This window comes from Cnephaeus nilssonii, assembly GCF_951640355.1.
Source record: "Cnephaeus nilssonii genome assembly, chromosome: 9".
Classification (NCBI taxonomy): domain Eukaryota; kingdom Metazoa; phylum Chordata; class Mammalia; order Chiroptera; family Vespertilionidae; genus Cnephaeus; species Cnephaeus nilssonii.
In genome coordinates, this window is record NC_137080.1 from 85,091,512 (window position 1) to 85,213,407 (window position 121,896).

Below are 121,896 nucleotides of genomic sequence, written 5' to 3' on the forward strand. Positions count from 1 at the left end.
ACATGCCCCAGTTGCGGGCTCAATCCCCCCAGTAGGGGCCATGCAGGAGGCAGCTGATCAATGATTGTCTCTCATCATTGATGTTTCTCTCCTCTCTCTCTCTGTCTCCCTTCCTCTCTGAAATAAATAAATAAATAAATAAATAAATAAATAAATAAATAAATTTTTATAAAAAGCTTTTTATGTCACTCCCCAACTTGAAACCTTTCAGTGACTCTCCTTTGCCTGCTACAAAAAAAAATCCAAGTTCCTTATCGTAATCTTCCACAGTTTCCAGAGCCAGGCTATGTTCAAATCCTGAATTTGCCACTTACTAGCCACGCGACCTTGGGAAAGGGCTTTTGGTGAGAAAAGTACTATTGGCCTGCTTGGGACACATCTTCTATATTGAATCAGATTGTCCAGCACTCATCAGCCACGTGCCCAGAGTTTCTGTCTCCTCCCACCACTTTCAGACTTGGATGGAATGCCCCACCGCAGCCGCATGGGATCTGGCATCTCAACTGGCCACTAGCAACACAGAGGTGTAGGGGAGTTAATCCTCTTGGGTAACATTTGACCAGTGGGAGTTGGGAGAGACCCGAGCAGATAAATTCCCTCTTCTTCCCTCCCTTCCCTGCATTGCTGCAAAGCACTGTCTCTCCAAACAGTACAGCCAACGGGGCAATCTCCTAAGGAGCCAGTGAGCACACCTGCTGTGCTTCACGGCTTGTGGTGGCAGGATCCCACCTGCTGTCACCTTGCATTACCTCCACTCTCCCCGCCTTGCTTTTATTTTCTCCCTCTCAGTGCCTTGGGTTTACACCATCCAAATAAAACATTGGTACTTCGTTCTTGTTTTAGGCTCCATTTTCTAGGTGACTTGGGGGTGGAGGACAATAGACTGGGGCAGAGAAGGACAAACCCACTGTAACTTCGCCTCCTTACAGAGCTCAGATACCAGATACCTGAGCATAATGGCTCTCCTGACAACTCAACCAGGTAGTTCAAAACCTCATTTCTGGACTTCTCAGCCAGCCATTTTTCTGATCAGCAAACTAGTTGAAAGGAATTTACTCATGCTCTCAAGTGAGCTCTCAAGAGGCAGAGCTGGGATCCCAACCGGGATCTGTCTACTCCAGAGGCACCTCTCTCCACTAAGATGTGATGCCTCCCACAGATGCTGCCTGTGCCTACTCTGATGCCCAGCACTGACAGGTGAGGTCATAGTGAGATGAATCAGCACTGGCTCCTGTGGTCCAGGAACCATCTGGTCTAGGGGCTGAGAGGTCCACCTAGGTGCAGCGGCCATGGAGAGGAAGGGGAAGGTCCGACAGGTGTATGCTCCTTGACAAGGGATTGAACCCACCACCTTGGGATGTGCCCTGACTGGGAATCGAACCGGCAGCTTCTCAGTGCACAGGACCATGTTCCGTGAACTGAGCCACACTGACCAGACGCAGCAAATATTTTAAGCCTGCGATTCAGAGAGCATCACAGCTGAGGGGCTTCGTGGTAGATGGCATGGGAACAGCAGCGGTGTGCCAGGGAAAAGACTTCTCAAGGAGGTGCCCGAGTCAGACCTGAAGAGCCAGCCTTCCCATTTCCTAGATGTCTACCCTGGGTCGTGCCTGCTGTAGGGCAGAAAGATAACACAATTCTGAACATGCCGCCAAGGCGGAGAGCTGAACCTCTGTGGCCTCTAACTTACTCTGGGCAGCTGGGGAAGTCCCAGCACCTTAGCTATGCCTGCCTTCTTCCCCCCCCCCTCCACCACCCTCCCCCCTGCCCCGCTCTGTTCTTCGTGCCACCTTGGTCTGTTCTAATGGCCCAGTGCACCTGGGCCAGGCCTCCAGGTGTCCTCCACCCAAAATTCCAAGCAAGGGGAGTGGATATGATATTTTTTTAAAAGTGGGGACAAGAGGGCACTCATTTGTGACCCAATTACTGGCCCCAAGGACTCAGGTTTCCAGCACTGAAGATCTCGTTTATTCCCGCCTGGGCACCAGGTCCCTTCCGTGGTGAGGGGGTGAAGAGAAGAGGAGAAGAAACCCATCTGTCCGTTATCAGTGATCAGCCATCTATGCCAGGTTTGGGCTAAGCCTTTCCCAGTATTATCTTGTTCAATAAAAGGTGGGAAAGATCAGTAGGTTTTGAATCCTGCCATTTCCTTGCTGTGTGGTCCTGGGCAATTTACTTATTTCTCAATAAGCAAGTTGGCAAGAGTGGATTCAAACTAAAGTGATAATCACATTTGAAAGATGGTTTCTTTGTCTGCCTTAGGGGAGAGGAGGGGGTGCAGTGCTCCGGTGACCCTTGAAGGACTAGGTGAGGAAGTGGAAGATTAGAAAACTTCAGGAGTGATAATGAATGGGATTTGGTTGAGGGCGTGGTCAAGGATGACTCCCGGGTTTTTGGCTTGTATTATAGGTAGCACAGAAGAATGGACGAACTTCATTCATTTATTTTCTATTTTTATGATCAGTTATACATGCAAAAGTATTATTTTTGTATGTATGCAATTTAAAGAATAATAATAAAACTCAGCTACCCTTTTATGTCACTTGAGAAAAAGTGGGTACTAATTAATACATTTGAAGCCTTTGAGCTCCCCTCTGATCACATCCCCCCATCCTCAATAGAGGTAACCTCTATCCTGAATTTTGGTTAATCTTGCCTTTGCTTTTATTTGTTGTTCTTACCACATATGTATCTATTATTAAACAATATAGTGATTGGTTTAATGTGTGTGTTTTTTTAAATATATTTTTATTGATTTCAGAGAGCAAGGAAGAGGGTTAGAGAGATAGAAATGATGAGAGAGAACCATTGATTGGCTGCCTCCTGCAGAACCCACACTGGGGATCGAGCTTTCAACCTGGGCATGTGCCCTGACCGGGAACTGAACTGTGACCTCCTGGTTCATAGGTGGGCGCTCAACCACTGAGCCACGCCGACCAGGCTTAATTTTGGTTTTGAACTTTATGTTTATTCTGTTTGGGATTCATTGATCTTCCATCCAAAGGCTTATATAAAACGTTAAAAATATATATAAAACGTAAAAAAAAAAAAAAAAAGGAGAGAGATAAAAGAAATGGTAAGGAGCCATCTCAGCTTCCAAGTCATCTGTACTATGTGTTTCGTGGTGGAAATGTTTCTCCCAAACTTCCTGCATCCACGGTTATGGAAATGGGTAGCAAAAATTATAGACTTTCAGTATAATAGTGAGGAGGCCACTGCTACCCCTACGTCTTGGTTGTATATGATTTTTAAAAATATATTTTTATTGATTTCAGAGAAGAAGGAAGAGAGGGAGAGATTGAAACATCAATGATGAGAGAAATTCACTGGGAATCGAGCCCTCAACTCTGGCATGTGCCCTGACCGGGAATCAAACCATGATCTCCTGGTTCATAGTTCAACACTCAACCTCTGAGCCACACCGGGTGGGCAGTTGTATATGAGTTTGACTCTGGTTTCGGTTGAAAGAACACCCTGCATCCTGAAGGAAGGCACCTTCACCTTGCAGGGGTAGCTTCTCGGCTCTGCTCTCCCTGAGCCTTCTGCTGCAATCCAGTCTTCTGTTTAGCCAGGCGCTTACCATGGGGCACATGGTAAGACCAGTAAATTCTTGGGGCATGAGCTCATTTGACAGATTCCTTGGCTATAAAATGCATGCCTTGGTTGGAGGAGGTGGTGTGTGGCCTGCCGTGGCGATGGATGGATAAGGTACTCTGTAAGTCCATGAACGGTGGTGCTGACAAAAGCAAAGTAGGCAGAAGTGAATGCATACCTGGAATGTGTCTATTCTTGCAAAGATAAAGCACAGCCCTTCCATGCAAGCAAGGCCAAGTCAAATCAATCTACAACCAGGTGAGAATGGTGCCCAACTGGGGACTCAGCATTGGGCTGTGAGTAGGAAGGACACTCAGCACTGGCCCCAGCAGGTTAGCCCCAGAGAGGGGAAGACTATGCTACTGAGACAAAGCATAACTTCCATCCCTGCCACCATAGTTGACAGAACAAGCCCTGGAGTGCCTGGGGAAAGAGGCTGATCATGGTCAACAGAGCTGCCACGGTGTCTACCTGATGACCATTCTTTCCCACGCTTTATTGTGGGTCTTTGTAGTTACCTTGCCTTTGGCTGTTAAACATCACCACCTGGCCCGGCTGGTGTGGCTCAGTGGTTGAGCGTTGACCTATGAACCAGGAGGTCACGGTTTGATTCCCGGTCAGGGCACATGCCCAGATTGCAGGCTTGATCCCCTGTATGGGGCATGCAGGAGGCAGCCGATTCATGATTCCCTCTCATCCTTGATGTTTCTATCTCTCTCTCCCTTCCTCTCTAAAATCGATAAAAATATATATTTAAAAAAAAAACACCAAAAAATATCACCACCTGGCCTTTACATCACCAGGATACCATTATTCTCACTGAGATCAGAGAATCCAGCTCCAGTGGTCCTCCTGCCACCCCCCCCCCCCCATAGCATTACCAGCCTACAGAGGACAGCCATCTGAGCAAATCAAGAATGCTGATGCCGCTCACCAATGCACTTCGACATCCTTTGGTAAAGGAGTGTTTTTCTGACCCCCTTCAACTATGTGGCTAGAGGTGGCTAAACAGATTGCACAGAACAAATCCAATCCATCGCTCCCATCTCTCTGAGATTTCAGACTCCTTCCTCTATAGTATGCCAGGGAAATTCTGGCATTTCAAGTTTCTTAACTACAGGCTACCATGAAGTTCAGGCTTTAATTAACCAAACCAGCAGACTATTAATGCCTCTCCCAGGTGCTCAAGCCAATACATTAAATCCCAAGTCCTGATGAGCGTCCATGGCCATGAGTTTGGCCACGCTGAGCCTTACACTCCACCCTCCTGGGTCTGTTTCCCACACATGTTCCCGCGGCTCCTGCCAAGGCCGGTTGGCAAGGCCTGACTCTTTCTGTCTGGGCATTCTCCTCTTAGCGTGGGCCTGTGCAGGCTGTGCTGGGATCTAACTCACAAAGGGCCTGGAGCCAAGGAGGGATGGAGGCGGGAGGGCTCTGGGGCTGCTGTCCTGGGAGACAGGAGACCTACAGAGGATGTTGTATCCACAGACAAGACTATTTCAGGAGAATTTGGGGATTCAACCATGGAATCCACGTCTGCCCAAATGTCCCCATCCCATCTCAATGTCCCACCCATTTCCCATCAATGCCCTTATCTTAGCCTAAGAGACTAGAGGGTTGGGCATTGAATTAGCACTGCAACTTGGCAACCCAATGACATCCTGGGGCCAGTCCTCAGCCTTATGTGCCCTCTCTGCCTATAGGGATGAGGGACGTCTTCAAGGCGCCATCAAGATGTCCCGATTGCTCACCCTTCATTCAGAGTTCTGTTAAAAACCCCAGCTGTTGTACTGCAACTGGATTCTAGTGCCAATCACCTAGAGTTAACACAGACCCCACAAGTTACAGGGCCCGGTCCCCAACAAGACTGCTCTTGCTTCAGATGCCAGCTGCACGTTCAGAAGGGTTCCCAGGCCACAGGCACTTTTGAGTAACGGGGTAAAAATTGGGGATTCCCACAAACCCCTTTAGGTTCAATAATTCACTAGAACAACTCACATAACTCAGGAAAGTGCCATTCTTATGAATAATTTTATGAGGGCATGAGTCAGCAGGACCAGCCATAGGAAGAGGCACATAGGGCAAGGTCTGGGAGGGTCCTGAATGCACAGCTTCTGTGCCCTCTCCTCATGGAATCCGGACACGTCACCTCGCTGACACCTCAATGTGTTCACCAATTAGGGAGCTCCACTGAGTTCTGTGTCCAGAGTTTTTACTGGGGCTTCCTGACACAGGCACAGTTGATTAAATCATTGGCTGGCAATTGAACTCAATCTCCAGGCTCTCTCTTCTCCCCAGACCTCACACGGCTCAAAACCCCAACCCTTTCATCACACGGTTGGTTTTTCTGGCATGGCCAGCCTCAATCCTGGAACTTCTTAGGGGCCACCATGAATCACCGCATTGGTATAAATCAGGGCCTACCATGAATATCACTCCTAATACTTGAGAAATTCCAAGGACTTAGTCTCTCTCCCAGGAATGAGGGATGAAAGCCAGTCGAATTCCTTATTATACAGCACTCAGTGTGGCCCGTTTCCACCAGACTAGCTTCTCAAGTCCAGCTTTTTATTCTGACAAGTTTCAAACCATTTAGATGAAACAATTCTTAGCAATTTTACCACAATTTGTGCTCTCAGTAAATTAATGTCCCAGTAATTTCCCCTTCTTCCTTTCCTGTGGTTTTAGTTATTGGAGGTCGACCATAGTCTGAAAATATTAAATGGAAAATTCCAGAAATAAAAATTCACAAGTTGTTGGCTTTTTAAAAAATATGTTTTTATTGAATTCAGAGAGAGGTAGGGAGAGGGAGAGAGGGCTAGAATATCAGTGATGAGAGAGAATCATTGATCTGCTGCCTCTTGCATGCCCCCTACTGGGGATCGAGCCCACAACCTGGGGAATGTGCCCTGACCAGGAATGGAATCCTGACTTCTTGGTTCATGGGTCGACACTCAACCACTGAGCCACACTGTCCAGACAACAATTCATGTTTTAAAGCACCAGCCTTAACCTGTGATAAAATCTGGAGCTGTCTTGCACCGTCCCACCTAGGATACGAATCATCCCTTTGTCCAGCGTGTCCACACAACACGCTGCACGCCTGTTAGTCACTTAGTAGCCATCTCAGTTATCAGATAGAGAGGCCACATTAACATAACTTTTACTACAGTATATTGTTATAATTGTTCTATTTTATTAGTTAAATTGCTAATCTCTTACTGAGACTAATTTATCAATTAAACTTTATCATAGATATGTGCATATATATGGGGTAAAACATAGCAGCTATAGTGTTCAGTACTATCCATGGTTTCAGGCATCCACCAGAGATCTTGGAATGTATCCCGGCAGATGGGGGGGGGGGGGTGGCATTGGAACACTATCATTTAATATGCAGATCATACTCAAATCTTCCCAAGGGTAAAATGACCTTTATAACTGATTTTCCCAAAGAACTTATATGCATAGCCCATGGACATGGGCAATAGGGTAGTGAAGACCTGGCGGGGGGGGGGGGGGGGGGGGCGGGGGTTAGGGGCTGGGAAGAAGCGGGGGAAATATCTATAATATTATCAACAATAAAAAATATATTTAAAACATAATGACTGATTTCCCATCCAACTTGGATCCAATCCAGGATCACACTTTGCAGTTTTCATATCTCCTTTAATCTGACACACTTCCTCAATCTTTTCTTTTCCTTCCTTCCTTTCTTTTTTATGACATTCAAAAAGTTTAAAAACAACACAAATTTGTTGTGTGTGTGTGTGTGTGTGTGTGTGTGTGTGTGTGTGTGTTAATCCTCACCCGAGGATATTTTTCCATTGATTTTTAGAGAGAGTAGAAGAGACAGGGAAAGACAGAGAGAAACACTGATGTGAGAGAAACACATTGATTGGTTGCCTCCTACACGAGCCCGGACCAGGGCCCGGGACAGGGAGGAGCCTGCAACTGAGGTACGTGCCTGTGCCCTTGACCAGAATCGAACCCGGGACCTTTTGGTCTGCAGGCCAGATGCTCTATCCACTGAACCACATTGGCTAGGGCAGAAGAACACATATTTGTACTCTCACAATATGGAGGTCAGAAGTCTGAGATGGGTTTCACTGGGCTAAAATCCAGCTGTGGCAGGGCTGCATTCCTTATTTCCTTGCCTTTTGCAGCTTCCAGGAGCCTCTTTATTCCCCGGTTTGTGGCTCCTTCCTCCGTCTCCAGAGCCGGCAGCATATACATTCAATCTGCCTGACTCAGTTTCCATCATCACATCTCCTTCTCTGACTCAAGCACTCCCTCCTCCTTCTTCTAGGGACCGTGGTGATGCTCGGTATTGGGCCCGCCCACAGGGTCCAGAATGACCTCCCAGGAGATTAACATTAATAAAGTGCCCAGGCAGTCCTTTTGCAGGATGACTCCCTTTGGTTTATCTGTTCATTCCCTCAAAACGAGGTTCAGAGGGAACATTTCTGGGAGGAGTACGACAGAGGAGATGTGGTATTCCTACATCCGCAGTGTCCTCAGAGCATCGCATCAGGAGACACGTGGTGCTAGTGTGTCCTGTTAATGTAATGAACTTCGATTCCATTATTAAGGTGGTGTTGCCAGAGCAGGCTGGCTTCCGATAAACTTAGAAACCTGAGAACCATTGGCCTGGCTCTCCAAGCAGCCGGAGGGACTGTAGCACATCTGGCCTGGCTTCCTCTTTTCTCACCGCCTTTGGGAACACCAGGGAGTCTTGATGGAAGCGAGGGGCCAGGCTCCGCAGTGCTGTCCCTTATTCCCAGCTCTCTGGAGGCTCCTGGAGACAGCTCCACGGCTACTTTATTCCGGTGCTGCGGAGTCCAGGACGTTGATAAGCCCCGCCTGTGACTGTGCAGGTGTCCTGGTACTGGTACGTGGGGCACTGCTGCATGTGCATGAAAGGAGGTACATGCGCATGAAGGGAGGTACATGCACAAACGTGGGTCTTCTGGCCTGCATCAGCCCGTCCGCATGCACGTTCCGTTATTGCGAGCCTTCCGGTTTCCCCCAAAGCCTTCCACTGTGGAGGCTCTGGGTGGGTTAGCTGTATATGTGTGTGTCACGTTTCTGAGCAGAGCTGGTCATGGTTCTCAAGTGCTCCCCCTGCGAGTCTGGGCCGGCTTGGTATGGTCCGTGGCCCCTGCGAGGTGGTTGCACCCATACTTCCCGGAAATGTTTGCCTCCCACACGCCGGTCCATGGCGCTCTCGGACATGGACTCGCCAGGCCGTCCGAGCTGGTCAGGCCCAGCGCCCACGCCCGCGGAGTCAGCCCCGGCCTCGGTGACCCTGGCGCAGCTCCTGCAGCTGGTGCAGCAGGGCCGGCAGCTCCCGGGCCTGGAAAAGCGCCAGATCGCGGCGACCCATGGCGAACCCACGGCGTCCCGGCTCCCGCGGAGGCCCAAGCCCTGGGAGGCCACCGGCTCGGCCGAGGCCCCGGCGCCGCCGCCCTAGACCCGGGCCGCAGGCACGCGGACCCTCGGGTGGGGAAGGAGGGAACACCTGGAGGAGCCCGGCTCGGCGGACCAAGGACTACGTCTTCCTACGGGGCCCCAGTGGGTTCCCGAGGCTCGAGATCCGGTTGCAGCTGTGAGATCTGGAGGGCGACTGCCCCGCATAAACTCGGACTGAAAACTGGGTACTGACCAGTTACTCGTCTTTTGTGCTTTCGCCCTGACCTGTCTCAACTTAAGCGTCCTGGGAGCACCATGGGGTTGTTTCGTGTCCGTATTTCTGTACCACGTACTCACAAAAAATTTTAAAAAGCCCTTAAATGTAATGGAAACAAATCTCATACTATTTGCTGTGCATCAATGTGTTTTCATTTTTAAAATGCAACTTAGGACACACTGAGAACTTAGAAATGTTGATAACGTCTGTTTACGTACTGCTTCAGCTTATTCTGATGGTTGTGGAAGTGAATTTAGGATTCAAGTGGCATTTTGACTTTGGACAGCCACTCTCCAGATAGTTAATAAAAGGTGTGATGGTCAAATCTGGCCTCAGAATGACTTAAATACATTAAGCAAGTGAAATCCCAAAGCATTGAAGAACAGCCAATCAAAACCCAGAACCCTTGGCTCTAACTCCCTGCACCTTCCCTTCCTGCTTTTCCCAGAAATAAGGACAGTCCCACTTGTTTGGGGAATGGTAGACCATGGTACACCATACAGACATGCATAATTTTTATGACCCTATTTACTAGAGAGCCAGTGCACGCAGGGTGAGGTCCCTCAGCCTGGCCAGAGATCCAGGCCTATGGGGGGGGGGGGGGGGGGGAGGGACTGACCACCAGGGAGCAGCTCCTGCTTAGAGCATCTGCCCCCTGGTGGTCAGTGTACGTCATAGCAACTGGTCAACCAGTAGTTCTGATTGCTTAGGCTTTTATATATAGTACTAGTAGCCCATTTGCAGGATTCAATACTGCAAGCGGCCGCTTCGGCCGCGTGCACTGCCGCTGCCGCAGCCTTGGGGCCACCACACCTGCACCTGCGCACCGCTGCCGCCCGCCGCGCTCCGCCGCGCTCCACCCTGCCCCGCCCCGCCACGCTCCGCCCCGCCGCGCCCCACCCCGCCGCGCTCTGCCCGTGCTTTCCCTCTGGCAGCCACCTTGCTTTCTGCTTTTCCTCCCTCTTCCTTCTAAGTTGTCTTCAGTCTTCACTCCTCCCTCCCTCAGCGTATGCAAATTAACTGCCATCTTTGTTGGGTAATTTGCATACTCGCCCTGATTGGCTGGTGGGCGTGGCTTGGGTGTAGTGACGGTGCAGTCAATTTGCATATTACTATTTTATAAGGTAAGACTAGAGGCCCGGTACATAAAATTCGTGCACAGGGGGAGGGTGTGTGTGTCCCTCAGCGCAGCCTGCACCCTCTCCAATCTGGGACCACTTTAGGGATGTCCAACTAAACGGGCAGTTGGACATCCCTCTCACAATCCAGGACTGCTGACTCCCAACTGCTCGCCTGCCTGATTGCCCCTAACTGCTTCTGCCTGCCAGCCTGATCACCCCTAACTTCCCTCCCTTGTCAGCCTGGTTGCCCCTAACTCTCCTCCCCTGCAGGCCTGGTCGCCCCCAACTGCCCTCCCCTGCTGGCCTGGTCACCCCTACCTAACTTCCCTCCCTTGCCAGCCTGGTTGCCCCTAACTGTCCTCCCCTGCAGTCCCAGTTGCCCCCAACTGCCTTCCCCTGCTGGCCTGGTCACGCCCAACTGCCCTCCCCGCTTCAGGCCTGGGTCCCAACTGCCCTCCCCTGCTGGCCTGATCACCCACAACTGCCCTCCCCTGCCAGCCATCTTTGACCACATGGGGGCAGCCATCTTGTGTGTTAGTGATGGTCAATTTGCATATTACCGCTTTATTATATAGGATACAGAATTCTAAATTAAAATTTTATTTTGCTTAATCCTTTTAACAACCATGTGAGGCAGACAGACTAGATTACATTAGCCCCATTTTACAGGCAAGAGTGAAAATCTTATTCCCGTATTTAGTGTAAGACAGATCTGGGATACAAACTCGGGGCTTCCACAATGCTCTTTTCCCATGAGTTTTGATACATCACTGTAATCTGATTTCGCAATGCTCTCTAGTGCAAGAGTAACATCTATTCCTGGCAGGGTAACTCCTGAGCCAACCAACCTAATTAATTACCTCATAATCTGGCACACTTTGAGGCATTGTTACACTAACTCAGTTATGTTTGAGGGCCCAATGAGCCAAAACTGCAGCAAAGCTGATCTTACGGGACCAGGCGACACTGGCTAAGCATATTTTCAAGTCTTAACCTGGCCCTGGCACACCTTCACCAACTGCTTAGATGACAGGTTGAGGCAATTGAATGACAACATAGGCAGGACCAGACCCTTTTCAAGTGTAACATCCCAGGAGCACTAGTGTCCTAATGTTGGTCTATTACAGCATTACAAGCAGGACAGAGAACAATACTTTCGGAGGGGCCTGCAGCCTAGAATATGCAAAAGGGTATAACTAAGCTTGCCTAGGGCCTAAAAGACCAAATAGTGCCAGTTTCATCCATGCCAAACCAAGAAAATGGTTCATTTTTTCCTGATTTTGGGTTCTTAAAGCAGAGGACTGATCATCAGGGAAACCAGAAAATTGATCATAAAGCCCCAGCAGAAATAAATGGGGGACAATACCCCCAGTTAAAGATGGTATAGGGGCTCACTCTCTACCACCGTGTTCCTAACAGGAAACACCCATTAGCTTGAAGGGAAAAGGTGAGTTGTAAGCTTTGGTCTTCCACAGGACAGGGAACCAGATTAGTAAGGCCAGGCCTGGGCAACCAATCCTGATAGTGCAGGACTTTCTCCTGTAAGGTGCACGGGTCCCTGAGAAGAGTCTATGAACACCCTAAACCCTCGAGCAAAAATTGGAGTGTATGCAAGTTTTTCTGGGGAAATGGTCCTCCCCTTCTCACAAATCCAAGAATAGGTTAAAATCCTGAGCTAGGATAGGAAGCCACCAGATACATTTAGAGCCAGCTAAGCCTGAGAGCTTTCAAAGCTGTCACTGAAAAGCTGGACCACGGACACACAGCAGAGACAATTGAGCCCTTTTTTTGTGCTCTTCTAAATGTATTTCACGTTCTTTCCAAAACAAGGCATTAGGAACCCCAAGTTCAGGAATGCTCTGGGCTGGGTCCACTGCCGCCTTGTGTTCATGCTTGGGTACAGAAGATGTGACGAAGGACATCTCCTGTCTGTGACGCAGGCCCCTCTCCTCCATGGCATGAGTCCTTGGCTGATTTCAGAGGTGGTAGCAGTGGCCAACGTGAGAAACACACTGGACTTTTCCTTTGGAAGTGGGACACCATCACCATCTTTTCCCTGACCCTTCCCCTCCGGTTTCTGAAGCTATAGCAGAAAATCATCTTCTCTGAAGATACTGGATAATTCCAAAATACAAAAACACATGCTTCCAATGCAGTGTGCTTTCAGGTATTCTGGAAGAAGGAAAACACAATTTTGTTAATACAAATGAACTGTGACCTGGCACCTAAGAGTACTGTAACCACAATAAAGAGCACTTTCAGAGTTAAGATTCCTCCAACAAAATGGATTGTTCAGATCTTCAAATCCTTTCTATTTAGTTTTTAGTATTCCTCTCTCCCCACTTTCAGCTAAATAACCACACCAATACAGAGGTTTTTTTCACTGCTCAACATTTTCTAGCCTGTAACTAGAAAATGGCCTCAAAATGACTTAAATACATTAAGGCTTGCCCAGGGCCTAAAAGACCAAATGATGCCAGTTTCATCCATGCCAAACCAAATACTTAAAATACACAGGTTTCTGGTTTGGGTGATTGGGCAGGGGAAACAGGAAGAGGCAGAGTTGTATGTGCAAGCAGGAACGAGTAAGGAAAAATGCCTGGCCAGTGTGGCTCAGTGGTTGAACATAGCCCTATGAACCAGGTCACATGTCCAGGTTGCAGGCTTGATCCTCAGTGTGGAGCAGGGCAGGAGGTAACCAGCCAATGATTCTCTCTCATCATTAATGTTTCTCTCTCTCTCTCTCCCTTCCTCTCTGAAATCAATTAAAAAATGCAAAAAACAATTTTCATGGAATACACAGTCTCATGTCCTAACCAGGCATTCACCCTTCCAAGCAGGTCTCCATCCACTAGACTTGTAAATACCAGCCTCCTCGCGCCCCCAATGCCAAAGTTCCTCTCAAATACTGGCAAATGCAAACGGAATTTTTAAGTGGCAAAGCTTAGCCCAGAAAGCCAGCCAAAGGGCAGTTTGCAGCCCCGCCTCACCTGGGTCTAGTTCAGCTGCCGGATGAGCTGGTTGATGCGTTCACCTCGATAACCAGGGAGGCCCACCTCCTTGAGGAAGCCCACTCTATTCTTGGGAGCGTGACGGGCCACTGAGAGATGGAAAGGGCACAGGAACCCGGAGATTGCCTGGAAATTCTTCCCCGGGAAGGCAATTTCATGAATGAGGTCTTCTAAGCAAATGACACCAAACTTCCCTAAGAAACACAAGGGCAGGTTATTCGACATTTCCCAGCACATACTGAGAGGCTCTCATACACCAGAATTGGGCATTCCTGGGATCTCAAGAAGAAAATAATCTGGATCCCACACAGGACCACCAAAGAGCCTTGCTTTTTGCCAAAACTTATCCCTAAGATGCAGTCCTCACCCAGATGCTCCTCAATCACTGTGTTGTCTGTCAAAGGGATGATTTTATTCTTGACCTTGGCTTGTCCACGTTTCAAGATGAGCTCCCGGACAGACTTCAGATTTGGAAATCTAAGTGAGGCAGAATAAAGTACAGCCTTAGCTGCCCCCTGGCACACTGCATTCCACTGCCACTCAAGTCCCGCAGCCTGGCTGAGGAGAGATTCTCCCAACTACCCCTTCCCCTCCCCACGAAGTGTCCTGCAATCACACCGCAGCTGGGATGCGAGTGCATACCCAGTGAAGAAGGGGGTAAAAAACCAGAGCCGCCTGACTATCCAATTAGAAATTACAATTTATGGACATAAATGTTACCAGGCAAAAGTTTATTTCCCAGACAAAAATAAAATAATTCCTGGCTTATAGTCTAGGACTTTGGCCTTAGGTGACCCTCTACTCAAGACGGTGCAAGAGTTTGAAACTAAATTCAAGCCTTTGCTGGGTTTTAATGTTTGAAGGAACATTACTCTTACACAAGTACTGCTCCTAGTTCTGCTTCAAGACTCCAGTAATTAGTTTCTGTTCTACCCACTGTACTCAGCTGTGGCCTAGAGGAACAAGCCCTGCCATGGAACTATCCACGCACATTACCAGCAGCACGGGTATCCCCTGCTCTACCTGCCCCATATTCCAAGGTTCTTATGGCTGGCCACTGATTTCTGGTGACTGTGGTCACAGCAAAATGTTCTTTCAACACAGCAACGGGAGCCTTGGAGAACAGTACCCTGTGCATCCTAATGTTCTCAGCATGCTCAAATACAACCTAATGTGAATCCACACACACAAAAGCCTTACTCACCCCCAGGTCACATAAGGTTCCACTATACGCAGCGTTTTTATGGTCTGGGGGGTCACTCTGACAAAGACACCACTGAAAATCTTCTTCAGGCGAAGCCTTGCAATGGTTTTCTGTACCATTACGCTCACCCCTCTGATCCTGAAATGAAGAGCAGAGAGAGTCAGGCTCTATTTCATTTACGTCAGCCCAGCCCGCACCTATGAGATGTACGCCACTACTGGACATGCTGAGAGCAAGACACAGACTGGGCCTTACAGAGTTCAGTAGAGTAGGAGGCAGTTACGGAAGTGGATCATTTCCACACAATGTGCAGCAATGCCTGAGGTGCTATGGGAACAGAGGTGGTCCCAGAATTTGTGATGTGTGTGGGGAGGTGTAGGCCTATGTATATCAAGCTAAGGAAGCTGGACTTGCTTCTGTGGACAGTAAAAGCAATGGAAAATATTAAGTAAAGAAGACAGGATCAGATTTATTTTTTGGGTACAGAGGATAGATCTGAGAATGTGACACCAGAAGCAGGGAAAGTTAGAAAGCTAAAGTGATAGCCCAGGAAATAGACTATTGACAGTGCAGGAGGGCTGGTAAGCTAGGCTCATAAATACTTAAAAATACACAGGTTTCTGGTTTGGGTGATTGGGCAGGGGAAACAGGAAGAGGCAGAATTGTATGTGCAAGCAGGAACGAGTAAGGAAAAATGCCTGGCCAGTGTGGCTCAGTGGCTGAACATCGACCTATTAACCAGGTCACATGCCCAGGTTGCAGGCTTGATCCTCAGTGTGGAGCAGTGCAGGAGGTAACCAGCCAATGATTCTCTCTCATCATTAATGTTTCTCTCTCTCTCTCTCTGAAATCAATTAAAAAATGCAAAAAACAATTTTCATGTCACTCTCCCTAGCACTGATTATGCTCCATCCACATGACCTTGGTTGTTCCTAGAAAGATGCCCTGATTCCCCCACTTCAGGACTTTCTGCAGCTCCCGTGGAAAGCCTTTCCCTAACACTGGTGAACTCCTGACGTGTTTGCAGGCCTCAGCTTCAAGATCCTGCTTTAGAAGAGCGTCTTCAACCTGTATACACACTGCCCCCCGCCCCCCACCAATCCAGAACTTAATCCTCACAGCACATAGTGTATTTTCACGTCTATTTGCCTAAGATCAGTTTCCTTAACCTCAAAGACAAAACCTATGCTGTGTTCAACCCTGAATTCTCGGCACAACTGACCTTAGTGGCTTCAGGCCTATTCTTACCTCACCTCCCTAGAAAGGGGTCTAAAGCCGAATCACTAGTTTGCCCCCAGCCTCGCATCATTTAGCAAGTGACCTACCTTTGGATGCGTACAACAAAGGCCAAGGAATGTTCATCGGGCACTTCCAAACCGTGAGGTTTCACTTCTAGTCGTCTGAGGCGCACCTTGTCACGTTGTTGCCTCCACGCATCGTGTAGGAACCATTCCAGTCGCTTAAACCTGATATCTTTTCCTTTCCTGTGCTACAGAGAGGCAGACCGTCATCACCACTTTGTCTCTAGTCACCTTTACTTCCAGGACAGTAATGCACTAATCACTATCAACAGAGCTTATTTCCCCTTAAGTTCTGCAAACTCTTTCATTCTTATGCAAAGAAAAAATGAGATATCCAAGTAAAGATGGAGTTGAGAAAACCTGGGAACTGCTGAGAAAAGTCCTTGATAAGCTCACTCACGTGCTGTTAACCAATGTTTACCTACAGGCGTTTTTTGGAATCTAACATTTAAGCATCATAGAGTACAAAACAAGCACGAGTTTTGTTCCCTGCCTCCAAGATATATATTTACTTCAAAACATTGAGCAAATAGCACATTAAAAAAAAAGATGGTAACATTTTTTCCCCCAGTGACACGTCTGGTCTCTCAAATCACTTGGTATGAACCAGATGGTACAAGCTTCCATCCCACGTTTTCCTGAACAAACTACTGCAGTATTTTGCCCACAGTAAGTGTTTGATAAATATTTGCTAAGTGAAGACATGAACCATTTATCTGGTACAATCGAACTGATGGGGGTGAGGTAACAAATCCAGTTCAACCCATGCCGGATAAAAATCAACAAATGTAAATTCTAATTCCATCCTCCTGGGTCCCCACAATTACCTCCTTCTTTTCCAAAAGTGCCCGCTTTGCCTGGGTCGCTTTGAGGGCCTGATAAGCCTTCCTCTTTTTCAGTAGATTTTCTGGAACCAAAGGGATCTTTTTTCTTTGCCTGATAAAGAAAACGGAGGTCAGCGACAATATCTGGGATACGCATCTTCAATGGACTTCCAAGCCATTTCCTAGGCTTCGGAACACTTTCCTGTCTTCAAGTTCCTAAGAACCGAGACTCCCCTGAAACCTGTGGCTTCTGACTCGTCCTCCAAGTGGACCCGCACCATTCCCCCGCTTGGAAGCCTTAACAGGTCATGAACCCTTTCGCCCTGGCCCGTGCAGTTAAGCTGGTTGAACGCCATCCCGGGCACCAGTCAGGGCACATGCCCAGATTGAGGTGCCTACCCGAGGCAACCGATGTATGTTTCTCTCTCTATATCTAAAAATCAAAAACATACAAAAAATCATGAACCCTTGAGCCACTGTTCCTCCTAATGTCAACAACGTAGCTTTTACTGACAGCCTTTTATAGACACTAGCAGCGAGAACATCCTTGTAAAACCCTGGGGTTGGGGCGGGTGCAGACCCATTCGCAGCGGGAATCCTACATCAGGCTCGGTGAACCGAACTCCTGCCCCGCGGCCTGGAAGTCAATCCTCGCCCCTCCATGCAACCCGAACTTGACGGCCCCCTCTGCCCGCCGGCCCTACGATCCCCACTCTGCACCCCCATCCTCTGTAATCTGGAGCCTTTTCCACTCTCTTCCTTCAGCCCACAAGTATCCTTATTTCCCGCCAACCCGTGGATGGCACCGGATGTTCTAGGACCCACTCCAGAGATTCAAAGTCCCAAATACTCACTCTTCCTCCGCCATCTTTCCGAAGCTGCAGCCCCAGCGCATGCGCAGTCCTCCCACGTGGGAAAGCGAGGCACCGCTCTATGTTTACTTGACCATAGAGACGTCTCTTCTCCTCACGACCGGGAGAGCAAGCCTCCCGTTCGCAGCAGCCACCGCTGAGGTCATGCTAGCCCCGATTCCTGCCAGAAGTTGCACAAGGCTTTCCTTACACTGCTCCCAGGGGGTTTAGAGCCCTGTGATACTCAAAAGCCTTTTCACTCAAGCTATATTCTCATACGCGGTGGCTGGGCTATAAACAATGAAACGCTTCCCACAAGGCATCGACGACTTCCGGCAGGGGGTGGGCGCCGCTCCGCCGGCTTCCGCTGGGCTGCGCGGAAGGGAAGACGGGCAGTTCCGGGACCGCCTTTTCGCTCCGCAAGGAGGGAGTGCGGCGGCGGCTCAGGCTCTCACGGGTGGCGGAGGTCTTGTGGACGACGTAGGCTGGGAAAAGGCAGCTCTGCTTCCGTCTGCCCAGCTCCTGCAGTGGCCCTTGGTCTATGTCTTAGTTTCTTTTACCCACAAAACGAGTATAATAATGGACCCTACCTAATAGCCTCCGGAGGGCGTGTGAGCTACTCCCTGGGAAGCGCCTAGCACACACACTGACAGCAAGCCGTCAGCGCGGGTAGTCACCAGTGCCGGACCGAAAACCGGGAATTCCTCCTCGTCCTCTCAGCACATTCCCTCTTGCCACCTGGAATACGCTTCCTTCTCGCCTGGTCTTAATAAACAATGGGACGGAACTCAAGTCCTGTCCTTTCAGAGCATCGCGTCTCAAGCATTAATGTGCACAGAAGCCACCCGAGGACCTTGTGAAAATGCAGATACTTATTCAGGAGGGGTTGGGGGGTGGGGGTCAGGTCGGTAGCGGCGTTTTTAACATTTCAAAGGGATGCTTCGGGTCTAGGGAATAAATTTTAACCAGCCAGGCTCTACAGGAGTCTCTTCCCTTTCTCCGAATTCCTTCACACATTTCTTCCCCATGACACTAGGAGGGCAGGGACCATACCTGCCTTGCTCATCCCTGATCCTAGAGGTCTAGCAAAGGTTTCTCTTTCTTTTCTCCCATTTCAGCACGGGTTTCTTCATCTCGGCACTATTGCCATTTGGGGCCCCAGATAATTATTTGTTATGGGGGGCTGTCTTGTGCGCTGTAAGGGCGTTGAGCAGCATCCCAAACTTTCACCCACTATAAGCCAGTAACATCCCCACGCCAGTTGTGGCAAAAAAAAAGTCTCCAGGCATTGCCAAGTACCCTAAGGACAGAGCAATGGGGTTATTTGACGGTCAGCCCTCCTAGGGACCACCACAGACTTTGTCCTGTACCATTTGGCTTACTGTTTCCCTAATTAGACCAGGTGCTCAGAAGGCAGGGAACTTGTCTCAGACGTCTCTGGTCTTCTACAGCACCTGTCACCACAGTGGACACCTGCAGGGGCTTGTTGACCAAGTTCAAGGCATCACATTGGTAAGTGTTATGTAACCAGTCCAACCAGAAAGAAGGGGCCGTGCACAGAGCTCGCTCCCTGATGAACAGATAGCAAAGGACGGTGCAGTCGTCAGGGTCACAGACTTGGCGGGAGGCTCCTTCTCACTCATCGCCTCCCCCTCACTCATCGCCTCCCCACGTGTCTTCCTTTGTGAGGAGCCGAACACAGAAGCATCACCGAAGTGCAGCACACCCATTAGATACTGAACAAAGAACAAAAGCCAGTCAATATGTTGTAACTTCCCCGAGAGACAAAAGGCAGGTTCTGTGGAACGGACACATTCGGAAGAGGAGGACTTTCAGGGGCATCAGCAACACTGGCCGAAAAGACTGGAGGCCAGGATTCAGGAAGGTTTTCCAGTGCCAGCAGGTGGTGCTAAGAGAGTCCTTATTCTCGGTGCCAAAGCCATCCTCCCACCAGGCTGATCCGAGAAAAGGGACGGAGTCTTCAACCAAAAATCCTTCACTAACTGAACACGTTTATTGGGCTCTGAGCATGCGCTCTCACACTGGGTGAGATGATCGTGGGGTTTTTTCAAAGGGAGGTTACTGAATGAGAACCTGTCATGGCCATTCACAGCCTCGAGAATCTTATTCTCTGTAGCTTGTCCTCAGAGGCTGATCTCTTTTTCCTTCACCACTTCAATCGTCCATCATTAGGGAATGACTAAATATATTATGGGAGGCCCTGGCCAGGTAGCTCTGTTGGTTAGAAGGTCATCCTGATACACCAAAGTTGCCGGTTCAATACCCAGTCAAGGCACATACAAGAATCAACCAATGAATTCATAAATAAGTGGAACAACAAGTCAATGTTTCTCTTTCTCTACCTTCATCTCTCTAAAATAAAATAAAAAAATTATGGAAGACTATGCAATTATATGTAGTGATGTAGGTCCCCAAAACTTCAACGGTAAAGGTGTTTTTCACTTTTTGGCCTGCTGACATCCAATCCCATTTCCCAACAGTATCCCATTTCTCTAGTGAATTAACTGTCTCTCCCTCATCGTGTACATCTGTGCGAGTGGAGTACCACAAGCTTGTCCTCCACGCATAACTTGAAAGGGTTTCTGGGAGATCTGTTCCAGTCCTCTCGCCTGCCCAGTGGGAGGGGCATGGGGCCGTAAACTTAACTACTTTGGTTCTGAATCTTGAGCAGTGGCGATGGAAGAAATGTAGGTTTGGGGCAAGCCCTTTAAGGATTTCTACCTGCTGAGTGAAACCTGGAATTTCCTCGTTCCCGTGCTTCTCAAGCCTGGTGTTTTTTCAAACTTCCCTTCAATCCTTACCCTTCCTATAAAACCCCTTATGCTAGTTAACCAGATTGGTTTCTGTTGCTTGCAATCAAAGAGTCCTGACTATAAAATTCCAAGACATTTGGAAAATGTCTGTATTGTATTGTATTTGAAAAAGCAAGATACAGAATAGGATGTAAGGGAATGGTCTTAGTTGTTTTTGTTTCTTGGCTATAGGTGTATTTGTATGTAACAATTTTGGAAGGACATACAAAAAAGTGTAGGCGGGTATTATTTTTGGAAAATGGGAGTGGGGCCTGGAATGGGAGCAAGGCTTACATTTGGTGGTATGCCTTTTGTTTATCACATATTTATTAGTTTAATGAAAGCTCTCTAGGTCATTAGCCTCTTGTGATTTGTCTGTTTTAGAAACTCCTCAACTATATGCTTTTTTTTTCTTTCTTTTTTTCAAGATTTCTTTTTTTTTATTGAGGTATTATATGTGTACATATCTTACCATTACCTCCCCGCCCCCCACCCCCGACTATATGCTTTTTAAGACTCCTTTCAGGACCAACATTTTGTGGTTCCCGGAATTAACCCCAGGATCCCTTTGCTAACAAATCCCACAATAAGTTATGTCAGTATTCTCTGCACTTTGCGGTTATTTGTAGTCCTGCTCTTTTCACTTAGATAATTAAGCAGCACCTTCTCCGTAAGGCAACCCCCACCCCCACCCCGCCACACACACCTGAAAGGGGGTCCATCTGCAGTTTCCTGTCTGCCCCACACCTCCTTCCTGGATTAGGACCCTTCTGGCAGCCCACTTCCTTCGTTGCAAGCTTTCCTGGTTGCTTCCTCAGAGGGACGTGGGTTACCAGGAAGCAGGTGGGAGAGAGATCACAGCAGGTCCAGGAATAACATCGTTACCTGACAACGTTGATGAGATGCCACAGGAACTTAACTTGTTAAAATTTGTTTCCTTGTCGCCGTTTCGCCGCGGTTCCGAGAACCTATTAATGACCTTAAGTGAGAACTTACTGTAGTGTGAGAGCAGCCAGATGAGCCTGGAGTTGGGGAAGACAACATGGACAACAGCTTTTGATCTTGAAAAACAAACATAAGGGAGCAAAAGTGGGAAGGGGAAAGGAGCGAACGGGTGAGGGGCAGCAGCTTTTGGGGGGTTAAGGATAGACACAGGAGAGCTAGGGTAGGAAGGAGACAGTGTGCAGAAGGTAAGACCAAACCCAAACCCGGAAACCCAAACCTCTTCTCAGTTATTTCAGGGGTAATGGAACGTTAGCTTTTTCTGCCTTCCATACGTCTTCAATAACACACCATTTTACACCAAGAAATGGGGCAGCTTCATTTCAGGACGAGGCTTCCTAGTTTACTGTGGAGGCAGCTGGGCTGAGAGTGACTCGCAGGAAGGCATCTGAGTCCGTGTTAGACGCAGCACTGGCACCTGCTTCCAGATCCCGCTGCCCACCCCCTCGCACTGCTTTCCTTGACCTTCACAGAAATTGATTTCCCAGAAGGATCTTCCTGCCTTTGCAGGTGTTGTCGAAGGCCAGGCTACAGCACGTGTGCGTGAGGAATAGAGGATTTCTCATGAAGGCCTTTCCCCCGTAGCAATGCAGATACAGGCTGTTCACGTAACAGAATCTACTTTATACGACAAATGCGCCTCCAGCATTTGTGTGCATACTGGGACAGATTTCTCCATATTCACACTATAATTACAAACGTCCTTAACTTCATTTCTGCAAAGAGTCTATATTTTTTCTCAAACATCACTCAGGAAACTGCACTAACAACCAGGGCATGGAAATCCAGTTTGTCGCTCTCTACCAAGTGGCAGATCTGGAGAGTTTCAGCTCCAGTTTCTTTTCTCTGGAACTCCATTGGTCGGTTCCCAAATGTACCTAGTTATTTGCTTGTTTCCTCTCTAGATTTGGAGCTCCTAGAGAACAAAAATCCTCCTCCGTCACACATGTCCCGGGGTCTAGCCCCGTGCCTGTAAACTGCTCCAAGGTTTGGCGGGTACTGCTCTCCACCTTCAGCTGGGTCCCCAGGAGCCCTAACTGTCTCCGGAGTTAGTCCTGAAGACGACATCATAGCTAGTCCTGCTTGAGCGATGCTATTTCAGTGATTCCCCAGATGGGGGGCGGGTGTGTGTGTGTCTTCCCTTACCTTTGTCCCCTAGAATCCACTGGCTTCTTCCTCCACATCAGGGAATACTAGGATCCCTCCTGAAACAAGGCCTCCCACTGCCCGCCGCCAGGGCTGAGGGCTTCCCCCCTCCTCAGAGAAGATGCCTGGTTCTTTCTTCTGGGCCTGCCTCTGGGGACAGAGACTGATTCTAACTAAGCAGCCAGATGGTCCCTCCTTCCAACTCGTCACCCAGGGGGCATCCCCATTGCAAAGGGTCCAAGAGAGACAAGAGCGTCAGGATGCACACACATTTGTCCTTAGAGAAGCTCAACATCAGGGCAACACTGCAAAAATAAAAATAATTAGTGAATCCATCCACTGATGTGACGATGCAAGCAGTAATTATCCTAATTTCTGTTAGTTATATGAGGACAACTTTCTGTTTACATATTGGTTGTTGCTGAATGTTGTGTTCACGACTGCTACTGCTTTAAGGGCAGGGGAAGCAATGAAACCATAAATAAGGGGTGTACGTATAAATTCTAGGTCCCAAAGAAAAATTCAAGGAGTCCTATACTCTCACCCCTAGAAATATATTTCACCCTAACAATTTGGGTAGAGTCACACTCATGAGGACAGGAACTCAGAAGGGCCTCATGGGGCTAATTTTAAGGTTACATGGGTATTTCTTACCATTTTGGTCAAAGGTGTGACTCCAAAGAGAAACATGTTAATTCTGGAATAAATTTAAAAAATTTATTTATTTATTTAGACTTCAATTTAAAAAAATTGATGAGAGAGAGAGAGAGAGAGAGAGAGAGAGAGAGAGAGAGAGATGTGAGAAACATGGGTTGCCTACCACATGCGCCCTGACCCAATCAGAGATAGAGCCCACAACTTGGGTATGTGCCCTGATTGGGAATTGAACCCGAAACCTTTCGTATATGGTATGAAACTTTTCGTATATGGCTCCAACCAACTGAGCCACCCTGGCAAGGGCTAAATTTTTATTTATTGGTTTTAGAAAGAGAGAGATTTGTTGTTCCACTTATCATGCATTCACTGGTTGATTCTTACATGTGCCCTGACTGGGGATTGAAAACACAACCTTGGTGTATCGGGACAATGCTCTGAGCTACCCAGGCAGTGCTGGAACAAGTCTTATGTGAAATAGTTTTCTTTACGGTCAGGACACATGCCTGGATTTCGGGCTCAGTCCCCAGTGGGGAGCGTGCAGGTGGCAGCTGATCAACGATTCTCTCTTATCATTGATGTTTCTATCTCTCCTCCCTTCCTCTCTGAGATCAATAAAAATATATTGAATAAAAAAAAATAAAAAAAGAATAAAAAATTAAAAAAGTTTGTTGACTTTTAGAGAGAGAGGAAGGGAGAAAAGAGAAACATGAATGTGAGAGTATAACATCAATTGGCTGCCTACTGGGGATTGAGCCCACAACCTGGGCAGGTGCCCTGACCAGGAATCAAACCAGCAGCCTCTCAATGCACGGGATGATGCCCAGCCGAGCCACAATGGCCAGGGCTCTTCTTTTGTTCTTTATCCCCTTACTTTCTTGTCCTTGAGGTAACAAAATAAATATGAGAATGTACGGAAGAAAACTACCTACCGATTGAGGCTCACTTATCTAACTTTTCAAATGACCCCATTTTTCCTTCGCTAGTTAAGGAAGGATCCACGTGACAGGAGTAGGGATGGAGGCCAGAGATGTACATGACTAAACTTTCTCCCCGGCCAACTTGGTTTAATTTGTAACTGTTTGGAAAGGCCGATCAATTATAATCCTACCTTCTCCCTGCCTAGGCTAGTTTTGGCAATGGTAAGTTTATTTCAATAGAACTCCCACTGAACACTTACTTACCCTTCTTCTGGGAAAAGCAGCCATTCCTACTTGCAAATCAAGACAATCACAGTTGCACATTTTCCCAAATCTTTGGCTGTATTGCAATGGTTGTTTCATTTTGTAATCTCCAACTAAACATTTCCTAACCATGGGTTAACAATATAGTTACTGACTGGTTTCTTTTAACAGTATTTATCCAACATAACAAAATAAACTGCAATTTGTTATACTTTTTTACAAAACATTTTATAAATATTTTTACAAAATGTATACAAAGCAATTTCAAGTGAGACATACTATACAAATGAAGGTATTTAAGCAAATAAAGCCCACACCACACTGACAGTGAGTGACGCGTCCTCTTTAAGTCAAGTCAGTCTGTAAGGCCTCCCTAATCTAACAAAGTCTACTAAATTCTTCAGAGCTAAAATAGTTCTTTTTTCGTAATTGCCAGTTTAAAATTTGCTTTACCTTTAGGCAGTACTTAAGGACACAGAAAATCAAATGCTTAATAACAAATTCACACCTTTCCACAACAACAGAAAAAAAAAGAAAGAAATGATTTTTGTTACTGAGTACAAGTAGTTCTAAAACTTAACTTTGACTATGAACCTGAACAACTGAAGGTTGGCCATCTGAGGCTGAGCTCTCTTACCCTTCACCAGAGGGCTCGGCATGCGGGTTATGACCTATGTGCGCATAACCTAATCACAGGAGTAAAACACATCTCGTAATCTTCATTTGTCATTATCTAGAATCTTTCCTCCATAAAAAGTAAACTTACATACAGGGACACAGAAATTTACAAGTTTCATTTTGGTAGATTAGGCTCTCCATTTGCTAGACAAGTGTTAGGGCTTAAAAACCCTGGAAGGTGGTATATAGAAAAGCTGGGGTTGGGGCAGCAGGACAGGATGGGGAAGAGGTGCGACAAATGTACACAAAGCTTATCTTGTCTCTTTAAGAATTCCACTGATTCGCAGTAATTAATGTAACTCCTTAGCAGCCTTCGAAAAGGCTTCCAGGCATAAAGTTCCACAATGAGGAGAGTTTGATCAGGAGGAACCATCTTTAATTCTTGCTAGGAATTAGGGGAGCATGAGCCGTAAAGGAAGAAGAGCCTGTGAAATCTTGGGGTTCAGGGCAGGGTGCCACCCCAGGGCTGCCCAAACAGAAAGTTCCAACTGGCAACACCAACTTATCTTTCTAATATGTCACAATAAAGGAAAAAAGGGGAATCTGCAACGTGGACATTGGCACAAGTAAGGAAAACATGGTAACCCTCAGATGGCCCACATTTTTCGGTTTCTATTGGCGGGGGTGGGCGTGGGGAGCAGGTGCTCTGCTTTTGTGAAGACTGGCTGTCTCGCAGGGTCGCTGTTTGGTGGGACAAAGGGGCAGGGAGGTATCAGTCTTCTGTTGCTGTGTTTTCTAGCAATCAGAAGCCTTCCTTTCCATCACAGGCCAATCTGGAAAGAAATGTCCAACATGATGACAGTGGGCGTCACCCGCATTCTGCGGACAGCCAGAAGCAGGCCCTGGCAGCGGGTCAGAGTGGACAGCAGTGGGCACGCCCTGAAGCCATAGAGACCACCAGAATACATGAGAGAGTGCATACACGTAAGAGGGAGCGTGTGTACACACTAAGCACAGCGACCTCGGGACCTGAACACTCAGGCACATTCACACATGTGTGATAGTACATAGCAAATACCATGATGTAGCTTTCCCAAGGACAGGACATAGCTGATGTTACAGTGACACTGGAGTGACAGTAACAACAGAAATGGGATGACCTGGGCAGGTACAAAAGAAAGGAAGTGGGGAAAGCTCCCTGAAAAGAAATATAAATAAATAAAGCAATGTCATGTTCACTAATGTGAACATAGGCCAAACACAAGCCATGACAGGGCATGTCCTTTGGCTCTTGCGTGGGACTGCCGCGTCCCAGATCTCCTCGTTCCGTGGTGGGCTGGCTGGCTACCTTTGGTTTGTCTGTGTTTTGGTAATGACTGCTGCCAGGGGTGACTACTGTTCTCAGACAACAAGCAGCATAAACAAGGCCAAAGTCCCCTTAAGGTTTAAACAGAAAAATTACAACATAGTTTTCAAATGAAAGTGCTTTTGACGCTCGGCTGTTTGTTGTGGGAGAGGGTGCAAAGAGAGGTTAAAGGAAACAAAACCCAGCAACAAACAAAAAGGTACATCATATGTTGACTATATCCAATCATAAAATGCAAAACGCTTGTTTTTTCTCAACAGTTAACATATATATGCTTTTACATATATACAGATTTTATTCCTCAGGCTGCACCCCGGCCCACCCCGCACACTGTGCCACTTCACTGGTTTCCGCTCCCTTTGCTCAGCCCGGCGAAGGCTCTGAGTCAGCGGGGCACTAAGAGGGAGCATGGCCTGGGGAGCCACCGCGGAGGTGCTGGAAAGGCACGGGGCTGCGCTCCGGGGCATCGGCAAAGCACGTGGCCGTGAACAGGGGCGCCCTGCACACGCCTGCTCCCTCGCCACCGGCTGCCACCCAGGGCCACCCCAGGGCCGGGGGTCCCCCGCAGCGGCCAGCAACTACTGCTGAGGCGGCGAGGGGCGGGGAGGGCATGTGGTCTCCCCTCCAGCAACAGCAACAAAACCAAAAAGCCAAAATTTGGAGATACAGTGGGATATTCTTTAAAAAGTAGCTTCTATCAGTCCTGTTTGATTTTCTTTAATAAGTCTGTTCTTTTCAAATGACTTATGATTGTCAGAATATTTTCTTACCCAGGGCCAAGTGTACTATGATCTCATTGAGTTACACAGTATTTTTAAGAAAATAAAACAAGTAAACAAAAAAATGACTAAAAGCGCTTTCAGAACACTTGCAATGTGTCGGGCCTATCAGACTGCTTTCTAACAAGGACTGATCTTGCTGGCGGATCTCCCCGGACCCACGACGAGTATTGCTCTGAACGAAGAACAGGAGGAGAGCAGTGACGGCGATGAACACCAAGCAGGCTGGAGCGGGCTCCGTTGGCGTTTGCAGGAAAGACGGGACCGGCGGGGGCGGGCGGGCGGGCGGGCGGCGCTATTAACACTCTAGGATACTATTTACAGCTGCTTCTAAAATGGAGTCCGTCTCCACGACGCCCTCGCTGTGGTCCGGGCCCAGCTTCTCCAGGCAGCTGTCCTGCGAGGCCATGGGGGAAAAGCTGGGCAAGTCCAGCTCCAGGGCGCCGCCGCGGGCGGGGTCGCCGGGCGCCGGGCGCGCCGCCTTTTTGAGTTCCAAGATGTTCTTAAACGTGGTCTCCAGGCTCCTGGTGAGCTGGAGGTCCGGCTGGGGCTCGCCCGACCCTTTCATGATGTCTGTGTGCAAAACCTCGTTCTTCGGAGAACCCCTGCGCGTTGTGTCCTGGAAGGAATTGCCGCACGTCATCTCCAGGCGGGAGTCGACGAGGAGACTCGAGAGCTTGCTCTCGGGGCCGTGGTCGGGTCGGGCCGAGGTTCTCCGGGGCCCCTCGGGGCCGGGGGCGCCCTCGCTGCCCTGGGCGGGGTCCCGGCGGCCGGCCTGGCCTTCCGGCGCCCGCGGCTGCCCCGAGCCCGGCGGGTCGCACGGCAGCGCCCGGCCCAGGCATTCCGTTTTCCTGGAGATGTTCCCCTCCGCGGAGACCACGATGTGGTTAGGCACTGGATGAAACGGGTCCTGGTTCGCGGGCTCTGCCGGGCCGGCTCTGGCTCGGTCCCTGCTCGCGGCCTTGGCGGGCGGAGGGAGCGAGCTGGTGCTTTTGCTGCCGTGCTGGGCACTCCGGCCACACGGCGGCTCGCGAGCAGCGTTGTCAAGTGGGAAGGAGCAGCAGAAATCAGCTTGAAAGCCCTCTGGAAAGGGGAGCAGAGAACATGAATGAACGCAGGGAGTAAGGGCAACACCACAGGCCCTGGTGGGTCAGCGCGCAGCCGGCCTGCCCAGCCCGCCCGCCCAGGAGGAGGTGTGCGGTATCCAAGGAGGCGCAGAGCCCAACGCCCGCCCCAGGGCGACCGGGCTGCCTCCCAGGAGCGGGACCTCTGCAGAGGGAGCTGCTGGAGGACAGACAGCGGGGCAGCCGGAGGCCAGAGCCCCGCTTCGCCGCGCGCGCTCCTGTTAGTTCACAGTTTGTTAGAGGACGGCTCTGAAAGTCCCAAACAGATGGAGCAGAGCGCTCCGGAACGAGGCTCGGGCAGGGGGTGGGTGTGAGGGACACAACCAAGTCTTTGGGTGATGGCACGTCAGCCCCTAAGACGCACGTGGGGACCTGGAACAACCAGCTGCACTTGGCCAGGTCAACATGCATCCAGGTGACGTCTGCTTGGAGGACAGCGGGGCACGGAGGAGCCGTGTCTGGGAGCGAGCACTGAACTGGGCCAGGCCTGAAGGGCCGAGGACCAGGGCCAGAGAGATGGTAGTAAGGATTCAGGGGCTGGGGGTGCAGAGGAAGGAAGACAGACGGTAGCTATTATGCAAGCACAGAGAGTGTTAGCTCTGAAAGTGAAACAGGGCTCTGATGATATCTGTAAAACCACAAACACCGACTTGTTCACCGAATCCCAAATAAGAGATCTAGGGGATACAGCCTTGAAATCTAAAAGCTGATTCCATCTGCCCTAGCCAGTTTTGCTCAGTGGATAGAGCCTGCGGACTGAAGGGTCCTGGGTTCGATTCCCATAAGGGCACATGCCCGGGTTTCGGGCTCGACCCCCTGTGTGGGGCATGCAGGAGGCAGTGATCAGTGATTCTCTCATCCTTAATGTTTCTCTCTCTCGCTCCCTCTCCCTTTCTCTCTGAAATCAATAAAATAAAATAAAAAGACTTCAAAAAAAAAGCTGATTCCATTCATCAAAATACTGGCTGCAAATGTGGAGGGAAGGAAGCAGGTCCTGCCCAGTCACACTCAGGCACTGGGGCCGAGACCAAGTAGGAGGGTTTCTCCAAACCCAATGCACCAAGAGCAGCAGAGCTCAGGGTCTAGGGAAAAGGTCAGGAATCTGCCGACATCATTCTCTTCCTTTTGGAAAGATTTGAGGATTCGCCTAAGCACACAGCAATTCTTCTGGCCTCCCCTTTACACTGAGTATAAGGGTTATGTATTCTCTTTGGAAATTTCTTGAGCCATGTCAAACACCAGGCAGAACCTAATCTTTAAGTATCAGAAAGACATCAGTCGGATGGAAGTAAGCCAGAGGAAAATACAGCAGTCCTCAGATGATGCTGTTTTGTTCATGTTGTTTTATATCCTTGATGAGAAAAGAAAGCCACAAGCCCGAGTCCCTGTGGGGGTTAGTCTGTGTGGAGTTTGAACTGTCCGCCCACATCTGCGTGGGTTTCCTCCCAAACCCCAAAGGCGTGCAGGGAGCTGATCTGAGTATCTACATTGTCCCAGGCTGAGTGGTGTGGGAGGGTGTGATGTGTCCTGCCATGGAAGGGCGTCCAGTCCAGGAAAATAATGATCTTATTGTTTTCAGTAATCTTTCTTTCTTTCTTTTTCTTTTTCCCATGCAGCCTTTTATATTATCCTTTTATTGGTGTTTACCTTCTAGTTAAAACTGGTTAGCACAAGCCATCACTGGTCCAGCACCAACATTATATGATTTTACTAGTATTTTCAAATGCTGTGATGAAATTGCCATCTTACTGCCCTAGCTGGTTTGGCTCAGTGGATAGAGCGTAAGCCTGCAGACTGAAGGGTCATGGGTTCGATTCCCTGCCCTGGTTGGGGTGTTCGGGAGATAACCAATCGATGTGTCTCTCTCACCTCGATGTTTTTGTCTGTCTCTCCCCCTCCATTCCACTCTCTCTAAAAAAGTCAATGGAAAAATATCCTCAGGTGAGGATTAACAAAACAAACAAAAAATTTGCCATCTTACTAATGGAAAAACCAATGTGATGAGGATGGAAAGAAACATAATTTGAAGGTAAAATAGGACTGTTGTGCAAAGCACCAGCTTTGCCTGCTCCCTGGAGAACGGTGCGCGTGGGAGGTGTTGGTGTCAGTCCGGCAGCAGCCGATGACAGGCATTTGTGGCGCAGAGACTTGGTAACAGAAAAATCGAAATAGGAGGCATGACCAAAACCCAGTGTGAACATGGACAGTAGCTTCTTAGGAAAATTCTAACTATGAGCCCGTGGGTGACTGGCATCCCCTGTGAGCTGACGCTGCAACCCCTCTGAGGTTGCAGAAGCGTCTCTGGGGTGAGATTTGATGGGCGCTGAGGCAGGTGTCCTGTCAGCGCGGTGCCAACAGTGCAGCCCCTGAGACCGAAGTAGGACCCCTCAGACTCAGGCCCGAGCCACAAAGGCCAGGCCCGGTCAGGCCCGAGCAGGTGGAGGAGGGACCCAGCTGCGGGCCAGGACCCGTTGCAGTCCCTTAGGGCAGATACAGTTGTGGGTAACTGATGCCTTTACCCTCCCCCGCCCCCCAACGCCTCGTAACTTCATAAAATATAGAATCCATATCTCGAGGATTAAAAATGGCGGCAGAGTAAGTGGATGCTACATGGACATGCTCCCAGGAACAAACTGGAATTACATCTAAAATACAGAAAAACTTCCTGAATAATCAACAGAAAACTCGCAGGAGAGAACCCTGATACCCGAGGACCGAAAGTGGAGACAGCATAGAGTGGTAGGAGGGGCAGAGGTGCGAAAAGGCTGGCCCAGCGCCCATAGACAGCAACTGAAGTCCCAGAGAGATATCTCAGCTGGGGGGGTGGGGGGATGCCACTGAGAACTCTGGGATCTAATCCCCAAGCTGGGTCCCCAGCAGAGAGCACCAAAACTGAGAAAGGTAACCACATAACTTCAGGCTGTGAAAAGCAGCAGGATGCTGTCTGCCAGGGAGTAACAGCTGGAAATTCAGGCACTCTCTTAAAGGTCCAATGCACAAAATTCCCTGTGGAGCCACCCACCTTGTGCTCCAGCAGAAGGGGATTGAAGTGGACTGGAGCTGTGAGAGCAGAAGCCAGGACTGGGGACTCGGGGGATAGAGCTCAGAAGGCAGACACCCCAGGTTTCCTGGGCTGAATCATTCCAATAATCTTTATTTTTTTAAAAAATATATTTTATTGATTTCAGAGAGGAAAGGAGAGGGAAAGAGAGACAGAAACATCAATGATGAAAGAGAATGACTGATTGGCTGCCTCCTGCCTGCCCCCACTTGGGGATCAAGCCCACAACCCTGGCCTGTGCACTTGACCAGAATTCAACCCGGGACCCTTCAGTCTGCAGGCTGATGCTCTATCCACTGAGCAAAACTAGCTAGGGCATGTTTTTATTAATCTTTCTTAAATGTATGTGTAGTTCACATTTATTTCAGTGTTTAATAGTATAAATGTTTTGGATCTTTATTTAGAAGTTTGTTGATGTTTCTGTGACCAGAAATATGCCATAGGAACATTAACTCTTGTTTATCTCAATTAGCCTATGGTAAAATTGGTTTCTTTAGAGTTGTTTTGCATGAAACTGCAGTTTCTAAGAAACTGTAGATGACATTGAGAACTTACTGTAATAGTCCAATATAGGAGAATGGATTAGCTAAGTTTCAAATGAATATATTAACATTTATTAAATATTATTTTGAAAGACTTGAGCAACATGATAAAAACTTCAGCTGGTTTGGCTTGGCCGGTGTGGCTCAGTGGTTGAGCAGACCTATGAACTAGGAGGTCTCAATTCCCCATCAGGGTACATGTCCAGGTTGTGGGCTTGATCCCCAGTGTAGAGCGTGCAGGAGGCAGCCAATCAGTGACTCTCATCATTGATGTTTCTTTCTTTCTTTCTTTCTTTCTTTCTTTCTTTCTTTCTTTCTTTCTTTCTTTCTATCTATCTATCTATCTATCTACCTACCTACCTACCTATCTCTCCCTCTCCCTCTCTGATATCAATAAAAATATATTTTTAAAAAACACCTCAGCTGGTTAAATGGAAGAAAGTTAGAATAATAAAATTATATCTAGCATATGACACATGATTATAACTATATGTAAATGATGCATGTACATGGAAACCAGAACAGCAGTAGAAGAAAACTTGGAGAATAAAAACATTTCTCTTATAGGAAGGTGAAAGTATGGGAAAAACCTATGCCATGAATTGCTGTAATGTTATTTGATTTAAACAACATTAGACGCTAGAAAAAAGTAAAGAGAATTCATTTTTAATAGGCAGAATGTGCCTGGCTGGTGTGGCTCAGTGGTTGAGCACTGACCTATGAACCAGGAGGTCATGGTTTGATTCCCAGTCAGGACACATGCCCAAGTTGCGGGCTCGATCCCCAGTGTGGGGCGTTCAAGAAGCAGCCTATCAATGATTCTCTCTCATCATTGATGTTTCTATCTCTCTCCCCCTCTCCCTTCCTCTCTGAATTCAATAAAAAAATAATTTTTAAAAATATAGGCAGAATGTAGGTCAAATCTAACATGCATACACTTAGCAGGAAACTGGTGGGGGAAGAGAAAAGTACTTAAATAAATGGAGCATTGCAATTTCCTAACTGTGGACAGGGACTGTGTTTTACTGACTTTTCCCCTAATAGTGCCATGTACATAGTGAGATAACCCAGTAATTTACTGAGTTTTAACTGCTTCTTGGAAGGCTTCTGATTTAATTTAGTTCTCAAAAATTAGAGAACAACTGAGAAGTTTAAGTTCACAATGGGGAAAAATAAATCACTTAACTGAATGTAAAATTCCATCTTGCAGAATATAGACCTTCTCAAGTATTCATATCCTGCTCTCAACTCCAGGCTTGTTCTCCCCAGAATTCATGTTCTGCCTTCAGGTTCCATACCAAAGGTGGGTTCAGACCCAGTCCCCACAGGCCCACGGCCCCCGAGCCATGGCGGGAGGCTCCTCCACCTTCAACCCCACGTGACTTACCGGGGTCCACAAGTGCCAGCCGCTTGTCCCGGGACAGAGACGCTCTCTCCTCCTGGTTGAACATTCTGTCGATCATCACCATCTCAGCCGAGGGATTAATCCGCTGAAAAGGAGAGAGTCCAGTCATCCCTTTAACAAGCGCAAACATCTCCTTGCATCGTTGGGACAACTGAAGCAGTCAGAAATGAGAGTTTAATGTCTAAGTTCCAGGTGTCCCATTCAGTCAAATTTTCCTTGCCACATAGGATGCATTTTTAAAAAAAGTTTTTGGCCCTGGCCAGTTTGGCTTGGTGGATAGAGCGTAGGCCTGTGGACTGAGGGGTCCTGGTTTCAATTCTGGTCAAGGGAACATGCCCGGGTTGCGGGCTCAATCCCCAATGGGGCGTGCAGAAGGCAGCCAATCAATGATTCTCTCTCATCAGTGATGTTTCTATCTCTCTCACCCTCTTCCTTCCTCTCTGAAATCAATAAAAATATATATTAAAAAAGTTTTTGTTTTTATTTTTTAATTGATTTCAGCGAGGAAGAGAGAGGGAGAGAGAGAAACTTCAATGATGAGATATAATCATTGATCGACTGCCTCCTGCATGCCCCACACTGGGAATTGAGCCACAACCTGGGCAAGAGCCCTGACTGTGAATCGAACCGTGACTTCTGGTTCATAGGTCAATGCTCAACCACTGAGCAACACTGGCCAGGCTAGGATGCATTTTTTAAAAATTGTATTTTTATCTAAATGAGGTGAGTACTTCTGGGACAATGATGGATGGATCATCTTATCTTTTTATCTCTGTTTCTCTCTCTCATTGAATTTATTGGGGAGACACCAATTAATAAAGTCATACAGGTTTGAAAATAAAATAAAAAATGAATAAATAAATAAAATTGTATTTTTTTGGGGAAAGGTAATCTACACATTGGTATTAAAGGGGATGTGAAAAGTAAGCCCTTCTTCTTTGCCTCCCCCTGTGCCCTCCCCCTACCCCCAGTGTCTCTCCCTGGAGGCACCCCATTCCTAGCAGTTTAATACACTCTGCCAGAGATAGATCATGCACACACACACATTTATGTTCTCTTTTTTAAATATATTTTGCACACAAATGGTAGCAACAATATATACTGTTTTGTACCTTTCTTATTTCCCCTTCTGTTAACATGTTGGAAATCTTTTCATTAGAATGACCTTTTACTTTACATTCTGCTATGCTTAAATTCATGTTTTTTATTATGTCTTTCCTTAAAACTAGTTTGTGCCATACAGAATCAAATCTTAAGTTACATTTCTGGGTCTTATTTAACATGAAAACTCATGGCAGATACAATTTGACCAAACAAGTGGTCCTTTCCTCAAAAATGATAGTCTTTTTGACATCTCACAATTGTTTTAGAAATGTTATCAATATAAGAACAACTATTTCAGCCCTAGCCAGTTTGGCTCAGTGGAAAGAGCACTGGCCTGTGGACCAAAGTGGTCCTGGTTCAATTCCAGTCAAGGGCATGTACCTCAGTTGCAGGCTCTGCCCTGGCCTGGGCCCTGGTCAGGGTGTGTACAGGAGGCAACCAATTGATGTGTTTCTCTCACATCAATGTTTCTCTCTGTCTCTCCCACTCTCTCTAAAAATCAATGGAAAAATATCCTTGGGTGAGGATTAACAACAGCAACAACAAAAAGAAAAACTATTTCAGATTTTGGAGGCATACTTTTAAGTAAAAATATATTAGAAATGCACACACACACACACACACACACACAAGCCTAAGCAACTGTTATGGCAGAACGACCAGAACGACTGGTCGCTATGATGTTCACTGACCACCAGGGGGCAGATGCTCAATGCAGGACCTGCCCCCTGGTGGTCAGTGCGCTCCCAAAGAGGGAGCGCTGCTCAGCCAGAAGCCGGGCTCATGGCTGGCGAGTGCAGCAGCGGTGGCGGGAGCCTCTCCTGCCTCCACCGTAGTGCTAAGGAGCAGTGAGCTGAGCGGTAAGCAGCAGTGAGCAGGAAGGCGGTAAGGAGCGAGGGGTCCCAGACTACGAGAGGACACAGGCTGGGCTGAGGGACTCCTCCCCACCCCCGTGCACAAATTTCGTGTACCAGGCCTCTAGTGTGTGTGTATCTATCTATCTATCTATCTATATAAAAGCACAAACATATCTACATATTTACCATATTTTCCGGCGTATAAGACGACTTTTTAACCCAGGAAAATCTTCTATATGCCCAGTCGTCTTATACGCCGGAAAATACGGTACACATATTGTGTACATGTATAATGTAGTTCAATTAATCCTCCACAGAACATTTCCAAAGTTGATCTCAAACTGAAAACCACTGAAAGAGACCAATTTATAGGTTAACGCCCATATGTTTTTAGAATTGCTTCTAAAATCTCAGACTAGGATTGGTCTTCCCATCATTCCCTGAGATCTTACTCTTTTCTCCTATTTGAGGTGATGAAAATGTTCTGGAATTAGACAGTGGTGATGGTTGCACAATCTTGTGAATATGCTAAAAACCATCAGGTTGTACATTTTAAAATTAAGTGTGAATTTTATGGCAGGCTAATAATCAAAAACAAGACAAAACTAATTGTAACACCTGTCATCACCTAGTCTGTCCGGATGCTGCTGTGAACCTTCACTGGCGGTGCCCCCACGCCTGCCCCCTCTGGGCTGAGGAGGGGCAGCACACAGCATCACAGTGTGGACCGGGCGTCCAGGGGGCTGGGCTGCATCCTGGCTCTGCGAATTGCCCTACAGACTCACTAGCTATGCTCCTGGGCCAATTACTTGACCAGAGCCTAGGTTCCTCATTTGGAACAATCACAGCAGCACAGACGGTGAACAACCACGTACCGTACCGCACAATAGATAGCACCTGCTGTGGTAGTGGTAACAGTCAAGTGTAAGGTTTTCTGCAAACTCAAATATCGGTGCCTTTTAAACTATGCTGGGGAATGTGATTCCCGACGCTTTTCTCTCTGAATCAGTAGCTGTGACTGCGGATTTAAGAACCAAATGTGCTCGGCAGCAGCGTTTACCATGGCGTCCTCCAGAAGCAGGCATCTGTACTTGTTAAGCATAGCTTGGGTCCTTTTTAGGAGCTGAGTGGCAACTGTTTCGAATTCATTGTCGACTGTAAGAAGAGAGAGAAATAGTAAGAGAGTGCCAATCACCCACAGGCCTTCCAGTTCTCAGGACTGAAATGCATTCTCTTCCACTGTCCACACAGGTCCTGTCTGTGGCATCTCCTCTTCTCAGGGCAGCTTTACCATGATTGAGCGTCGGGCTTCTGCGCTGCCCTCCCTCACGCTACACCGGTATGTGACTGTGGAAACTGAGTTCAATACTAGCTTCTATTAACTTTAACTAAGAATCCAAAAACAGCCCTAGTCAGTTTGGCTCAGTAGAGAGAGAGTCGGCCTGCGGACCAAAAGGTCCCAGGTTCGATTCCGGTCAAGGGCATGTACCTCGGTTGCAGGCTCCTCCCAGCTGGGCCCAGGTCAGGGCATGTGCAGGAGGCAACCAATCGATGTGCTTCTCTGACATCAATAATTCTCTCTGTCTTTCCCTTTCTCTTCCACTCTCTTTGGAAAAATATCCTCAGGTGAGGATTTTTAAAAAAAAGAATCCAAAAACATAGTATTTTTAACATCACCTATAAAAGAAAACCATATCACACAGACCAGCCACAAATATCATGCCCCCTCCCTGCCAATCGTACAAAAAGGGAAACAGCTGGAACAATGAAGTCCTACTGTCTGGACTGGGCAGACAGTGTTATCCAAAGACACAAACTAGCTCATGGTCCCTTGCAGGCCATGGTGCTGTGGCTCTGTCCTTGTCTGTTGGTCTCCAACGTCTCACGTTTCTACCTCACTCTTAGAGTCTTCACGCCCCTGCTCAATGCTGGATCTGGGCCTCCCCAGGAAGCTCACAGCGGACTGACCGAGACCACGACACTCAGCTCAGAGACCCCTGGTGCCACAGTGGCCTGTGGGGTTACGGCCGGTTCACCGTTCCTGTGGGAGTGAGACTGGCAGCTGAAGAAGGATGCAAGCAGTGGGGGAACTCCGGAGTCAAGCCTGGGAATGGTGGTGGGAGGGAGGGTAGAACTAGGTAAGCTGCACAGCTGGGAGAGGCAGCGGGGTCAGGAATGAGACCGGGCTGAGTGCTGGGTTGGGATAAGGAACTTATCCTTAACCCCTTTTTGCCAGTTTCTTGACATACAGCAATGCCCTGGACTCACTTTGGAACCTGTAAGAATGTTTGGGGCTGAAGGATCGATGCAACTCATAGAACTGGTAGTAGGAGCTAAGAGTGTGCACTCGCCTAAACAGGAGGACTCCGCCTGAGTCCCTGGGCAGAGCCGTCCCGTCTGCAGCCAGCAGCCCAGACAATGCTGTGCCTTCACTGCCCCCAAGATGTGTCCATAAAAGACCCTGGCACTTGGGTATCCCCTCCCAGAATACTGAGAAGAATAAGCCACGGCCCTAAACACAGACTGGGAAACAGAGTAAATAAACTGATTAAGAACAATAGCCTGGCTACCATCTGGGGGCTCAGGGCTCTGGCCCTTCTGTGGGGCATCCCCAGAGGGCGCTGAGGGGTCACAGCGGGTTACCTTTCCTCAGGTCCTCCTCGGTGGGCATGGAGCCCTGGCACACGTGGTAGGAGAGCAGCCTCTGCACCGCGTCACTGAGAGACCGGAACTGACTTTTATCGGGCGTCACGGCGTGGGCTTGGTCCCTCTGCAGCTGCTGGAGGATGCTGTAAGAGAGAAACTGCATGTCGATGCAGAGTCACGGGAAGAAACCGACCCCCCTCCCTCAGAAAGAAGAAACGGGATCCTTTGCATGCAAAGAGAGTAAGACATACAGGAATGTTATTGTTCAAAGTATAGCACTTCTGGTTTTCCTTCAGTTTCATACTTTGTACACCAGGGTGGTTCAGAGTTCGGTCTAACCACCCCACAGGGAAGGCAAACTCTGGCCCTGACCTCAGAAGCTCAGTGTTCCTACCAACCACACACGTGTGGGGCTCACACAGACCCGGCAATGCCTGAGCACTGGCCAACTACGCTTATGCGAATATTTCTGTTCGGAACATAGGAGTTTATCAAACCAAGCTCCCCTCAGAGATGCCTGCCAGCCACAGGGCACGTGGTATGCTAAGACGGCAAAGGCAGTTCTTCTCCTTAAGAATAAAAAAGCAGCGCTAGCCAGTTTGGCTCAGTGGATGGAGTGTTGGCCTGTGGACTGAAGGGTCCTGGGTTTGATTCCAGTCAAGGGCACATGCCTGGGTTGCGGGCTCAACCCCCAGTAGGAGGCGTGCAGGAGGCAGCTGATCAATAATTCTCTTGCATCATTGATGTTTCTCTCTCTCTCTCTCTCTCTCTCTCTCTCTCTCTCTCTCTCTCTCTCTTTCCCTTCCTCTTTGAAATCAATAAAAAATATATATATATTTTAAAAAAGAACAAAAAAGCAGACAGTGGTATGAGATATTTATAGGTCCTAAAGGAAACAACTTATAGGAATGGGTTTTCAAAGTATCTTTTTAAAAATACTGTCTGCATGATTGTAACCTGACTTCTGTGGTGTATGTACTGAAGGCTAGGAGCCTGGAGGAATGTTAAATGAGTTGTGGCCAAGGTCACTCACAAAGCCCCTTTAGTCAGCTGTTTTGTGGCAGGCCTCTTCTGTCCTCCCGAATGACCATCCACCTACGGACAAAACACACCTTTCATTCCCTTTTCTTGAAAACAAGCAGGATGCAGTTACACATAAAGATCACTACGTTTTGAGAACTTCAACTCGCTATCTAGAGCATCCTCTAAGGATGTAGAATTGCTCTGCTAAAGAATAAAACCAGCACGCCCGTAGACGCGTGTGGCGGCATCGCACTGTGTCACGATCACGAAAGCTGTGCTACAGCTCCTGGGAGGACTCAACCTGGACCTTAACGCCCGAATCCCCACCTCCCTCTGCGAGTGCATCCTTGTATTTTTCAGGAAGTATATTTGTGGGTACCAACTCCATGAACATCCGAAAATTCAGTAGACATTACTGAATTCATCTTCTCAGTGGTAAATAAGGGAGCAAACACTTTGAGCTCCTGCTTCATAGTTAGGAGTGTAATCTACTAGGCGTTTCTATAATGTTAAGGAAGCAAATACACCTACGTCAGAACCTGAGAATGAACCAGATCCTTCCCTGAGGGGGCAGGCAGGCCCGGACTACAACAGGTTTCACTAAACTATCACGGACTGCTAAGTTTGATGGAGAAGAAACTAAGGCTTTAGTAAGCTGAAAACAACGTTTCCCCTCCTTTTCAGATCAGTGGTTGAGTTAAAAGACCACAGGGACTACTTCATACATTCCTGGTTGTTACTGCGGAAAAAAATATCTCAGTATAACTAAGAGGAATAATCCACTTTGATATGATAGTAAGTGATATCATCCTATATAATAAAAGGCCAGCAACCTCAACCAGTCGCTATGAGGTGGGGGACCAGCAAGGGGAACCGGCTGGCTGGTGGGGGCGGCGGGGCGGGACCGGGTACTGGTGAGCAGGCAGAAGATGGGCCTGATCGCAGGCTAGGCCTAGGGACCCTACCCGTGCACGATTTTGTGCGCTGGGCCTCTAGTTCAATAGTAAACTACATATTTTGAGTGCCTACTCTGTGTTGGCTGCTGGTATATTATTAATTAGTGAAAAGGTGATAGCACTGTAAACATGTGAGAAACAGAACAGACACATTCATCCCATAAACATCAACACAGCAAGGCCTGGACCGCGGGGAAGGTCTTCAGTGAGCAGGTCTGTGGTCACACAGGCAACGGGCCGACTGTGGACAGTGCCGGCAGCAGTAAACAAGCAGGTGACAACACATTTTCTTTCAATTACACTGAATGTTAAAACAAGCGACATAAACTGTGTTCTACCTGCACAGCTGGCTGGCCAGGAGATGATCCTACTTTTTCCTGTTGAGGTTGTGCGGTTCCTAAGGATGCGGATATAACTTTGCTTCCAGAATCCTGCCCTATTAGAATTAACACACAAGACAGACAATGTTCAACAGAAACAGTAAAGCAGGCCCGTCGTACAACCCTGGACACAGTGTGCACAGGTTACGGAACATTCCGAAAGGGCTTCTTTATCACGGATGCTTGATGTGAGGAAGGGGAGCAGGAGTACATTTATCGACAAAACCTCTGGAGGCAGAGGCGGGGATTAGTGAAGCCCAGTTAGATAATAACTAGAAATAAGTACATATGTAAATAAATAAAAGCTGTCAATGCTACAGTTTCAAATTACCTATGGTCTGAGGATTGGCCTCAAGCTAGTAATCTGTCAGCATTACCAAAATGCAAAACACTCCCAACTGAAGGAAAGGGAGGCCCACGTAGGGGACTGACTGGGAGCGCTCCTGCTTTTGCCTTTCTGGTACTTACTGAGCAATGCAGGTGTTTGAAGCTTTAGAAAAAGCGGAGACACTGGCACAATATGTTTAGTCTCAGTGGGATTCTAAGTCTACATACAGGAAGCAGCACAAGGGTAATTACAAAGCCACCTGTGCCATAGAATACTAGACTGTTGTTTCTAAGCAGCACATTTTCCCACATAATTTAATTAGAAGCGCTTTTTTCTTGCTTAGTGATATATAAAATGATGCTACAGGTGCAACGTGAAAAGGATATAGAAGATAGGAATGATCAGAGTAGAGGTGCAAGCGAGGCAGAAAGACTGCATGCAGGAGGGATGCGAGAAGTGTCCTTGGGGGTCGGGAGACAGGGACGAGCTAAGGGGAGCTTGCGACGAAGGCTCCTGACCTGGCAGTGCGGTGCTCAGGAGGCCAGGAATCTGTGCTTGCCTCAGGCCATCGGGGGTCTTGGAAGCAGAAATGGGGCAAGTCTGATTCAAACATTTCTTCTGAGCCTGTCAAAAACATTACCAAGATGGAAACATTAATTTCATGAGGAAAAGCTTTAATAGATTACTTAATGCCTACCTGGCGTTACCTTCAGCTTAGCTTACAAACCCAAACAGAAGTCCTAACACGCTCTCCTGCACACTGGAGAATGAGGAGGACCTTAACCCTGCAGGCACACTGGCCTTTTAGACCGTTAGCCGGGAGCCGGGCTGACAGAGACCGCCCTCTGCTCAGGGAGCCACGCTTGTGGAGCTCAGACACAAGCTGAGCCGGAACTGGTTCCATCCCCGGCAGTTTTATATGCCGCCTGCAAGGATTATGACCCCGACGGTCAGTCCTGACGTGGTGTCTGCACTGGCTCCGAGCACCCGGTCAGGGCCCATGTGCCAACCCCAGATGTACTGCCAACACTCGCTTTCTTCTGTGCAGAGGGTCTAGAGGACATTTCACCTGCTGTCCGGTCTGTCTCTAGTTTGCCTCATGTCAACATCAGGTGGCATGTAACTGGGAAATGTAAACTCAATCGAATATTGGCCTAAGCAAATATTATTAGAAACATTAATCTGATATTTAAACTGTTGTGTGCTTCTTTTCTATAAATGAGGAAGACGAATTGGATGATTTAAAAAAAAACTTATTACTTATTGTTATTTTAAAAAAATATATTTTTATTGATTTTAGAGAGGAAGGGAGAGGGAGAGAGAGATAGAAACATCAATGATGCGAGAGAATCATTGATCGGCTCCTCCTGTATGCCCCCTACTGGGGATCGAGCCCAAAACCTGGGCATGTGCCCTTGACTAGAATCGAACTCGGGACCCTTCAGTCTGCCAGCCGACGCTCTATCCACTGAGCCAAACCAGCTAGGGCTGAATGATGTTTAAGGACTTACAAGTTCTTTTTTACTAAAAACATCCGTTACCTCTATAAAGCATTTAAGGTAAGACAATAAAGGGCTTTTAAATTACTTTCCATTTTTAATCCTCTATGTTATGCTGTACTACTTCATCATGCCTTAGGTTTTCAGAGTTTTTTCTTCCGTTTTCTATTTTGTATAGTGGATTTGGAGTTCAGTTTAACCATCTCCACAGGCGACTTAAACTGTGACCCTGGCAACGCCTGAGCAACTAAACTCATGTTAGTTCTGGTCCTTACAAAGTCAGAAACGGTCCCCTTGTTCATCCTGCCTTTAGCAGGGCAGGCCAGATCTTACATCACTCCAGGTAGACAGACAATAAGTTCTGAGTATGAAAACCCTGAGGGGAGAATTCTCCAGTTTTCATGTATTTGCCCCAGAATGTAACTCCATACTCTCCCACTTCAGGGAACCTCTTCCCCAGAGGACACCGGGCGGAGGGAGGCCGGGACTAGCGATGCGTGCAGGCCTTCCTCACAGAGGCCTCCAGGGGGACCACTCAGGGCCACTCCCAAGAAGAAACAAAACAGATAAAAGCTGGGGTAATGCAATTCGACAGGGCAAGGCTATGCATTAGGGATAATGAGATCAACAGGAAATAGAGAAACCAGAATTTACAGGGACGGCAGTGTGGCCAGGACACGTTTGGAATTTCGTGCAATACGCCTCGTTCACCATTCACATGACACAGGACACCGTCCTGACTGCTTCAGAGCACACACCTTTTGTTTTGGGAAAATGCTCTCCATCTTCGTTATCGGACATGACCTGGAATGACTCTTAGCTACTAAACAGATAAATGAAACAAAATCCATGCATACATTAAGTAGTAAAACTATAAAGAAAAGCAAGGGGAAAAAACGAAAGGCAAGGAAGAGATCTCCATAAAAGTCAGGAGAGGGGTTGAAATTGGAGAGGCACACGGAAGGGTGTTTCTGGGGGTTGTGGTGATATTTTATTTCTTGAGCGGTTAAATGGATGGGTATTTGCTCTATAATTATTTAACTGTACATTTATGTTTTATGCATTTTTTTCTAAATGTGTTCTATTTCACAATACAGAAGAGTAAAAAGCAAAAGCAAAAACAATCTAATCTAATGTCAACACTGGAAAATTTGCCATCATTTGAGGGTATAGAGCACGGTCGTGTCTGAAAACATGGCTGGATCTGCAGAGGGCACGTCTCCTCTCAGCGCGTTTGGGCCAGTGTGTACAGCCCCCTGTGGGCCCTGTGGGTGCTGAGCATCGGCACCTGTGAGTTCTCAGCCTCTGTTGCCCGGGCTCCTCACTGCATCCCTTCCCTTGGGACTAGGACAGTCAATCTAATTGCTATGCTGTGGGGGGTGGGGGAGGTTGGGAGGTGGGTAGGCCAGGTGGAGCCCCTAATTCACCAGGTCTGCATGTTTGGAAAGATCCGCTCTGTCCCCAGAAGTGCACTGGCTGCTCCCAGTCCACTCATTCCCAGGGCAGGACTTTCGCTGTCTGGTTCACTGCGCTATCCCAGCACCAGAACGGTCCTGCACCACAGTGAGCACACAGAAAACAGCTGTTCAATGAAAATGAGCGAGGAGCATTCGAGATCTTGCTCCCTGCATATGCCATCAGATTGGCTCAAATAAACTCTTATAAAAACTCTTATCCATGCTCAGCCCGTGTGGCTCGATGCTTGAGCGTTAACCTATAAACCAGGAGGTCACGGTTCAATTCCAGGTCAGGGCGCATGCCCGGGTTGCGGGCTCAACCCCTAGTAGGGGGCGTGCAGGAGGCAGCTGATCAATGATTCTCATCGTTGATGTTTCTCTCTCTCTCTCTCCCTCTCATCCCTCTCTGAAATCAATGAAAATATATTAAAAACAAACAAACAAACACTCATAAAAGTTAAAAAAAAATAAAAAGAGTGAATGAGGCGCACTCCCTCTGGAGTGTGCCTGTGCCTTCCCTTACCCTCATCTTCCCCCCAGGCACCTCACAGCTCCAAAGGTCCTTCTTGTGCCTCTATAACTTATTTCCTGAGCCCACACAGCCCTGCTGGCTCACCTTTTCCATGTCTGTGACTTTCTAAATAAACTTTATCTTATAACTGGGGAAAAAATTAGTGAATGAATTCCACTGCAACATAAGTCACAGGGCCTGTCCCTCCTCCCAGTCCAGCTCTCCTCTCCCCAGGAGTCATCAACTTTCTCCTATTCCTATGCCCACAGATGAAAATCTTCCAGAAATAACATTTATCATTCTGTAGTTTTTACTGAACTCTAAGGGAAGACCTGCTCTTGGAATGTATTTTCTTCACAAATAGAGAAGCTACTTAAGGATATTTGGTTGAGTACTTGGCTCCAAGAACTCTGCTAATGTCAATGTACAATTTTAACTTTTTAGACCCCATGAATTATCATGATACCATGAATCAGAATACTTAATACGTCAATTTCAACCTCTGTGGTACACTCTGAAAGAAGCCAATTACAAATTAGATGATCCAACTAAAAGTTTGGTCATCAACGTGTTCTTTAGATTGATTCATGACCAAAATGGGGAACTGTGAACAAAAAGGGGTACTGGGAAGTATCCTTGCAAGGTGATCTGATCATAAATTCCTAAGTGGGCAGGTAATGGTGGGTAGCCACACCCCAGACTTAAAGTTTTAGTAAAAGGTTTATCTTTGCTTTAAGTTTTTATTTTTGTTTTTATGCATCTAGGTTAACACACATTTGATGTAAGCCATAACCACCCTCAAGAGAACACACAGTCTTGTTAACATCCTGTAATCCAATCCCCACCTTGCTTTTTCCCATCCTCATGTAATCTTTCTTATATTCCCCCTTAATTTCAGATGCATAAAAAAGCTGCAAAACTGTCATTTTTTGGGAGCATCTGAGATCTTGCTCCTGGCATATGTCCTCAGTTTGACTCAAACTCTTGTAAAAATTAAAAACAAATAAACAACAAATTAACAAGAGGATATTTATCCAACAATAGGCATTTGCTGAATGAGAGAAACCATTTGGGATCTGCCCAACCACACTCTCCTCTGGGAAATGTCCCATTGTCACAGCTGTGTCAGAGCCAGCAGATTAGAGGACACACCAAGACGAGATACCTGCCAGAGGAGTGAAGAGCTAAAATCCAGGAAAGGAGCACCTTTTGGTCCATCTAAAAGTGCCACGCCTGCCAGGGGAGCAGAGGGGCGTCTTTTTTATTTTCGCACCTGGTACAGAGCAGCAGAGGCCCTGCATGGCCACCTACTCATGTCACCCACAGCCCTAGCCTCTGACCACGAGGGGCCAATCAGATTCTCTCCTGGGAATTTAGAGGGGGGGGGAGGATAGGTAAATAAAAAACTTGCAACTTTAATGCAAGTTTATAGTCTGATTGTATCAAGATCACCTGGGGAGCTTCTGAAAGACAAAGTTTCTGGGTTCTGATCACAAAGTTTGATTCAGAAGTCCAATGTGGGGCTTAGGCTTTTAGAAGTTTAAAAAGCCAGGTGATTTGAATGCATTGCTAAGTTCTGAAACCACTGCACTTGTAGTCTCTGTTACATGCTGGGTAATAACGTAAAGCTGGCCTGGTGGCCATGTTGGTCCAGCTGAAGAGTGGGAGACAGCAGAGAAGGACAGATAAGTGGCCACACTATCTCCAGGAGTCCGAGGGAGCAGCATGAGACTGGTTTCCGACTCTTAGAAGGAGCTGCACTCTACTAGTATTTTCTGGACATTCCCCTTATTTTGTGAAGTGTGTTAGGGTGAGTTTCTTTTTATTTTATTTTATTCATTATTTTATATTTTTATTTTGTTTTATTGTTTAAAGTATTACAAATAGTAGTACATATGTCTCATTTTCTCCCCCACTGACCTTCCCCCGGCCTCCCGTACCCCTCACCCCCCGCCCACGTCTTGCGTCTATTGGTTATGCTTATATGCATGCATACAAGTCCTTTGGTTGATCTCTTACCCTCCCAAACACTCCCCAGCCTTCCCGCTGTAGTTTGACAGTCTATTTTATTGTTTTTTGGGGGGTGATTTTCTGATAGTTGCAAACCAAAGTACCATGACTGAGACATCTGGGTATCAACTGTATATACAGTGCTGCAGTAACCGCAGAGAAGGTGACTGAAGAATACCAAACTCAGTCTTTGTCCTCTCAAAGTTTACCATCCATAGAAGATATAAACAAGTGAAAGAATATCCCGTGTTCATGGATTGGTAGAATCAACATCATTAAAATGTCCATACTACCCAAGGAAATCTACAAATTCAATGCAATCCCTATTAAAATACCAAGAGCATATTTCACAGATCTAGAACAAATACTCCAAAAATTTATTTGGAACCAAAAAAGACCCCAAATAGCTGCAACAATCTAGAGAAAGAAGAATAAGTTAGAGGAATCACAATGCCAAATATCAAGTTATACTACAAAGCCACTATAATCAAAACAGCCTGGTACTGGCACAGGAACAGACATATAGCTCAATGAAACAGAACAGAGACCCCAGAAATCGACCCAAGCCATTACACTCAATATTTGACAAAGGAGGCAAGAACATACAATGGAGTCAAGACAGTCTCCTCAATAACTGGACAGATACATGCAAAAAAAAAAAAAAAAGAAAAGAAAAAGAAACTAGACCACCAACTTACACCATACACAAAAATAAACTCAAAATGGATAAAAGACTTAAATGTAAGTCAGGAAACCACTAAAATCCTAGAAGAAACTATAGGCAGCAAAATCTCAGATATGTCTTGGAGCAATATGTTTAGGATACATCTCCTAGGGCAGTGGTCAGCAAACTGTGGCTCGCGAGCCGCTGCGGTTTGCTGCTCTGTTGACTGAATTTGCCAACCACTGTCCTAGGGCAAAGGAAACTAAGAAAAAATAAACAAATGGGACTATCTTATATAATAAAAGGCTAATATACAAATCGACCTAACAGCAGAACGACCGGTTGCTATGACATGCACTGACCACCAGGGGGCAGATGCTCAATGCAGGAGCTGTCCCCTGGTGGTCAGTGTGCTCCCACAGGGGGAATGCCGCTCAGTCAGAAGCCAGGCTCATGGCTGGCTAGTGCAGCAGCAGTGGTGGGAGCCTCTCCCGCCTCTGCGGCAGTGCTAAGGATATCCGACTGATGGCTTAGGCCCGCTCCCAAGCGGGCCTAAGCCATCAGTCAGACATCCCCTGAGGGCTCCCGGACTGCGAGAGGGTGCAGTCCGGGCTGAAGGACACCCCCCCCCCAGTGCATGAATTTCATGCACTGGGCCTCTAGTCTATAATAATAAAAGGGTAATATGCTAATTAGACCAGAAGTCCTTCCTGATGAAGCCAGGGCCGGAGGGAAGCCAGCCCTGGTCCCGGATGCCTGTAGGCGGCCTGAGGAGGGAAGCAGCCTGGGTTCTGGGTTCCTGCGAACTGCTGGAGAAGGGAAGCAGCCCGGGTCCTGGGTGCTTGCCAGCAGCCGGAGGAGGGAAGCCTGGGTCTTGGGTACCAGAGGGAAGCCGATGCCGGCAGCCGGAGGAAGGAAGGCCTACTCTTGGACGAATTTTCGTGCATCGGGTCTCTAGTATAAAGATAAAAAGCTTCTGCCCTAGCTGGTTTGGCTCAGTGGATAGAGTGTTGGCCTGAGGACTGAAGTTCCAGGTTCTATTCTGGTCAAGGGCACATACCCAGGTTACGGCTTGATCCCCAGTGTAGGGCATGCAGGAGGCAGTCAATCAATGATTCTCTCTCATCATTGATGTTTCTATCTCTTTCACCCTCTCTCTTCCTCTCTGAAATCAATCAATAATACAATAAATAAATAACTTATACACAGTAAAAGAAACCATCAACAAAACGAAAAGGGAGTTCACGGTATGAGAACATATTTGGCAATGATATATCTGATAAAGGGTTAATATCCAAAATATATAAGGAACTCATAACTTAACAGAAGGAAGACAAACAATGCAATAAAAAAAAATGGGCAAAGGACCTAAATAGACACTTATCCAAAGTGGACATATAGATGGCCAAGAGGCATATGAAAAAATGCTCAAAGTCACTGATCATCTGATAGATCCAAATTAAAACGACAATGAAGGATCACCTCACACCTGCCAGAATGGCTACCATCAACAAATGACAAGTGCTGGCGAGGATGTGGAGAAAAGGGAACCCTAGTACACTGCTGGTGGGAATGCCAATGGTGCAGCCATTATGGAAAACAGTATGGAGTTTTCTCAAAAAATTAAATATGGAACTGCCATTTGACCCAGTGATCCCACTTCTAGAAATACATCCTAAGAATCCAGAAACACCAATCAAAAAGAATGTATGCACTTCTATGTTCATAGCAGCACAATTTACAATAGCTAAGATCTGGAAACAACCCAAGTGCCCATCAGCAGATGAGTGAATAAAAAGGCTGTGGTACATTTATACCATGAAATACTATGCAGAAGTAAAAAAGAAGAATCTCTTACCCTTTGAGACAGCGTGGAGGGACCTGGAGAGTATCATGCTAAGTGAAATAAATCAGTCAGAGAAAGACAAGTATCACATGATTGCACTCATATGTGGAATCTAAGTAACAAAGTAAACTGAGATTCATTCGGAGTGGATCCAGAGACATGGAAGCATGGAACAGAGTGTGGAATCTCAGCGGGAAGGCAGGGGAGGGTGGGTGGGTGGGAGGTAACCAACCAAAGACCTTGTATGCATATATGCATAACCCATGGACAGTGGGATGGTGAGGGCCTGGGGCAAGGGGGTAGGGGGTTGATTGCGGGGGGGGGGGGGAGGAGGGGACATATGTAATACTTACAACAATAAAGATTTTTTAAAAAATAAAGTAAGTTTACCCTCCAGAAAACACCCAGGCCCACAGAACACATCCGATCAGTGCCCTGTAATTATGGTGTCCAACTTCAGCTGGGCCCTCTTTCCTGTCCAGCAACCCTTTCTTTCCCCTAGCTAGCTCCTTCACTCATTTTCCACTGAATGCTATTCCATTATTTTCAAACCTGTAAGCCAGGCGAGAACTCTTTAACTTTCAAAGATACAACCTTACCTGCACTGGCTTTCATCCTTCCCTTCTCTAGTTACAATGGAAGAGGCATCCCCTTTTCCTACAAAGAATCCCACCAGTGCTCTCGAATTCATGTCCTTCTCCGTTGGCTATGAAGAAAACTCAAGCCTTTCCCGTTTCTTAAAAAAATAATTCCGGTGATCCCCACACATCCGTGTAGCTACCGTTGTTACCTTCATTTTCTGAAAGTTGTCTGTACTCATTACCACACCTCCCGCTCTCTCCCGGTCTATTGCAATGAGCTTCTGCACCTAGCACTCCATGAGACAAGCCTCACCAAGGTCAGCTACTGCCTCCTTATTGCTAAACCCGTCAGCAACGTCTCGATCCTGACCTCCACGTACTTCTCAGAGACACTTCACTCCGTGGACCTCTTTCCTCCTACCTGCAACATTCTCCTTCCTCAGCTTCCAAAGTGCTGCCCTGTTCGTTTTCCTCCTCCTTTCTGGAACCGCCTGAGTCTCACTGTGGACTCCTCTGTCTGTGTCCATCCCCGAAATGTCGAGGTGCTTTGGGTTCTTTCCCAGCGCTTTTCCTTCTCTGCTTCCACACTCTCCCTGATCGTTTCATTCACCTCCGCTGCTCTGATGACAACTTACATGCCGATGGATCCCATGTCAGCTCCTATCTTGGTTGGATGCTTTGGTATACAAAGCCTTTAACCATGAAACTTTGTCTTACAGGTACCTTGGACCTGACAAACACATCCTAAACTCCCAAGTTCCCTTCAGACCATACATACGCTCTATCTCAGTGAACCTGGTGTCCCCGCCAGGACCCTGTGTGCCATCCTTATTCCTCCACTACAGCCAAACAAGTGGAAGTTCTGTCTGACCCAGCTCAAATCCATTCACTCCTCACCACCCCTCCTGCCACTAGGCTAGACCAGGTCTTCATGACTTCATGCTGATTATGACACTGGCTCCTCCAGGTGGCAGACGGGTCCTGGATGACGGGCACCTCAGCGGAACACGCTCTCCTTCCCGCCTCTGTAGGACCATGGGCTCCGCTCCAGGCTTTGCACTTGCAGTTCCCACCGCCTGGACAGCCTTCACTCAGGCCCTCTCTGGCTGGATAAGTCTTCCTTCGCCCTTCGGAGGTCTCGGTCAAAAACCAGTCTCGAGGGAACCTTTCCCAAGCATCTCACTGCTAGAGGCTCCTTTCCAGGGCCTGCGCTCCGGACCACTTCCAGCAGAGGCTGCGATCCTGGCTGGCTGCGGGCTCTCTGTCTGCTTCCCGCCCTGCAGCAGGTCAGTGTCCCTGGGACTGGCCCAGAGCTGGCATGGCAGGCACTGACTGGCTGAGTCAATGAAGGACACATTTAGCACAGCAAGCAATTAGGCACCTCATGGGCAGGACAAACAAAAAGTACGGAGAAGAAATCAAGGGAAGATGGGAAAAGGCTGTATTCTCCCAGGGGCTTTGGGTGGGGCCCTGAAGGAGGGGAAGCACTTAGACCTGATGGGAAAGGACCTTCCATGAATACCCACCAGCAAAGGCCAGAGGCTCACAATGAGGCATAATGGGGTCAGCCTGCCTAACCTGGAGGGTTTCCTACTGCAGAACCTTACCCGCCAGGTGGGCAGAGGTTTGTGCTCTCTCCTGTGGCAACAGGAAGCTCCCAGATGATTTGGTTCAGGTCACCAAACCAATGTTTTAGGAAGATTAATGTGGTGGAAATCCGGCCTTCCGACGAGAGCGCAGGCAGATTAATCACCCGGACAATTGTCACAGCTGTCTGACTGGGTTATGAATGGGCCTTGGAATGCGTGGAGCCCAGGAGCTCTCTCCCGGTGGCACTTGAGAATCACTTGGGAGCTTTTGAAAAATGCTGACGCCTAGAGCCCTTTCTCCAGACCGTTTAAATCAGAATTTATGGCGGTGAGGCTCAGGAAACCATATATTTAAAAAGCTCCCTGGGTGATTCTGTTGCACAGCTAGGGTTCCTCATTTTCAAGGACAGAAATCTAGGGCTCAGAGAATTAAGTAAGAACTTAGACCACAAACCAGTCAGTGGCAAAGCAGGACCTTCAAGTGAGTGCTGACTCCTAATCCAATTCTTGTTTCTTCCAATATATTGCAGTCCCTTCTCTCTTTTTTTTTTAATTTTTAAAATTATTATTATTATTATTTTTAGGGAGAGGGAGAGAGAGAAAAACATTGATGCGAGAGCTGAACATCGATCGGCTGCCTCCCATACATCCCCTATCGGGGATCAGGCCTGCAACCCGGGCATGTGCCCTGACTGGGAATCAAACCAGCAACCTTTCGGTGCACAGGACAATGCCCAATGCACTGAGCCACACCGGCCAGGGCTATTAAAGTCTAGCTCAGCGTTTGAATGTAGAAAAGAAGATAAATGGAAAGCAGTACAGTATAGAGCATCCATTTTCAACTGGTATGCCTCTGCCACACTAAACATCTATTTAGTAAGGGGCACTGACCTCTTTCCCCTTAGATTGTCAAATAAAAAAATGACAACAGCTAACACAACAATGTGGGGCACAGCTACAGTGTTTGGACAGGTTCAAGCCTTGGACTGACGAGAGGGCACAGTCCTCTCATGGCCACGGGCAAGTCCCAACTTGGAGGGCAGGGCTCTCCCAGCACAATTAGAGCCAACAGCTGTAGTTGTGAGTGTGAACCTATGGTCCGAACACGTGGCCCCACATGCCTGAGTGATATAGGCTGCAAGTAAACAAAGCTTGATCAGGTGCATGTAGTTGAGTGGGACTGAAACCCACCAGAATGCTGTAAACATCTTGACCACGCCCTCACTGTGCCTCGTGGCATCGGCTATAAAATAAAGACACAGCTTGTAGTCCGTGGCGCTGCTGGGTCCCCATCAGGGAAGCAGCGTCCCACCGAGTCCCAGCTTTCCTTCTCTTGTCTGTCTTTCCTAATCCTTTCATCGCCCCCACTCGGCTGAGCTGGCGCGGCACATAAGGCGCCCTGGGGCTGAGTATGCCATGGCCGTGCCGGCTCCCCACGCAACAATAGCCGTCAAATAAAATTAAAAAATGACAACAGCTAACACAACAATAGCCATCTGTGTGAATGAATCAAAATTATACCTATTTTTTGTCAAAACAGCAAAAAATATATCTTTTGGAGTGCTGCAGAATTGTAGTAGTTAGTTTATGTGTGCATGAGCTGAAAAAGGTTGAAAATCGCTGGTATAGACAGCTAGCATGTAAAGTCTGCCTTTACCAGCATGCTCTGAACCTCCATCTCCTTGACTGTGAAATGGAAACAGCATTGCTACTTGTAACCCCAAGGTAAGGATTAGAAATATGTGTAGCCCTGACACTACCTGTTGTTAATAACATGCGATTAACCAAAGAATTTATATGCATATATGCATAACCCATGGACACAGACAATAGTGCAGTGAAGGCCTGGGGGTGGGGTAGAAAGGCGGGGTGGAGAGGGTCATTGAGGGGAAAAAGGGGACATCTGTAATACTTTCAACAATGAAGATAAATTTAAAAAAGTAAAAGCAATTGTTACAAACCAAAAATAAAGAGATAAAACCTATGTTCACACACAAAATAATATGATCATGACTTTCATTATTATTGGAAAGGATGGATATGAGACAGTCAAAGAAAAACTTGTAGGGTTTGGAAACTTATTAAAGATTGAGACGGGCCCTGACCAGTTTGGCTCAGTGGATAGAGCGTCAGCCTGCGGACTGAAGGGTCCCAGGTTCGATTCCGGTCAAGGGCATGTACCTTGGTTGTGGGCACATCCCCAGTGGGGAGTGTGCAGGAGGCAGCTGATCGATGTTTCTCTCTCATCGATGTTTCTAACTCTCTATCCCTCTCTCTCTTCCTCTCTGTAAAAAATCAATAAAAAAAAAAAAAAGATTGAGACGGGGAGGGGAAGCAGACACCTAGATTTCGAAGTCTGGGTGTCTGAAGACTGGTCCCACAGCAGGCCGGGGCGGGCGGAGCCGGGGGAGGGAGGGAGTTAGAGAGGGGCAGGCGGGCTGCAGACTTCAGTTGTGATCACTCCCAGCAATTAGTACCCAAAGCTCGGCAGGTACTATTCACAAGGAATTTAAAAGCTACTAAATCTTTTTGTGATCCAAGGAGATTTGGACTTAAAATAATTCGTTTACTTTGTAAATCTCCTCCTTTAATCACTGACTTTCCCATATTAATCCATTTACAAGAAAGTTTAAATCCTGGAAATTACTCTCTGCATTAAGAGATTTAAGTTCGAAGGGCTCCCTGGAGAAATGCTGAGGCAAAGCAATCACAAGACAGGCCTACATCTTGCGTCACCAAGTGCTCACAGGAGATGGGAACATGTGAAAAGTACAGCAGCTGGCTTATGCAGGCCCCACTGATCACATCTGGCACAACTTAAACATCAAAAAGGATAGTGAAAGCAATAGAGCACAACACATTAAGTACAAAAGAACACAGGATCTTTTTTAGAGATATACCATAAGTATTACAGACAAACTTACAGGTCTGGGTTAGGTTCAACACAACATTGGGCATGGGAACGTGCTGGGGTATGTATGGACAACACAAGAGTAGTTGGTAGCACTGAAGCTGACAGCGTGGGGCTCATCACACTATTTTGTCTACTTTTATTCATGTTTAAAATTCCCCATAATAGAAAGTTTTTAAATGATGGCGAAAAAATCCCCTGTGTTACTAAAAACAAAAACAAAAACAAAAAAAACTGGAGGGAAAGGAAAAGTTCTGTTTTATGGAAAAATACCTCATCCAGTAACTATAGCGAGGATACCATGATTAGAAAACCATTCTGCAACCACTAATGTAATGTTTGGGTGAGGATCATCAAAGGCGTCTCACATCACTGGGTGAGAGGCTGGGAACAGGACAGGCAGGTGGTCCTTTCCTCACAAAGGAAACAAGGTACATCGCGTACCTTGAGGAGAAACCTGGTGGAGGCCAACTGACCAAGTGATCACACTCAGAATCACTGATAATGGGACAAACCACATTGTGTCATGCCAAAACCATTTAGCCTGAATCTAGTCCCAAGGAAACAATCAGATAACTCTATACCGTGGGCCAATCTACTCCACCATTGACCTGGGCTGCTGTAGGCTAAAGAGACATGACAATAAATGAAATCAGTGCTCTCTGACTGGTTTCTAGAGGGAAGCATTATTATAAAGAATATTATTGGCCCACATGGGAGAAATCTGGTACTTTTATTAGAGTAATGTTACATTTCTTGGGTGTGATAGTGATATCATGGGTGTGTTGAAGAAGGTCCTTGTTCTTAGGGGATACCTGCTGAAGTATTTAGGGCTAAGAGTTCATGGGTGAGAGGCTGATTTACTTTCATATTTGCAATTACTTTCAAATGATTCAGAGAAACAAGTATATGTGCGTGTGTGTCCGGGTGTACAGTGACACAGACACCCACAGATCAAGCAAATGGTGCAAAACCTGAACACCTGATGGATGCAGGTGAGTGGATGGGTTCACTGTATTCTTCCAGCTTTTCTGGGTCTGGAAGTTTTCATGATGCAAAAGATGGGGTGAAGACTTAAGTTTACAAGAAGCTGGTTACATTGGTTGCCTGCAAGCGACTGGGTGGCTGGAGGTCAGGAGAAGGAGGCAAAATTTTCACTGTAGTGTACACCTTTCTGTGCTTTTTGAATTTTGAATCCAAGTTGGTCTGAAGGTTGTGGGTTATTGTTAAGCTGAATTTTGAATCCAACAAAGGATTCTGTTAAGTTTGTATTTAAAAAACTTACTCCTCTGTAATATGAACCCTTTATAGTATCAAAGCTTGCTGAATTAAATTTTCCCTAATAGACAAACACTAAGGTCCCTGATTATGGTATTTTTTTCATTATATGCTCTATAAAGAAAGTAATACTGAAATTATAAAGTAGAAGAGTTGCTGTTAGTGTCGCTGGCTATCCTGGAGTTAGAATGCCAGTGGACACCTCAACGGTCCTTCATGCCGCACCCAAGGCTGCGACCTTACTCCAACACACCTGCTGCTCCAGCCGCTCCGCAAAGCCCACAGCACGAGCACACCTGACATCATGCAACTGACCCAGTGCCCAACACTTTCTTGGCATGAAAATCACAGGTCACTTTGGAGCTGCCCATGTAGGCTTCTTGTTACCGTTGGATAATTGCAACTTTGGGGAGGCAGAGATATTTCTTCCCCACTGAAGCGTTGTTTGTTTAGAGGAAGGAAAAGAAATGACTATGCTATTATAGTAACAAACCTAAAGCGGATCAATGCACACTGATATAAAATTATCCTCAAGTGGTGCTTGTATGTGCTTGTGTTCTCTGGGAAAATACAGAGAGCTTAGTAACAGTGTTGGCCCCTGGGAGGGAAACTTGGGGAAGGAAGACGGACTTTTCACTTTACACTATTTTGGAACGGTTTTTAATTTTTACCAATTGCATGCTTTACTTATTTTTTTTTAATGCACAAAAATGGTTTGATAAATGCTGTCCAGGTATCACTTGCTCTATGAGGGGTGAGTTTTTAAAACTAGAAAAAAAGAATAATCTATAATTCCACCACCCAGAGAATTGCTAATGTTTTAGTACATTTCCTTCTCATCAAGTTTCTGGGTGTTTTGTAAGCAAAAGGGTTTTCTGTTTTTTAATTTGCCACATTGTCTCTCCCCATCATTTTTCTAAAAGTGAAAACAAATTTTTTATTAAAAATTTTACATTTTAACATGTACTTTATTTTATACTTAAATGTGCACTTAAAATTATTTTGTAAGCCTTTCCCCAAATCTTTATTTTTTGAAAACATTTTAAATGGCTACATAGTTCTTCATCATACCCAATCATTCTCCTATTATTAGACATTTGGGTTTTTAGAAAATATTTTTTTGCCAAGTATCTATAGTATGCTCTATTTCGAGTAAGAAAGGAGAGGAACCAAGAAAATATATATGTATCTGCTTAGTTGTACAAAAATAGCATAGGATAAATAAACTAGAAACTAGCCCAGCTGGTGTGGCTCAGTGGTTGTTGATCTGTGAATTAGGAGGTCGGGTTCAATTCCCAGTCAGGGCACATGCCCAGGTTGTGGGCTTGATCTCCAGTGCAGGGGGGCGGGGGGGGAGGGGTGTGTGTGAGAGGCAGCCAATCAATGATTTTCTCTCATCATTGATGCTTCCATCTCTCTCTCCCTCTCCCTTCCTCTCTGAAATCAATAAAAATATATTTAAAAAAGAAAAAAGAAATTGGCTCCTTTAAGAAATGGTTGATTCCAGGGTAGAGGCAGGCACAGTAAAAGATGAACAAGGAACATTTTGTTCTGCCAGAAATTAAAGAACGTGCTCAAAACATGATGGAAACATGTCACAAAGACCAGCAGCCAATTTGGAGGGGTGCCCACTGGCTATCAAATTAAACTGAGCATCAAGCCCTGGCCAGTGTGGCTCAGTTGGTTGGGCGTCGTCTGGTGCACAGAAGGATTGCGGGGTCCATTCCTGGTCAGGACACATGCCCAGGTTGTGGGCCCAATCCCCGGTAGAGGAGGCAGCCAATTGATCGATATTTTGCTCTCACATCCATATTTCTCTCTCTCTCTCCCTCCTTCTTCTTCCTCTCTCTCTCTAAAAATCAATAAAATATTTTAAAAATAATAAATAAAATAAACTGTGCATTAAAATAAATGACTAACAATTTATAACCCATTGAATAAAATAAGAATCTATGAGTCCATACTGATATAAACAAACATATAAGTAAAAGGGGGAGAAGGAAAAGCTTTTTCTTAGATTACAATGCCCACAATTAATGCAGAACAAATGATGGAATCAGAAAATCTGTATTTGGTGACCATCATAATAATAGCTGATTCAGTAATAACAGATTCAATGAGGAATTATCAATGGGAACTTAAACAAGTGTATGCAAATTTGATGAGCAACTGGATATCCAGTTTCATAGTATTTCTCAGAAGAGACTTATTAAGATGCATCAGACACCATCTTAAGCAAGTGTTCAAAGGTAACATCACTGGTAACAGGACAAGTCCATGCTGTGAGGACACATACTTTCTGTGGCAATCCTACCAAAACTGTATGACCGACATCTAATCACGAGGAAATATCAGAGAAACCCAAATTCAGGGGCATTCCATAAAATAATTAGTTGGTACTCTTCAAAAATATAAAGGGCAGGAAAGCCAAAGAAAGATAGAGAAACTATTCCAGACAAAGATATGACAAGAAAACTAGATAGTAATCCTGGATTGGATCCTGGACCATAAAAACAACACAAAATAATTTTTTCTTTTTTGCTAAAAGAGATATTACTGTGAAAATTGACTAAATCTGAATAAGGTCTGTAGATCAGATAATAATATTGCACAAAGCTGATTTCTTTTTTTCTTCCTCAAAGCTGATTTCTTGATTTTGATAACTATAGTAAGGTTATGTAGGGAAATATCTCGGTTTTTATAAAATAAACACTGAAGTCCAAAGTATTTAGGGGTCAAGGACATCATGCCTGCAATTAACCCTAAAAGATTGTGGTAAAGGGTTTGTAAAAATTCTTTATACTATTCTTGCAACTTTTCTATAAGTCTGACATTATTTTAAAACACATACACACAACACACGTACGCACACACACACACATACATCCCTTTGATACCAAAAGTAATACACTAAACATCCTTGATCATAAATAATCTTTACTTCCTTAGGATTCTGAGTGGAATTACTAAATCAAAGGCATACAGTTTAAGCAATATCGATGTGTGTGGTACAGAGAAGTTTTTGCATACCTCTAACTGTGGAGGAGCAAGGCAGTGGAAACGGAGGACTGAGAGGGTAGACTGTGGGGTGAAAGCAGGTGTGTAACTGGAACTAAGGAATGCGCTCAGAATGAGTGGGAACCAAAAGTTAGGGTGGCAGATGGGGGTAAGGGATCAAAGCTGATGGCATGAGACTCTTCAGAAACATAACCCTCGAAGGAAGGAAGGAAGGAAGGAAGGAAGGAAGGAAGGAAGGAAGGAAGGAAGGAAGGAAGGAAGGAAGGAAGGAAGGAAGGAAGGAAGGAAAGAAGGAAGTTAATCCTCATGTGGTTTAGCTGATGGCCCACTGTAATTTACCTACACAATGGCGTGGTAAGAGCAGACTCCGGTATTGGTCAAATGACAGTGTCCTGCATCCCTCCCTCTATATGTATCCCCCCAGTGCAAGCCAGTTATTCACCACTGAGTCACACTGGGTCCCTGAGCCTTTCTGGTTGGCACCCAAGAGCCAACCACAACTTCTCCACCAAGCGCATAGTCTAATGGCTTGCTATATGACAGGGGTTCTCAACCTTTCTAATGTCGCGACCCTTTAATTCAATTCCTCATGTTGTGGTGACCCCCAACCATAAAATTATTTTCGTTGCTACTTCATAAGTGTAATTTTGCTACTGTTATGAATCGTAATGTAAATATCTGTGTTTTCTGATGGTCTTAGGCTCTACAGCAGCGGTTCTCAACCTGTGGGTTATGACCCACAGGTTGAGAACCGCTGCTGTAGCGCCTAAGTTACTTCATAACTGTAATTTTGCTACTGTTAATGAATCGTAATGTAAATATCTGTGTTTTCCAATGGTCTTAGGCGACCCAGCTAGCAGTTCTCAATCTGTGGGTCGCAACCCACAGGTTGAGAACCGCTGCTGTAGAGCCTAAGACCATCGGAAAACACAGATATTTACATTACGATTCATAACAGTAGCAAAATTACAGTTATGAAGTAGCAACGAAAATAATTTTATGGTTGGGGGTCACCAAAACATGAGGAACTGTATTAAAGGGTCGCGGCATTAGAAAGGTTGAGAACCACTGCTATATGATGTGTTAATAAATAATCTAAAATAAGAATTCATTTTAAATGCCCATAATACATTCAACCAAGTACATATAGTAAGTCCTCACTTAAAGTTGTCAATAGGTTCTGTGACTTTAAGTGAAACGACATATAATGAAACCAGTTTTTCCACAGGCTAATTGATGTAAACAATAGTTAAGTTCCTACAGCATCTCATCGTTGTAACAAAACAATGTTGAACAAAACGATGTTATTCAAGGACCTGCTGTATATCAATTTTCTTCTTATTGAATAATTGCTATTTGCCAGGGACTAAGTGCTTCATGTGGGTTCTATCATTTAATCCTCCAAATAACTCCATGGGGTGGTAGTAGCATTATGTCCATTTCACTGATGAGGAAATTAAGTCTATAGAAGTAAGTTAAGGTAAGACTTGCTCCATGTCAAAAAGCTCAAATTCAAATCCATGAACCTGACTCTAGAGCAGTGGTTCTCAACCTTTCTAATAAGAACCACTGCTCTAGAGTCTTCACTCGAAACCACAATGCTATGCTGGATAAAAAATTTTCATTGAGGAGAAAAAAGACAATAAATCATAAATCAGGAAATTAGGATGAACATTATATTCTATTAAAATACAAACTCCACTTTTCCCTTTTGTAATCATCCAAGCACTCATTTGATAAAGGGAACATACCTGACAGAAGAATTGTTGCTGGGTTCCTGCTCCAGGGGCGTTACTGAAGGTGCTGGTAGGTTTGGAAGAAGAAACTGGAAGACGATGAGACACACTGACCGGTACTGGAGTCCTGTTTGGCTGGGTCAGCTGATCTCCTGTAAAGTTTGAGCCTGATGCACCCGACTGAACCGCAGACCCAAGACTAGGATGGACAGTGCTGGATGAGCTAACAGGGAACCGACTAGGTCCTGACATGCTTGTCACGGAGGGCATGGTGGTGAAGCCAGGTCTTCCCTGGGAGACGCTGCTCTGCCCAGGCGACAGGTGTAAGACTGTTGGTGATGCCTGTTGCAAGGGCATCTGTCCACCAACAATCTGAGGGGAGGCATGATTGACTATCACTGGACTTCCAGAGGCAGCAAACGTCTGCCCAGACACCAGCTGGACGGTGTTCTGGTTGTTCAGCATCTGTCCGGAATACGGTTGGTTGGTCCTGAGCATGTTGGAAGAGTTTCTGTTCAACATTACATGCTCTGAGGCCGCTTGGCCAGAAATGAGCTGAGAAGATTGAGTCTGAACAAGTTGCCCATTTATGGTCTGGACGTGATGTACCGAGTTGGAACTGACGGAAAGGCTTGTAGGTACGAGGAACTGACTTTGGGGGGTGTGAGACTGGCCCATGGGAGAGTGAATGACGATACTCCCCGCAGCGCTGCTCACTGGCTGTGAGGTGACTGGTTTTCTTGTGTTCTGTTGGTTTACGATGTTCACAGACATGTGCGGACCAACTACTGAACCCTGGGGTGAGCTTGCAGAGGCAAAAGAGATCCCTTGCTGCACGTGATGCTGCTGTATTCCCAAATTGTTCACATTGTACGTATTTTGCTGGCCCATCTGGATAGGCTTTGGCTGGATGTTTATTGGAACTTTATTTGAATTTGGTGCAAGACCCCTTTGTATGATGATGTTATGCACAGGTAAAGATGTTTGAAAATTTGTGCTGTTAAACGGAACGGTAACAGGCTGTGCTACTGGACTGGAACTCGAGTTCCCAAACAAGGAGTTGCCATTAGGAGTCTGTCTATGTACCAGAAGTCCTCCACTCACATTGGATGGGGCTTGCTGCCCGCTGCCCTTTAATATGATTTGAGATCCATCTAGGTTATTAATAGTCATCATGGAAGGTTGATTACCAAATGACCCAATTAACTGTATCTGACCAGAACCACTCAGCTGACTGCTATTAGACAAATGCTGGCTGGGCACGCTGATCCCCACGTGTTGCATAAAGCCATGTTGCACACCCACTGTATTGCTTGCAAACGATGCTCCAACAGGCACGTGAGTCACCCCTATAGGCTGCAGCGTCTGACCTGAGTAATTAGAAACATTAGAAGCCTGAGTAAAGGATGCTGATGAAGAAGGATGAAGCTGAGCTTGTGCAAACTGTTGGCTTGAACCTATACTGGCATCCAAATATGCCTCTTCTGCCAACGTCTGCTCAGTGATATTGGCCTCCTGCAAGGATTTCTGAAGGATGTCGAAAGGTTGGTCCTCAGTGAGATCAGGAAGAGGAGAAGACTCAAGTTCATCTTCAAGAAACTGAAGGCTACTGGAAAGTGGCAGTCCATCACTGGGCCCTTCTCCAAGCTGGTTGCTCACAGCTTTGAGGGATGACTTAGGATCAGCATTCTAAAAATAAAAAAGAAAGCAATATGTTACATGGCATATCCAACCTTTGAAAGAGATTCTTATAAAAAAAATTAATCTCACTTCTGAATACAAATAAACATGGCAGTTTGAACCAAACTGCTCACCTTATTCTCATACTGCATTTCCTTTCTCATGATGTTGAACATTACTTTTGCAATTATATACATTAATTGCTCTGGTAAATCAGTTTATAGAAAACAGATAAATAACAGAAACATACTGACAACTATCTGGAGTTTAGCTTCATTAAAAAAAAATTTAGAGAATGAGAGAGAAAAAAACACATGATGATTTGTTGTTCCACCCATCCATGCATTCATTGCTTGATTCTTGTATGTGCCCTGACCAGGGATTGAACCCACAACCTTGGTGTATTGGGATGAGACTCTAATCAATTGAGCTACCTGGCCAGGGCTAGCTTCATTTTTTTGAGATACTGGCACAGACTTTAATTTTCAGAATTGCTTCCAGTCCAAGGCTTAAGCGCAACTCAGGCTGGGGTGGGTGTGTATCGAGGAGATGGCCATGTCTAGTCCTTTGTACAATGGGAGTCTAAGTGAGTTTTGGGAGTTCAAAGTGCTGTTCTATGAGAGACCCAGAAGGCATCAGATTCAGCCCTATCTTTCAAGGCTTCTCAAAACTCCTCCAGTTCTAACCTCCCCACCCAGGCAAGACCAGTCCAGGAAAAACTAGCTTCCTACATAAAATGAATAAATGGTCATTTGATTTCCTAGAAGTAATCAGCTTATTAGAATGCTTTAGAAACTGCTTCAGCATCCTAATCAAAAGCAAGTCTATCAACATTTATTTATCAAACACCCTCTTATGTGTTTGTTTCTGTCCTTAAGGAATATTCCAACTAGAGACAACAATATAGGCATACGAAGGGAACTGAACACAGTCACTCATAAATAAGATGCATTCTCACGGTCCAGCAGTTCTTCCTGGGACATGTCAAGCTTGTAAAAGATACGGACTCCATCCCTCATCTGGGAGCCTGTGGAGGCCTGCTGGGAACAGGACTTCTACAATGGCAAACGGGTGTGGAAGGCTGTGGTCCAACGCCATTAAAAATTTGTTTTGTTTTGTTAATCCTCACCCGAGGATATTTTATTCTATTTATTTATTTTTTTTTAAAAAGACAGAGTAGAAGGGAGGAAGTGGAAGCAGAGGGGGGGCGGGAGAGAAACATCGATGTGAGAGACACATTAATTGCTTGCCTCCCACACACACTCCAACCGGGCTGGGATCAAACTGGAAACCCAGGTACGTGCCCTTGATTGGGAATCAAACCCACAACACTTCAGTGCGTGGGCCAACACTTTAACCACTGAGAAACACCGGCCAGGGCCAAGGGCATTTTTGCTGGCTATAAGTGGGGTCTCTGGAATTATTTTGAGAGAGAAGATGAGAGAGAGAGGAAAAAACACACAATGATTTGTTGATCCACCATCGTTTGCTTTTTTTTTTTTTAACCGTTTGTACTCCAGAGCGTCTATAGACGCAAGCGGCAGACCTTTTTTAATTAAATTCAAAATATCGTGGCAGTTAATTGGTTAATTTAAAAAAATATGTTTTTATTGATTTTTAGAGAGAGAGGAAGGGAGAGGGATAAAGAGAAACATCTATGAGACAGAAACATCAATTGACTGCCTCCTGCACGTCCCCTACTGGGAATCAAATCAGGGACCTCTTGGTTCATGGGTCAATGCTCAACCACTGAGCCACACTGGCCGGGTGAGGCTATGTTATTTTATTGATTCTGAGAGAGAGAGAGAGAGAGAGAGAGAGAGAGAGAGAGAGAGAGATCAACTGGTTGCCTTTGGTACCCTCTCCACCCAGGGATTGAACCCTCTCCACCCAGGGATTGAAACCTAGGAATTGAACCCACAACCTTTTTGATGTATGAAATAATGGTCCAATCAACTGAGCCACCGGGCCAGGGCACACACAGTTCTTAAAGTTGAAGGTGTTTATGCTGGAGATGAAACTGAATTCTACCTAGACACGAGATGTGGTCATGTGGATAAGGCAGAGAACAACACAGTGACTCCTGGTGGCAAACCGAACAGAACCAGAGCAGCCTGGGACAGGAACTCATGCTCATGCAAACAGTGGCATGGCTAGAGCCAAGTCCCAAAGTAACCTTCCTGCTAAGGTCATTGGACACAGAATCCATGTAATGCTGTAACCCTCAGGGATTTAAATGTATTTAAAAGTAAATAAATAAAAGTGAATTTGTTCTCTTGTTTTAAAAAAAATGGAATCAATAGCTATTTAAAATAAGGTGAATTCAATGTAAATGTACTTAATGCTACTGAACTGTACACTTAAAATGAAGATGGCAAATTTTATGATATATATATATTAAATACAATTAAATTTTTTTTAAGTGAAGAAAAAAATTAAAAGTAGATCAATTAAGAATGAGTGGTCCAATGTGCAAAACTGTAGAGATTCTCAGCCCTAGGCTAACAGGAGTTGGGGGGTAGATGATGCAAAGAACTACATAGAAAAGCCGAGACTGGTTCATCTGACCCCAATCAATCAGTAGCTGAAATGGGACTAATGTGGTCTCGGTCAGCTGACACCATTTAGGACTTGGAGAACCATAGGCTTCAATGTAGTGATTTGGGTATCGTCTCCAGGCTGGACCCCTTTCCCCCAGGTCAGGCTTCTGTGTGGATGCTCCTGGAACTTGAGAATACGGGCTCCAGAACCCGGTGGTCTGCGTGAGAAGTAGGCCTAGCTCGCAACCCCTGGCTGTGTGATTTGGGGGAGTACTAAGCTCTCTGTGCACAGTTTCCTCATCTGTAGAATAAGGATAATAACAGAACCTACTTCATAGAGTTATCGTGAAGATTAATAAAGTTAACTATGTTAAACCGTCAGTGCCGAAAACATAGAGATAAACTCCAGTTATTATTTTTCTTGTTTGAGATGAAAATATTTAGCATGTAACTACAATTAAGAATAACTTATTAAAGCTACGTAACACGGTTCAAACTTTGCAATACTACTTTCTCAGATTATAACATTTCTGAGTGGGTTTAAAAAGAAAGTTGAAAGCTTAGGAAAATAGCACAGTAAATCTCATATAGCTTGTCTTGACTAAGTTAAAAGTTGAAAATGTCAGCATAATTCAATAGATTCCCTTTCTATGTCAGTTACAAAAGACAAGGTAATCATTCTCATCATGATACAAAGGCAAGTAAAGCCTCAATTCACAGCATCAATGAGACAGAAACACTGATCACCGCATTCAGTCTCTCATACTCACACTAGAGTTGGCGAAAATTGAATTTGAATTGGCTGCAGAATATCCTGCATTAGTCAAGTCATCATTGCTCTGCAAAGGCACAAATTCAACAGAGATTACTTTAACTTCAGAGAAGAAACAAAAAAATTACATCTGCGACGTGCTAAGTATTACTTACAGATTTATTACTAGGTCCATGCAGAAAATAGTTCAATGCTTGTGGGTCTCTAGAAAACAATGAAAAAGGGGAAAGCAACCATAAATATGTTACCTAGACTTAAGATTCTTTTTCCCAGGGTAAAACAAAAATGACATAATAGCCTGAGTAAAATTATCTCCCTATTTTAATTCAAGTTCATTAGTAGTTTTTTGTTTTACTTTTTATTTATTTATTTATTAATGTTGTTCTAGTTCCTATTACCATTCCTGGGACTTGTTAGAAAATAAATTTAATAAACATAAATAAAGCATTACTTAAGTTTGATCCCTATCAACCCGAGTCTCTTTACTTGTTAATCCATACTGTGATGATTAATTTTTACTTTAAAAACCCATCTGGTTTTAATATGCTTATTAGGTTGTTTTAGTAGAGGAAACCTCACACAATTGATTCACTCTGATTTTGGAACGAGCATCTTACCCAATAAGATCAAGGAGACACGAGTCATCATCATCATCCATGACAACTATAAGAAAAGGAATAAAAAAAACACTGTTTCAGTGAAGTGGATTAAAGCCAGTAGCATCCATGCTACCTAAAAATATACTATATACTTTCCTAGATAAATAACAGTACTTCAAGTGAGTTCTTCCTCTAATTGCTGATTACTAATGGGATTTTGTTTTTGTGTGTGTGTGATCATTCAAGAGATAAAGTATTCAATTTAAATAGTTTTTATTGAACACAAACCCTTAACTTACAAGTCAAAAAGGAATCTGGACAAATCAAAGATAGTTGGCAGCAACCCCTCACGCAGATTCCCCAAAGGGACTGTAAACCATCAACAGCAACTTCCTCAAAATGTATCATGAACAAGGGGAGAACGAGTATTTTTGTTTTACAAAAAGATCTCATGGATACAGAAGTCTTTGAATTTTGTGACTGGACGTTTCCAAACATGGTGAGCAATCTGGATTTCTTGCCACATTTGAGCTATCTTTAGGAAAACAGAAAAGCCGGCTCTCCCTCCTTTTTGAGACAGAAGAGACACCATGTCCAGGCAGCACTGCCTCAGGCTTTGCCCCGAAGGTCCCAGGTTCCTCCCTCGGCAGCAACACTGCCAACTGTTCGATTCCAAACAATCTATATCCCAACACTATAAAATCTCAACCCCAATTCCCCCAGCTCCAGGCCCAGAACTCCCTCCCTCCCAGCCGTCGGCAGCATCTGCTCGGCCAGCACAGTGACTGTGTTCTGGCTCAAACAATAACAACCCACAAATTCCAAGAGCAGTTCTCCCCCTTTCTCCTCCCTCCCCCCAGATCCTGAGATGCGGGAAACTTACACTAGTGATCCGACACCTGGCAACACTGCTTCACACCCATTTCGAGCCATGCGTGGAATAACTTACATCACGGAATGCCAAGGCCAAGAGTTCTGGAGCGGTTGGAAAGGGCAGTGTGTGAACGGCAGTTGGACAGAGGAATGAAGTCCTGAAGAGATGCCCAGAAAAGGGACACGCCCGAAGAAGGCAGAGGGATCATTTCTACTTAATGTTTTTTTTTCTCCCTTAAAACTGCCATCTCCTCTCCGCTTCCACCAAACTGCCCATCCTATCAGTCGCAGGCCAAACAAATAGAAAACCGACTCCTGCCACACGGAAGGACACTTGCTTTCCTCAGGAAGGGTCTGGAGGGTAAGTACCCCGGTGTGGGACTGCCCCTTGGTGGATGAATTTGTTCAGTTGCTGAGTGATCCGGGAGATTACAATCCATTTGAGTGAAACTTCAGGGGAGAGGAGATGATGTGTAAGACAGGAGGAAGAGTTTATCAAAAGGTAACCTCCATGGCTTAAACTGTAAAAGGGGCAGCTGGTAAGTGAAATTTGCTCTTAGGACTACGATGAGGTACTCAAGGGCATGCTAGAATGACTTTTCTAACATAACGTGACTTTTGAGGAGTGAAAATAGCCCAGGAAGGAAAAACAGGAAAACTGTTATTAAATAGATTATGTAGAAATCCTCGTGAAGGGCTTCCCCTAATCTGATATTTATTATGGTAGAATTGCATTGGCCAGACATCACAATCACATGAATTAATTAAACCTATAAAGTGGATATTACTTCTTTATTTCAACATGACCGTTTACTTTAATCCTCACCCGAGGATATCTTTTTCATTGATTTTTTAGAGAGAGGGGAAGGGAGGATGCGGAGAGAAGAGAGAGAAACATGGACTGGTTGCCTCCCGCATGTGCCCAGACAGGGGCTGGGAATCGAACCCGCAACCCTTGGGTCTGTGGGGCTGATACTCTAATGACTGAACCAAACCAGCCAGGGCAACATGACCATTTACTGAGAGATTCACTGTACTCTGTAAATTTATTTATTTTTAAATATATTTGTATTGATTTTTAGAGAGAGAGGGATAGCGAGATAGAGACCTCGATGAGAGGGAAGCATCATCAATCAGCTGCCTCCTGCATGCCCCCTTCTGGGGATTGAGCCTGCAACCCAGGCACATTACCTGACCTGGAATCGAACCAGTGACCTCTTGGTTCATGGGTCAACGCTCAACCACTGAGCCACACCGGCTGAGCTGTAAATTTATTTTTAAGTGTTTAACAGTCTCTGGAACAAACTAATTAATAAAAATGTAAGATAATCTAAAAAAAGACCCCACGACACTTTTACAACTATCCCAGCTTCTCTCACTACGTTACACATGTTACTAGTTCCTCTAGAACCATGGTCGGCAAACTGCGGCTCGCGAGTGTGGCTCTTTGGCCCCTTGCGTGTGGCTCTTCCACAAAATACTACGCCCTGGACGAGTCTATTTTGAAGAAGTGGCATTAGAAGAAGTTTAAGTTTAAAAAATTTGGCTCTCAAAAGAAATTTCAATCGTTGTACTGTTGATATTTGGCTCTGTTGACTAATGAGTTTGCCAACCACTGCTCTAGAAGACGAGGTGCCCAAGGGCTAACGAACTGAGAAAGGAAGCCAGCGCCACTGGGACTTTCAAACATAGAGGACACTTGCTACCCCAAAGTTCAAAGTGACAAGCTACTCCGTGAGTAGCCCAAACAGAAACAACTTTACAAGAGTGGATGCAGTTAAAAGCCATGTGCATCTTCCCCGACCAAACCGCACAGGCGCTCAAACACTTGACAGAATACTTCCAGGGGCATCCGCCCGAGTCAGTGGCATCGGTCCCACCAGAGAGACCTACCCCTTTTGCCCCCCTGGGTAGAACTCCATGAGCCTTTATACTCGGGGCACCCTGAGAATTCTACTTTTTAAAGGGCCACACTCATTTCTGACTTTAAACAGTTCCAAATTAAAGGAGGTGAACCTTACTCCCTATCGCCAGCTCTACACAGTGACAAAAGACAGCCCTGGTACAGCTTAACCCAGTCGTTCTTTCCCTCCGGAAAGGAAAGCTGTACGTCTGACTATGATCCTAAAGTGGGAAGACAATCTGGGGATCAGAATCGTACTCAAAAGTGAAGAGCTCAGTTTTCCTTGGAAAGGTTGTCCCTTGACTTCTGCACTCAAAGGCTCTTTTCTCATTGAAGTAACAACCCTGGAACACCAGATGGGCCTCTAGCAACAGGTGCATTTTACAAGGCTGCATGACATGTAAGTCCCCTCTAAAGGGAGATCCCTAGATCAGTGGTTTAAAACCACTTCTTGGCCGAGGCACATTCCCCTCAGTACCAGCAGGGCACAACAACAGAATCTGTCATGGACAGAAGGGGGCTGTAGCTCCCTGACAGCAGGCACCCCAAGAGTTCAGAGATCACTGCCCCAGATAGCTGACTACTACTCTTAAAAAATGAAAGCTTATATTTAAAATTGCTCTGAATGGAGTCAACAACACTTTGAATAATACCTTTAATCAAGAGAACACAGTGTAGCCTGGCCAGTGTGGCTCAGTGATTGAGTATCAAGCTATGAACCAGGAGGTCACTGTTTGATTCCTGGTCAGGGCACATGCCCGGGTTGTGGGCTCGATCCCCAGTGTGGGAATGTGCAGGAGGCAGCTGATCAATGATTTTCTCTCATCATTGATGTTTCTATCTCTCTCTCCCTCTCCCTCCCTCTCTGAAATCAATCTATATATATCTCTCTATATATAGATATAAAAGGCTAATATGCAAAGTGTCCCCTTGGGAGTTTGACCAGGAGAACGGGAGTTTGATCGCTTGTTATGACGTGTGCTGACCACCAGGGGGCGGCATGGAACATGGTGGGCGACTAGCAGCTGCGGCAGGGTGCTGAGGGGGCGAGGGAAGGAGGAGGCAGGGAGGCGGGGAACCTGATAAGCCCTGATCGCAGGCCAGGTCTAGGGACCCTACCCATGCACAAATTTCGTGCACTGGGCCTCTAGTAAAAACATATTTAAAAAGAGAGAGAACACAGTGTAACCACTTGGTCTTTCCCACCAAACACCAAACACAAAACAAAACAGTGTAAAAGTGACATTTCAAATCAGGGGAAAATGTTAGCCATATAGAGAAAAGAAGGTGGGTCCGTAACTCTTATCTTAACAAAAGTAAATTCCAGGTGAATCTAAGAGTTAAATGTGGTGCGAGTGGGGGAAGAGAACCTTTAAGTACTAGACTAACACATGGGAGAAATTGGTTTTTATAACCTTGGAGTGGGGGAAGTCTAAGTATGTCACAAGGCAAAGAAGTCATAAAAGAAAAGACTTAGCAAATTTGATGACATAAAATTTTTAAAATTTTGCATGATGTAAGAAAAATCATAAATAAAACCAGATAAATAAATAAATACATGTATAATAATAAAAGCATAATATGCTAATTAGACTGGATAGCCGAATGACCTTCCGGATGTCCTTCCAGACAACCTTCCAGATGAAGCCGGGGCTTCGAGGGCTGAGCCCCTTGCACAAATTTCATGCGTCGGGCCTCTAGTAAATAAATAAAGCCAGACTAAAACACCCAAAAGTGGGAAATATACCTCCAACTCATATCACAAAGGGCTCTTCTCCCTGACACATAGAGTGGCTATAAATAAGAAAAAAAGAAAAAGAAAAAGAAATCAGCTACCCTGCAGAAAATCAAGGAGTATGAATAATTAATTCATAAAAAAAGACAGGTAGCCCCTAAATATATAAAAATAATCAACTTCACTTAGAATAAGGGAAGTATGTAGTAGTCCCCCCTTATCCATGATTTCACTTGCCCAAGGTCAACCTCAGTCCAAAAATATTAAATGGAAAATCCCCAAAATAAACAATTCGTAAGTTTGAAATGTACGCTGTTCTTTGTAGCATGATGAAATCTCTCGCTGTCCTGCTCAGTCCCACTAGGGATGTGAATCATCCCTTTGTCCAGCGTCCCCAAGCATATATTTCCTGCCTGTTAGTCACTTAGTAGCTGTCTTGGTTATCAGATTGGCTGTCATAGTATTGCAGTGCTTGTGTTCAAGTCACCCTCTTCCACTTAATAATGGTCTCAAAGCACAAGAGTAGTGATGCTGGGCATGCCAAAGAGAAGCTGTAACGTCTATCTATACTAATAATAGAGGAATATGCAAATTGTCCGGGACACCGACACAGTAACAGTAACAACAGAACAGGAGGCTGCAGGGGTGACAAGGCTGGCAGGGGGGTTAGTGAGGGATGAATGAACAGCAGGCTGCGTGCAGCGACCAGGTCGGCAGGGGGGAAGTTGGGGGCGACCAGGCTGGTGGGGCGGGGGGGGGGGGGAATTGGGGGCAATCAGGCCAGCAGGCAGAGGTGGTTAGGGGTGATCAGGCTGGCAGGGGGGCAGTTAGGGGTGACCAGGCCGGTGGGTGGGGGGCAGTTAGGAGCGACCAGGCCGGCGGGGGGGGGGGGGCGCAGCTGGGGGCGACCAGGCCAGCAGGCAGAGGCGGTTAGGGGTGATCAGGCTGGCAGGGGGGGCAGTTAGGGGCAATCAGGCAGGCAGGCAGGTGAGCAGTTAGGAGCCAGCGGTCCCGGATTGTGAGAGGGATGTCCTGGATTGGAGAGGATGCAGGCTGGGCTGAGGGGACCCGACCCCCCCATGCACGAATTTCATGCACCAGGCCTCTAGTATATGTATAGGAAAAAACACAGTATCTACAGGGTTCAGTAACCATCCATGGATTCAGGCATGGGAGGGGTGATTGGGGATGTATCCCCTGTGGATAAATGGGGGACATATGTAAATTAACATTATACTGAGATGCCATTTCCTGTCAGGTAGCAAAGATGAAGTTAGGTTAAGAACTATGCTGGTCAGGAAGTAGGGAAACAGGTATTAGTATAACTTGGTAGTGAGAGTGTAAACCCATTACTCCAGAGAAGCAAGTTAGCAATATCTTTCAAAATTTTAGGTGCACACATCGTTTCACTCGGCAAAGCTATTTCTTTGTTAGTCCTACAAATACTCTTGCACATGTGGATGTGTATAAGACTATCCAGTGCTCAACCTTGGTGTAAGACTGTCATAGCAAATGCTTTTGTTCTCTTTTATATACGCTTCTCTGTTCTGTTTTTTCTTCCAAAAACACAACCTAGGGAAAATGATTAATAAGTTAAAACTTTACACTTAGCCAATTCGCTCAGTGGTTAGAGCGTCGGCCTGCAGACTGAAGGTTTGCAGGTCCATTTTAGTCAAGGTCACGTACCTCGATCCCCACACTGGTCAGGGCATATGCAGGAGGCAACCAGTTTATGTGTCTTGCATTGATGTTTCTTTCTCTCTGTAACTCCCCCTCCCTTTCATTCTAAAAAAATCAATGGAAAAAAATATCCTCAGGTGAGGATTAACAACAACAAAATTTAAAAAAAATACCAGCAAGAATCAATAGGCTATTTTATCAACATAGAAAAAAACTACTGACATTTGCTTTATTTGTATTAATTTAGTATAGCATCAGTACATGCCAAAATTTTCCAAACATTTACAAATTTACCTTTAAAAGTTATTAAAGTTATGCCAGAAGGGTTACTAAACTTATAGGGTGATCACTTCGTAAGTTATATAAATGACAAATCACTATAATGTATACCTGAAACTAATATAATATTGTATGTCAACTGTAATTGAAAAAAACAAAGATGCTAGGTTACAGAGGGACCGTTGAGAAACTTCATTTAAGCAGTCATGAGCTGTGGAATGGCTGCCTTCTCCAGAACCACGTGTTCTCTGCCTGAGTTACTGAAGGTATAATGAGCTGTAATAACTTTTATTTTTATCTACATAATTACCATTTCCAGTGCTGCTCATTCCTTTGAGTATATCCAGATTTTCATTTGGTATCATTTTCCTTCTCATGAAGGGTTTCCTTTAATATTTCTGTACTGCAGATGTACTGGCGATGAATTTTTTCTGCTTTTATATATCTAAAGTGTTTATTTTGCCTTCATTTTTCAAATCTTTACCCAAGGATATGTTTTCATTGATTTTTTTTAGAGAAAGGAAGGGAGAGAGAGAGGGAAACATCGATGTGAGAGAGAAACATCGACTAGTTGCCTCCCATCTGCACCCAAATGGGATGGAACCTGCAACCTAGGTATGTGCCCTGACCATAATGGAACCCACAACTTTTTGGTGTATGGGACACCACTCCAATCAACTGAAGCACCCGGTCAGGGCTGCCTTCATTTTCTTGTTGTTAATCCTCACCGAAGATATTTTTCCGTTAATTTTTAGAGAGAATGGAAGGGAGGGGGAGAGACAGAAAGAAATATTGATCATTTGGTTACTTTCTGTGCGTTCCAACCAGGTCCAGGAATCAAGCCTGCAACCAGATTCATGCCCTTGATCAGAATCAAACCCAGGACCCTTCAGTTCATGGGCTGACACACTCTATTCACTGAGCCAAACTAGCGAGGGCAGGGCTGCCTTCATTTTTGAAATGTATTTTCCTTGGGCATACAGTTCTAGATTGAGTTTTTTTCTTTTCTTTCAGTTCGTAAAACTATTGCCACACTGTTTTTTGCTTGCATTATTTCCAAAGAGAAGTTTGCTGTTATTCTTATATTTGTCCCTTTGTACATAATAGGTCTCTCCCCTCCTCGATGCTGTAAAGAGTTTTCTCTTTATCACTAGTTTTAAGCAATTTTATTATGATATGTCTTGGCATCGTTTTCTTCATGCTTTTTGTGCTTGGGATTCATTAAACTTCCAGGATCTGTAAGCTTATAGTTTTTCTCCAATTAGAACAAATCCAGCCATTACTTCAAATATTTTGTGTCCTCCTTTGGGGACCCCAATTACATGTATATAATTAGGTGCTTGAATTTGTTCAATGGCACAGTGATGCTTCTCTCCCCCCCCCCCACCACCACCCCCCAACCCCCCCGCAGTCCTTTTATCTCTTAGGCTTTCATTTAGAAGTTTCCATCACTGTGTCTTCAAATGCACTAATCTTTTCTTCTGCTGTGTCTAATTTGCTATTAATCCCATCCAACGTATTTTTATTTTCAAACATTGTAGTTTTCATCTCTAGAAGTTGGGTGTTTGTTTGTTTTTTAATCCTCACCCAAGGGTTCCCTTTTTATTGATTTCCAGAGAAAGTGGAAGGGAGGGAGGGGAGAGAGAGAGAGAGAAAGAGAGGGAGAGAGAGAAACATGAGAGAGACACATTGATTGTCTCCCACACAACTGGGGCTGGGGATTGAACCTGCAACCCAGGCACAAGCCCTTGACTGGGAATCGATGCACAGGCTGATGCTCTAATCACTGAGCACACTGGCCAGGGCAGAAGTTGGGTCTTCTAAATATCTTCCATAACTTTACTTAATATATTAAATCTTTCCTCCACCTTCTTAAACTTATGCAAAATAGTAATAACATTTTAATGTTCTTCTCTACTAATTCTATCATTTGTATACTTTCTGGGTTTGTTTCTATTGACTGATTTTCCCCTCTTCATTATGGGTAGTATTTTCCTGTTTCACTGCATGTCTGGTAATTTTTGATTGGATGACAGACACTGTTAATATTACATTATTGAGTTCTAGATATTTTTGTATCCCTGGAGATATTTTTGAACTTTGTCTAGGACACAGTTAAGTTACTTATAAACAATTTGATTCTCTTGAGGCTTGCTTTTAAACTTTGTCTATCTTTAGGCTACTTTTGCCCTATACTGAGGCAATACCCTTTTGAGTAGTTCACATGAAATGAAGTACTACTTTTATTAATTTTTACACTCTTCCCTGCCCTGTGTGAGCTCCAATTTTGTTTTCTCTAATCCTCTGGTTCTTTCCCAGGACTTGGGTAGTTTCCCCGCAGACATGCACTCATCAGCTATCAGATGAAGACTCGAGGGAGACACTGAAATCTCCAGGTTCTTCTCTCTGTATAGCTCTCTCTGATCTTTAGTGGGTAAAAAGAATATTCGTTATTCATTTAGCACACATTTAGCACCCACTGTGTGCCAGGTACTATGTTAAGGGCTAATATCAAATGAGTACAATGTCCTGGGAGTTTTAGCCTCTTTCACCTCCCAGCTACATCAGCTCAACTCAGGAAGATTACTAGACTCCATCTGGATTCCCCTTCCCTGTGCTGTGGCTGGAAACTCTCTCCAGACAGTAAGCTGGGGCAATTATAGGGATTACCTCATTTGTTTTCCATTTCTCAGGAGTCACAGTCCAGAGCTGCCTAATATCCAATGTCTAAACACCATTGTTTTATATATTTTATAAAATTCAGTGTCTCTTACTCCATCTTACTCCATTTTTTTAAAAAAAATATTTTTTATTGATTTCAGAAAGGAAGGGAGAGAGAGTTAGACACATCAATGGTGGGAGAGAATCATTGATCGGCTGTTTCCTGCACATCCCCCACTGGGGACGGAACCCACAACCTGGGCGTGTGCCCTGACCGGGAATCGAACCGGGACCTTCTGGTTCATAGGTCAATGCCCAACCACTGAGCCACGCCTGGCCGGACCATCTTACTCCATTTTTAAGGTTAAAAATAAATCACTCTGGGAAGTAAGAAGAGTTTATATGAGTTCATTAGCATGGATTAAAGGATCAAGTATCCTGAAAGAGGAAGGAAAGGAGAAAGGAAAGACAGTTCTGTCCCACGCCTCTTGTTTTCTACCCTGAAGAATAGCTTAGGGAATGGGGAAAGCTGCTTTTAAAATTTTTTTTATCCTTACCTGAGGATATTTTTCCCATTGATTTTTTAAGAAAGAGTAGAGGGGAGAGAGGAGGCTGGGAGAGAGACACATTGATTGGTTGCCTCCTGCAATGCTCCCCAGGGATTGAGCCTACAACCATGCAAAAGCTGCTCCTTTAATTTCTATCTATATATACACTGAGTGACTGAGTGGCCAGATTATTATGATCTCTGAACACATAATAATCTGGCCACTCAGTGTGTGTGTGTGTGTGTGTGTGTGTGTGTGTGTGTGTGTGTGTTTGTATGTTAGAGGCCCGGTGCATGAAATCATGCATGGGTGGGGTCCGGCCAGCCTGGCCAGGGGGAGGGGACATGGGCGGTTGGCCGGCCTGCCTGCTGGTCGAACTCCTGGTAGAGGGGACAATTTGCATATTAGCCTTTTATTATATAGGATATACACTGAGTGGCCAGATTATTATGCATTCAGAGATCATAGTAATCTGGCCACTCAGTGTATAAAAGCCTAAGCAACTATTATGGCCAATCGACTGAACGACCGGTTGACCGGTTGCTATGATGTGCACTGACCACCAGGGGGCAGATCTTCAACGCAGGAGCTGCTCTCTGGTGGTCAGTGCACTCCCACAGAGGGAGTGCCACTCAGCCAAAAGCCAGACTCACAGCTGGTGAACGCAGCTGCGGCAGCAGTGGGAGCCTCTCCCGCCTCCCCGGCAGTGCTACCAAGCTATGGTGGCGACAGGCACAGTGGGGCCAGGATGAGCGGGAGTGGCCCAGCACAGGGGCCCCGGCTCAGGCTCCTCCCCAGCCGCCTGCCACTTCGCGCACTGCTACATCCCCCAAGGAGTCCCAGATTGCGAGAGGGTGCAGGCCAGGCTGAGGCACCCCACCAGTGCACGAATCCGTGCACTGGGCCTCTAGTCTTTAATAAAGTTGTTTAATGGGTGGAAAGAATATTCATTATTCATTTAACAAACATTTAGCACCTATAATGTGATAAGGGCTGGGAATATCAAATTAGTATGACATAAAACGTAATAATAAATGTAATACCCTTAACATTTTTGTAGAATTGTAAAAGCAAGACTGAAAAGTGAATTACTGGTTTAAGCAAATAATTTTCCAATGAGTTATCATGATCAAAAAATTATGCTGTAAAATAGCCCCTTACCCAGGGCAAGTAACTGTTATGTCAATTAGGACATAAAATCTCTCATTTACTCCTTTTACTATATTCTTTTTTTTTTTAATCCTTTTACCATATTCTAATTGTTATGGGCTGGTAAATTTTGTAATTTTAAGACTGTGTGAAGCCTCTGGTATGGTTCCTGATCTTAAGGAACTCACTTTCTTTTGGAAGAGAGACATGTAAAATTCGTTACAATGCAATGTGAGAAGTGCTAGTTTCTGGCAGGGGTTCCCAAGATTCGTCAGGTGAAGTAACTGGGCATTTTTGTGAAATAATGACATTTTACTAGAAGAAACATGACTATATTTTCACAGTTGTACCCATTTGCAATAAAAGAAGTTGTCAAACTCAACATGATGGGCTCTGCATTTTTTAGTTATTATTCAACCAAGAACTTCATCCATTTTGTCACCAACTAGAGCCTTCTAGCAGCAAGAAAGCGAAGGTGGAAAACACTAAGAAACATTATTAGGAGAAAAATTTAGGAATTAAAAAATTCCTCATAGTCAGAAAAGACGAGCATTAATGTCGGCAGTATCAGACATTAGTTCAACTCATGAAATGCAGAATTTGAAGGCCTTTACGCTGCTTTATATCCTACTTAGAATGAGATGGAGTAGAAATAAACCTAATACATTAAGCAATCCAGCTGGATAAACAATGGAAAAGTGACCAACCTCAGGGGTGGGGAGAAGTCTGGCAAGGCTTTCCAGAGGAATAGGGACACGTGGGGGAGAGCACTCAATTTGAAAGTCAAAGGGCTTGTTTTGGATACTGACATTGTGATTATTGACAAGCTCCAATCTCTCAGGGCTCATTCTCCTATTCCTAAATGAAGTTAGTTGCCACATTAGTGATTTTTTTTAAAAATATGTTTTTATTGATTGAAGGGAGAGGGAGAGAGAAATAGAAACATCAATGATGAGAGAGACTCATTGACTGGCAGCCTCCTGCAAGCTCCCTAGTGGGGATGGAGCTCACAACCCGGGCATGTGCCCTGATCCCAGGACCAACTGTGACTTCCTAGTTCATGGGTCAATGCTCAACCACTGAGCCAAATGGGCTGGGTCACAGCAGTGATTATTTAAGCTTTGTTGCCTGGGGACCTAAGATTCTCCAAGGTGTACAAGAGATGTCTTGAAGGCCTAAAAGTTATTGGTAGAGGCACTCTGACATTCCCACTACTCCCCTTTAACTGAGTGACTCAACTCTTATTCAACTAGGAGGAAAAAGTTTGAAAACCATTTAATTTATCCAACTCCCAGAACTCAATGGTTTGTTGTGTGTTATGAAGGAATGACTATCAATGGTGGTCAATCTGAAAATGGAAATACAAGGATCCATATAAGTCAAGACATTCATGATTTTAGCAAGCTAGAGAATACAGTATTCCCACTTACCCATGGTTTTGCTTCCCAAGGTTTCAGTTACCCCTGGTCAACCTCAGCCCGAAAATATTAAATGGAAAATTCCAGAAATAAACAATTCACAAGTTTTAAACCGTGTACAGTTCTGAGTATCATGATGAAGTCTAGTGCTGTCCTGCTCCCTCTGGCCCATGACATGAATCATCCCTTTTTCCAAAGTATCCACACTATATTCACTATCTACCCATCAGTCACTTAGTAGCCTTTTGGTTATCAGATTGACTTGTGGTATTACAGTGCTTATATTCAAGTAACCCTTACTTCACTTAATAATGGCCCCAAAGCACAAGAGTAGTGATGCTGCAAATTCAGATATGCCAAAGAAAAGCCATAATGTGTATGTGTGTATAGGGGAAAAAAAGTATATTTAGGGTTCAGAATAATCCATGGTTTTAGACATCCACTCAGGGTCTTGGAACATATCCCCCTTGGATAAGAGGGGGATACTGTAATGATAAATATTGTCTGATGAATATATCAAACTTCTTTAAGATAAATTCCAGGGTGTGGGGTGGGTAGGAAGAGATTAACGAAAAAGCTTATATGCATACTAGTGGCCTGGTGCACAGATTTTTGCACATTGAAAGGAAATTAATTAGAAGAAATATTTTAATATCACTATTCGCCCTTTCTCTATAATAGAAGTGTCAACCAAATCCATGATCGACAATGACAGATCAAAACACACACGTGTGATTGGCACTAGTGAGAGCTTTATATGTATCGTGCATGCGCGAGTCAACATTTATTTTTAAATTGCCAGTGTGCGTCATATGTACCGGCCGGTCAGTCGGTAGGTGGGACGTACGTATGGTCAGTCACTTAGCCTTTTATATTATAGATATGCATAACCCATGGACACAGACAATAGTGCAGTGAAGGCCTGGGTGTGGGGGTTGTAGGGTGGAGGGAGGCAATGGGGAATAAAGGGGGGACATCTGTAATACTTTCAACAATAAAGATAAATTTAAAAAAAGATAAATTCCAGAGCAGTGTTAATGATCTTAAGTTTGTTGACTATAGAACCATTAACCATACAGTTTGAATGTTTCTCAAACTGGGGTCTGAGGAAATAGGCTTGGGTGGTTTGAGTTCTCAAGTTTGGAAAACAATAAGATTCTAAAATCATCCTGAAAAATTTCAGGGCTCATTAAAATCTGCTAAACTTGATTGCTGAAGGCCTCTCACAATCTCGAGACCCCATAAGAATCTACGGACAGACCTGTGTGTGCATGTGTCTGACGGAGGCCGGCCCTGGGGAAACACTTCCAGGCCACTCTGCTTCCTCCTCCTCTAATCCAACTGCCAATGTTGTGCGCCAGGCTAGGTGGAGGGGTGGGTCCCAGGTCTAAACCAGGAGGGCATCAAAAGAGACTGTTGCTGAGTTCCAAAAGTCTTTGCTGAATCTAGATTCAGACCTGTGGTGGTTCAATGAGATACCAAACTCTGAAATTAGCAAAGGCCTGTGGGCATTGGCAGATGCACTGAACTGTGCCCATTCACTCACACCGCCCAGCCAGTAGTGGGAAAGAGCTATGGGTATTAATTTCAACTCTGTTATTGTGGACTAAAAGACTGACTTCAAATATAAATAGACCATCATCTAGAAATTAAGAGTATAAGACAATATTATAGTGCTACCCTCAAAGCAGGAATCTTATCACATTCATCTTCATATTCCCAGCAAATAGCACATAAACAGTTGTAAGAAATACTGAATGACTTTCCAGGATTTAAATATAGGGCAGCTTCCCTGGCAGATTTGGCACAGTAATTACAGCGTCGGCCTGTAGACCAAAGGGTCTCAGGTTCAATTCCCGTCAAAGGTTCTCCAGCCCTGGTAGGGGCGCATGTAGGAGGGAACCAATCGATGTATCTCTCTCATATTGATGCTTCTCTCTCTCTCCCCTACTCCTCCCTCTCTTCCACTCTCTTTAGAAATCAATGGAGAAAATATCCTTGGGTGAGGATAAAAAATAAATATATATATCAACTGTACTGTATGCAAAGATTGTGTTCCTAAAGTCCTTGCATAATTAAAATGCACATAATTCTGATTAATCCTGACAAAGAAGGTTATAATTTCCTAAACTCCATGATCATTAAAATTTAATATATATATATGTATATACATACATATTTATTTATTTATTTATTTATTTATTTATTTATTTATTTCAGAGAGGAAGGGAGAGGGAAAGAGAGAGAGAGAAACATCAATGATGAGAGGGAATCATTGATCGGCTGGCTCCTGTATGCCCCACACTGGGGATCGAGCCTGCAACCCGGGCATGTGCCCTGACCTGGAATGGAACCATGACCTCCTGGTTCATAGGTCAATGCTCAACCACTGAGCCATGCTGGCCAAGCATCACTATTGAAATTTTACAATTTCTGATGAATTATAAGTATATTAAATTTTTTTATGTCTAAAAATTCTGTTAAAACTTTTTAGATGTAATAATGAAATTGGGATTTATTTTTTAAAAGGACTCTATCTTTTAGAGATCCATATTGAAACAGGTATAAATGAACTAACATAATATCTAGGATTTGCTTCAAAATAATATAGACTGGAGTTGGTTATACATTTTTTAATAACTGAAGAATTTTACTTTAAAAAATGTTTTTTTATTGATTTTAGAGAGAGGAAGGGAGAGGAAGAGTTAGAAACATCAATGATAAGAGAGAATCGTTGATCGGCTGCTTCCTGCATGCCCCAACCAGGGATCTAGCCTGACCTGTGACCTCCTAGTTCATGGGTCGATTCTCAACCACTGAGCCACACTGGCTGGGCATGGAGTTGGTTATTAAAAACATGGAAGCCCGTCTCCCCCACACCCTCCAGAGATTCTGATTCACTAAAAATCTGGGGCTCCTATGGGGTTTTCTCTCTGACCCCCTGAGGTTGGTCACTCTTTTCTCCCATGCTATAGTACACACTCAGGCAAATTTCAGGCCAACTGGGAACCTGTCCCAATTGCGGTGAGGTGGGACCTGCAAACATGGCCTCTGGTAAGCTCAGAAATACAAATTGAGGCTGTCAACTCTCCATACTCAGAGGAAGGGTTCAGATTCTCAGTAATCTAACTGAAGAAAAATGCTGGTTCATAGGCTGATGCTCAACCATTGAGCCACACCAGCCGGCTGTCACAATTACTTTATCCCTCATCCCCGACAGACACTCAGTTGTTTCCCTATCTTGCTATTGTGAATAATGCTGCAGTGACCATGGGGGTGCAGATATTTCTATGAGATAATGATTTCATTTCCTTTGATAGATATCTAGAAGTGGGATTGCTGGATCATATGGTAGCTTTATTCTTATCTTTTTGAGGAATCTCCAGACTATTTTCCTTAGTGGTTGTACCAATTTGCATCCCCTCCAACAGTGCACTAGAGTTCCATTTTGTCCTCATCTTCCCTTGCTATCTCAGGTATGAGGAAATATCTCATTGTGGTCAATGAATCTTCAAAAAAACCAAACTACGATTCCAGATCAGGGCACATGCCTGATTTGGGGCTCGATCCCCAGTAGGGGGTGTGCAGGAGGCAGCCAAATGATGTTTCTCTCTCTGCCCCTCCATCTCCTCTCTCTTTCTAAAATCAATAAAAAATATATTTTAAAAAATAAGAATAAGAAATGAAACTATCGTCCTTTCCAATATGCTGGCCACAAGATGGCAAGACCTATGACAGGATCAGGCACACCCAGGAAAGCGTGCTTATTCCCTTTTCCTTGAAACCTACTTCAGTTTTCCAAGGAAGCATGCTCATTTTGAGACCAGGTTATTCCTGTGGGAGAACAATTTAAAGTGAAAAATAAAGAATCCTATTTAAAACTCGAATGTACAATGGGCTACAGTTATTCCCCACTATTCCCCTATACTCTCTTCTAGCCAAACCGCCACTCTCCTGGCCCCCAAACCAATGCACACTTTCCCAGCCTCTGTCCTTGTCCAGGTGACAATGTTCTTAACTAAAACGCTCTTCTTCCTCTGTATCTACTGAAATCCCATCTATTATTCAAAACTTAGCTTGAATCCACCTCTGTGAATCCTCCCCTGACAGCCTTGCACGGTCTTTAGGATTCCCTTACCCAGAATTCTCAAAGCAACAAAATGTGTCTTTTCATAGTAGTCAGACACTGCTCTGTCGATTATCTTGTTACCTTATATCTTCTGTTCCCAACTAAAGCAGAGCTCAAATTTAAGTAAGAGCAGTATAGAGTGCCATGAGTACTGATGAGAGAGCAATTAATCCTCCCATCGCAGCAGCTTTTAGACTGTATGGTTTTTTGGCACCAGCGAACTGAAAATACTGGCCCATTATAATAGGCTTCAGCCTCCTTTTGTACCTCTGTCTACCCCACCCTCCTCGTAAGGAACCCTTGGCTCTTTGCTATTTTGACCATTAGATGGCCCCAAACCTTACCAGACCACTTATTCAATCCTTTGGCTCTGCACTTGCCCTTCTACTTAGGACACAGAAGACTTTCTACCCACCTCCAAGTGCTCAACTAACAGTGCCTAACTTATCTTTCCAGGCTTTGAGTAAAGCGATATTGCCTTTCTTTCTTTCTTTTTTATTAAAAAATATTTTAAATATATTTTTATTGATTTCAGAGAGGAAGGGAGAGGGAGAGAGATAGAGATGTAATAAATGACTATGCTAAATATTTGGGGGCTCCAAGGAATTATATTTACATTCAGTTTGTAAAACCCCTGTTTTAAGTAAGTTTATTAAATATTAAATAAATATTTATATCAATGAGAGAGAATCATTGATTGGCTGCCTCCTGCACACCCCTACTGGGGATCGAGCCCGAAACCCAGGCATGTGCCCTGACCAGGAATTGAACTGTGACCTCCTGCTTCATAGGTTAATGCTCAACCACTGAGCAACACAAACTGGTCTCTTTTTTTATTTTTTAAATCCCCAAGCAGAATTAGTTTTTCACTTACTTGTATTCATAGAGCATGTTTGACATGTTACTAGCATGACACATGTATGACAAAATTTTGTTTTTCTGACTCCCTAGTTAGCTTATAAATTCCATGAAAGCAGAATCAATTTCTTTCCAGCTTTGTGTTACCAGCATTTAGTACAATGCCTGATACAAACATGCCCAATCACTGAGTTTTACTCCATTGAATTATTTTCGTAAGATTTTGGTCTATAAGAGTAACTTTTTCCAGTGGTGATGTTAATTCCTTACCATTTAGTTTCCAAGAACATGCAGCTAGGCTACACTTGAGCACTTTTTCTCAACCATAAAGCACAGGACTTGGGATGCAGGGCTGGTAGTCCATCGTCCAGGATCCGCTGGCTTACGTTGGGCCCTTATGTGTCTAGCCACGCATTCCTGCTGTGCAGAAAAGCTATGAAAAGTCAACTGATTCTCCGTCTCTGCTCCAGATCAGACGGCTCAACTCTCTGAGGCCTAAGGAAATGTCATTGTTTAAGAACCTTTGGACAAAGATTGTGTATTCTTCCATGACAATCCATTTAATATTTAATAAACTTCCTTAAAACAGGGGTTTTACAAACTGAATGCAAATATAATTCCTTGGAGCCCCCAAATATTTAGCATAGTCATTTATTACATTAATAATAGTTGTGTTCATTAAAAGACTCAGAAGCAAGACTCTAAGTTAAAGAGTCTCTGGCATAGCCATGTATGGCGTTTTGAGGGGACCAACACTAGACCTTACAGAAAAGAAAAATCAACTCTATAAGACAGAAAAAAACAGATGCCCTGCCAAAATGTCTTTATAATTTTTTATTGTTTTATAAAAGACTGAACATTTTAATGACTATGGTAAACAATACACAAGATATGACTGAGAAATTATATAAAGTGCTGCTATTATGATTGCTATTAAATATTAAGTAAAATAAAATTAAAACTATCTTTGTGATAATTCATACTATTTCGGTACATAGGATAATATGTATTATCCTATGTGCAGTTACACTACTAAATTTCATTTATCTATCTATCTATCTATCTATCTATCTATTTTATTGTTTTGAGAGAGACATCAATTTGTTGTTCCACTTACTTATGCATTCATTGGTTGTTTCTTATATATGCCCTGACCGGGGATCAAACCCACAACCTTGCCGTATCAGGATGACACTTGAACCAACTGAGCTACCAGGCCAGGGCTACACTACTGAATTTTGATGAAAGAATTCTTGTATTATATTTCAAAATAAAAGGTGAATTTCTGCTTTAATCATGATTGACACATTTATTATTTTTACTAAAAATAATCAGTCAGTTAGAGAATCATCGTCCATGACAAGCAGACTCAGCAAAAGGAGGTAATGCCAACATTAAAGCTAACCACCCAAAGACAAACCTGGTTGTGTATCAATCAAACACATAAGCAAAAATTTTAGGAGTAAGAATCAAAAACTAGAAGAGCCCAAAGTAAGTCTTACTTGCATCCTCTCCATAAAAGCAGACTATCTGAATATTAAATAGAAGCTGCTCTAACACTATTTTGATTTCTAGTTTCATTCAGAAAAATATATCTTTTATTAAATGAAATGGAGATTTTATCTGTTGCTTGTGTTTTTCCTAATAGAAAGGAGATTACTTTTAGAAAAAATTTTAAATGAAGTAAAAGCAAAAATCCTACCAATGTAACTTTTCTTTACTTTTAAAAATGATGGATATTGTTGCACAACATCAGTCATAAGTAGTAAACAGAACTGCTGTTTGCATCACCATTCCCAAATTTCACTAAAATATAGTATGGTAATAATTAAGCTAATAAAATAAAAACCGCCTGAAATTTTTTTATATTTCCTCAAATATGATAGGACACCATTGCTCTCCGTTAGTGTAGTTTGTATGTCATTATCCTTATATATGGAACTGCTTTTAAAAATACTTTGAGCCCTGGCCCGTGTGGCTCAGTTGGTTGGAGCATCGCTGCGTGCACCAGCCAGAACACATACCTAGGTTGTAGGTTTGGTTCAGGCATGTACGGAAGGCAATTCTCTCTCTCTCTCTCCCTCCCCCTCTCTCCTTCCCTCTTTCCTTTTCTAAAACCAATTTTAAAAATACTTTGAAATGGCAGTAATTCTAAACAATATTTTTCTTTTACTAAGCATCAGTAATAGCAATCTGGTTAGAGTTATTATGCAAACTCTTGACTCTCATTGCTCTCTGTCAATGAGTAACATTCAAAATATGTTGGTTTTACAGCATGTTCCAAGAAAAACAAGCCGTATAAAAACAACTAACAATATTAACAAAGAAAATTCCATTTTACAAAGTTAATGTTTCCGAGGAAGAAAGCCGAGAATTCCCTTTTATAAAAGCAGATGCACAGAAAGATATGTGGACAAAATCAATTATTTAAGAAGGAGAAAATGAGAGGAACTTCTTGTAAGCTTAAAAATGATTACAGAAAGAATATGGACAAATATATATGTAGCATATTACTCCAAGCAAGATTTCACAGTTTCTACAAAAACTTTAAAGATGAGTTAATATCACCTTTCTAAACTCCATTTAAGAGACAGACTTCTATCTAGTGTGAAATCTTTTACAAACCCTAAGAAATACCATGTGGGCTGAAATTTACATTTATAGTTATTTCTATCAAAGACCATTAAGATGCTGAGTTTCAGTGAGAGAAGATGAAAAAGTTCTGGAAAAGAATGGTGGTGATGGTTGCACAACAATGTGAATGTACTTCATGCCACAAACTGTACTTAAAATGGATAGAATGGTAAATTTTATGTTATATGTATTTTAGCACAATAAAAAAAGAATAAACCATCCATGAATATTCTTACTAAAAAGATAAGACCATAAGGGCTTGTTTGAATATAACTATAGTTGACATTGAACAATGCAGGGGCTGGAGCTCTGACTCTCCATGCAGTCAAAAATCCACACATACCTTCTGACTCCCCCAAAACTTAAGCTGTTCCTCCGTATTTACAGGGGGTTGGTTCCAGGACTCCACCGTGGATACCGAAATTCATGGATGCTCAAATCCTTTACACAAAATAGCATAGAGCAATGTGTACAGTTGGCACTTTGTACTTGCGGACTCCCAACATTGGATGGAAAAAAAAGGGGGTGAAAGAAGTTGGGGCAGAATACCCCACAATCATTGACAGGCATCAGATGAGGCTATAGAAAGAAATTCCCAAAGAAGGAGGAGGGTCTTAACCCTTTGGATGTCTTTTGGCTCTCTGGTGAGGCCAATGGAACCTGTCTTGGAGGAATACTTCAAGATGGATAATACATGTAGGACTTAACGTTTTTTTAAAGTTATATATGTGATTCTTCATCAATGCATTATATACAAGATTTAGTGGTGAGTCTAGTAACTGCTATCATTTGGAAGATAGTAATCTTTCAAGATACCTGCAAATGTAACGTGAGAAAAATTATTTCCACTGGTAACAAATCCCCAGGCACTGTTAATACTACTATGGTTTGTGGCCTTCATTCATATATTTAGGAAATGATAAATTTTAATTGGAGTCTAGTGTAAGTAACATGCAATTTTTTTCATACCCAAGTTCATGGGTACTCCTCTCCCAATTCTATCTGCAGATCCTTTAGGGGTCTGTCATGGAGCCCTTACACTGTTGGGATCCAGGGCAGCTGTTCAACACATGAAATGAATAAACTCAATCCAGTAACAAACAACAGAATTCTAAACATCTGAATATAATCCACAAGATATTTTTATACTAGCTAAGCACACAATGGTCATTTCTATGCACTGTTTTGATGCACTTTTTTGCAATGCAAAGGAACTGAAGGTGCTGCCATGCACAGGTAGGTGGCAACATCTGCCGATTTTAACAGTGCAGAGAGGACACTCTTCAGTATCACCAGGTATCAAAGAATTCCCTGAGTGAGGAAGATCAAGTATGCTAATTTTCTGTAAGCTTAGTAGAGAGCAACAGAAATACAACTTTGGACCAGAGTAGGCACATTTTTTTTTTAATCCTCACCGAGGACTTACTTAGAGAGAGGAAGAAAAAGGGAAAGGGAGAGGGAGAGAGAGAAATATCGACTGGTTGCCTTCCACACACGCCCGACCAGGGATGGAACCTGAAACCCAGGTATGTGCCCTAGCCGGAAATCGAACCGGCAACCTTTCAGTGCACAGGATGACTCTCTACCAACTGAGCCACTCTCACTGAGCTACAAAGGCAAATTTCACCTGATAAACATGCAATAGTATTTTCTGGAAAACTTAGTCAAAATTCACATCTTCCTTCTCCCAAATATCCCATGTGGAAAACAGTCACAAATCATGTACTTTTCCACTTTTTACATTAATGCTAGGAATTTAATAGACATCTAAATGAACACCTTTTTCTATACTCCTGTGTTATCCTGCTATAGATTACTGAACCCTCATAAGAATCAAGTAACTTAAAACAGCCTCCAGTGGCCTAAAAATACTAGATTTCCTTTTCAAGGCCAACTCAGTATAATTAAAAATATATATTTTTTTAAACTTAAAACCACGTCATTTTGAAGGTGGTAGTTCCATGTGCCAGAACTGAATGGTGTTAGGGTAAACTGAATAACTGATTTAGAAAACTGTCCTATCTTCTGAGAAATTCATGCCTACAACACAGCCCTTTTCCTTGGGAAAGAGATAAAGACTTTTCATTTAGTTGATGGTTGACCCTATCTTATATCACTTCTGGGTCATTTAAAATAGGACAGACCCAGCTCGGCCAGTGTGGTTCAGTGGTTGAGCATCAATCCATGAACTAAGTCATGTTTCAATTCCTGCTCAGGGCACATGCCCGAGTTGTGGGCTCCATCCCTAGTAGGGGACGTGCAAGAGGCAGCCAATCAATGATTCTCTCTCATCACTGATATTTCTCTTTCTCTCTCCCTTCCTCCCTCTGAACCAATAAAAATATATTTAAAAATAAAATAAATTAGGACAGATCCATAGTTCCATTATCACCATTATTCAGTATCATCCTTTTGGACAAATTAGAATAATATTTTCTTTTTTTGTTTGTTTGTTGTTGGTGTTTAGAATATTTTCTTGCTTCATGGTGTCTTAATAATCTTTCCTTAAGAACACCTATTTCCCTCTCTAAAGACTTAAGTTCTTAGATTTTGCCTCAGTAAAATTATCTTCTATGGAGGTTTGTCATTATTTAACTTTTTCTTAAAGTTCTAATGATAGCTTGTAACTTCTGTTGATGCTGCTCTTAACAGTATCATAATTTTTCTTTAAGAAAGCACACTGAAGTATTGTTATAATTTATCATAATGATAACAAAAACTCGATTCAATGATTATTTATTGAAACTAGAAGCCCGATGCACGAAGATTCGTGCTAGAATGGGCTTCCTTTCCCTGGCTGCCAGCACCGCCTTTATACTCCAGCCCCTGAGCCGCCTCTTTCTGCTCCAGACCCGCTTTCCCACGCTGCCCAGAGGCCCTGAGAGACCAGGGGGGAAGGGGGGGGTGGGAGACCTGCGTTGTCACCATGGTGACAACGCAAGCATCCCACCCGCCCCCGGTTGCTCGGCACCTGTGTATGCAAATCAACCGCCATCTTTGTTGGGTTAATTTGCGTATCACTCCTGATTGGCTGATGGGCGTAGCGGAGGTATGGTCAATTTACATGTTTGTCTATTATTAGGTAAGATAAGCCTGTGCTGGAGGGGAAGTGTAAAGGATTAAAGAAACACAAAAGACCCACACAAGTAAATAACGTGTCCCAGCTCTCAAGTAGCTGATTATCTTATTGAAAAGGCAAGACACCTACATCTGAAATAATTTCCAATGTGCAAGAAAGCATTATTAATGTGCATAAAAATAAACATATGCTAGCAGGGATATTTACAATCATATTAACCACCTTTTACAATTAACTGATATACCAGGCACAGGAGGCAATGAAAACTGCAACAGCAGCTAACATTTCCTAAATGTCTTCCCTCTGCCAGGCCCTTCACATGGTTCTAATCCTTCTAACACACTCCTTCCTGCCAGGGGTATATCATTACCGCTGTTTTTATAAAGAATGTAAGACACTTGCCCAACACTGCGGACTTTGTGAGTAGTGAGACAGAGGTTTGATCTCAAGTCTCTAATTCCCAAGCCCTGCTGCTTCTCATCTCTGTGGGTGAAAACATGTAAATGTAATTCTGTGAATGTTTCCCACACCGAAAGATGGCAACTGAGAATCTTACAACACTTCCTCCCAGAGCAAAAAACCTCAATCCTCCATCAGTTAAAATTCTAAAAGTTTGATCAACTTATCACAAGACGTGTTTGCTGAGAAAAGTGAAGCATATTATTTAATTAATTAATTTTTTGTTAGTCCTCACCCAAGGATATTTTTTCCATTGATTTTTAGAGACAGTGGAAGGGAGGGAGGGAGAGTGGGAGAAAGAGAGAGAGATCAATGTGAGAGACACACATGGATTGGTTGCCTCCCCCACGCACCCCGACTGGGCCAGGGATCAAACCTGGAACCCAGGTATGTGCCCGAGACTGGGAATGAACCTGTGACCCTTTGGTACTGAGGCCAAGGTTCTAACCACTTAGCACACCGCCAGGGCGAAGCACTTTAAATCTACATTTCAAGTGCTAATAGTCGCACGTGTCCAACCATATTGGACAGTTCAGGTCTACAGACTTAGAGAACTTTTTTCCCCCTGAATTTTGTGGGAGAATTTTTTTAAAATATAGTTTTTATTGATTTAAGAGAGGAAAGACAGGGCGAGAGAGAGAGAAATGAATGATGAGAGAGAATCATTAATTGGCTGCCTCCACACTGGGGATTGAGCCCGCAACCAGGCATGTGCCCTGACTAGGAATTGAACTGTGAACTCAACCACTGAGCCATGCCAGCTGGACCTGAAGGAGATGTTTTTAAATTGATGTTAAAGAGAGGGAGGGAGGGAGGGAGGGAGGGAGGGAGGGAGGGAGGGAGGGAGGGAGGGAGGGAGGGAAGGAGAGAGAGAGGAGAGAAACATCGCTGCCTCCTGCACGAGCCAGGCCCCAGGATTGGACCCAAAACCTGGGTATGTGCCTTGACCGAGAATTGAACCTGCCACCTTTTGGTGTATGGGATGAAACTCCAACCAACTGAGCCTCATGGGTCAGGCCTGCAGGAGATTTTTTTAATGCTAAGAAAATAATATGTACAACTTGATAGATTTATAGAACTTAATTCAGGAAAAACACAACTAGAGGTTCGTTTTCCCCTTGCTAGCCCTTATGGAGAGCCACAAGGTAGAAACCTTAAAGAAGATTTAAGAACAGTTAACGAGTTATGAATAATATTTACCCTAATTATTTATATAAGATTTCCCAGAGATTTTGTTTGTGGGATTTTTTATGGGAGAGGGTTGGAAGGAAGGGAGTTGCCATAACTCTTATTTTCACCAGAATATAGCCCCTTAACCCCCCCCCCCCCGATTTAATTTAGAAAAGGAAAAAAAAAATAAAAATTAGTTCCAAAGATATCCCTAGTCTAGCCATTAGACTAAAATAATCATAATTTTCTAAGAAAGTAAGTCAACATTACATGCCTCTTATATATTTAAAGATTTTAATATATGTTTCAAAAATAAGTTATTTCTTCATGTTTGTATAAAATGACCATAATTACATGGGGGGAAAATCCAAAAGTGAAGTATTTGAAAGTAAAAGCAAGGCAACTCTTTGCTAACGGACAGGAAGCTGATGCTACGAGCTTCTGGATCAGGCACTCGCAGAGCCTCCCAGCAGCTCACAGGCCATTTCACTAAATAGGGAAGCCAGGGATCCCCAGCCACCTGGGAGCTTGTTCAAAATGCAAGTCCCAGGCCCATCCCAGACTTCCTGCATCAGGAGCTCAGTGTTAAACAAGCCCTCTGGGTAATTCTGGTGCACACTCGAGTTTGAGAACCACTAGATCAACACAGAACTGGTACTGAAACCCGGTTTAACTCCAAAAGCTGTGTATTTTTTAGAAGTTTTTTTTTTAAGAGGGGGCTGGGAATTTTTATGTGTGTGTGATAAAATTCACCATCGTAATCATTTTTAAGTGCACATTTCAGTGGCATTAAGTAATTCACATTATTGTGCGACCATCACCACCATCCATCTCCATAAGTCTTTTCATCTTGCAAACCTGAAACTTTATACCTATTAAACACTAACTCCTCCCTTCCCTCTCCCCAGCCCCTAAAAACCACCATTCTACTTTTTCTGTCACTATGAATTTGACTACTTTTGGTACTTCACATAAGTGGAATCTAGAAGTGTTTTTCACCCAACACTCTCAATTGCATAAAGTTTGGAAAGTACAGAAATGTGCAGAAAATGAAGATTACTTATGATTCCACTGCCTAGAGGTGACTGCTATGGACTAAATTGTGCCCCTCCAAAACTCATATTGAAACGCTGACTCTCAATGTGGCTGTATTTGGAGACAGGTCTTTAGGAGGTTATTAAAGTTAAATGTAGTCACAAGGGCAGGGCCCTCATCCAATAGGGCTGGTGCTCTTATAAGAGAAAGAGAGCCCAGCTGGTGTGGCTCAGTGGTTGAGCATTGACCCATGAACCAGGAGGTCACAGTTCAATTCCTGGTTGGGCTACATGCCCGGGTTATGGGCTTGATCCCAGGTGGGGGCGTGCAGGAGGCATCCAATCAATGATTCTCTCTCATCATTGATATTTCTGTCTCTCTCTCTCCCTCTCCCTTCCTCTCTCTGAAATCAATAAAAATCTATATATAAATATAAAAGCCCAGTGACCAGAACGGTGGAATGAGGGGTGGCTATGACGCACACTGCAACAGCCAACCAGCCTGATCCGGGCCCCTATCGGGCCCCCAACACCCCGATGGGGGTGGGGCTGGCCAACCACCCTCAGCCTCTCCCCTGGCTGGCCCAGCCCCTGATCAGCCCCCTCACCCCATCTGGGGGCAGCCAGCCAACCACCCACGGCTCCTCTCCCCTCTCCCCCTCCCCCGCCGACTGGGCTGGCCAGACCCCACCCGTGCACGAATTCATGCACCAGGCCTCTAGTTTTAAAATAAAGAAGAGGAAGGGACACCAGAGCCCATGTGGGATGGGTGAGAAGGCTGCTATCTGCAAAGCAGGAAGAGGGCCTTCCCCAGCAACCGAACTGCCCAGACTCTAGAACTGTGAGAAAATAAATTTCTGTTGTTTAAGCCACTGAGTCTATGGTATTTTGTTACAGCAGCTTGAAGAGACTAATACCTTGGAACATTCTGAGTCTTTTCTTTAGTATATTTTTATTTGTTAAGGTCTGTTTTATATTTAAATGAAACCAAAGCCCACACTCTATTTTTCTTCACTTTCCCAGCAATTTCTAAACCTGTGTTCTACTGAACAGTGTTTATCAGGAAAAACACTGGGTTAATTTTTGGAAACTGGGTTTTAAAGTGACATCAGGTTTCTACTGCTAAATTTCTCAGAGCCTTTTCTGCACTAAACTGGGAATATAAGAGGGGAATCTGTTAGATTTGATCTCTAAAATGTTATTGGGGGAAAACTCTGTGTTACATTCCTGCTGTTCTGATAAAACTACTACTAGACAACTATCAGGAATTTCAAGGGGCAATGACCAATCCTGAAAGGAAATACTGGCTGACAAGAAGAGTTCACTTTAATTTTTTTATATGTTTCTGTTGATTTTTTAGGGAGAGAGAAAGGGAGAGGGAGAGAAACATCAATGAGAAACATCAACTGGCTGCCTCCTACATGTCCCAGCAGGATCGAGCCCTCAACCCAGGTATGTGCCCTGACCAGGAATTGAACTGGTGACCTCTTGGTGCATGGTCAGATGTTCAACCACTGAGACATACTGGCCGGGCAGGAATAGTTCACTTTAGAATAAATAGTTTGTTTTATTTTTAAAATATATTTTTATTGATTTCAGACAGGAAGGGAGAGGGAGCGAGAGATAGAAGCATTAATGATGAGAGAGAATCATTGATCAGCTGTCTCCTGCACACCCCCTACTGGGATCAAACTCAAAACCTGGGCATGTGCCTTTGACAGGAATCGAACCTGCGACCCTTCAGTCGGCAGGCCAACGCTCTATCCACTGAGACAAACTGGCTAGGGCAGTTTATTTTGTTTTCTAAGGGGGCCATTCATTCATTCACTGTTAGCAGACTAAGTGTAATTAAACACTGCTTTAATATTACTTTTTTATAACAGTAATAATTTTTAAGTGCTAGTCAAGACCCAAATAGGTAAAGCACTATGTTTATATTTTATATGCATGATCTCACTTAATTCTTACAAACTCCCTTTGAAAGGTAAATCTCAATCCAGACGAAGAAACTGAGGCACACTGACTCAGAGAGATTTTGTAACTTACTCAAGGCGGCACAGCAAGAACACGGATGGGAACTCAGATCAGTCTGGTTTCAAAGCTATTAACTACAATGCTTCTTTCTTCTTAAGTCAAATCACTGCCTTGCTTGAAAACCTTTATGATTTGTTAATAAGTGAGGGAGATTTTCAAATACTTTGGCCTTGCATTTAGAGCATTTCACAAACTGATCCCAATGTCCCTTCCCAGCCTTCCTTTAATTTTCCTCCCTCCTTTTACTTCTCACTCCATCCAAAGACGTTTCCTCACTGTCTTGCCCTCTCATACACTCCTCACCTAATTTAGTTCTTTCCGACCTAAATTCCTCCGCTTATGCCATCTCCTTTTCAACACACTTTTTTGGGCTTCAATTCAAATTCCATTCCCTAGATGTATCCCTTGACTGCTCATTCTCTTATGCCCCATATCCCATCCATCAAGAATGCCATTGAGGCTTGGTTAGTTGGAGCATCATCCCGTACACCAAAAAGGTTTTAGATTTGGTTCCTGGTCAGGGCATGTACAGGAGGCAACTGATTGATGTTTCTCTCTCACATCAATGTTTCTCTCTCTCTCTCCCTGTCCCCCTTCCTCTATAAAATCAATAAAGCATATCCTCGGGTGAGGATTACATTTTTTTTTAAATGCCATTGACTATACTTTCAAAATAGATACAGATTTCAACCACATACAACCACCACCATCTTCCTACTCCAAGCTATCATTTCCCATCTTGTCTCTCTGCTCTCATTCTTTTACTCTCTACAATCTATTCTCAACCCAGCTTCCAGAGTAATCTCTTTAAAACACGCCGAAACCCTCCAGTGTATCCCCATTTCCCTCATGGTAAAAACCCAAATCCTTTTCTAGCTCTGGCCGGTGTGGCTCAATTGGTTGAGCACCATCCCATGCACTGAAAGGTTGCTGGTTCGATTCCCGGTCAGAGCACATGCCTGGGTTTCAGGCTCAATCCCTGGTGGGCAGTGATAGGCAGCGTGCAGGAGGCAGCGATCGATGTTTTGCACTTGCATCGATGTTTCTTTCTGGCTCTCCTTTCTTTTTAAAAATCAATAAAAAAATATTTTTTAAAAACTCTTTTCTATGTGAAGCCCTCCCCCCACCTTTCTGACCTCTCTGGTTCTAGTCCTTGCTGACTTGCCATGCCCTGAACTCACCAGGCATGCTCGTGTCTCAGGCCCTTTGCACTGGCTGCTCTCTGCCTGGAATGCTGTTCTTTTGGATATCCTCAAGCTCACCCCTACTTTCTTCACGTCTCTGCTCAGATGATCATGACCTACCATGACCACCTTCCCACCCCCAGCACCCCACATCTTCCTTATCCTGCTTTATTTCCCCCTATAACTTACTACAAAGCTACCTAGGTTTACTGTCTGTCTTCCCGTGAAAATAGGGCCTTGGTCTTTCGTTCACTGAGGCATCCTAGAGCCTAGAGTGGCACCTGGCACACATTCAGTGCTCAACAGTACTTGCTGTATGAGTGATGGATGCATGGTCTCAAGCATCCATCCATCATTCATACAAAGACTGTCTCTCCTTTGCTCTCACTTGTACCACGTTTGGCACTTACCATGTACTGTCCTGTATTGTTCTGTTACCTATTATCCACCTAGTGAGATTATGTGTTCCTATACTCTCCAAGTGCCCTGTACAAAATTAGCACTTCATAAATATTTGATGCCCGGCCGGCATGGTTCAGTGGTTGAGCGTCGACCTATGAACTAGGAGGTCACAGTTCAACTCCCGGTCAGGGCACATGCCCGGGTTGCGGGCTCAATCCCCAGTGTGGAGCATGCAGGAAGCAGCCAATCAATGATTCTCTCTCATCATTGATGTTTCTCTCTCTCTCTCCCTCTCCCTTCCTCTCTGAAATCAATAAAAATATATTTTTTGGGGAAAAATTTGATGATGAAACATCAGGGTTTTAAGTAAAAAATATTTGATGATGAAATATCAGTGGCTTTTTCTTTCATAGTAGATAATTACAGTAATAATTTTTCAAATTCCATTTAGAAAAGAGACATTCTGGAAAGCAGTATGATATAAGAAAAAATTCAAATATTTAATTTTAAATTAATCTTAAAACGTTGGAAATATTTTAAAGGTGTGTGTATATATAATGCATACACATTATACCAAATCCATGTCATGCTCTGAAAAGAAAATATTTGCTTTGTGATTTTTATAGAATCTTATATCCTGAAGACATTTTCCTTTTTCTTTCTGAAGACATTCTTTTTTTTTTTAATCCTCACCCAATGATATTTTTCCATTGATTTTTAGAGAGAGTGGAAAAGAGAGGGAAAGACAGAGAAATATGGATGTGAGAGAAGCACATCGATTGGTTGCCTCCCACATGAGCCCCGACCAGGGCCGGGCCGGGGAGAAGCCTGCAACCGAGGTACGTGCCCTTGATCAAAATCGAACCCAGGACCCTTTGGCTCTATCCAATAGGGCATGAAGACATTCTTGAGAGTCAAGCTCAAGGTAACATTCTGATCGTAAGGTAATTTGAAACAGAATATATTTTAAATAATAATTATCAGTTGGGAATTTATGTAGTATGTGACAAAAAAAAGTTAATGTCAAATAGGTTTCATGTCACATTTTTTGATCTAATGATAGCAGAAAGTTCTAGCTGGGAGCATCTAACTAATGAAGAATACGTATGCTATGAAACAACTTATCTAAATTCATACTACACATGTATTCACAGAACTAATGTATTTTTGAAAAACAGTTTGGACAACTTGCTGACATTAGATGAAGGTCTTTTCAGGGATCCGGCTGTAGTGCACGCACAATTCTCTGTGAGGACGGGAGGGGAAGACCTGTAAAAAGACCCCTACATGACTTCCACTAATTTAATTGATTATATGTCTAATCTAACCTTAAAACTTTAACATTACAGTGCAAATGCAAAAAGAATGTACAGTGATATATTACTACTCACAAAATATAAAAAAAGGAAACGCATTTTCTCTGGTGTAAGTAGGTATTTTGTACAGCACAATGTCCATTTTACATTCCCAAGTATTTCCTTCCAAGACTGGGCATTGCCCCTTGAAATGCTTGTTAGTTGTCTAACTTTGTATTAATACCTTTGTTTGCCAAACACAAATGTAAAGATTTTAAATTTAATCTCTCAAAATGGCATCCAGCTTTCTCTATTTCTATTATTTATTAAGAAATGATTTCTGGCACTAGGCGGTTTGACTCAGTGGATAGAGAGTCACAGACTGAAGGGTCTCAGGTTCGATTCTGGTTAAGGGCAGGTACCTCAGTTGCAGGCTCAATACCCTGCCCTTGTTGGGGCATGTGCAGGAGGCAACCAATCAATGTGTCTCTCTCACATCGATGTTTCTCTCTCTCCCTCTCCCTTCCTCTCTCTGAAATCAATAAAAACATTTTTAAAGAAGAAATGATTTCTGAAGAGTAAATTATAAACTACTCTGTTATTTTATAAAACTTTCATGTACATTGCACTAAAACTCAACAAAAATAGCTTTTCTTTTTAATTCAGGGGAAATACTTAAGGCTTTAAAAATTATTGCTAAGGGCTAGGGCAGTGGTCAGCAAACTCATTAGTCAACAGAGCCAAGTATCAACAATATAACGATTGAAATTTCTTTTGAGAGCCAAATTTTTTAAACTTAAACTTCTTCTAACGCCACTTCTTCAAAATAGACTCGCCCAGGCCGTGGTAATTTGTGGAAGAGCCACACTCAAGGGGCCAAAGAGCTGCATGTGGCTCGCGAGTCGCTGTTTGCCGACCACGGGGCTAGGGGATTGAGAAAAAAAGAAAAAAGAGAAAAAAAACTCATGGACAACAGTGTGAGGATTGTGGAGGGAGGGGGTTGGGGAGAGGTGGAGGAGCTTATAGGGGGGATAAATGGTGATAGGAGACTTGACTTGGGGTGGTGAACACACAATACAGTGTACAGATGATGTGTGGTGGAATTGTGCACCTGAAATCTGTATAATTTTGTGAACCAGTGTCACCCCAATAAATTCAATAAAAAGGAAAAAACATTATTGCTAAAAATCCACTGATAGGGTGGCCCAAACACTATAAAATATTTTCTAAGGAGTACTGACTATCAATTCTAGAATAAAAAAAAAAACTTAACCAAGAAATCAGATAAATTAATTTGTCTTTTTTAAAAAAATTACAATAAAATAAGTCCTATCTAAAATATACTGCAAGGCCCTGGTTGGTTTGGCTCAGTGGATAGAGCATCGGCCTTCGGACTCCAGGGTCCCAGGTTCGATTCTGGTCAAGGGTATGTACCTTGGATGCGGGCGCATCCCCGGTGGGGGGTGTGCAGGAGGCAGCTGGTTGATGTTTCTCTCTCACTGATGTTTCTAACTCTCTCTCTCTCTCTTCCCCTTCCTCTCTGTAAAAAATCAATAAAATATAATAAATAAATAAATAAATAAATAAATAAATTAATTAATTAATTAAATTAAATATACTGCAAGCATGGGAACTTAAGAATGTTGGTTCCTGCCAGAACAGCATCTATTTTCCACCATGTCTGTGTCTAAATCTTGGTCTGAATGTCCTTTGTTTGCCTCTAGTGGCCATATTGTGGATTTCTTCTCTGTATCAAAATATTTACCTCTGCTTTTGTATAATAAATATTGGCATAAGATTAAAAAATAAAATATACTGCAACTTCTAAAGATGGTTTATTTCAATACATACAATAGCAGACCCAAGACTCCTTACTGACATTCAAAATATTTGTCTTCATAACAAATTTTGAAATTTTCTCCCATAATACACTTCCCACAAGATTTTTGGAATTCTTTATCTCCCTAAATTAGGCTTACCACTAGTAAGTGGTGAGAGGGTTGGTTTTCACTGGGTGAGGAAAATTCAAGTTCGTTCTTGCAGCCTGGCCTGAAGAAGTAGCTCAGACTGTACAGTGAGCGCCATAACACTCAAGATCTAAGTCAGCCCTCGTGAACTCAAGGATCCTCCGTGAGAATGTTTCTAGACCTTTTACTACTGTTGCCTATCAAGGCTAAGCTTTCTTGTAGAGTAAAAAGAAAAAAAAATTATTCATTTTGACATGTTGTCTTCTTACTGGCCACAACTGAGTAAATATGCCTTATATTCAACCTATAATATGGCCTCTTTAAAATAACATTTCTTTAAAGCAAATCACAGTATATTTCAAATACTTTCCTCCCAAATCTGTACTATAATTACTGTGCTTATATTGACAATATTTCAAACAAAAGGATAATATGAGCTATGCAGTATCAATCTTAAAGGTCTTATTTTAGAGTATCTTCCAATTAACATTTTTAAGTGAAAGATATGATTCATAATCCATGATTGCTATCAAATATGGAGCTACAATGGTCCCCAAGTGTGACTCACCATATTATGCAAATAAAAACTGAATCATCTTTAGAAGGGGCAGAATAACTGCTTTGACATAAAATTTGACTATCCATTTAAGAGATTTTTTTTTTTTTGGTCACAATTTTTATTTAGCCATTAAATGACTACTTTACCCTGTTCCTCCTATTGAAACAAAGGTTATCCAATTTTAAGACCTCAAAGTGTTTGTTTACCTGGTAGGCAGTTATTTGTAGATTAAATTTATACATGGGATTAACACCAATGGCAAAATGTATGATGCATGGGTCTGAGGTATATATTCAAATTCCAGCTCTGACCCACAATAATGTAATTTTGAGCAAGTTATCCTTTCTAAACCTGTTTTATTATCTAGAAAACGAAGACAAAACCGATCTACAAGGTTGTTGTGAGAATTTAATAATATTGAACCCATTAGTGCTTGAAATAATATTAAGGTCTGACAAATATTTCTCTTTCCCCCATTTTGTTTTCCCTGTGAAATTGTTTCAACCACAGGTTAGGACACAAAGTTTAATTGCTGATGACACAGTGAAGCATCCTGGATTTTGTTGAGCTGAAATAAGCCTTTTCTAGAAAGGCAATACCTTTCTTACCTCATTCCCACACACTTAGGGTTTTTATGCAGGTAATATACGTGTTTGTGTTTTCAAGATAGCCAAAGAACCCACAAAAACAGAAAATGTTCAACTTTACAACTTTATTTAAAAGAAATTTGTAATTTAAACATCACAACTATATAAATTAAAGTTGGTTAGGATTAAGGGGACCTGGCTCAGGAGGTCTCAGGATCTTTTCCTGAATTGAGGTTCATAGGAGGTAAGGAAAAATAGATCAAAGCCCCCAACTGCTTCTCCCCAAGACTCTCTCTTTCACCTTCCCTTACAACATATGTCAACAACCTCCCACCTCTTGAACTGCACTCCAAACGGGCAAGGCACCCCAGCAGAGCCACATCCTGGGCTCCATCCCCATTCATCGAGATACTGCTTGCAAGGTTCTAATGTAGGGCCTGCCTTTAGAGTCCAAAGGCATTCCTTTTCTGCGAGCCCTCCCACTCACCACACTTGTTTAACCACTTTCTGCCAGCCCCTCACCCACTGTACTTTCCACTTCTAATACAGAACGTTATTCATCACGTGAGAACAGTTTCATGCAGATAGATGGATTTGGTGTTACCAATCAATTCACACTACCTCATCCCAGCTAAGTACCATTTCTTTTATCCATTTCCCCCACATCTGATACATTCTGCAAATTTACTCCTCTTTCCTTAAACTCAAAACTTTTGCCTTTGCCCTGCCATATGTCCTTGCTATCTTCTCAGTGAAGATTGTAGACATCTGTTCTGAGTCCTTTCATCTACCCTACTCTCCTGTCCTCTAATTCACATTACTATTACTTATTCTGTAGACAATTGGCGAACAGAGGACCCTCACAAATGACAGCAGATGCAGAGGAAAGAATGGAGAAAGGGAGGTTAAGAGTGCTACACACTTCCACTTGGTATTGTTTGAATCTTTAAAAAAATGATTTCCCAATACTTATTCCCATTGTACCCCTGAAACCTATATAATTTTATTAACCACTATCACCCCAATAAATTCAATTTAAAAAAAGGAAAAAGTTATTTCTCTCTCCACTCCCCAAATAATTTGATTTTTCTCATCACCTGCAGACATCAGATTGTCAAATGCTGAAAACAATCACATCAATGGTCTTGCTTATTCTTTTTCTGACACAGCCCTCTAATGGGATAAGACATTGTTGACCTCCACCTGTCTCTAGAACCTGATTTCCCTTTGGTTCCCATCAATCTACTCTGCCCGCATGCTCTAGTATTTAGTCAGCAAATGTTTACGGAGTGCCCAGCTTGTTTTAAATGCTATGCTAAAGGCCTAAAATAAATCAGTGAACAGAGAAACAAATAACGTAAGATTCCTGGGCCCCACCCCACACTCAAGTTTGGGACCATGATATGAGGGAATAGTGCCTCTTTAGTCTTAGTATGTTGAGATTTGATTTGTAAGGCTACTTTCTTCCATAGAAAATATAGTACTTTGCAAATAGCCCAAGGCAGTATGGAAAGAACAAGTACCTGCCACAATGTTTACATGTTAATTTTTTTACTGTGGTAAACTATACAGACAAGATTTACCATTTTTAAGTGTACAGTTCAGTGGCATTAAATTCACATTGCTGGGCTACTCTTACCACTATCCAGCTCCAGAACTTTTTCATCATCCCAAACTGAAATTCTGTGCCCATTAACTCATTTTTAACCAAGAATGATTTTCATGGTGAAGATACATGGCTCCACCCCCATTAGCTCCTCTTGCTTTGCTTCCTGGCTAGCATTCCAGGGTTCACCATTGCAACCAACCTCCACTTCCCATCTCCTCTCTTCCTGTCACACCTGGGAGGCAAAACTCCACTCTTGGATGAAGTGATGTCCTGCCACCTGTTTCCTTCCTAACAGCTGAATGGTGCTGGCAGAAAACCATGCACTAACATGTTGACTGGTTTCACCTTAAATTCAGACCCAAGCCACAGCCAGGCATTCAAAAATGCCCAGCAATCCTACCTCGGTTTCCAGTGAGTTCACTGTCCTGCTGTCCCAGGTGAGGTGTCCTTCTCACATCAAGCCATCCCACCCCTTCTTCCTTTAAGTTGCTAGCCTTGCCCCAGACTTCACTAAGAAAACAGAAACCATATATTCTACTTGCAATTCATAAACCCTGCATTTGTGTCCACATTCTCTGCCTTCTCTCTTGCTATACTGCAAGTCTTCTTGCTCCCACCAAAGGCAGACCCTCCTCTTTTGAATTCTTTCTCACCTTCCCAAGAATTCTGCTCAGTTGTTGAATGTCGACCTATGAACCAGGAGGTCATGGTTTGATTCCCCCGGGGCCCATGCACTGGTTGCGGACTCAATCCCGTGTACGGCGTGCAGGAGGCAGCCGAATCAGTGGTTCTCTCATCATTGATGTTTCTCTCTCCCTCTCCCTTCCTCTCTGAAATCAATAAAAATATATATTAAAAGAAAAAAGAAGTCTGCTCTTTTGGTAGTCTTATCTCTCTTCTGTCTTAGTCTCTCCCTACTGGCTATTCTCATTAGCCTATTTGAATATGCTCTTCTATTTCCCATCAATGTTTTTAAAGATCTTTGACCTCACTTCTCTCCCCAATCACTGCTGTGCTTCACTTTACAACAAAACTTCCTCAACAAGCGGTCCTCATTCACTTCCCACTCTCGATGTGATCCAATCCGGCTTCCAACCCCATATGACACTGAAGCTACTTGTCAAAACAGCCACCTCCACGTGGCCAAATCCAAACAGATATTTCTCTATCCTCATGGTTTAACTTCTCGGCAGCATTCGGCAGAGGGATCAGCCCCTTTCTTGAAAAGGGTAACTCACTCTCCCACTTTAATGGCCGAACCTTTTCAGTCTCCTTTAGCCACTGCAAGTGTTTTATAGCTTGACCTTAAGGCCTTTATGATCACAAATAATCTCAACCAGTTCCATGACATACTGTACCATGTGTATGCTAGTGAGTCCCAAAATTTATGTCTGCTGCTCTCAGCTCGACTTGAGTATGCACTGCCTACTTGACTTTTCACTTGGATGTCTCACAAATATTTAAAAAAACATTACAAGTTCTGCACAGAATTCTTGTCTCCCCCACTCCCACCCAACCTGTTCCTCTTCCAGTCTTCAACCAGCAAATGGCACCATCAGCCCCCAAGGCTTAGGCCAGAATCATGAAGGCATCCTTGATTCCTCTCTCCCTCCACAGCCAAGCCATTCAGTAAATACTTCTGATTCCACCCCCAAAATATCTGAACCCAACATCTACTCTGCTCCAGCTCCAGTACTAAGATACCATCAACCAAGAGCTACTCCAGTAGCCTCCCTGCTTCCTCTCTTGCTTCACAAGAAGCCAGTGATCTTTAAAAATGAAAACACATCACTGCCCCAATGAAGGCCCTTCAAAAGCTGCTCATTTTCATTAAAATAAAACCCCCAACCCCCTGTTCTGCCTAACACCAGAGGCCCTGTAGGATCTCTCCACCGCCATCTTACTCCTCCTGCTCCTCTCTAACACCCATGACCATTGGGCCTTCCCAGTCTAGGCACTGGTTCCCGGGCAGGAATGTCTTCCCAGCTTCCACGCGGCCAGCACAAGCTCATACTTCAAGTCCCAACTCAGTGTCACCTCTTCAAAGGGACGCTCCTTGACTCCTACTGGCCAGTCATTTCCCATAACGCACTCCTTTAGATTCACCAGCTTATTAACTTCCAATAATTTTTCTTAATCTGTGATTATCTTGTTTGTTTACTTATTTCCTGTTTTCCCCACTGTACTGTAAATTCCCTGAGGGCAGAGATCTTGTCTGTCTTGAATTCCACTAAAGGCTACTTTAGAATAAAGAAGCTACTGTGTCCCTCTCAGCAGGTTTATTTTAGATTTCCCTTCCTTTCAAGCTTACTTGGATTTTAGTCAAAGAATATAATTACTTTGGCATTTACCATGAAAAACAAGGGGAGAAAAGCCACAGAGGCAAAGACCAGAGCTCCACCACCCACTGGTCTAGACTGCACACAGGTATTCAATAGCGGCTCCTTACACACATTTTAAAATGTGGGCATATAATTTTTACATCAAGAAGTCCAAGTCCTCAACCATTTCCCCTAGCAATTACTAAACACAACAGTGATTTGAGAATAAAGAAAGGAAAGCACAAAGTAAGTATGAGGTCCTCAATCCAGAGAAGTTCATGATTTCATCACTGACTTGGTTCTCATTTTGGTCAGGTTGGCTAGTCATCGCTGGTTGCTTCTTCCTGACCTGCTGTGACCTGCTGCGTACTCTTATCAGGCTCATGTTTAGAATAACTTCCCCATCCTACTTCCCCAACCAAAACCCAAAAGATAAAATTCAAAATTCAGAAAAAAAAACACACCCTTTCTTCCAAGGATTTATCTTTAGGCTTTTACTAGTATTTTAGGATCTTTTCTAACCTATTCCTAATTTATCAATCCCACATTCAACTCTATTTTTGTTGCATAATTGTCTTGAATAAGCTAGCTGCCCCATCTAGACCTAGAAGTCTGTTTGTTAACTTCTCACTAGAAGGACAGGCTTTTAAAAATGTACTGAGATTTTAAAGTCACAGGATACCTAAGCCACCTTTCTGTAAGAAAAGTTTTGACACTTTGATAAATGGCAGCTACAGGAGAAAAATTAAAATGAGAATGATGCAATAAACTGCTGAAACTCAGAATGATATGGACCAAGTCTCGTGGTCCAACTAAAGAGCCAGTGCGGTACACTGGTCACCTGGAGAGCTTTGTCCTAACACTGACCCTGACCTATTCAGATGCAGGAGGTCCTGGGTGGGCCAGAATTTCAAAATTGGAGAGAGTTAGGGGTATCAAGAAGTTGGAAATTGAAGAGTCAGCTTAAAACTCAGATTATTTAACCCATTTGGACCTTTGGGAAAGAAACCAATGGCCCTAACAAATGAAGAGGTGATGTTGCAAATCTCTTTAAAAACATCTCCCCAGTGGATTCTATTCCCTCCCCGGCTCCCCCACCCCGCCCCCCCGACACACACACACCAGTGGATTCTATTGCTCAGATTTGGACACCATAGGTGCAGAGCCAAGAACATTGGCTTTTTGAACCCAATGCCATTTCTACCTGGTAAATAGAGAATAAGACCATTATTGCTGGGCTGATAGGATAAACAGGAATTAAATAAAGCACCAAGCCCAGCTCTCGGGATGCTATACCGTATAGTGAATGTTTTTTTAAACATAAGGACACACTGGCTGCCACTATGTTACTTTTATCCACTGGAAGTTAACTATCTACGTTCCATCTCTGTGGACTCCTAAAGAGAGCACAGCTTAGCAGACTTTCTTCCTCCCCCCCATCTTTCCAGTAACAATGTACACGAAGCTCAATCCTGTCCGTCTCTCAACGTGGGGCTACCGCGGGACGGACCGACACATGGATGCTTTGAAGCAAACAGCTCAGTGAGTGAGTTAGGGGACCGAGAAGCCTCATATTGGTGAGAAAGGGACTACCTACAACACAGGGCAGTTTTGTTGGCTTGTTCTTGTTTTTAATATTTCTACTGATTTTAGAGAGAGGAAGGGAGTTCTAAGACGCTTAACTTACTGCCGATGTGAATAGCTCATTTAAAAGCCAACAAGAAGTTCAAATCCCTGGAACACATTGCCTACCCACAATTTGATAAGCAGATAAACGTCTCTCCGGGGTTATTGTAAAATACCACCAACTAAAAAAATGAAACTAACGCAGAGTCGCTACGGAGAACCCGGTCGCCGGGAGGCCGCGGCCACGGCCTGGGCAGCTTTCTGCGGCCGTAACCGGGCCCGCCTCGCTCTCCGCCTTCACCGGCCGCGGAGGAGCAGGCTCACCGCCCGGCGAGCCAGGCCGGGGGGACCGAGCGTCCGGTCCAGGCCGCACGGAGACCGGGGCCCCTCGCCCGATGTCGGCCGGGGAGCGGGCTCGGGGAGGGACCCCGGCGGCCGCCGGGCCGCGCGCAGCCCTCCGCACACGGCGGGGTGAAGCCGGCGGCCTTGGGGCCCGGGCACCCGGGGGCCCGGGGAGGGGCAGCCACGCAGGCCCGGCCCAGCGGCCGCTTCCAGCCCCCCGAGCGCGGCTGCCCCTCGCCCCGAACCCTCGGCCCCGGGCCGGCGAGGTGCCCACCGAGGGCGCCGCCCGCGCCGCCGGGGAAGATGGCGCCCGCGGAGCAACTGCGCCACCAGCCCTGGCGACCGGCCAGGCCCAGCGCCATCTTAGCCCCGCCAACCGCCGCCGCCGCCCCGCGCCAGACCCCGCGCTCGGGGCGACTCGGGGGGCCGAACCGCATCGGCCCGCAGAGCGCCGCCAGGCTCCCCTCTCCGGCCGCCGCGGTCCCCGCAGGAGGCGCCCGGCCGGGCCGCGGGTCCAAGCCGCCGCGGGCTGGTGGGGCCGGCGCGGGGCTGGCGGTGCGCGGGGCTGGCGGGGCCGGCGGGGAAGGGCCGGCGGCAGGCGCGAGCCGAGAAGCAGGCCGGGGGCCGGGCGGGCGGGCGGCCCGAGCTCTCCCAGCGCCGCCGGCCGGCTCCGCGCCGCGGCCGCCCGCACCGGCGGCGAGAGGAAGCCGGGGTGGAAGACGACCCTTCCCCGCCGCCGCCCTCTCCCTCCCCCTGCCGAGGCGCGGGGTCCATTTTGCGGAGAAGAAAGAAAATGCGATTCACACCCAAGCGCTTCCGAGAGAGAAGGGAGCCGAGGGGGGAGCCGAGGGGAGGAGATTGGGAGCTGATTTTCCTTCCCGCCGCCGTCACCAGCCCTCCCAGCCCGGCCCGGCCCGGCCCCGCGCCGTCCTCCCGCGCCCGCCGCGCCCGCCTTCCCGCTCCCGGCGGCTCGGGGGGCGGAAAGCACTCACACTCGCGCACACAACTAATTTTAAACCGGCTCAATCAATGAGTCATTAAAGGCTTCCCTCCCCTCCGCGCCCCGCCACCAACCGCCACGCCACCCCCTTCCCGGGCTCTCCCTCTCCCCGCTCCACAAATTTGCATCCGCGGGGAAAAAAAAAAAAAAAAGGCGCCGGGCCCCCACTCCGCCGCGGCGCCCCCGGCCCGGCCCCGCCGCCGGCCCGCGCCCCCGCCCGAGACACTGAACTTGGTCTTCCCGGGCCCGGGCGGCGCTGGGAGAGGCATCAACACTCGACTCCCCTGTCCTCCGTGTCCATTAAACATCCACCCACCACCACCATCACCCACCCACAAACCCACCCCCCCCCAAAAAAAAAAAACACAGCCTTAGCCAATAGCTCTCTGGGCTGAAACCTAATATCCTGGTTTTGGCAACTCGGTGTTTAATTTGCTCCTCTTTCTTTTCTGTCTGCTGGAGAGCGATCTCCAGGCCCCCCTCCCGCGCCGGTCCCCTCCCCGAAGGAAAGAGGCAGAGGAAGGAGGTTGTGTGGTTTTTTTTTTCTCTCCTTGAAATTTTTATCACAAAATTATAATACACTCAAAGGGAAACTCACCGTCATGAAAAAGCAGTGCCTTGTCAACGGGGTTTCTGCGCCATCGCACCAGGGGCGGCGGCGGCGGCGGCGGCGGCGGCGGGCGCGGGGCGCGGGGCGCGGGCGCGGGAGCTCCCGGCCGAGCGGCGCCGGCCACACGCGCTCCGCTCTCTCTCTCTCGCTCACCCCCGCGCCGGGCGGCGGGCGCCCGCTCCCCGCGCCCGCCCGGCCTTCATGCTCTGCACCCGGGCAAACGCTCGCCTGCTCGTCTACCTCCAAACTTCGGTTCTCGCCTAGCAAAAAAAAAAAAAAAAAAAAAATGTGAAGATTAGGATTTTTTTAATTAAAAAAAATTTTTAATCGAGCTCCAAAGATGTTCATTCCTGTTTCCTTTGGGATTTTTTGCTAACTTCAGAAATGTACTGGTTTATTTGGCCCTTTAAAAAAATTAAAATCTACAACATAACGTGCTATTCTCTGCAGGCGCCCTGCACACACACACACACACACACACACACACACACACGTTCACTCGTTTTAGCTTGGGGGGGGTAAAAACAAAAAAAAATATTTGTTTAGAACTCCAATTAGAACAAGCCCAATAAATACTTTTTTGCATATGCTTTTAAAAAAAACTAAAACGTCCCTTTTAAGTTATTTGGCAAATAACCCATTCATCCTAACTTTTAAATGTACTAAGCTTTCTTTTGCAACATCCTCTTTCCATTCCGAAATGCTGTAAAACCTTGTCTATGAAACCTGTGTGTCAACAGTAAACAGAAAAAACAAAACAACTTGAGTGGCCAAGATGAAGGTGTAGAACTAAGTCGCTCTCAAAACATCCAACTCCCTTCTCTTTATATGTAGATATCCTTTATCACCACATTTGTGGAACTTTCATTATGTAATCCCCCAACCTTTATAAAGCTACCCAACCTTTTGAGTGTAATTAACGCCCATTTTAAACCTCGCATCTCATTGTTGAGAGTCCCCATAAACCATCTAGCACACTGAGAGCATTTAAGTAAGTGTTAACTATGATAGTGTGGATTGGGGGAGGATGCCTTTGTGGTCTAGATTAACTGCATTTATTTTTCCTGTAAATTCCCACGAAAATACAGTGGGGGTTTTGTTGTTGTCTTTTAGTTTAAATAAACATCAAGGATAAAGGATGAGTTGCATAAGTATGTGATTAAGATTGTTAAAAATACATAAGCCCCAGAAATGTTTCAAAATTATTTTAAATTACTTTGTAATACATACAGCAATGAGGTCCTGCGATAAACAGACTGTTCAAAGCCATGTTCCCCAAATATTTAGTGAGTTCTAAATAAAATTATCCCTAGATTTAAATTATTTACATGAAATTATTGTTTGGTTTCTCTATTCCCTTAGCATTAAAAAAGGCAATGGTAGCGCACCTTGCTTGCTTATATAAGGATACTGTAACTATACTATTTTGTACAAATTAAATGTCAAGGTTAGCATACAATGTTGTCATATGCAAGTCAAAACGTCTTAAAAGAAAAACAAGCCATATCTTGTTCTAGTAACTGCCATTCTATCCTTTACAATGTATGTGTTGTATTTAAACTTTCCTTACAAATACATTCAGTGATTTTGTATCACATAGTATCACTGAGGTGTTTTCTCACGTGTTTCACAGCCAGCCAAGGCCTTCCTGGAACAGTAGTCTTTGCATAAATTATCATATTTCTCTACACTTGACAGTTGGACCAACCAGTTTTCTAATTGGCTAGGGAAATTTTAAAACATATTTTAAAGTGCCTTTGGATTGGTTGGAATTTAATTATAATGCCCATTTTGAAGAATTACATATCAAAAGAGTCCATTATTCATTGCAATTAGGACCCACCAAGCAAGTTTTACAGCTGTTGCTCCATAGTCTAATGAAATATTAATGGATTTCAGAAAGCTATTCTCCTAAGTCAGCCAAAACCCCAAAGAAACACAAATCTGACTTTGAAAGATCACCAAACAAAACTGAATTCATTTACCCATAGAGTATGGATATTGCAGGCTTTTTAAAGAACGACATTTTCTGAGAGCCTACTGCCTCCTATATACTTACATACATTATTGACTGAATCTCCATGAAAACCTATACTAGTAGAATAAGGCTTAGTTATCCTGATTTTGCAGATGAGGCTCCTAATGATTTTAGTAATTTGCCTGGACTCATCAGTCTAGTTAGGGCTGGTGGGGGAAACCCAGGTCAGGTAGATTCTAAAACTCACCCTTCTCTTCCAACCCTGAAAAGGACTTGGAGACAAGCAGTCCTTGCTGTTTGGAAATAAACAGGGCTCAGTGCTGGGGCCTAGGCAGAGGGACAGCCCTCCACATCGTGAAGGCCTACTTTGAGAATGCCAGTTGTCAAATCTAATTTTACATTTTGGGGGGTTGCAAAATACTGGGACAGCAGTGGGGAGAATTTCAGGTTCACCAGGCACCACCAAAATTGAAATCATTTGATATTAAAGAGACAATAAACAACTTTTTCATTTTTCCCATGTGATTGAAAAACATTTTAAACAAGGAATATGCCTTTGTATGTAAAATTTAAGTTATGGTTTATATAGACAGAATTTGGGTATCTAAATGTAAGATTAGGAAACTTTTTAAGAGGAATGTTCTTTTTTTGTGTTAATCCTCACCCAAGGTTATTTTTCAATTGATTTTTAGAGAAAGTGAAAGGGAGGGAGAGAGACAGAGAGAAACATGTGAGAGAGACACACAGGCTGGTTGCCTCCGGCACACACCCCCGGGACAAGGCCAGGGGATCAGGGATGGAGCCTGCAACCAAGGTACATGCCCTTGACTGGAATCAAACCCAGAACCCTTCAGTCCACGGGCCGATGCTCCAACAACTGAGCAAGAGGAACATTCTTAAAATGGCTTACCTATATGCAAATTACTTTAATCTATTGACTACAATTTAATTATGTACAATTAAATGGTCACTCCTATGGTTCCTACCTGCATAGGTGACCTAGAAAGAAGGGCAACTGGACACAGAAAAAAAAAAAAAAGAGGATGTAATTATAGTTTAAATGTTCTAGCAGGCGTCTGGGCCTCCACATAAACAGGTCCAATGTCCATATAACAATTAAAAGTGAAAATGCTTCTGTTTTTTATGTTCTCCCTCCAAATGTTTCCCTTGTTGGTTGGCCATTCTCAGAGGGGGGTGAATGCAAATGCCAGAGCTGAGGTGGTCACACACAGGACCAGATGTGCCCAGACCACAGAGATACCAAAATATACCAGGTGCGCTAGTAAGTGCTCCATGTTGTGTCTGTGAAATAAAAATGTAAGAATTCTCCACGGGCAGAAATAAGGTGCCTACCTTCATCTGTGCCCCAAGAGGAACTGCCATGCTGGGGTTTAGTGCACTGGCTCTGTACTCGGACTGACCTGGGTTCAAATTCCACCTTTGTCACTCACCAGGTAGGTGGCTATGGGCGTCACTTCACCCCTCAGCACTTCAACTTCCTCACCTATGAAAAGGGCATAATTATAGTACCCGTGTCTGAAAGTTATTTTAAGGGTTTAGGAACTAGTGCTTGTGAAATGTTTATCATGGCGTCTTATTTTAGTTGTGTGTCAGGTTGAATCATGTGAAATCTTCCCATGTAAATTCCCAGTGGCAATCTCATGTGATTCAACCTTATAGATCCCTCTTAAGTCCCCTCCCTTCTCTAAGGGCCTCGCAGAGTTCTTTGTACGTAGTTAGCTCACAACCAGTACTCGTATGACAGAAGAGAAACAGCCCTCTCCACAAGATGGATAAGAAAACAAGAAATGAATGTGTCTCTACCTAGAGACCTATATAGAGGGTGGGCAAGAGTAGATGTACAGTTATGAGTACACAAAATACAGAGTTTATACTCTCATTATTTATTAATTACTAGAGGCCCATTGCAGGAAGATTCCTGCAAGAATGGGGCTTCCTGCAGCCAGAGCAAAGCAGAGAAGGGTGGGCTTTGCTCCCTTCTCCGCTGCCTCGCTCCCTCCCGTCTCCGCTGCCTCGCTCCCTTCTCCACTGCTTCACTCCCTTCTGTAGCATTTGGCTTCCTTCTACGCTGTCTTCAGTCTTCACTCCTCACCTGCGTATGCAAATTAGCCACCATCTTTGTTGGGTTAATTTGCATACTTGCTCCTGATTGGCTTTTGGGCATAGCGGAGGGATGGTCAATTTGCATGTTTCTCTTTTATTAGTGTAGATTATGTTATTTTTCATACAAACAACTGTAAACTGACTTTTGCCCACCCTATATTAAGGGAGTATTGTTAGTCTCCCTGAACCACAAAAAAACATTATCCAGTGGATCACAGGCAGTACAGCCTTGTGGTTTAGAGTGGTCCCCACCCCCCATCAGTTAGAGCTTCATCATTGCCCCTTTCTAGCCTTGTGATCTTGGCCTCCTTTTTTCACTTCATTTACCTCAGTGTCCACATCTGTAAAATGAAAGTAACAATACCTATATCTCAGGTGGCAGAAGAACAATTAAATGACATTAGATATACAAAGCCCTGGCTTTGGTGCCTGGCATATAGTAAATTACTCAACAATAGTTGCCATTATTGTTGTGGTTAATCCTGATATTAAGAAGCAACGTGGACATGTTTTCAAAGCAGTGGTAAACAGTCTATTTGCAGTGATCACAAATGTTTCAATACCTTGCCTACATTTCAATACTTCGCCTACGTTGGCATTTTATTTGATACATGACTAAACCATCTTTGTAGAGACTAAGGCTATTCTAGTCATGACATATTTCAAGCTGGTCATTTTCCTTGACAGATTTTAAAATAAAAATCTGAACTCCTACAAGCCTCTAGTACAAGGATAAGGAGTATAAGCAGAACTGTTGTTTAAAAAAAGAGGCATTCAGCCCTCCCACTGGCCTTGCTGTGTCACACATCCCGCCAGTTTCCCTACAGAGTGAGGGGGAGGACAGCCATCAGGTTAGGAGGCCCGCGCTGAGCTGCTGGAAGGCACGGCTGGAGGCGGCGCTCACCAGCTCCCAGGCCCTGTGGTGCTCTGCCAGACTCCTAACTCTCCAAGACGGAGCGTTCCTTCCACCCCACCGGGACCCCAGGACGGGGGCTTGTAGAGGCAGCAGAAGAGGACTCACAGGCTGAGGGGTGCTTCTATAAAGCACCCTCGGAATTTGGTGAGAAAGTCAGCCTTGAAGACAGGGTCTCCATGCAAAGGGACTTGCTCCATAAATGTCAGTGTCCTTTCCAAAAGTTAAACTACCAGGAGGTAAGACATCTGGAAAAGGAACCGCCCCTGAAAGGTGACATAAATACGAGTTGAGGCAAAGAAATAAGTAGGTTCACAACAGGCATCAAGATATAGATTCAACATGAAGGGGAAAAAGCACCAAGAAAGTATAACCTCCACTAGTATTTTGATAACTAAAGAGCCACATTCTTATTGACTTGAGCACAGGAAAGTGAATCGGGCGTTTTAAGAGTCCACATGAAATACTCTTCAGACCATACAGTTCTCTTTCCTAAACCTTTTCATTACTTTTAGTTCCATTTCCCAGGTGCTCTGATACTGTAAAGGTGACACCCTCAGCAAAGGTACAAGTACTCTTGTGCCCAAAAAGGTTTATGCATCTCCCTCACTGTAAATCATACCGATCCACTAGCAGTTGGGGTAGTCATCAGTACCTTGTGAGTTAGATTAACATGCGTCAGGTCTAAGACAATCAGGGGGTTGTTTAGAGATGGGCAATCAGAGCAAAGGACATGCACGTTCTTTTTGTTGTTGTCTATCCTCACCCGAGGACATTTTCCCATTGATTTTAGAGAGAGTGGAAGGGCGGGGAAGAGACACACAGAGAGAAATATCGATGTGAGAGGCCTCCCGCATGCACCCCAACAGGGGCCTGGGATTGAGCCTGCAACCCAGGTACATGCCCTTGACCAGGAATTGAACCTGAGACCCTTCAGTCCATGGGCTGATGCTTTATCCACTGAGCCCAATCAATTATGGCGGGCATGTACATTCTTGAGGTATAGTTCACATGGGACATGGCAAAAACTTGATGAATTATTCCTGCCCACCATGGGCACAAACCAAAAGTCAAGTAATCATCTCCCCTTCCCTCTAGTTTCTGTGTCCACAGACCAGTCTCCTAATATATTAGGATTGTCCATGCTTCCTTCTCATCCTCTCATCTGCCTCAAACCATGCAACCCACCTCAAGAAACTCCCTTAAAACCAGTCCCTCTTTCCCACCAACTACCTTCACCTAAATTCAGGTCCTCATCGCTTGCTGGTCTCCCAATTTTATTTCCAGTCAAGCAATTTTCTATCTAAATCACCTTTTTAAGACCTGTAGCTGGTTGTGTCACACCTGTCAGCACCTCACAGCCCTAGGAAGCTTATTAGATATACAGATTCCTGCCCTGGCCGGTGTGGTTCAGTTTGTTGGAGCATTATCCCTACACATACCCAGGTTTAGGGTGCGATCCCCAGTTGGGGCACGTTTGGGAGGCAGTTGATTAAGGTTCACTCTCACGTCAATGTTTCTCTCTCCCTCTCCCTCTTTTTCTAAATCAATAATAATAATATTGCCCTAGCTGGTTTGGCTCAGGGGATAGAGCGTCAGACTGCAGACTGAAGGGTCCTGGGTTCTGGTCAAGGGCACATGCCTGGGTTGCAGACTCGATCCCCAGTAGGGGGCGTGCAGGAGGCAGCCAACCAACAATTCTCTCTCATCATTGTTTCAATCTCTCTCTCCCTCTCCAAAATCAATAAAAAATATTTTTAAAAATAATAAAAAGCATGTCCTCAGGTAAGGATAAAGTAACAACAACAACAATAATAATCTATATATATATAAAAGCCTAAGCGACCATTATGACCGGATGACCACCCGGTAGTTATGATGCGCACCTACCATTAGGGGGCAGATGCTCAACGCAGGAGCTGCCTCCTAGTGGTCAGTATGCTCCCACAGCCAACCTCCTATGGTCTCTGCCCCCTGGCCAGCTGGCCCCAATCGCCGGCCAGGCTGAGAGTCCCCACCCATGCATGAATTTGTGCACTGGGCTTCTAGTAATAATAATAATAATAATAATAATAATAATAATAATGGAAATAGATTCCCAAGGCCAAAGCCATCACCAGGGAAATGGAATTTCTGGGGAGAGCTGTGGCACGGACATATGTACTTTTAAGGTGCATTAATTAGCTCCACCTGCCTCCCCAGGGGCTCTCTGCTGCTCCTCCCAATATGGGCATACCCTTTGCCCTATGCCCAGAATGCCCTTCTTCCTCTGGGGCAAGTCCACTACTCTCCAAGGCCCAGCACAAATGCCACCTCCTCCGGGAAGCCTTCTTTCATCCCCTACAGTCGTGGCTTTCAAACATCTTTGCCCGAGACTCACGCCCAAGAAACAGATATCACATTGCAATGCAATAAACACATCACTGAAACAATGGCTTAGGAAAACACTCTCTAAACGTTCTATAGAGAATGCAACTTGCCATATTTCCTTCTATTCTATTTCACTGTAAAAATGCTGTTAGCCACCTTGTAAATGGATTTCATGATCCAATCATGGGGGCGACCCTCATTTAAAAATACTGCTCAACGTGAGTAAATGACTCCCTCTCTGTGCATGTGATACATAACCTGTTACACTATTTATCACACTCTACAGCAATTATCTGCCTAGAGCCTGTCTTCACTTCCCTCCCACCTCTCTCCCCCAAGTATGCACACACCACAGCCCAGTCAGCAAACCCCGTGGCAGTCACACAGCCATTGACAAATGCAGAAATGAGAATATTGGAGAAGGAATCATTTGCGTGTTTTGGCTCGTGTAATTTTTTTTCTTTTCCGGTTATGCTTCACAGCATAATCTATCAGCGACTCCCAAGAGGCTGGCCTGGGAATCACACTGGCTTCAACCCTGAACAGCAATTTTTTTAAAACAGCCATTGCATTTCAGTACAATTTAACCGATTCTTTTGGCCCTAAAAAAATAAAAATAAAAATAAAAACCACGTACAGGCAAAACCAACCAGAAAAAAATTTTGTCGGATTGATTGCTTGGCAAGGGAGTGCAAATGTGGGCAAACAAATCTCTTACTTAGATACTTAGAAGCAAATATTCAAAAACCTCAAAACCCTCCTTCACCACTTCAGAAAGGAAGCCCCCTCCCGCAGGGGCGGGCGCAGGAACTCAGGCCTGTCTGCGCTGCCTGCGCTCCATTTCTCACCGGGCTGTCCCCATCAACACAAACAAATGTAAAAGTAGAAAAACCAAAGAGAAACCAGAGCAGCTAGAATGAACCGCGGCCGTGCACCGAGGCTGCCAGTTCCGGTGCGAATGGTACCTGTGATGGATGCGCGGGCGAGACAGCGGCCCGCAGGGGAGGGAGCCTCTTTCTGCAGCACGTGGCTCCCTTGACAGGAAACCTGCCCGCGACACCCGCCCCCACCAACTGTGCACACCGCTCGTCTGCAGCTTCGTCATTTATGTGATGCTAATTTGCACAAAGTCCTCGGGAACCTACTAAGAGGGACTCGATGAAAATATATTGGGGGTGGGGGTGGGGGTGGGGCCAGGAGGAAGCAGGCATTTCTGTCCGAGGAGAGAGGGAGAGGAAACACTTGACAGCTGGGTTTTAAAGGCTGAGTAAGAGTTTTCCAAATAATGTGGGGACAGAGGGGAGAGAGCTCCAGGCCGAGGAACTTTAAGGGGGGCTGGAGGGGGAGGAAGGGGTCACAGGAGGAGGAGAGGTCATTAAGTATAAGTGAGAGGGAGCTGCAGGCAGGTGGATGGTGGGGGGCTGGGGATCCTGAAGGCCGCTTTCCACGCTGCAGGGCACAAGGCAAGAGGCTGTGAGGTTCATGGGCCTGTGACCAGCTTTCAGAAAAGCCGAAATGGCCTGGACTAGGAAAGACCAGCTCCATGGCAGGCAGTGAGAGTGTGAGCTCCTTTGTGGAATTTGTTTCTGTTATAAATGTGTCTGTGCATGCATGTCCTGGTTTGTGATATGAAATGTACTTCTTACTGTGGGGGTGACTTAAAAAAACACACCATCTAGGCAAAGGGGATGCAACTGAGGAAGGTTGAAGAAGAGACTGCTGAGAACAGATCGGAATTTCAAGAGGACGAGTGTGGTGGCGGTGTGAGTGATGCGAGGACAGCGGTGAGGCTCAGGGACATAATGGTGCTGTGTGTCTGTAAGGCTTCCCCGCACTAGGTAGTATGGGGGGCTCAACAGCAGAAACCCATGCTCCACAGCTGTCCATGCCTGGCGCCTGGCACACAGAACTGTGATGTAATAAACGCTTGCTGTTTCCAGCTGCTGAGTTTTGGGGGACTTCGTTATACGGCAATAGACAACCAACACACTGAGTTATTCATGAAGTCTGGAAGAGTCGAACAAGAATACTAAGACTTTAGAGTTATCCATTGTTTACTACCATTTTTTTTTCCCCAAAGAATCTGTCATATCACATCTTCAGCCTGACTTGAGTAAGGAAAGGCCCCTGACCCAACCTGGACCAATCAGATTCTCTCTTCTGGCATCAGTACTTGGGAAACTGGGTCAGCTGTGGGGAGCAGACTAGAAGGCTGGGAAGACTAGGGGTCAAGGCCATCATTCTGGAGCACTTACAATGGGCCCCTGCAACTGATGGGAACAGAGCGGCCAAGGTGTCAGGGAGAGGAGATTCTCACTGGGTGGGGGGGGGGGGGGGGGGGAGGGGGGAGGGGACAGGGCACCGGATGCTATGCTTTTGGAGATGGCTAACATGAGGCTGGACGATGGAATGACATTTATCAGAGGCTGGAGGAAGCGGGGCAGGATGCAGAGATGTGGGGGATGGAACCCTGGGGCTCGGGACTTTCCAAGTCCAGAAAAGCTTTAGGGTTCTGTAACCCAGCCCCTGGGAGGGACCTGAATCCTACTCAGGGAACAGCAGGAACCAGGTCCTGAGCAGTTTATGCTGCTGTAAGAATGCACATGCTTAGGCCCTCTTAGGAAGCAAATTAAACAGTAAAAAGGCTCCTGTGTCTTAAATCAAGACTATGTTTTTCCCCGAAAAAGTTATTTTGCTTTTCAAGTTCTCTGGCCCCCAGAAACTCATCTGCTTCACCCCTGGCTGACCACGTCCTCCCCTCCCCGATCCCTCCCCCCACCCCGCCGCAGTCCTCCCACACAAAGTGAGGAAAATCTAACTGAGAAATTATTTTCAGATTAATGACGTTTTTACAAAGACCAAATCTAACATTTCATAAAGTTGACATATTATGTATAGAAGCATTTAATTAAACATTCATTTTTATTCTGCAGCCTTCCTTTTGTGAATTTTTCAGGACCTGCCCATTTGCACATGCCCTGGACTACGGGGGGCTACAGACAGGATGTTTGGGAGTTTGGGGCTTCTGATTATGAATTCGGGACATTCTAGGGCATCCTGTCTCCTTGGGCCCCAGCACATGGACCCATGGGCCAGAGGATGGAGTTGCCTTCCACTCCAAACATTCAGACAGAGGAGGTTGGAGAGGCCTTAATGCCACCCATCATTTTAGAGAGGGGTAAACTGAGGCCCAGCGAGGCAAAGGGCATCGAAGAAGTCACCTTTGGAAGTGCCCTATGAGCTAGAGGCAGGCACTGGCCAGAAAACAAGTCTCGTGCCTTTCTGGAGAGGGGCCTCGCTTGCAGCCTCATCCGGGCTGGGACCATCAAACCAGTAGGGGTTGGGAGTGATGGCAGGAGGTCCAGGTCCAGGACTTGCCCCAGACAGTCACCCCACCCCCCACGCCCACCTCACCACCCTAGCCTCCGGTCAGGGGACAACTTGGCACCTGGTACTTTTCCACAATGACTCCCATCCCCCCTCTCCCTCCACTGGGCGATGGGGGTGCACCCGTAGCAGGCGCCTGCAGTGGGACCCTCAACTGAGCATCTTGGTGCGCACCCCATCCCCCACCCTGGGAAAGACCCTCGGCCCGGGTGTGCCTGTCCTGCCCAAACAGTACCCGCTGGGGCACTGGGTGTCCTTCTGGCGGCCCGGTGATGTGCTAGCACCACAGGAGGCCTGGCTGCCTTTCCAGTGTTTGGGTTGGAAGATTCCCCTTCCTTAGAATTCATTCCCCATTTGACTTGCTCCTCTCTGAGGAGTTCCCTTTCTTGCAACCAAAAGATCCTCGAATACACCGACGTGCCGCCAGCGAGCGCCTTCCAGCGCTGGCCAGGGCAGCGGTTCCTCCTCTGTGGCAGGCCAAGTATCTCTCCAGAGAATAACAACAACTGCCAGAGGCTGAGCTTTATTATTATTGCTGTGCAAAAACTGCTACCGACTGGGGAAAGGTCTTCAGCCATCCCACTCACGCCTTAACTTCCCTTTCCACGAGTAATTCTTTGATTAGTCATGCACGTCCATTTAAAAGTTGTGTTCTGGCCAGCTGATCTAATCATCCCGTGGTTGGGTAGGTTCATGGCCATTATAAATTCACAAACTGGCTTTCGAGTACAAATCATTCTTGAGTGACCTCCACTTCACTTCCACGGCGCTCGGTCGAGCCCTGTCATTTGTCCAGGGAACCCCCACAACAGCCTCGGGGACCACACGGCCCAGCTCCAATCCATCCTCTCTAACGGCTCCTCCCAAAGCACCAACCCCGGAGCGAGCGAGCGAGGCTCCCGCTCAGCACCCTTTGCTGGGTCCCGGGCTTGGAGAATGACTGCAGGATGCAGTTCACCTCCACCCACCGCTCTGCCCCTTCTGACTCCCCTCCGCTCTTGCCAGGAGGCGTTACTCCAAGCTCCTCAAATACGACTGGTGCCTTCCCCGCTCTGCTCCTGGTCCTCATTGCCTGGCATTTCTTTCCTCTGGGACCTGCCCCCTCACCTTTCCTTCCTTTTGACCCTCTTCGCTCTGTCCTTTGTGCTTCCACAGAACTTCCTCCCTCCTTTAAAACTAACACGCTCTGCAGTCGGCTTGACCTACAGTTCGCCATCTCCATGTCTATCCCCGGACCAAGAGCCTCAAGATGTGCTTTCTTCATTTCCATACCTCCCCTCACCCCAGGGCTGACTACAGCATCCTGCATCAATACATTAAACTAGCCCTAGCCGGTTTGGCTCAGTGGATAGAGGCTGGCCTTTGGACCGAAGGGTCCCGGGTTAGATTCTGGTCAAGGGCATCAACAGCACACACAGCGTTGCAGGCTCCTCCCTGGCCCGGGCCCTGGTCGGGGCGCGTGCCGGAGGCAACCAATGGATGTGTTTCTCTCACATCGATATTTCTGTCTGTCTTTCCCTCTCTCTTCCACTCTCTCTAAAAATCAATGGAAAAATATCCTCGGGGGAGGATTAAAAATCAACAACAATAAACTAGCATTTCTTGAGGTTTACTGTACCAAGGCACCTGGCTGCTATTGGAGGTAGAAGGCACTCAACACATGGCCACTGAGTCTATTACAGTCAGATGGGTGGCACAGACAAGTTTTCTGTGGATGGACTGGTTCAGGTGAGGTGTCCACCTGGCCTCCACACGTGCAGAGCCGAGAGAGCAGACTTATACTCCTGATGAGTCTCAGACTACCTTGCTTTTTAAATGAAAGGAAAGCCCTGGCCGGGTGGCTCAGTTGGTTGGAGCATTGTCCATACACCAAAAGGTTTTGGGTTCAATTCCTAGTCAGGGCACATATCTAGGTTTCGGCGCGTATGGAAGGCAGCCGACTGATGTTTCTGACATTGATATTTCTCCTGATAAATTAACATGCCTCTCCCATTTTCTTCTCTTTCCCCCACTTCCTACAGCTGAAGTTATGGCTCACGGGCACTTTACAGAATGCGACTTCAGGTAAACAACTCCGGGAGAATGGGGGTGGGCTGAACCCCTCTCCTTCCCAGTTATCCAGTGACTTCATTGTAAGTCTTTCAAAGAGTCAGCATCTACATGCGAAGGTAGAAGCAGAATCTGGTCCTGATTTGTCCACTGGCAATCCCTGTTCTGTCCCCAATCTTCCCCTCCCTCCCAGACTTGTGGGAAGGCCTCAGCTCTGGGCAAACCCGAGAGAAACAGCACAGCGTCCTTGAGAGCGTAACTTCTCGGGTAATATCAGAACTCTATAGTAATTCCTGAAGCTGTGATCAAGAAGTATTGGAGCCCAGCCCGTGTGGACCAGTGGTTGAGCATCGACCCAGGCACCAAGAGGTCACCGGTTGATTCCCTGATTCCTAGTCAGGGCACATGCCCCACTGTGGGCTCGATCCCCAGTAGGGGGTGTGCAGGAGGCAGCCTGTCAAAGTTTCTTTCCCTCTCCCTTCCTCTCTCTCTGAAATCAATAAAAGCTTATTTTTAATAAGAAATATTAGAATAAGCAAAAACACAAACAGAAAACCACACACAAAGGTTTTCTCCTCTTTTTAAACAAACATGAAGATTTCTATTTCCCAGAGGCCATGCAGGGGCAAAAGTAAGTTTACAGTTATGAGTGCCTCACCCAAAGATATTTCCCATTGATTTTTAGAGAGAGTGGAAGAGAGAGGGAAAGACAGAGAGAAATATCGATGAGAGAGAAACACATCGGTTGGTTGCCTCCTGCATGAGCCCCACCAGGGCCTGGGCAGGGGAGGAGCCTGCAATCGAGGTACCTGCCTTTGGCCGCAATCAAACTCGGCACCCTTCGGTCCGCAGGCCGACGCTCTATCCACTGAGCCAAACTGGCTAGGGCTATTCTTATATTATTATTTATTAAACTAGAGGCCCGGTGCACGAATTTGTGCACAGGTGGGGTCCGGCCGGCCCGCCTCAATCGGGGGTGGGGGGAGCTCATCAGGGGCAGGGCTGGCCTGGGGGAGGGCCTCGGGCGGTTGGCCAGCTGGCCCCGCCCCCTGGTCGAACCCCTGGTCGAACTCCCGGTCGAGGGGACAATTTGCATATTAGCCTTTTATTATATAGGATATTGTATTATTTTCCATACCAACAACTATAAACCTGAGTTTGCGCCCCCAGTATAATAAATGAATGCTGCCTCAGGTCAATGCTCACCCCAGGTCCTAAAAAGGCAGCAAAGCAGACTACACAGGCCCCTGACAGCCACCCACAGAGAGAGAGCTCCGGGGATCGCCGACTGCGGGACACCTGCAGCAGCTCTGGCTTCCTGGGGAATCCTCACACCTTTGTTCAGGGCCTGTCCTTGTCAGCATACCCTCACGTCCCAGGCTGCACTCAAGCTTCACCCTTCACTTCATGGTCATTCTTCCGACGGAAACAAGCTTTTCATTACTATAAGGAGTTACGCTCTTAAGACAAAGAAGAGAAAAACTGCGTGCAATGCTGTGATGCAGAGGGAGGTGTGGCTCACCCATGAGCTAAATGACTATCTGTCCCCACCCGTGGGCCTCGCCTCCGAGGATGCACTTAATTTGTGCCTCAGCGAATTTCAAATTACTACGTCATGGGCCACCGATTCCCCCCGAGAGGAGCGCTCACAGCTGTTAGAGGCGCCGGTGCCTTATACTGCAGCCCCTGTAACTCACCCCCATTCCTAAACCAGATGTGCCATTGTCCCCTCGTCCAAGCCGGCATCTTTCACTTTTTATAAGCAGCCTGTCGTTATTCTTACAAAAGGAGGAGAAAGTATCTGCAACACAAATAGGTTCCCACTTGACATTTTGCAAGAATTGGCTCAGCATCCATATTTCCTTATTGCTATCGTGAATGACACAAAAGACATCCCTTTATCCACAACACTGAACACGTCTGAGAACCATAATATGCAAGGCCTCACTCACAAAACCATTTTCCCAAACTTTTTTGACCATCACCTACAAGAAGAAATACATTTTATGCTGGAAATTCCAGCAATTTTATCTCACAAGTCATGTTTGTATACATATAAAATATGTACATTCTAATATAAACCTATTTAGGCCACACAATGTACTCTGACACCTTCTATTCTATTTTATTCATTTTAGCATTTTTTCTTTGATCATTTTGAAAATGCAGACTGCCATCCACCAAATGGATTTCATGACCTTATTGGATTGGAACCTGTGGTTTGAAAACCTGTGCTTTGTAGTATTTCACAGAAAAGTGGCGTCGCATCACACATAATGAAGTCCTAAGGAAGAAACCTTAAAACTAGGCAGAAGAGTGGAAGAGGAAGAATTTATTTCTTCTTATTTAACTTTCAACTGCCAGGATGCTTTAAAAGCACCGATCTCCATGAATGAGCATTTCTACCAAAGCCTTTAAATGATCTCAAAATCTGTGCATCATTATTCTCCTTAGCCTGAAGAAGAAGGACACTGAGGCAGGAAAGATTCCCCCCGCCCCCATCTGTATTAAAAACTCACACCTGCTTGGGGATTTTAATTTGGCTGTGTCTTTTAAAGGATCTGACACTGCTGTTGCTTCAATCGCCCTCCTGGCAAGGTTACCGCCGAGATTAAATGAGATAATACAAGGGAGGTGCCCGGTGGCTCCTGCTATC

General features: G+C 45.1%; 2 protein-coding genes across 4 annotated transcripts; both read right to left on the bottom strand.

The window, feature by feature from the left end:
* Window positions 1-10,988: 10,988 nt before the first annotated feature.
* RPL7L1 (ribosomal protein L7 like 1) lies at window positions 10,989-17,923 on the bottom strand. Its single transcript, XM_079779786.1, has 7 exons — window positions 17,599-17,923; window positions 16,748-16,856; window positions 15,945-16,108; window positions 14,620-14,757; window positions 13,783-13,892; window positions 13,395-13,609; window positions 10,989-12,576 (listed from the first exon to the last, which is right to left on the bottom strand). Exons 1-6 carry the CDS (start codon window positions 17,637-17,639, stop codon window positions 13,401-13,403), a joined length of 771 nt encoding a protein of 256 aa, XP_079635912.1. The 5' UTR covers window positions 17,640-17,923; the 3' UTR covers window positions 10,989-12,576; window positions 13,395-13,400.
* A 6,532-nt stretch (window positions 17,924-24,455) lies between these two features.
* BICRAL (BICRA like chromatin remodeling complex associated protein) lies at window positions 24,456-106,679 on the bottom strand. Of its 3 annotated transcripts, XM_079780867.1 has the most exons (13): window positions 106,408-106,491; window positions 82,778-82,924; window positions 65,293-65,338; window positions 64,831-64,879; window positions 64,674-64,742; window positions 59,699-61,372; window positions 41,102-41,207; window positions 40,214-40,311; window positions 38,930-38,991; window positions 37,894-38,039; window positions 36,311-36,405; window positions 33,272-33,374; window positions 24,456-28,240 (listed from the first exon to the last, which is right to left on the bottom strand). In XM_079780867.1, exons 3-13 carry the CDS (start codon window positions 65,331-65,333, stop codon window positions 27,456-27,458), a joined length of 3,228 nt encoding a protein of 1,075 aa, XP_079636993.1. In that variant the 5' UTR covers window positions 65,334-65,338; window positions 82,778-82,924; window positions 106,408-106,491; the 3' UTR covers window positions 24,456-27,455. The 3 variants fall into 3 exon arrangements, with proteins under 3 accessions (XP_079636993.1, XP_079636991.1, XP_079636992.1); XM_079780865.1 differs by lacking the exon at window positions 82,778-82,924 and having other exon boundaries at window positions 106,408-106,679; XM_079780866.1 differs by lacking the exon at window positions 106,408-106,491 and having other exon boundaries at window positions 82,778-84,115.
* Between the last annotated feature and the right edge of the window lie 15,217 nt (window positions 106,680-121,896).

Coding starts and splice junctions, on each gene's coding strand:
- BICRAL (XM_079780865.1), bottom strand. CDS start 65,333: ATGGATGATGATGATGACTCGTGTCTCCTTGATCTTATTGG. Junction 61,373..64,673: donor CAATTTTCGCCAACTCTAGT/GTGAGTATGAGA, acceptor TTTTATTTTTAG/AATGCTGATCCTAAGTCATC. Junction 38,040..38,929: donor CAGCTGACTAAAGGGGCTTT/GTGAGTGACCTT, acceptor TCTCTCTTACAG/CATCCTCCAGCAGCTGCAGA.
- RPL7L1 (XM_079779786.1), bottom strand. CDS start 17,639: ATGCGCTGGGGCTGCAGCTTCGGAAAGATGGCGGAGGAAGA. Junction 16,857..17,598: donor GGAAAGATGGCGGAGGAAGA/GTGAGTATTTGG, acceptor TTTCTTTATCAG/GCAAAGAAAAAAGATCCCTT. Junction 13,610..13,782: donor AGTGATTGAGGAGCATCTGG/GTGAGGACTGCA, acceptor TGTGTTTCTTAG/GGAAGTTTGGTGTCATTTGC.